Source organism: Gastrolobium bilobum, unplaced genomic scaffold (assembly GCF_033153095.1).
Source record: "Gastrolobium bilobum isolate Gb01-03AN ecotype WA unplaced genomic scaffold, APGP_CSIRO_Gbil_v1 utg14709, whole genome shotgun sequence".
In the NCBI taxonomy this organism is placed as follows: Eukaryota; Viridiplantae; Streptophyta; class Magnoliopsida; order Fabales; family Fabaceae; genus Gastrolobium; species Gastrolobium bilobum.
In genome coordinates, this window is record NW_026897963.1 from 252733 (window position 1) to 396911 (window position 144179).

The following is a 144179-nucleotide window of genomic DNA, read 5'->3' on the forward strand; positions in this document are numbered from 1 at the left end:
ACACCCGAAAGAGAGGGATTCCAGAGACCGTGCTGGTATGGGACAGTACAGTTAGGAATGACTTATAAGAATTAATTGGTACTACCTATACTAACCAGATGCATCTACTTTTCAAACAAAACCTACACAAGGTTTAATGCAATTAACACATATTGCATCCAATAACATCTCATAGCTATCAATCAAGCTATACAATTCATACCATACATAAACATGAACTTACCTATCCAATGGAGCTAATCAAGCTCCATAGCTTGCTCCAATGGTTGGTCTCTTAAGGTTGGTTCAATTGCCTCAATCCTAGACAATACCAAGGCATAATCAACAACCAACCAAACCAAACCATTTATCAACAATGCAAGAAATCCAATATCTAAGTGTCATATTCTTGTCATTTTCCAAATATACTCATTTAGCTATCTAAGCTCATTTTCACCGATTAAACGTCGTTCCTAGCATTTTTCACAACATGCTCTAAGTCTCATTCTTCCTAGAACATAGCAAATTCAACTACATTTCATCAAAATCCCAATTTACTATTCATAAACCCTAACTTATGCAATTTCAAGGAATTATGAGGTTCAAGGGGTAGAATCTTACTACCAATGGTTGCACAACCAAGCAAGGAGCGTTCCTCAAGCTCCCATGGAGGTTGAAGCCCTCAAAACCCCAATTTTCACCAAAGGGCCCAATTTTTTAGAGCCAAAATCTCTCTCCACAATGCTCCCCACTCAAAACTAAGCTTAGATTATGTAAGAGGGCGAGATTCTAAGCGATTTAGGCTTTTGAATCACCCAAAACGGTCAAGGTTTCCTCCCTCCTCTCTCTCTTCTTCTCTCTCCATTTCTCCTCCTTCTCCTTCTTCTTCTTTTCTTCTCTTCTGGCGTCATTTAATTAAGCATTACTTGTAACGCTCGGCCACTTGCAAGAATCAATGACTGTCCCCACACACTAACACGAGACTTTTCAGTGTGCTTTGTCTTCACTCGCACACTTCCCGGAAAAACTTCCCAGGAGGTCACTCATCCAAGAATTGCTCCAAGTCAAGCACGCTTAATTGTGGAGTTCCTCCGATCCGGGCTACCGAAAAGTAGATGCATCTGGTTAGTATAGGTAGTACCAATTAATTCTTATAAGTCATTTCTAACTGTACTGTCCCATACCAGCACGGTCTCTGGAATCCCTCTCTTTCGGGTGTTAATTCGATTCATTCATGAACCCCCAAGCTGCAAGATTTGGCATGAGCCGCTCATTGTCCGTGCCCTTTCGCACCGGCGATCACTCCCTGCCCTTGCCAGCTCTTGGGATGTTACACTAACAGAACTTGTGCGTTTTCTAAAAGTGATCCTATATATATATATATATATATATATATATATATATATATATATATATATATATATATATATATATATATATATATATATATAAGTATTTTATACAAAAAGGAAAATCTGGGTAATTTGGCCCATTATTTTTGTCGAATGAACATGCGGCCGTGATTTATCCGTAGAGAAAATAATTTGAATTAATCAACGCAAATGTCACGAATCATGTCTTCGAAATCAATCACCAATGACCTGCATAAGTATAACCACCCATTCAAAGGTAAAATCTGGGTTAATCTTAAAAAAGTTTGTCGTAAATAAGCTAAGGCAGTTTGTAAAAATATTATCTTTAGCTTGACTTACTAATATTATTTATCAAATTCTCCTCTTTTGATTCATTTGCATCCTATTTAAAGCTTATATTGTACGAATACTTTAAAACACACCAATAGATTTTAGCTTTTAAAATTCTATTCAATTGAGTATACAATTTGTACATCCTATTTAATGAATTATAAAAAAGTATACAATTTTAACGATATATCATATAATAAATAAATAAGTCCATAAGTTCAGCTAAATAAGCTTTTTTAAGAGTTTAAACCTAATCTTTAATGAAATAAATAATTTTAAAAGCTTAAGTTTGAATTGTATGATAAATAAACCAAGTTGAAATATGTCAACAATAAATTAGGTCGTAAGCCCTCGAAACCAGACTTATTATCGCTTTTATTCATAACAAATAATTTGTAAAAAATAAATTAAAAAAAAAGTTGACAACAAGAGTAGGTGACATTGATTACGGAGGATTATATTGACAAACTTTTTTTTGTTTACAAACTACACTATATCTTGCTGGTAAGACTTCACTCAAGAGTATTTTATCACTAAAACATAGTATAATTTATGAAAATTTGTAAACAAGAAAATTATAAATATAACATTCTTCTTATTTGTTTGTCGTTCCATGAATAATTAACTGACAAACACATCCTCTGCACAAAGATCATTAATGACTAAATATATTTTACAAATATTATCACAAACAGATTATGACTTGAAGATTTATTTCATATCTTTTAAAAATAAATTTAAAATTTTCATCTACCTAAAAATCGCAAAAAATTAAAAATAAAAAGGCAAAAAAACAAATGCATAATAGAGACCGCACCTTGCCTTATGCCTGGTTTCCATCCAAAATAAAACCCAAACCTAATTAAAAAAATGGATTTTATAAGAGTTATGTTGTAGGAAAAGTGATTGTGTAATGTTATAGAGATTCGTTTTGCATGCATTAGTTTTAAAAAGTGCGAGGCCCACAAAATATTGTGTGTGTAGAAAAAAAATTTGTGTCGTGTTAAAGGATAAGACGAAAACCCTAAAAAAATATTACCGACCTTACTAAAAACTTGTCATTTTCTCATTCATTTTTTTATTCCCCGTAAATAATGACGGGAAAAAAAATTCCTTTCTAACATTTTCTTTATTTACAGGAGTGGCAAAATTAAGATCATTATTAAATCCCAGGTCCTAAAACTGTAAAACTCTAGTAGCTATGTTAAAAAGTTACGGTGATGTAGTAATCACCAATTGTTTTTCTTATTAATATGTTTGACTATATTATTATCATTTAATTAATTCTATAGCAAGGATAGACGCATCGAGAAACCCAATTATACAATTTAATTCTTTTCTTTTTGTTAAAAAATTAAATAGTGATCTAATTATAAAATAACGCCCTCTTTATATGATATCACATCAATACATGTTATATTTATGGGAATAGATCTGTTCATTTGACATAAGATCATGTAAGAGGATCTCAATTATTTAAATATAAATCAAAGGTTGGAACAATGCATTAAGATAAAAAATGAGAAAAATGTTACCAAAAAAAAAAGGAGAGAAAATAATAATAGTTGTTTTGTATTTAAATAGTTAAAATCCTCATACATTGCTATCCCACAAGTAGCACCAAACCCTTCCCTAACAAAATAAAAAATGATTGCTGCCACGAAAGGTATTAGACAAAATAAAATGGGTCTTCACCTTTCACCAATGAAATTCGTTTTTCCTTCAAAAGGAAAACAAATGGTTTCTTTTCGAGAATTCAATTCATCTGCATACGTACGCAAAGAAGAATTGAGAGAATTGTTATACTTATTACAATCAGTCAAACCTCCAAAGGATGAGTCAATCTCAACCGGAACAGGAGTTGAAAGAAAAAAGTTACAGGAACATGTCAAGATAACGTGTTAGCTCCATTTCCTTCAAGCAAATTAATGACCAGATCATTGGATTATAAAAAATATAACCAAAAAAATAGACGGGGGGGGGGGGGGGGGGGGGGGGGGGGTAAAGGAATGGCATCAAAATAATACTTTGCTGGAAATTGGCCCAAAATTCTTCCAATACATAGTTTAAAATAAACGAATAATTTATCAAAATTCTTTACGAGAAAAATCATGCATTAACGGCTTCACAAATTACTTTTACCAATATATATAGTCTGAAAATTGAAGAGACACAATACATGTTACATAGTATATTGCTACAGTTGAAGTAATTCATGCAGGTTGCTTATCGACCAATCCGGTGGCTTAACGTACGTATGATGAAAGGAAGAATATAATGACCTAGCTAGTTCATGTTACTGCAGTGTATATAGTTGAGAATGCATTAGCCTCCCTCTTCAGCGATGCCTGACATGAATGTGGTTCGTCCATTTGATTAATATATATCTCTCAACTTGCATTTGAACTGTTTTTATTCTTACTTCTAATATGAATGTCGCTGTCGTCATAATGGTGTTTGTTCCACGGAACTCAGTAATATTGCAGATGTAACATTTCCTTTATTTTCAACATTGGAATTAAGCAACTTGAATAAGATATTTTGTACTCGAAACTCTACATTTCGGATTAAATTTCTCTATGCTTAGGTAACTACATATATACGATATTAAATTTTACTGAACTTCTTTTGGTGATATTGCAGTTAAGAATTTTGTCTTTCGCCTTTCTCTGAAGACAACAAAATATGCCTATTGTTGCAACTTTTCTCTAATTAATTATTGGGTGAAAATTGAACAGGCTTAATTTTAGAATTTTAGGAAACCGTTATATTTGCATTTTATGTATCTTTTAGGAAATCGATATACTAATTAGTGGAAATTTGCAAAAATATTGGAGGTAATATGTGTAAAGAATCAATTCAACTCATAAACTTAAGTTGCTGGGTGAGATTACATTAATGATTTTATACTTCTTTAATACGCACCTTCACACGAAAGTCCACTGGACTTGAAGAGTAGGCAATGCACAAGCCCATCTAACTGTGCTAATAAACTTCACAAGACTTGATTAATTATTAATTAAATGAGAGCGATAAGGATCGAACACGTGACACAAAAAATCAATTCAACCTAAAATTTTAAGATATTGGATGAGGCTATGTTAATAATTTTATACTTCTCTGACAATATATGCTATGGTTTCCAATTTCGTGTACCCTATAACTAGCTACTTTCCCTTTGCTTGAACTTTCGTGTTGATGATGGCCTTAATTAGCAAATAGGTGGTGTAGCGGGCTAGTAGTAGTTTAAGGGCATTGGTATATTATGTCACCAATAAATAGTTTACTCTATATACAGGTCAAATCAAACTACCTCCAAACAACACTATAAATAGAAGTGCACCAGGCTGCTTTATTCTCAATAAGCAAAACCATATATACATTCGAACCTCAATATAAACCCAGCTAGTTCATTGGCTTGAAGCTACTAGTTGTACTAATCATGGTTATAAGAGTCCAATACTTTGCCTTCTTTCTTATTTTTCTTTCTTTCTCCTGGCTGGGCATCCAACATGGGATGTCACGGCCACTGAACACTTTGGTTCTGCATAGAGATACTGATCAAGAACCAAAGAATACCTTTCTGAAGTCATCACACATGGTTGTGAGGAGCTTGATTGTAGAAGGTCATAGACAGAAGAATGTCATCCGAAAACTAGAAATTGACAACAGTGGTCCTAGCCCCGATGGAGAAGGGCATCATTAGGGACCAATTTTATACTCTTGACTCAAAAATTAGAGCTTCATGACGAAGAAAGTTACCACTCTTTTAGTTTATTTTTTATGCAATTTGAAACTTTTCGTTCTAGTGGCTTGGCATTCTTGTCATTGCCGTAATGTCTTATGTAATTTTCAAGTGTGATTGCTGATGAGATCTTAAGCTGTCTCCTAGCAAGCCCTTCTGAATAATGGAATTTAGTAACAGATTAAGTTGTGTAGTAAAATCATACTCTTTATGCTCATATATCATCATCGTGTAACTTTGGTATCAATCTCTTTTTTTGTTTTTTGTTAATTTTGTAAAAGGGAATATCACATTATTGACATTTATTAATTAGAGGGAAAATCCTTTAATTGATTTTTTAAATGTTAATGTAATGGATTGTTAACAAATTAGTCTTTTAAAGAGTACTGACGCAAAATAAGTTTATGGCGGTGATGATCATATGAAAGAAGAAGGTCAAAGTTCATGTCATTGAGAAAGATCCACGGTACACGTATTTGGGAATACATTTTTCTTTTTTTTGATACATGTATTTGGGAATACATAATTTATTCACTCGAGTGATAGCAGATAGGATTCATCGAATTTTGATATCTCACGAATTGACCTATCCTACTCAACCAAAAAAGAAATTGTATTGATACATGTGCGTAAGTTAAATAAGTTAACATGTAGAGTCATTAAGATTGATCTGGTAATAAGAGGTGAGGGGTTTAAATAATTTTCATTAAATAATAATGCGTCTAGTTAATCCATGTGATGCATTCCAGATTAACTACATGCATTTGAACAACTTTTATTCTCCTGTTTCTTATCTGAATGTTACTCTGGCTTTCGTGCAATCCCATCAGTTTGGTTGCTTTAACTTCCAAATTTCTACTACTTGGACTTCGATTGCATAAGGTTGGGAGATTCTTTATTGACCAGGTTGAGAGCCACTTTGTGTTGTCGACCATATAAAGCAAATTTTCTTCTAATATTTAATTTACTGTTTTCTTTTCGCTTTACTAGAGACTTCCTTTCATTTTAATTGAAAATGAAAATGTGGTAAATTAAATGGAATCGCAACATAACGAAAATTGAAATTTATCTAAAATTTTAAAAATGAGTTGTCATCAATTTTATTCAAATTAAAAAAATTGTTAAATCATCAATTTTATTCAAATTAAAAAAATTGTTAAATCATCAATTTTATTCAAATTAAAAAAATTGTTAAATTCGTCTGTTTTTGAAACTGTTCTTAGAAAACTTAAAATCAATTAATGCTAGAGATTATGCATAATGAAAAATACAAATTTAATCCGCAACATCCATTATTATATATTTTTATATAAAAATATTATATAAATTAGTTATGTAAATTATTATTAATATTTAAAGAAATTTGTTTAACCATAAAAATTAAAAGTAAAATAAAATCAATAAATTAACCATTACAAATAAATTAACTCATCGCCATTTTGTCCCTCGTAAGATCTCATCCATTCTGATTGCATCCTTGCTTCCTCTCATCCTTTTCCCTCTGATGGTGTGTGAGAAGAATATAGAGAAGCTGCAAAGAAATTTTATTTGGGGAGATAAAATTAATGCTTGTAGGCATCATTCAATTAATTGGAATGTAGTCACATCTCCTAAGCTTCAAGGTGGTTTGGGGTTGAGAAATTTAGCTAGGATGAATGATGCTTTTCTGGCAAAAAAGGCCTGGAAAAATTATACATAACCAGAGCATCTTTGGGTGCAAGTGCTTTATGCCAAATACAAGGTTGGTACAAGGTCAAATTCTCTCTTCGTTGCAAAAAGTAATGACTCTAGCTTGTGGAAAAATGTTTGATGGCATGTTATGGAGAATAATATGGAATGGAAACATGGCAATGGCAAGGAGGTTAGATTTTGGAAGGATGTTTGGCTTCCAGGTTCTTGTAAATTGGAAGACTTTGCTGAAAATGAGGATATTTTGCAGCTGAAAAATGTAAAGGTTGCTGATGTTGTAAGCCTATCAGGTGAATGGAATTTTTCTAAGCTGAATAGTTGGTTACCATGGAATATTGTTGATATTATCCGAAGTGTTTTACCTCATATTGCCAATGATGGTCCCGATAGAAAGATTTGGGGGATTCAAAAATCCCAATATGTTTCTGTGAGTGTCCTTTATGATTATCTATCTAATTATGAAGTCATTGATGATGCTATTAAAAAGACTTGGAATAGGCTTTGGACTTGGAAGGATCCTCAAAGAATAAAAATATTCACATGGAAGTTGCTCCATCAGAGACTACTAACGAATAGTTATATGTCCATTTGGAATGGTGGTGATGGTATGTGTTGTGGAATTGGGGAACCTGAAACTATTATTCATGCTTTGAGGGATTGTCACAGGGCTAAAGTAATTTGGGATTGTCTTATTCCTATTAATTATAGCGCTTTTTTCTTTAATTCTACGTTTGAGCACTGGATTGCTATTAATTTTAGCGGTAATTTCATGGATAGTAGTCACGATAAATGGCTATCTACTTTCTTGGTTACTTGCTGGAAGATTTGGAGCTGGAGGAATATGATGAATCATGGAGAAGAGGTGCCTCCGGTTGAGAGTAAAGCAGAAATAATTAAAAAAATTGTTTCAGAGGTTGATAGTGTTGTTACAAATCAAAAGTCTTATAATCATGGTCCTCTGATCAGCAACGTCCTTGCGTCTTGGACCTTTCCTGAAGATGGGTTTGTGAGGTAAATACGGATGGAGCTTCCCGTGGTAATCCTAGAATAGCAGCTTGCAGGGGTGTAATGAGGAACTCCCAAGGTTTTTGGTTGGATGGATTTGCGTATAAGTTGGGTTTCTGTTCTTCTTTTAAAGCTGAATTATATGGGGTATTTTGAGGGGTTTGGAGAAGGCTTGGAGCAATGGTTACATGAAAATTATTTTAGAAAGTGATTCATTGTTGACAATTACTGTGCTCACCAAATGTGGTGTAGCAGTCCGTGAGGTGCAGTTGGTTTCTCGTATACGGACGTGGCTTGAAAAAGAGTGACATGTTTCTCTCCATCACAATTTAGGGAAGGCAACTCGTGTGCAGACTGGTTAGCTAACTTTATTTTAGATTTTGCTGAGTAAGCTGATCAGTGCTTTTTTAGTCAACCTCCGCTTGGTGTTCAACATTTATATCTTGGTGATCTTGCTTCGATAGGAAGGGAGCGTGCTGTGGCACTCCCTGGGTAGTTTCATTTTTTGTTTTTCTTTGGTTTTAGGCTCCTAGCCCTTTTGTTTATAAAAAAAAAAAAAAAAATAGTGAAGATTATATTTCAACTTTACCTCCAATGTATCACTTGATACAATAATGGGAAATTCAATGCTAAAAAAATTTGCGGTTGATTAATTTAAGTTTTCAAATTATTATTTTTTTGAGAATATAACTCTTTAGAAAAAAAAAATCGTTTGATTAAATTTATATTTTTAAAATTATCAAGTTGTCACTTTTAAAATAACCATAAATAAAAATCGTAGAGTTAATAAAGTTTTACAGTTTATCTATTCCTTATTATCAAAATGAATCAATTTCAATATTTTATTTTAAAATTAATATAAAATAAATTTTAAAATTAATTAAATTTGGATAATTAAAAAATCACAGCTAAGATGAACATAAGTAACAGCCACACTATTAATAAGTAATCATGGCCAAATCAAAAAATTTAATTAAATTAAATTAATATAAATTTTATGATCTTAAGTAAAAGCCACGGGACGATCAAACCGTGGCTAAGCGACCTTTATTTTTATTTTTATTTTAAAAAGCCACCACTTTTTCCATGCTTTATTCTATATATTTCGATGAATCAAATATAGCTTGAATTCAATCCCCTCTTTTTTTTTTGGAAATTTTTTTACCATTTGACCCTTAATTAAAGAAAAAATTATTATTATGCCTCCTTTTAAAATTATTTAAAAAATTTGATATTTTTCTTAATCATAATATCAATCTACCCATGTTTAACTGCTAATTGGACCTTATACTTGAATACATTTGGTGGGTTAAAGCTAATTATATAACTCATGAGTTTATACTGAAATACGACACATAATACTCGAGTATGTCACCAGTTACTCGAGTACTCACCTATTGTACTCGAGTACGTGTAGAAAGGAAAATTCCCACAACTATAGAAAGCTCATACCTTTGTGGGAATAAAACTTTAGTACTACCTTGTAATGAATGCTCAATACGTTAATATTATTATATCTTTGTACTTCGCATATTAAAAAAAAAAAAAAAATTCTCTTCATAAACTTATCGACTGATATGAAAAAAAAAATTAAATTATAATTATATATTTCGTGAAATATATAATTATAATAATACCATCATATTAATCATTCAATAGGACGGTAGTCTAAAGTTTTATACCCTTTGTGCGTACCTGCTATTATATGCTTCAAAAAATATAGCTTCAAAAATGCTAGATGCCTAGCTCTGTATGCCTAGCTTTCGTCTTGACACAATATAGATATAAGTTAGAAATAACGGAGCAAATTTTTGTTACATTCGGTGTACCAAATTCGGTACACTTATTTATTAAAACGGTTAAAAATATTTCATTTTAACTCTTTTTTTTATATATTTCCTTTATGTTCCTTTAAATTTTATTCATTTAGTAAATAAATGTATCAAGTTTGGTATACACCCATAATATTAAAAAAATTCCGAAATAACTAGTAATATAGCACACAAAATTTATATTTACGATGCAATCACACAAGCTATATGGGTTCTGCTGCAGTACTACTGCGCTACTAACATTAGCAAATTATTCATTTGTCTCAAAGGATAACAATATTGCAAAAAAACAAGAATTGAGGCAATATAAATGAATTAATGAATAGTTTACCCATCCTAGGTATTGTACCCATCCCTCAGGATAGGCGAAAAGATGAACATATCAAGGCATTGGGAATAAACAGGACTTTTGGGGGTAGTGTTTTATCGTAAGAGTGTGTCATTACCATTTTGATCAATCAGCAGTGGCAAACCCACGAAGTACGGACGCTTGTAAAAACAGGAAGAGTCGGGTCCGACACGCTCCGACACGGCGACACGCTCCGACACGGTGTCGGACACGCGGTTGACTTTTTCCGACACGTTGACCATTCCGACACGCGAATTTGACCGTGTTCATTTTCGTAATTTTTTTAATTTTTTTTTTAATTTTTTTTAATTTTTTTTACAAAAAATTTATATTTTTTTTAAAAGTTAAAATATATTAATAAAGTTTCCACCTAATCATATCAATTTTATCTTTTTGTCTTTTTTCCCCTTAAGTAGATAAGAGATCATCTCACCATCATTGTTGTCTATTCCTATCACGCTCTTGTTGTATCTTCTTCTCTCTGATCTCTCTCTAATATGATTTGATCTCTCTATCTGATATTATATCCCTCTCTCATCCCAATTCTTATTTTTTTTATTAAAGCTTCCATCTTTATAACGTGTTGATGGGTATTATTAATTTAGTTTCATTTTTTTTTTAATTATTAAATATTAAATGAACTATACACTATATAAATTAAAAATATTATTTAATATTAAAACGTGTCCCAACGTGTCGAAATCCATAATTTTTTAAGATTGACGTGTCGGAGTGTCGTGTCGTGTCGTGTCACGTGTCGCGTGTCGTGTCGGTGCTGCATAGGTGGGAAACCCAAAGGGGGAAACCCAAAGGATGACGGAGGAGATGCAACAACTTCTAAGCAAGGGTAAATTGTTAAATATTTATCTGCTAAAGTTCAATCATGTGATTTAAGTTCAATTTGTTTATTAATAACCTATGCGCTGCACGAGGAAGGTTTTTTTTTTATTATTAAATCTTAATCGTTTGATTTTCATCAATATAAGGATTGTAATTTATTGGATCATAAATATTAATTAATTATTAATTTTTAATAAATTATAATTGTTAGATTTGTAAAAATCAACGATTAAGATTTGACGATAAGAAAAAAAAAAAGAAAAAAGTATATCTTCCTTTATTAAATATTAAAATATGTTTGACATCGATTACCCAAAAAAAAAAATATGTTTGACATCAATAATTTTGTTGGCGGTGTTGAATCTTCGCTAATAACAAGTTTAGTAAGAATTTTATGTTACCCAGTGTATCATTTCTGTACTCGAGTAATGTTCATTAAAAACGTAGCTAGCAGAACTCGAGCAGTATTCAAGTATTCAACCAATATTCGAAAACTTCGATCATCTTCAATTTCTGGCATCGTACCCTATTATTGTCTTCAAATACATGTTCGTACTTCGATCATCTTCAATTTCACGTCTCACACCCCCGCCATATTTTTTAATTATTTTTATTGATATTTTATTTGTTATTTACATCGTGTTTGCAAGAATTCTACCTTTTTCGAAGCTTTTGTTGAGATTTTGTGGCTAATTGATTCAGTTTCCCCCTCTCGTTATCTTTTATTGTTTATGAATTATTTTGTTTTTTGGATTATTGTTGTTTCATCTGTTTCTGATTACAACAGTGTTTCCCGCGGAGATTCTTATTTATCAATGTTTAGTTTATGATGCGAAGCTCTCTTACTCGTCTTCAACTCCAAGCGTATTATAGTTAATGATTAATAATACACGGTTCTTTATATGGAACTCAGTGGTGGTGCTCTATGGTTTTCCCTGATATCAAAATCGGTAACAAGAAAGGATCCTTTGGTGATTTTCATACAATTATTTCTGCTTCTTTTTGTTCACTGATTTGGTTGTGTCTTGAGAGTTGAGACTGGTTTCATGACCTTACTACTCTCTTCATTTTTATTTTTACTTTTCCCATTTTAGGATTAGATAAAGAGGCTGTTGTTTGCAATAGAACGGTTTTAGCAATTTCATCCCTTAGGATGAACTAACCTTCTTCCATTTCCATCCCTTATGATTAGATGTGCCAATCCTTTTGTTTTCTTTTTTTATCAATTTTTTCCACTGGATATATGATGCCTCTCTAAGTGTTTCATTTTTGAATGCGGGAGGATACTGATATGTAGATGAACAAGAAAGATGTTGACTAAAGTAAGAATATATATCATGTGACCAACCTGCTCAAGTATCTTTCTCAAGAAACTCATATTATTGTAGTAATCCTAAAATGAAAAGTGAAACAGCTAATCAATATCGGGATACCAAAGACAAAAATACTCTCTTCTTTAGAACATTGATTTTAGTAAGAGCATTTATATATCTCACTTTTCATAACAACCTTTCTCATAATTGATGCATGTTTCCTTAGCTTCTTAAAAATGTGCAAATAGTCCCACTGGTTAAATTAGTTGCTGGAGTTGTTCACTTTCTCTGCACTAGTGGGAAAGATATACTCTTGTATAAGTGTGTTCATAATGGATGTGTAATTGTAGATCTTGCTTATGTTTTGAAAAGTCAGTGGCCCTGAACGTATTAGTTAATTATTTGTGATGTCTTAGAATGTTCCTTGTTTTCTATCGAGGTATCTATACTGCTTACAGAAACATTTGAGCTGTTTCTTCAGGGAGTTGATAGCAGATTCTCATTTTTTGTCCACTCAAGGCCCGGGTTTCTGTGCAGCAAGACAACGGCTAGATCAGTATATATTTTGAATCATCAAGTTATTGATAGCTTACAAGTTGCTCGTCTCTCTTTACATTCAACAGAATCTGTTTTTATATATAATCTGTATCCCATTTGGTTTCTTATATGATGTTCAAATTGATAAGTTGCTACACATATCTTACATGTCCTTACCCAGCGCTTATGTTTTAACTACATTCCTTTTATGGATACAGTCTGTGATAGGGACAGGAAGTAAGTCGTTAGAATAGTTACACAATTAAAGTTGGAAAGGTAGGGAATTAGCTTAAATAGGAAAGAGAGGGTAGAAGAGTGGGCATTCTGAGATGTTATCATTTGGGAACTGACTCAACTGAGAATGAATTAGGTCTCTTTAATTCAATAAACACTATAGAAGTATTATTTTTCTTTTCATTTATTTGTTTTTCTCATCTCTCTATCTCTCTGAAAACAAATATTCTATTCTTTGGGTTCCTAACAGTCCTTGCCAATATGAAGTTCGATAATCCATTTTCTGTTTGGGGCCCGTAGGGATTTCCTCTCACAATGAAATTTTCTTCTATGTGTTTATTTTCCAAATAGAAAATGGTAATTTTTGTAGTTACTGGAAAATTGATGATCCTCTTTCAGATAAAAAAAAATTATTGCTACTTTTTTTGTTTTCCCTCTCTATCTACTGTAGCTTTATCTCAAGGGGAACGATGGTTAAAATTAAAAGGATTTATGTGCAATGAGCATTTCTTCTGTTATGCATGTGAGCCTGGGAAACATTTTATTAATAGGGCCAATGGATACCCAAGCTAATACATGATTTCTTATAAAAACTTTGGTGGCGTTTCTTAAACGATAAATTTTTCCGGAATCATAGATTACCAGAAATATAGTGGAAAAGTCACTTTTCCAAGAATATTATAAAAAGCTGTTTGGTAGGTGTTCCACGAATGGAGAGATGATATAATGCTGGGGGTGGAGAAATTATTCCAAGTGAGGAGAGTGGGGCTGTTGGTGGTTTATGAGGTCCCTATCAGTAGAAGACGGATAATCAGGGAGCTGCAATAGTAGTTATGGAGTCTGTCATCTGTCATTAGGAGTCTTGTATTACAGCTGTGTCATTCGGTTACTGTTATCTTTGTGTTTACTGCATTGCTATTTTGCTATTGTCATTGTCCTGCTTTCGAGTCTGTATAAAAGGTCAGGAGTCTGTTGTCTTTCTGTTTCTTGTGTCACTGTTGAAATTGTCAAGGAGCTTGTCTCCAGGGAACTATTTGAGTTAATAGAAGTGTTTCTTTTGCTGTTTCTTGTTGACATTTTGCTATTAAATTGCTCGGTACCATCAATATCTAAATATCCTATATCTAAAATTATCCTCATTCAACAATTTACATTTTATTGGCGGTGTTGTTCAAAAATATATATTATTTATTTTCTTTTAAAGAGAGGAGTGGTGATTTAGATGTTTGATAAGAATTGTTATAGTACATGTTTAAGTAGTTGAACTTAAAGTTCTCAACTTCAAAGACTGCCTACCACTTGTAGCATTTATATTGTATCATACTTTGACCTGCTCTTATATCCAAATTAGAGAGAGAAACAAAGGTTGGTCCGTTGAAGTTCTGTTAAAAATGTGCTCAGTTTCTTGAGCAGCATTGTATTGAATGGTGCATTTTATCGGCTGATCTCCGTATTACTCTTGAAGTGAATTGTGAATTAGTAGTTTGAAATTTTAAATATCTAAAAATGTGCCTGACACATTAGTTACTTCATGTTTTAAACTTTTAATTAAAGCTTTTTTTGGGGGGTGGGGGTGGGGGTGTTGCCTTATTTGATTTTTCTTTGAGATGTTCAATGGTTTGGAGCTTCTTCTCATTTCCTTGAATTTCTGTTGAGTGTTGACAAATAAAATCTTCTGTTGCTGAATATGAATTGAATTCCAAATGCAAATGATAGACCTTTGATTGATTGTATTGCATTTAGCAACACAGGTAAGCAGAACTTTATGTTAAGGGCAACTGAATAGAGACTGCTATACTTCTCATGTTCTTCTTTTGCTGCAATGTCATGTATCTCATGCTGCTTCATTGTTAAATTTGGCAGAACATCTGTATCGCCACAGCATATAGACCTGAAAACAATTATGCGTCTAACAAAGTTTTTTGTTGCTCTGTCAGCTGGTGAACGGAAAACAGATCCATTACTTTAATTGAAGCCCACTTATAAATATCACTGGTTCTTAGAACAACATTTTTGTTATTTGCGAGCTACAAATCTCATGTCTTGATCATGCATCAGACATATTTCACTACTTAAGTACACTAATATATCTCTGTAACTTCTATTATTATTGTTGCTGTTGTAACAAAACTGCTTCTAGACAAGAATCACTAAAACGCCTATTATTATAGATATCTTGTAATTCAGCTAACTTCCAATGAATACGGATTCCGACCCTGTTTCTCTGTTCTACCTGCTCTATTTCACTACTTAGTTATTGTATACGTAAATTTCTGGCCATGGTGCAAACTCAATTTGGAAAAACAGTAAAAAGTATTCGTTCTGATAACGGAACGGAATTCACATCTAATAAAATGCTTGCGCTATTTGCTGCCCAAGGTATACTCCATCAAACCTCTTGTGTTCATACTCCACAACAAAACGGTCGAGTGGAACGGAAACACAGACACATATTAAACGTAGCTCGAGCTTTGCTTTTCCAAGCTCAATTGCCCATCAAGTTCTGGGGAGAAAGCGTTTTGGCAGCAGCGCATCTTATTAACAGAACTCCTACGAAAATTCTTCATGGCAAAACCCCTCATGAATTAATCTATGGAGTTGTTGCTGATTATAAACACTTAAGAGTGTTTGGTTCTCTATGCTACACTGCCTTCCAACCTAGACCAACTGATAAGTTTAGTCCACGATCGAGAAGGTGCATATTCGTTGGGTATCCATTTGGTTAGAAAGGGTGGAGAGTTTATGATTTGGAAAGAGACGAATTCTTTGTCTCAGGAGATGTTCGTTTTCATGAAAAAGAATTTCCCTTCACTGCAGAACATATGGTTGTTGTTGATCCAAATGTGGCTAGCACACCACTGCCTCCATTTATTCCCTCAGACACTTATAATTTCCCAGCTGTCCGCGATGCTGAAGACGCAAGCCAGCATCCTTCACACAGCGATGCTACAAATGAAAGGGAAATGGATGATAGGGGGAGCATTACTTTGCAAGAACCTGCACCAGCAGTGAACGAAGATACTGGTCCATTGCAAATAAATGAATCAGCCCCAACTGTGCCTCAATGAGTGCCTCGGTACGCAAGCCTCCAGGTTATTTGAGTGATTACAAATGCAACTTAGCCGAAACACATACGCATGTCCCTCTTATCATTCCGTCTGACTCCTCCTCAGGTAAGCGATATCCGATTGCAAATTATGTAACTTCTAATCGGTTTTCTCACAACCATCAAGTGTTCGTTGCAGCCATTGATGCAGGGATTAAACCACATTCATTCACGGAGGCCGTGGCAAGACAAGAATGGCATGAAGCCATGGCACGGGAAATACAAGCACTTGAAGATAATCAGACGTGGCATCTCACTGATTTGCCTGCAGGGAAGCATGCCCTCCTATGCAAATGGGTATATAAAATTAAGTATCTCTCCAACGGTTGTATTGAGCGATACAAGGCCAGATTGGTGATCGCGGGCAATCACCAAGTTCCCGGAGAAGACTTCCATGAAACCTACGCTCCCGTGGCAAAGATGGTCAGTGTTAGAACTCTTCTGGCAGTAGCAGCTGCGAAAGGATGGTCACTTCATCAAATGGATGTTCACAATGCATTTCTTAATGGGGATCTTGAAGAGGAAATATACATGCGCATACCACCAGGCTTTAATCAAGGACAAGACCGTAAGGTATGTCGTCTCCAGAAGTCACTGTATGGACTGCGACAATCCCCTAGGAATTGGTTTGCCAAGCTACACACCTCCCTCATTCAGTTTGGCTTCGTCCAATCCCAGGCAGACCACACACTGTTTACTTTGCAGCATGGCTCTGTATTTCTAGCTATCTTAATCTATGTCGATGATTTAATCATAGCAGGTAATGATCCTAAAGTCTGCCAAGAGGTGAAGGATTATCTCCATAAGTGTTTTAAGATTAAGGATTTGGGTCCCTTGAAGCATTTTTTGGGGTTGGAAATTGCTAGGAACAAGGAAGGAATCTTTTTGTGCCAACGAAAATATACACTCGATATTCTCAAGGAAACTGGTTTGGTGGACTGTAAACCTGCATCTTTTCCCATTGAACAAAACCATCGCTTGGCCGTAGATGATGGCCCAGAATATGGTGATCCAAGTCGTTACAGGCGTATCATTGGTAAGCTGGTTTATCTAACTATAACTCGTCCAGATTTATGTTATGTGGTGCACATCCTGTCTCAATTCATGCAGGCTCCAAAAGAAGCACACTACAAAGCAGCCCTACGAGTCCTTCGCTATATTAAAATGAGTCCAGGCCAAGGCATATTTCTCTCATCCACAAGTGACTTTAAAATTCATGCCTTCTGTGATTCGGACTGGGCCAGCTGCCCTATCACTCGGCGATCTATCTCTGGCTTCTTCATCATGCTTGGAAACTCGCCCATATCTTGGAAGACAAAGAAGCAACTTACAGTATCCCGTTCCTCCGCAGAGGCAGAATACTGTTCCATGGCCGCTGCAACTGCCGAATTAACTTGGCTAAAATCCTTTCTTGCTTCTTTACAAATCTTTCATCAGGACCCCATGGAGCTGTGCTGCGACAATCAAGCAGCCATGCACATCGCTGCCAACCCCGTCTTCCACGAACGCACCAAGCACATCGAAATCGATTGTCACTTTGTTAGGGAGCAGCTTCTTGCCAAACATATTCAGACATCATATGTTCGATCTCATTTACAATTAGAAGACATCTTCACCAAAGCTCTTGGTCGAGCTTCTTTTCTTGCCTTCCTTCCCAAGTTGGGCATTTCATGTCTTCATACTCCAACTTGAGGGGGAGTGTTAGAAAAAAGGTGTTGCTATTGTTATGATTTGTGTTACTAGTTTAGATACTGTTACACTAGTTTAGTTACTGTTATCATTTGTTAGCCGTAGCTTTTACTTGTTAGCTTAGTATTATTGTTACCTATTATTTAGGCATCAGTTGTGTACATAACAAACTGATAGGATCGAGTCCAGTTACGTACCATGTCTATTTAAGAGACATTGGCTGCAAATACAATACAGAATAAAATGTTATTCACGATTACAATTTATTGTGTTGACAAATAAAATCTTCTATTGCTGAATATGAATTGAATTCCAAATGCAAATGATAGACCTTTGATTGATTGTATTGCATTTAGCAACACAGGTAAGCAGAACTTTATGTTAAGGGCAACTGAATAGAGACTGCTATACTTCTCATGTTCTTCTTTTGCTGCAATGTCATGTATCTCATGCTGCTTCATTGTTAAATTTGGCAGAACATCTGTATCGCCACAGCATATAGACCTGAAAACAATTATGCGTCTAACAAAGTTTTTTGTTGCTCTGTCAGCTGGTGAACGGAAAACAGATCCATTACTTTAATTGAAGCCCACTTATAAATATCACTGGTTCTTAGAACAGCATTTTTGTTATTTGCGAGCTACAAATCTCATGTCTTGATCATGCATTAGACATATTTCACTACTTAAGTACACTAATATATCTCTGTAACTTCTATTATTATTGTTGCTGTTGTAACAAAACTGCTTCTAGACAAGAATCACTAAAACGCCTATTATTATAGATATCTTGTAATTCAGCTAACTTCCAATGAATACGGATTCCGACCCTGTTTCTCTGTTCTATCTTGCTCTATTTCACTACTTAGTTATTGTTCTTATCCGTTGGTCGGTGAAAATGGATACAATATATTATATATTTCACTACTTAGTTCGACTTAAAGTTGCATTATCTTCACGTCAGAATCAAAAGCTGGAGTCAGTTGTGGCCAGACCTCTAAAGGGCCAGGCTTTTAATACTCCAGAGATAAGGTGGTTGAACTTGTTCAGAAGGTAGGTAACAAGTATTATGCACATTATTTATTTATTTGGCAAAGGAATTTTACATATTTATTCATTATTCGAATGTGGTAAAAATTTAAAAAAAAAATTATCATATTTCCAGTTTCTTTAATGCCTCGCTGCAAAACTCATTTGCATGGCAAGACCCTAAAACAGCAATGCCGGACCTTATTATTGACCTGACATGTAGTAAAATGCTTATAAAGTAATAACATAACCACTCCAATTATAAAAGTGACTTTTATTATTCAACCTATAACATATCATTTAAATAATAAATAATAATACCGTACCCTCTCTTTATAAAGTATCGAGATAGACAGCTGAATATCATACTATTAAATAAACAAGAAAGACAAAAAAATATTTTAGATGAAAAAATATTGATATAACAAAACAAAACTAAATAGAAATTTAAAATAATCATCATTAAAAAATTAATAAAATAATTATAGACTATTTTAAGTATGAAAATATTTAATTTAAATGCACACTCATTTTTAATCGAACACAATTTTTTTGGGGGGAGAAGTTACAAGAGAATGTAATTTGCCTTTTTATCTGTCAAGACTCTTGTGAAGAAATCTTTTAAAATGAGTAAATTAGAATATGCTTATTCTTGATTTTTAATTTAAGCAAATGCGATCTTAATAATTAAAATTTGAAAGTAAATACATTAGTTGTTGCTTAATTTAAAACTAAACTTTTTTAAAAGAATTTTGGAAATTTTTTTTACCAAAATATATATATATTTTTTGGTATAACCCAGAAGTATTTTCATTTAATCTCCTCGAGTTATCTTGTCCTCGGAATATAATCCCAAAATTATTCATTTATTTATTAAAATAACGGGTGCATTGAATTTCGTCATTAGAAGAAAGATGAGACTAATCCCATGTTTGAGGACTCGAGAGAAAAATTGTATTATTTTTGTACCAAACTTTCGTAAAGCCTAAAGCTGCCCGTTACTAAAATAGTACTTAGGAATGTCTGATGAAAAATGAAACAGAACAAGGATAAAGTAAATGGAAAGAAAAAAAGGAATGTTCTGTCTGTCAAATGGCCGACGTACATTATTTTCTTTATTAGCCAAGTACCATAATGAGAAAACTCCAAACAAGGAATTTAACATTCAATAACGACAAGATATTATAAATTTTTTCGGATCATGGAATGATGACAACATCAGATATTATTTATCGCGGTACCAATTATTTCATCCACGAATGATTGGACATTGCAGTCCGACGATCCGCCGTCAGCAACAGCCTCCCTTGCAGCCCGTTTCAGCTCTGCTGCATTTTTCTTAAATTCCTCTGAGCATGTTCCCCCAACAATTTCTTCAATAGCTCTTTCCACTTCCTCTGTTTCAACAAAGCCATCACTGTCCTGCTCGAGGCGAATCCCAATATGGAACACATCAGAAATGAGTTTAGCGTTGGTGGGTTGGTCGGACCATTGTGGGTAAGCAATCATGGGCGTGCCTGCGGTGATGGCTTCCAACATGGAATTCCAGCCACAGTGTGTTAAGAAGCATCCGATTGCAGGGTGAGCCAAGACCTTGGTTTGTGGGCACCACGACACCACCATGCCTTGGTCTTTGGTTTCTTCCTCGAAACCCTGTGGCAGTGGCAGCTCCTCTGCTCCATCTGAAGCTGCTTTTTCACCACGCTTGATGACCCAAAGAAAAGGACGGTTACTTTTCTTCAGAGCCTTGGCTATGCTCTCCATTTGCTTAGCTGATAACACAGTGATGCTTCCGAACGAGATGTATATAACCGAAGAAGGAGGCTGATGGCTGAGCCACTCCATGCAGGAGTCTTGTGGCTTCCACATTTCAATTCCAACGTCTTCGTTTTGATCTTGGCCAAGTAATGATGGAGGGACTAGCGGACCCACCGTTTTTATAGGGCATAACTCGGCCATGGAATCTACTACCTCCTTCTCCAACTCATAGAATGAATTTGCCAATACCCACTTTAGCTTCTTCATGTCTTGGAACATATCTGACAATATCTCAGGCATGCTTCCAATAGTATTTGATGGGAGGACAAAAGATGGAAGGTCTTGTGCTTGTAACAATGGCAGACCTGGTAACTGGACACTCATGTCAGGGTCCGCGAGAGTAGGAAATTGGTTGAACTTGTTGTAGAAACGGTAGTATATGGCATAAAGAGCACAGGGTTGAATCCAGAGACAAGCACAGGGGATTTTGTACTCGGCAGCTACATCTGCTACCCATGGGACAAAGGGGTTGTTGATAATGCAAGCTAGTCTTTTAGAACAGCCTAGGAAGTGGTCTTTGATGATGTTTGAGAGGTTAACGGGTCCAAATTTCCCCATAGACTCCATGTAGTGGTCCATGTTGGTCTCTCTGCCATCCAAGCCGTCAGAGAAGAACAGCACTTGGATTCCGTTGGTGGTGATAGAAGTGGGGACGGTGGCTTCGTCGCCGGTACTGGTGGGAGTGGTGGAGGACTTGAACATGCGATGGTAAACTAATTCAGTGGTGGCGAGTGTGACATGAAGGCCTCTGGTTAGTAGGCTCTTGCCTAGCCTAAGCATGGGGTTGATGTGACCTTGGGCTGAAAATGCCACCAATAGAACATGAAGCTCTTCTTTTTTGTCCGCAGAAGCCATAGTTCAATGTTAACGAAAAAACGGTGCAAGAGGAAATGGAGAGATAGCTGGAGCATAGAAAAGTCAAAAAATGAAAATTTTCAATATAATACAGTTTTTCAATCATTTCATCAAACAAAGGATAGCCAACCAAAATAAAATATAAATTAAAGAGGATAATTATTATACCAGACACCAACTCCAACCGTCTTTTTAATGTAGAGTTGTAGACTGTCAAAAGGAAAACATTGATTGCCCTTCATTCCATATTCTCAGTACCTCAATGGCAAAAGAGAGAATAAGAAAAAATAAAGATTAAAATTATGAAATGCGGATCGTTGTCAAATGAGTGTAGCGACAGCATCTCTTCCTCTGGCCTATCTTTGGATTCGTGAAAAGAAATGAAATAATTTAATATAAAGTAGTTAGTTTCCATGATTAGATTGTTTAAATTAAAATGAAATTGAATGCATTTCATTTAAATCAATAGCTCTATTGGCATATGACATGGAATGAGGTGAAATTCAATAATTCAATAATTTTCTTATCATTTTGTTCGCTTCTCAAACAATGGAATCGACATTTTACTCTATTCCATCATAAAATATCCATATGAAAATATGAGAATTTTATTCCATTCTATTTCATTTCACATTTCTCTATTTTACTTATCATTAAAAATTCAAGCATAGTCCAAGGGTTTGCGTGTTAACATTGAAGGTAGCTACGATTACTTTTGAGTTTAAGATCACGGGGTTAGTGGATTGTGTAGTGGTCATGAACAGTCAGATGAAGTTGAGTTTTCAAATTATTTGTGTGTTTTGATTTTGTTAAATTAATTTATGGAGGAACTTGATATTGCAAAATTAATTTTAATCAGAAATACATTTGAATAAATTGATTTGGAAACGTAAAAAGTGATTTTAAGATAATAAATATTGTGGGAATAATGTTGATAACACTATGTCTTAATCCAAAATTTTAAAATATTGAGTTTATGAGTCATTTTATTTATATGCATTATGCTTAATTCATTCATTCTTAGGATAATCAGGATTTGATTTTAAGAAATATAACCAAAGAATTATAATGGGAGAAAAAAATAATAATTAGTGGCTTCAAAAGAACCGCTTGCAGGAAATTGGTCAAAATTCGTGCTAATCGATTGTTTCTGCGAACTTTTAAACGAGTGGCTCCACACTTTAGAGTAGTAGAGCACAAACCTTTGCCAAGAAAATGGCTTCACAAAATAATTTTATTAATTGTCTGAAATATAAAAGAGATAAATAAAAGTCTCTTACTACGCTTAATGGACCAAACTGGTGGCTTGTCATATCATGAAAAGAAGTCGTCTGCAAAATAAATAAAAAAATTGCTGTTTTAATAAATAATTATGAATATAGAATATATTGTTATAGAAGTCATTGGGTGTTATTAAAGCACTAAGAGATTTGAACCCATGTAAAGAGCAGACGAGAGTAATTATCAGAATTATCAGATACAGTGCAATTATTAAAAACAGAACATACTTACTTAATGTCAGATGATGAGACAGAATGAAGAATGTATGCAGAATTGAAAGATTAAATCCGAGCTCACAGAATGTGTCTCCTTAAGATAATTTGCCCCCTCCCTAATGCCAAAGATTAATGGACAATTATCTCTTAGGATAGAACGGATTTCGTCTGAAGGGCCAAGACATTTCCTTGGGCTTTTGCTTTGTTTGCGTGAATAGTTGGGCCCATATTCCCCCTTTGGACTAGTTTTGGGTTGTATTTCATATCCCTACCCTTGTGGGGTGTGTGTAGCCTTCCCTTTCTCATTAGACCCTTTTGCGTGCTTAGCCTGTTCTATCGTTGTGCCGCTGGTTCTCTGCCCCTATTTGAAGGGGTCAACTCTTTGATGGGGACTGATCTCTGCTCTTCCGAGCTTGCTAAGTCTACTCCTGTAATTTCGACCGCTTCTGCCAAGATATCAAATATGGTATTGGAACTACCTCTACTGGGCCCACGCGCCGTCAAAATCTTTGGGGTTTGGGCGACAGTTTGTTCTATCGTTTGCACTCTATTCTTCCCCTCCGATTTGCCTCGAGGAGCATTCTTAGTTCTCCTCCCTTTAATTTGCTTCTGAACCACCATCCAGGAGTCAAAAGCTTCCTCTGAGACGTTCCTGATGACAGGATTGTGTTGTGGTTCCTGCAGCTGAACCTGTTTCCCTGCTTGGGCCATAACTGAGGATTTCTCTGAGTACATACCTCCACTGCATGAATCTTGCCTGTGCCCGTAACGACCACATCCAATGCAAACCTTCGTAAGTCACATTTAGAATCTTATCACCTAATTCTCCTAACTGAAATTGAGATATGAAGCTTTTCCTCATATCAACTTTGATACAAATTTTGGCATATTTAGCTTTCTCTGTATGTTCTCCCTCTCCTCCATCAGATTTCCTCAGAGAATTCTTGTCAACCTTGAGGGTCTTACCCAAGAGGTTACCTATTCTCCATAGATGATGGGTTGTGTAGAATTCCAACGGCAGACCCGGAATGCGAACCCAGACAACCAGTCTTTTAACTTCTTCCTCATAAGGGTCAAACATTGGCCTCCATCTCTGCACCATCACATAATGGTTCACCACTATCCAAGGGCCTCCATGAAGGACGTTTTGGTAGTCCTTTTCCTCTTTGAAATTAATCAGAATGTAACTGTTATCTAGATCGATAACCTTCATGCCCCCTATGAGTCTCCATTGGTTTTTCAATCTAGTCATCAGAAATCAGTTGCTAATTTTTCTGCCCAGAAGCTTAATTATTAGAGCTTTCCTCCACCTTCTACAGTTTTCTTTGTGCTGCTTCTTTGAGAAATAATACACTCGACAAAGCGGGTTATCTTGTTGCTCAGGACAATCCTCTTCTAAGACATCTTCCTCTTCTTCCTCCCTTCTTTGAATGGTCATCCAGTCCTCTTCGTCAATCCATATATCCTCCTTGTTCCCATTAAGTTGGAGAACTATGTTTATAGGAGACCACTCGTCTGCCAACAGGACCTGACATCATTCTGGTAGTGCCTAAGGCTTCACCAGACCTGGCAAATTATTCATTTCTCTCAAAGGATAACAATATTGCAAAAAAACAAGAATTAAGGCAATATAAATTAATTAATTAATAGTTTACCTATCCTAGGTACTGTACCCATCCCTCAGGACAGGCGAAAATATGAAGGAGTGGTGATTAATGTGTCATTGTTCACTGATTTTTTTACTCAAATGCCACGCAAATAATAAAATTTATCCGACTGCCACGCATTGAAGTTCGTTACCACTGATAGTGAACTTGGTAGCCGATGATTTCGTGACATGTGGTATATTTTCACAGAAAAAGTTGACTGAATGAATTTCCCTACCAGGGGTAGCGAGCTTCGTGTGCTACATGGCATAATTTCGTTGCATGATCAGAATTAAAGTACCAATCACAATAAAAAATGAAAGAAAATGACTATTTAATTAATGTACTATCACAATTAATGTACTAATCATCAATCACAATTAATGTATCAATCACGAATCACAATTAATGTATTAGTTTGTGATACCTATCTTACAAATTCGAACGATATTTGTGAGAGATAAAATATGTCAAATGAAGTGTCATTGAGTAGATCTCGAAAAGTTATATGAAATAAAATAAAAAATATCTGATTTGGATACCGAATCAAAAGTTATGGCCCTCCGAAGTGATTGGTGATTGGTACATTAATTGTGATTGGTACAATCAAAAGTTAATCTCATTAGTACACTAATTGTGATTGGTTATCGGTACATAAAATAAATATACATTTTTCTTCATTTTCTGTTTTTTATTGTGATTGGTACATTAATTCTGATCGGATAATAAGATTGTGCCACGTGATATCTAGTTCGCTTGAACCTTCAGCGAATACTCGAATATTGCTTGAGTTCTGCTATGTTTTTAATGAACATTGCTCGAGTACAGAAATGATGTACTGAGGTAACATAAAATTCTTACTATACCAAGTATTGTGAGTGTACCAATTACAATAAATTCTTACTCGAGTTCATAACTTGGTCAATGATCAAATAAAAATAGATATGTGAAACGTTTTGGTACGATAGCAAAGGTGTAATATTAATTTTTATCAAAGGCAAAAAGGTCAAACATCCTCTATAATATTAGAGACCTTACACCCATAAATAATTATTATAAATACCAACACTAAGAACCTGACAGGTCGAAACTATCAACAATGGTGGAGACCTTTTTAAGTGCTTCCGGATCATTTTTTATTAGGTAGGACAGACCAATAAAATTACGAGAGAGATAAAAAAACAGTAAAAAGAGAAGAGAATAATTTTTTATTTTTTTTTGTAATTCACATGTCATCCTCTGAAGGAGCATAAAGTCGTGGTGATCAACCAAAGTTGTTGAATCACAATATATATGATGTATCATTGACCAAATTTTATCTTATATTGTAAATCATATTAAATCAGAAGATATAAAATATGGGGAAGGATATTGTAACAACCAATTATTACTAATGTTATTACCAATCAATTTCATCGTTAGATTGATTGTGTTGATCCAATAGTTATATTTATTTTCATCTTTGTATGGTTATGATTCCCCATATTTGATACTTTATATTTATTTTTACCTTTGTATGGTTATGATTTTCCATATTTAATGCTTTCACATTAAATATAGGAAATCATAACCATACAAATATCAGATTAAATATAACTGTTGGATCAACATAATCGATCTAACGGTGAAATTGATTGGTAGTAACACTAATTGATTGTTACAATATTCTATCCTACAAAATATTTATTAAAATATTTCTTTATTAATACAGACTTTTCAAATTAATTGTTGAGTTTAAATCACACATTAAATCTTAATTTTTTAAACGGATACAAATCATTTACCGATATATCCCACAGGGATGTGCATGGGTCGAACCGAACTAGATTTTTTGAAAAATCGAACCGAATTAGTTTAAATGGTTCGATTCGGTTCAAAAATGATTCGATTCGGAAGTAGTTCGGTTCGGTTCGATTGAAAACGGTTCGGAACCGGTTCGGGTCAATTCTCTTTTGAAAAGAAAAAATTAAACATTTAAAAAATAAAGTTATAAAAATCAATTTTGTTCGGTTCGGTTCAGTTCAGTTCAAAAATCGGTTCAATTTATAAATTAGTTTTAAAAACTTGTTCGGTTCATGAACTGGTTCTTTTTTTTTGGAGTTATCCAACCCTAATTATCTCTTTGAGACGAGTTGGCTCCTTCCGGTATCCCCATGAACTGATTCTTTAAAAACCAATTCGATTTATGAACTATTTTTTAAAAATTGATTATTTTGAGAGTGGTTTGGTTTGGTTTATCATTCGGTTCAATTTTTTTATTTTTTTTATTTTGCAGATCCCTGATATCCCATGGTATACGCTTGTGAATCATGAGTGTCGTACTTACTACAACTATGGGCCAAACCGGCACACTTCCTTCGACCGAATCCCATCGAATTTCTCAAAATCAAATTCAGTCTGAAGAAGCTATCGAACCCACACGAAACTACATTCAGCAGCATGCGTGATATTCGAAAACTTCGATCATCTTCAATTTCTGGTATTGTACCCTATTATTGTCTTCAAATACATGTTCGTACTTCGATCATCTTCAATTTCACGTCTCACACCCCCGCCATATTTTGTAATTATTTTTATTGATATTTTATTTGTTATTTACATCGTGTTTGCAAGAATTTTACTTTTTTCGAAGCTTTTGTTGAGATTTTGTGGCTAATTGATTCAGTTTCCCCCTCTCGTTATCTTTTATTGTTTTATGAATTATTTTATTTTTTGGATTATTGTTGTTTCATCTGTTTCTGATTACAACTGTGTTTATGATGCGAAGCGCTCTTACTCGTCTTCAACTCGAAGCGTATTATAGTTTATGAATAATAATACACGGTTCTTTATATGGAACTCGGTGGTGGTGCTCTATGGTTTTCCCTGATATCAAAATCGGTAACAAGAAAGGATCCTTTGGTGATTTTCATACAATTATTTCTGCTCCTTTTTGTGCTCTGATTTGGTTGTGTCTTGAGAGTTGAGATTGGTTTCATGACCTTACTGCTCTCTTCATTTTTATTTTTATTTTTCCCATTTTAGGATTAGATAAAGAGGCTGTTGTTTGCAATAGAACGGTTTTGGCAATTTCATCCCTTAGGATGAACTTACCTTCCATTTCCATCCTTTATGATTAGATGTGCCAATCCTTTTTCTTTTTTTTACCAATTTTTTCCACTGGAGATATGATGCCTCTCTAAGTGATTCATAGTTGAATGCTGGAGGATAATGATATGTAGATGAACAAGAAAGATGTTGACTGAAGTAAGAATATATCATGTGACCAACCTGCTCAAGTATCTTTCTCAAGAAACTCAGATTTTTGTAGTAATCCTAAAATGTAAAGTGAAACAGCTAATCTATATCGGGATACCAAAGACAAAAATACTCTCTTCTTTAGAACATTGATTATAGTTAGAGCATTTATATATAACAACTTTTCTCATAATTGATGCAGGTTTCCTTAGCTTCTTAAAAATGTGCTGATAGTCCCACCTCTGGTTAAATTAGTTGCTGAAGTTGTTCATTTTCTCTGCACTAGTGGGAAAGATATACTCTTGTATAAGTGTGTTCATAATGGATGTGTAATTGTAGATCTTGCCATTTATGTTTTGAAAAGTTAGTGGCCCTGAACATATTAGTTAATTATTTGTGATGTCTTAGAATGTCCCTTGTTTTCTATTTAGGTATCTATAATGCTTATTGAAACATTTGAGCTGTTTCTTGTGGGAGTCGATAGCAGATTCTCATTTTTTGTCCGCTCAAGGCCAGGGTTTCTGTGCAACAAGACAACAGCTAGATCAGTATATATTTTGAATCATCAAGTTATTGATAGCTTACAAGTTGTTCGTCTCTCTTTACATTCAACAGTATCTGTTTTTATATATAATCTGTATCCCATTTGGTTTCTTATATGATGTTCAAATTGATAAGTTGCTACACATATCTTCATGTCCTTACCCAGCGCTTATGTTTTAACTACATTCATTTTATGGATACAGTCTGTGATAGGGCCAGGGAGTAAGTGGTTAGAAATTTAGAATAGTTACGCAATTAAAGTTGTAGTGGTAGGGAATTAGCTTAAATAGGAGGAGAGGGTAGAAGAGTGGGCATTCTGAGGTGTTATCATTTGGGAACTGACTCAACTGTGAATGAGCTTCGTTGTAGAAAGGGGGAACCCTTTGTGATGCGGAAACCTTTTGAAGGAGAATTCTCTCCTTAGGTCTCTGTAATTCAATAAACACTATAGAAGTATTATTTTTCTTTTCATTTATCTGTTTTTCTCATCTCACTATCTCTCTGAAAACAAATATTCTGTTCTTTGGGTTCTCAACAGTCCTTGCCAAGTATGAAGTTCGATAATGAAATTTTCCTCTCTGTTTATTTTCCAAATAGAAAATGGTAATTTATGTAGTTGTTGGAAAATTGATGATCCTCTCTCAGATAAAAAAAGGTTATTGCTACTTTTTTTGTTTTCCCTCTATCTACTGTTGCTTTAACTCAAGGGTAATGATGGTTAAAATTAAAAGGATTTATGTGCAATGAGCATTTCTTCTGTTATGCCTGTGAGTCTGGGAAACATTTTATTAATAGAGCCAATGGATACATGATTTGTTTTTGGTTTAGCTCTTTTACTGGGGATATTTCTAAATATCATAGATCTGAAATTATCCATATTCAGTTGTTCAAAAATGTATATTATTTATTTTCTTTTAAAGAGAGGAGTGGTGATTTAAATGTTTGATAAGAATTGTCATAGTGCAAGTTTAAGTAGTTGAACTTAAAGTTCTCGACTTCAAAGACCGACGACTACCACTTGTAACAATTATACTGTATCATACTTTGACTTACTCTTATATCCAAATTAAAGAGAGAAAGAAAGGTTGGTCCATTGAAGTTCTGTTTAAAATGTGCTCAGTTTCTTGAGCAGCATTGTATTGAATGGTGCATTTTATCGGCTGATCTCCGTATTACTCTTGAAGTGAATTGTGAATTAGTGGTTTGAAATTTTAAATATCTAAAATTGTGCCTGACACATTAGTTAGTTTATGTTTTAAAATTTTAATTAAAGCTTGGGGGTGTGTGTTGCCTCATTTGATTTTTCTTTGAGATGTTCAATGGTTTGGAGCTTCTTCTCATTTCCTTATATTTCTGTTGAGTGTTGACAAATAAAATTTTCTGTTGCAGAATATGAATTGAATTCCAAATGCAAATGCTAGACCTTTGATTGATTGTATTGCATTTAGCAACACAGGTAAGTAGAACTTTATGTTTAAGGGCAACTGAATAGAGACTGCTATACTTCTCTTGTTCTTCTTTTGCTGCAATGTAAAACATTCTATGTATAAACGTACCATGTCATGTATCTCATGCTGCTTCATTGTTACATTTGGCAGAACCTCTGTATCGCCACAGCATACAGACCTGAAAACAATTATGTGTGTAACCAAGTTTTTGGTTGCTCTGTCAGCTGGTGAACGGAAAACAGATCCATTACTTTAATTGAGACCCACTTATAAACATCACTGGTTCTTAGAACAACAGTTTTGTTATTTGCAAGCTGCAAATCTCAAGTCTTAATCATAGTTATCAAATGCGGATTGCGGCCTGATGCGGCCAACCCCCAAAACCGCTATAGTGTTATTGTGAGATGCGGTTGCGGAAGTAGCGTAAAAAATATATGTATTAAAAAAACAAATTATATATATCTCATATATATATATATATATATATATATATATATATGTAACATAATAAATTATTAAAAAAATAATAACACCTAAAAAAATACAAATAATACTTTACTGTTTTACCTTAGTTACCTTTTAATGATGCATTCTTTTCTTTTTTTTTTTAGATACAGAAATAGTTTTACCCTCTGTTACTGTAACCAGGTTACTTGGTTACCATGACTTGTGAATCACTTTTCTGACAAATGTACTTTTCTTTTCTTTGAATGAAGATAGATCAGGATCTCTTTCTTTCTCACTCTCTCACAGTTTCTCTTTTTCTCCTTCATCTGTTCTCTCTCTCTCTAACTATTTTTCTCACTTTTTCTCCTTTTCTTCGTTATCTGCTCTCTCACTCTCTCTCACTCTTTCTCTCACTCAAAGCTTTGCTTCTTCGTTCATGGCTTCCGCATTGAACTTCAATACTATAAGAGAGAAGTAGAGAAGGGAAGAAACGAGCGCGATAAAGAGAGCATGAGAGGCGGAAGAGAGACACACAACAGAGAGGTAGAAAGGGAGAGTGGGTCAGGGTTAAAACCATAATAGGCACTGTTGCGGCGAGATTTGGCCGCAAATGCGGCCGCAACGACCGCTTTTGCGATCTGGTGCGGCACGGAGAGAATGGTTGCGGCGAAGCTCCGCGAAGCGCATCTAGCACGGCTTGCGGCGCTATTGCGCCGCTATTGACTACTATGGTCTTAATCATGCATCAGACATATTTCATTACTTAAGTACACTTAATATATCTTTGTAACTTCTATTATTATTGTTGCTGTTGTAACAAAACTGCTTGTAGACAAGAATCATTATAACACCTATTATTATATTATAGATATCTTGTATTTCAGCTGACTTCCAATGAATACAGATTCTGACCCTGTTTCTCTGTTCTATCTGCTCTATTTCTTATTTAATTATTTGCTTCTTCGTCAGAGATTTTTACCAGATTTTCCTTATTGTTTTTGTAGGTTATGGCAGTCAAAGTTGCATTATCTTCACGTGATCAGAATCAAATAGAATCAGTTATGGCCAGACCTCTGAAGGGCCAGGCTTTTCCGACTCCAGATAGGGGGGGTTGAACTTGTTCAGAAGGTAGGTAACAAGTATTATGCACATTATTTATTTATTAGGCAAAGGAATTTTACATGTTTATTCATTATTCGAATTTGGTCAAAAAAAAAAAAAAAAGCTTTATCATATTTGCAGTTTCTTTAATGTCTCGCTGCAAAACTTATTTGCATGGCTTACCCTAAAACTGCAATGCTTGACCTTTTATTGATTGACGTGGTAAAATGCTTATAACATAACCACTCCACCATTGGACGCGATTAAATGAACTCCCGCCTGGAATTTTAGGCGAACGCCTTTGATAGGACTTGTTCTGTAAAAAATATTATAAGAATTATAACATTTTTTTGTTTTTAGAATTAATTTTAGAGAACATATCAAAATTGTTTTTGTTTTGACTTTTGAATTTCAAAACAAAAAATAAAATACAGAAATATTGGCTCTGTTTGATAACTGTTTTTAAAAACAGTTTTTTAGTTTTCAGAACAAAAAAACTCGTTTGGTAAAGCCTGTTTTGTAAAAAAAAAAATTAAAAACTGTAACTACTTTTTTGTTTTTAGAATCAAATTTAGAGAACATGTCTGAGTTGTTTTTGTTTTCTGTTTTGATTTTTAACTTTCAAAACAAAAACAAAAATAGAAAACAACTGTTTTCATAATTATTCTACAAAACAGTTTTAAGAACAAAAAAATCAAAACACAATCAAACAGATTCAATTTGTTCTATTATTATTCTACAAAATAATTTTAAGAACAAAAAAAATCAGAATACAATCAAATAGATCATTAGTTTCTTCCTAGACATTGGTTTTATTAAGCAATAAAAGTAAATAACTGTATTATTTTTTAGTTATAAAAAAACTACTGTATCGTTTTTTAAAAATTACAGATTAAATAATAAAAGTCACTAATTGAATTATAAAAGTAACTTTTATTATTCAACCTATATTATATAATTTAGAAAATAATAATACCGTTCCTCTTTTTATATAGTATCGAAATAGGCCGCTGAATATTGTAGAACTAAATAAACAAGAAAGACGTTAAAAAATATTTTAGATGGAAAAATATTATAATATAATAAAACCAAACTTAATAGCAATTTAAAATAATCACTGTAAAAAAATTTAATAAAATAATTATAAACTATTTTAATTTTTAATTATGAAAGTGTTTAATTTAAAGGCACACTCATTTTTAATCTAACACAAATTTTTTGGGGGGAGAAGTTCCAAGAGAAGTGAATGTAATTTGCCTTTTTATTTGTTAAGACTCTTACGAATAAATCTTTAAAATGAGTGTATTAGAATATGCTTATTCTTGATTTTTAATTTAAAAAATTGTAATCTTAATTATCAAAATTTTAAAATAAAGACATTAGTTGTTGCTTAATTTTAAAACTAAACTCATTGTAAGTTGTTAAAACTTTTTTTGTACCAAACTTTCGTTAAGCTAAAGCAGCCCATTAATAAAATAGTACTTAGGAATTTCCACGGAAAAATAAAGGGTAATATTTTTTTTATCTTTCATAAGAAAAGTATTTTATCTTACACTTATATTTTTTAAATGGGTTTTACAAGAATATTTTTCTTTCGCTTTTAAATTTTTTCTCTCTCTTATTTATTATATAGGTAGGAGTCTAGGAGATAATATTTTTCTATCATAAAAATATTATTACCCAAAAATAAAACAGATCAAGTATATAGTAAAGGGTTCTTTTATTGCATAATTAGCGAATATTTGCAGCACATATATATTTAGGTGGGTCCATTGAAAAAAGGCAAATAAAAAAATTAAAAATACTAGCAGGCAAATGTTATGTCAAATGGTCCGGCGTACATTATTATATTTATTAGCGAAGTACAATGATGAGAAAACTCCAAACTAGGAATTAAACATTCAATAACGACAAGATATTATAAATTTTTGGGATCATGGAATGATGACAACATCAGATATTAATTATTGCGGTAGCAATTATTTCATCCACGAATGATTGGATATTACAGTCCGACGAGCCGCCGTCAGCAACAGCCTCCCTTGCAGCCCGTTTCAGCTCTGCTGCATTTTTCTTAAATTCCTCTGAGCATGTTCCCCCCACAATTTCTTCAATAGCTCTTTCCACTTCCTTTGTTTCAACAAAGCCATCACTGTCCTGCTTGAGGCGAATCCCAGTATGGAACACATCAGAAATGAGTTTAGCGTTGGTGGGTTGGTCGGTCCATTGTGGGTAAGCAATCATGGGCGTGCCTGCGGTGATGGCTTCCAACATGGAATTCCAGCCACAGTGTGTTAAGAAGCATGCGATTGCAGGGTGAACCAAGACCTTGGTTTGTGGGCACCATGACACCACCATGCCTTGGTCCTTGGTCTCTTCCACGAACCCCTGTGGCAGTGGCAGCTCCTCTACTCCATCTGAAGCTGCTTTTTCACCACGCTTGATGACCCAAAGAAAAGGGCGATTACTTTTCTTCAGAGCCTTGGCTATGCTCTCCATTTGCTTAGCTGATAACACAATGAGGCTTCCAAACGAGATGTATATGACTGAAGAAGGAGGGTGATGGCTAAGCCACTCCATGCAGGAGTCTTGTGGCTTCCACATTTCAATTCCAACGTCTTCGTTTTGATCTTGGCCAAGTAATGATGGAGGGACTAGCGGACCCACCGTTTTTATAGGGCACAACTCGGCCATGGAATCTACTACCTCCTTCTCCAACTCATAGAATGAATTTGCCAATACCCACTTTAGCTTCTTCATGTCATGGAACATATCTGACAATATCTTAGGCATGCTTCCAAAAGTATTTGATGGGAGGACAAAAGATGGAAGGTCTTGTGGTTGTAACAATGGCAGACCTGGTAACTGGACACTCATGTCAGGGTCCGCGAGAGTAGGAAATTGGTTGAACTTGTTGTAGAAACGGTAGTATATGGCATAAAGAGCACAGGGTTGAATCCAGAGACAAGCACAGGGGATTTTGCACTCGGCAGCTACATCTGCTACCCATGGGACAAAGGGGTTGTTGATAATGCAAGCTAGTCTTTTAGAACAGCCGAGGAAGTGGTCCTTGATGATGTTTGAGAGGTTAACCGGTCCAAATTTCCCCATAGACTCCATGTAGTGGTCCATGTTGTTGGCTTCGCCATCCAAGCCGTCAGGGAAGAACAGCACTTGGATTCCATTGGTGGTGATAGAAGTGGGGACAGTGGCTTCGTCGCCGGTATTGGTGGGAGTGGTGGAGGACTTGAACATGCGATGGTAAACTAATTCAGTGGTGGCGAGTGTGACATGAAGGCCTCTGGTTAGTAGGCTTTTGCCTAGCCTGAGCATGGGGTTTATGTGACCTTGGGCTGAAAATGCCACCAATAGAACATGAAGCTCTTCTTTTTTGTCCGCAGAAGCCATAATTCAAAGTTCACGACAAACGGTGCAAGAGGAAATGGAGAGATAGATGGAGCATTCCATGTGTGTCTATAAAGCTTACTATTTATTTGGCTTTAGATAAGTTGAAAAATGGAAGGAAAACTTTCAATACAGTACAGTTTTTCAATCATTTTATCAAACAAGGATAACCAGCCAAAATAAAATCTAATTTAAAGAGGACAATTATTATACCAGACACCAACTCCGACCGTCTTTTCAATGTAGACTATCAAAAGGAAAACATTGATTGTCATTTATTCAATATTCTCAATACATCAATGGCAAAAGAGAGAATAAGAAAAATAAAGATTAAAATCATGAAACGGGGATCCTTGTCAAATGAGTGTAGCGACAGCATCTCTTCCTCTGGCCTATCTTTGGATTCATGAAAAGAAATGAAATAATGTAATATAAAGTAGTTAATTACCATAATTAGATTGTTTAAATTAAAATGAAATGGAATGCATTTCATTAAAATCAATAGCTCTATTGGCATATGAGATGGAATGAGGTGAAATTCAATAATAATTCAATAATTTTCTTATCATTTTGTCCACTTCTCAAACAATAGAATCGACATTTTACTCTGTTTCATCGTAAAATATCTATATGAAAATATGATAATTTTATTCCATTCTATTTCATTTCACATTTCTCTATTGTTCTTATCAGTAAAAATTCAACCATAGTCCAAGGGTGTGCGTGTGAACGTTGAAGGTAGCTACGGTTGCTTTTGAGTTTAAGATCACAGGGTCTATTGAAAATAATCACGTGTGAGTAGTGATAAAGTTTCAAATCGATTAGAAATACTTCAAGTGGTGATCATATAAGTGCAAAAAAGACCTATACAACTTGAGCCTCAAGATTTTGGGTTGAGATGCGATGGCAGCCCACTTACCATGATTTGTCACTTGGCCCATTAATAAAGATATCATTTGTAAAAGGTTTTGGGCACCCTAATACCATTCTCAACTATTTGGCCGGGTATTTAAAGATGGTGATATTAGAAGGTTAATGTAACTTTAATACTTGAAAAGAAAAGACTTACGCAAAAGTTGCTCATGAAGGGGAGAATGATGTCGGGCATCACACTTGAGAGGAAGATGTTATAAATAATCAAGTGTGAATAATGATGAAATTCCACATCGAGTAGAAATGTTACAAGTGAGGACCATAAGTGCAAAATAGACTCATGCAACTTAAACTTTAAGGTTTTGGGTTGAGATAGGTGTCGGTCCATTTATCATGATTTGTCACTTGGCCCATTAATGGATATATCATTTGTAAATTTAGGCACCCCACTACCATTCCCAACGGGGTTAGTGGATTGTGTAGTGGTCGAGTCGGATGAAGTTGAGTTGTCAAATTATTTGTGTGTTTTGATTTTGTAAAATTAATGGGAAAATTGTTTGTCCTTTTAAATGACACAATTTATATCATTTCACTCTCACAAAGAGATGGTACCTACACCTTTATTTTTTTTTGTTCACTCTCTCTCCTCCTTTATCTATCTCTTTCTCTCACTTAAAATGACACATTTTTACTTCCTTTAAAATGACACACATTTTTTTCAAAATTAATTTATGGAGAAAATTGATTTTGCAAAATTAAATTCAATTTTAATCAGAAGTACGTTAGAATAAAAATTGATTTATATTTGTAAACGTGAAAAGTGATTTTAACATAATAAATACTGTGGAAATAGTTCGACCCTCTTCGGTACCAATTTTTAGAGGGTTTAAAATTTTAATTTCAGGACCTGCCTCGAATTGGACTAATCAGAAAGCAATAAACCTATTGGAATATCTCCAAACATTGTGGGAATAATGTTGACACAAAATCATTTTTAGTAGGGGTGTTCATCAATCTATCCAAATCACGGTGACCGAATTGAAAAATCGACAATTGAATTAATCAAAAATTGAAAAAAATTCGCATATTTTAATAGGATTTGATCGATTTTCAGTTTGGTTGGTGAAAATCAATCCAATGTATTATGTATTTATTATTTTCGAAAGATGGTGACTTGAAATCTTGGATGTTATTGATAGCAAATTATCTTGTTTTAATTTTTTATAGTTATTAATCTATTTTAACTCTTCATAAATTTTAAGACTTCTTTTAGTTTGAAGACTTAATTTTTCAATGGTTTGTAACTTTGAAAAGCTTTATTTTGATATAGTTAGTGATTTGTATAACTGAAATTTTAGGTTTTTCGAAAAACCGAGAACCGATCCAAACAATCCAATTTATTTGGTTTGGATTGGATCAGATTTAAAAATAAAATCCAAATTAAAGGGATCCAAACACCCCTGATTTTTAGACAAGTAATTATGACAAAGGGTATGAATTTATCTATCGGGTTACATGGAAAATAAATTAATGTTCAAAATCTTATTATAAATAAATTAATTATGAAATAAATATTTTTAAATATGAAATTTTATATTGTTCACCAAACAAATTTATATTATCGTATAATGATATATTGTCACATTATTTAATAATTTTGACTTCTCATAATGTTTATATGATCAAATTCATTAAATGGAATATCAATAGAAGATTAGATAATTGAGTAAAAAATTTATATTGATAGAATATCAAAAATAAATTAACAAAAAATATGAAGTTCTACTTATTTAAATATTAATAAAACGTTTAATTAAAAAAATGTTTTTGTCAATACTCGCAAATGGATTTTTCACTACGAAATGTTGTACATATAAAGCGTCAAAATCAGGTTTAAGATTGAACTTAAAAAAAAAATCTCATATGTTGCCAAAAATAACATCATCACGTTGAACGAAATAATTAAATACAAATAATAAACATTGAAACGTGAAAGCAAACGTATGAGATGAGATGGCATTGGAAATTTGGAAATGTCTGATTGTCTCCCTCAACCTTGCGTCATGGCCTACGGAAGCACACGGAAACTCAACCTTGCGTCATTGCCTACGGAAGCACACGGAAACGATAATTTTTTTGCATTTGAAAAAGTGATTATGTGATCATGTTATTTGATCACAATCATTCATTGATGATAAGATAAGAGAAAAATATATATATATGATTTTTAAATAAGTGATTGGGATCAAATAATATAATTACATGACCACTTTTACACATAAGAGCATTCAAATTCAATTTTTTTAATTAGTTAAATTTGTGCGCGCGCGCCTGCACTCTATTTTACTCTCAATTTTTTAATAGCATAGTTAAATTAAATAGAGGAAAACAGACATTACTTGAACCCGAGTACACAAGAATCGTCGTATAGATCCGAATATTCATCCCCACTGAACGTCCTATCTCTATCTTAGCATTGTTTTTGTGGTGGTGTAAATCCGGGCATAATGGGACCTACAATTTAATTTATATTAATCTAGATTCAGTTTATTATATATAATTAAATAGAGTTGGCTCAGGTTTTAAAAAAATATTTAGAAAATATTATAAAATTTGTTATATATGTCAGATTTATAAGACAGATGAACCTATATTATATTATTTAAATATAATAAATAAATTATCATGTTATAATTATTTTTTATATTGAATGTCCAGGCCAAATTTTTGTTTTTTAAATATATGTCAGAGTCAGACTAGACTTATAATTTGAACTATACAAGATTAATGAATCAGACCAGACTTGAAATATTTTATACGAATCTGACTTCTTTAAGTAAAAAACCTATCCCAACTCAATTTCTTTACACTCTTACTAACTGTGATCCATTGAATCTAGGAGAAAAAAAAAAGAGTTTTAGGACATTTGGTAGAGGATAAAAAAAAAATTGCCCGAAAATCATGATTACCAAGAATATACTGGAAAATTTAATTTCCCAAAAATATGACTAAAAAAATTATTGCTAAGAATATTGACTCAAGTTTACTGATTCTATATTTGATTGATTGTTAAATATTATGGGAAATATCAAATTTTTTCAACACCCGAGATTCCAAGAATATCACCCTCTTGGTGGTATTCTTGGATGTCATTTTGCTATACAATTTGTTCACAAATTAGAATCTCGTGAAAAATTTTAAAAACCTTCTATCAAATATGGGTAAAAAAATTCTTAATACCTATTTTTCATGAATCCAAAAAAAAATCTATATACCAAATGACCCTTAAGGGGGTGTTTGATAGGAGAAATTTTTTGAGATTCCGGTAAAACTGACATTAATAATTCTATTTATTCATGTTTGATATAAGGTTTTTGAAAAAAATTCACTGAATCTAATTTTTTCAAAATTTTATTTTGTGTACAATTTTTTTTCTAAAATATCATCCAAGAATACCATCAAAGGGGTGATAAGTATACCATCAAAGGGGTGATATTCTTGGAATATCAGGTGTTGGAAAAAATTTATATTTTTTTTTTGGGACAAAATTCCAGAAATATTTTAACTTACCAAATAGTTTTTTGATAACATTACGAAGAAAGTGACTTTTCAATTATATTCTTAGAAATTATGATTTCTTGATAAAAATAATTTATCTTCTCAAACACTCTATAATTTTTTGTGGTTTTGTGGTAATCCCGAGCGTTAGTTCTGGTCAAAATATGAATCCTCTATCTGACGAACTGTGAACAAGGGTTTGAATCGTTGATAGGAATTTGAATAACAAATTACAGAATTAATATTTTTTTAAATATTTTATAAAATTAATACAATTAATTGCGCACGAATATATGTAATTAGTTGCTTATTAGGGGCATGGCATTTTCATTAGCGTTTATGGGCTGTACGGTGGCTGCTTCATTTTGTATTGGTGGCATTTTCACTTTTCGGCCCAACTCATCAAGGCAATAGTAGTAGGTTGGTCGAGTGTCGTTCATGTCACCGTCGATGGCCACCAATCACGGCGTGTCAAAGTCCTTAACCACTTCTGACGGCTTTGATAGCGACCAACATGTGCTAACAATTTTATTGTCATCATTGAATTCTGGGAAATATAGCTATCAGTGGGAGAAGTTCTCTTTTACTGTAATGAATTAATATTATATATTACGAATAGTATATAATATTAATTTTAAAAACAATTTTCTTTTCTCGAACTATTAGTCAATGTAATGAAAAGAGGAAAATTAATTTTAATATTATAATGTGAAAAGTTATTCTTGCAATCTATTTTTATTGTAATTTTTAATATTATAATAAGAAAAATTATACTTACAATTTATTTTTATTTACAATTTTTTATAATTATATCTTAATCGTTGATTTTTGTTAATTAACGGTTATTATTTATTATAAATTAATAATTAATTAATAAGCTTTATTTGCGAAAATAATAATTTTTGATTGGAATCAACGATTAAGAGATAATTATAAGAGGTTATAAACAAAAATAGATTATGAAGATAATTTCTTCCTATTATAATTATGAATTACCTATAATATATAGGATTCGTTTTTTTTTACCGTTACTGCATATAAGTTATCTGCAGTAAGCATAATACGATGTCGTTTTGCGACAGAAATCATGGTATTTTTATAATTTTAATTTATTTCAGGGTTATTATAATCTATAAGATTATAATTATTTGATTTTTCAATCTCAAAATGATTTTATTTTAAAAATAAATATATATAATTTATCTGCAATAACTACAAAAATATTATTCGGTAATATATAATGTTAATTTACTGCATGAAAAATCTCTTTTCGTACGACATGAAAAGTTGGATACCATTGAATTTTAGGATTGTCAGTTTGGAGTTTTCTCATCCTTGATTCCTTGTAGTTCCCGAATAAACTACGTCTCCTAGGATTTGACATAAAATCAATTTAACTTTGTACCAAAGATTTTTGTAATGATGGCAAAAATAAGTGTATTCTTTAAAATGAGTCAATTTTTAAAATGAGTGTATTTCTAAGAGGAAAGTTATTTTCACTACTAAAATTTTTCATTATCAACTTACTACCTATCTAATTACCATTAGATTAATATTTTTTCTCTCTTCAAAAACTTTTTAATATTCTCTCTCTTTGATCCAATGGTGACGTGATGGGTAGTAAGTTAACAGTAAGAATTTTTGGTAGTTAGAATATCCTTACTCTATTTCTAATATGGGAAGTATTATTCTTACAAAAAATTTTATTTATAATCTCTTATAATTTATTTTTTTATTATTAATTTTTGTCAATCTAATAGTTATAATTTATTGGATCATATTTATTATTTAATTATTAATTTCTAATAAATTATAATCATCAGTTTGACAGAAATCAACAATAAAAAATAAATTGTAAGAGTTTGTAAAACATTTAAGTTATAAGAATAACACTTCTCTTTTAAAATTAGTAAAAACAATATATTCATTTTTTAAATTTTAAAAATTAATATTGCAATACACTTTAAATAAAATAAAGTATATATTATTTTATTTATTTTAAAACTTAGCCATTTTATATAAAGGATTATTTTACTTTTTAAAATTGATATAATATTATTTCCAACACTCGCGTAAAAATGAATATTACTCATATTTTATCTTTTTTTCATAGAACCTCATCTACCTTCATGTAGTTGTAGGACATAAAATCATCTTCATCTTACAGAGAAAAAAAATTAATTATTCCCTTTATATAATCCTTATAAAAATGGCAAATTATATTCACTTATCTTTTAACTCTTTCCAAAAGAGAAATTATTATTATGTTCAATAGAAAAGGACTGTCCATTAAAATTAAGTTTTCATATTTAAACAGGTAAATAGTTATTTTATTTAAAAAAATTATTTTTTTATTTCGAAATTAATCAAAAGCAGCCTAAAAAGTTAAAAGTTCTGCTATCTGAACCGCTAGGGGAAAAAAAGGAAAGAAAAGTTAAGAAAATGATGGTTTGTCCTATTTATTTTTCTTGATAGTTATGGTTTGTCCTTTTAACTTTTGTAAGATTCCACTTTGTTTCAATAAAATGACAGGCAATTAAGAATTTATTATCGTAACTTATAAAGGAAACAAGTGAAATCATGATTTCATCAGTCATAGAGAGGTCGACCTTTGAGCTACAGTCCATTTATCAACTAAACTGTTGAATGTTTTGATTTTAATCTTGTAACTAAGCAACAATTTTTTTAAATTTTTATCCAGATTTGTACTCATAAGCCATAATAAAATACTAATAAAATAATTGTCTGTTTGTTTAAAAAAAATTATATCGAAATATAATTATTTTTTTTCTGTCAAGTTCCAAAATTAAAGATACATAACAACTATTCATTAACTTGTCTATCTGCTTTTTTCGTAGAGAACTTAGCTTTAAAAAAAATATCGTATATTTATGACCCTATGTCACTGTTAGTGTCAGTCTCAGAATAGTGATTATTTTGTCACACTTCAACAAATTATTTATCAGACTACTACGCTAACAGTAAAAATTCTCAGAATGTCATGCGATATAATTCGCTACACTGTGCAGCGCAATATATTTGCAAATAATTCGCTACAAAGTGTAACGAATTATGCCATGTCATGATGCATAGTCAACAAAAATGACATGTGTCAAGCAAGCAGTAATACAAGCATAATTCGCTACACAGTATAGTGAATTATTTGCAAACATATTTCGCTGCACAGTGTAGCAAATTATACCACGTAACATTCCGAGAATTTTTACTGTTAACATGACAGTCTGGTAAATAATTTGACCAGACGTAACAAAATGATCACTGTTCTGTCAGTCACAGTGGCCTGCTGTCGTTGGTAATACAATACAAACAGGCTAATAAATATTATTAGTGATAATTATAATTTGACTATTTATGTTCTTCGTTGACTTGTGTTGATTTCATTAAAAATGATAAAATTAAGAAAAAAACACATACAAGCAACTGAATACATTAATTAATTAATAAATGATATATTATCATAGGGCTATGTTTGTATCATGCTGCAACAAACAACCACAATTTTCTTGCAGACTAAACAAGGAAGAGAGAGAACGTGAGATGACAAAAGCAAAAAAAAAAATTGTGGCCCCCACGATTTAATTGTATCTGTGCAGCAGCTACAGTAACTTTCCAGCAACATTATTTTTACATTTTCCATTATCATATGACATGAATTTTTTTTATTTTTTTTGATAACATATGACATGAAATTTTACATAATTATTTAGTAGTTTACTTCAATACTTTCTCTCCATAATTGTTTTATATAATAATTTAATAATCTATTTCGATACTCCTTTCCAAAAGAATATCATATTACTTTTTTACGATTATATACAGAGTAATAAAAATATGTAACTTTAATGAGTCTGTAACTTTTCTAAATTTGTAAATTGTATTATTTAATTTTTATTTATTTATTTTTAACAATTATAATTTATAAAAAGTATTTCAGTATATCATTTTTTTAAGGAATTACCGAAAGGAACCATAATAGTTTATGTTTGATAAATAATTTACTTACAATTAATGAGATTCACTTCGGTATTCTACCAAAAAAAACTGTATTACTTTTTTAAAATTATAAAGTAATAAAAATTACAGAACGATTAATAAAAGTTTAAATCTTTATAAACTTATAATTTTAATAAAAAATTATAATATATATATATATATACATATGTTAGAAAATTATATTTCTTAATGTGTTTGTGGGCTACATATTATATAAATAATTATATTATGCTCTTTAATATAGATTTTAATGTTTTTACGGTCAATGTAGATAGGTTATGTACATCCGCTCTCAAAACGACGTTATTTTAGATTGAAAAATTATAAAATTATAATGAAAAAGATAATTATAACTAAAAAATAAATTATAATTATAAAAATACTTTGATTTTTGCCTTAAAACAACGTCGTTTTTGGACAAATGGATGAATATCAATGTAGATAAATTATCTATATTGACCGTAAAAAAAGCAAACACTTTAATATATATTTGGTAAATTAAAGTGATCAAATAAAGATGCCCAAATAGATTCCTAAGTAAGTGTGGGACAAATGGATGGATACAAACGTTGGATCAACTAGGTATAATAGGAGTTTACTAGCCTAACAATAAAAAAATACTATAAAGAGTTATGGTCCCCAATATGTCAAATTATAACAACCCTAGTTTCTCTTTCTCATCAAAAGAGAGATAACACACTAAAGAATAAAGATTAGGATTATTTGACTGAGGAAGATCGTATACCCCAATAGTGAAGACCGAAGTTATTCCGCTGCTATGGAGGCAGGTATGCCCCCATCTTTCTGTTAATATTCTTTTATGATTTAGTATGATGGATCTTAGTTTGTTGGTGATAGTTATCACCATAAGGTTAAGAGGAATTATTATTCCAGCAATATTTTCTTTTATCTCCTATTAATCTTTGTTTATTAAACAAGATTCGCTCTAAATTTGTTTTGTTTATTTTTTTTTCATTTTTTTCGTTTTCTTTCTCGTTATTAATATAACGACTGTGGTCCAAAAATAACTTTTTTTATTTATTATACCGACCAGAATCCAAAGGCTAAATGAATATTAGTTGAAATCGTGGTCCCTCACAAATTTAAAAAAGACCTATATTATTCCTTCAAAAGGACTAAAATGGGTCCACATTGAATTTCTTAGGGACCACGAATAACCTTTTTATTTGCTAGGGACTAAAGCGACCATCGTAAAATTTGCTGAGGACCAAAAATGATATTTACTCTTAAACTAGTTTCAAGTTTGTGCCTCTTTACCCTTCTTAGGATTTGCAAATCATGTAGTTTAAATCCCATAGCCTAAATGTGTTTAGAGATGACAATATGAGTTGTCCCGTCTCGCCCTTCCACTCCAAAAACGGAGTGGGGCGGGTCGACTTGCCTTTGAATATGGGTTGAAAAAAATGAACCACCCCATTTTATAATGGGTTGATGGGTCAACCCACCAATTTAAAAAAAAATTAAAATTTTAAAATAAATTATAATTTGTGAATTTTATAATTTTATTTCACATTTCTCTTAATTTTTTTCAATCTCAATCTTACATGTATACTAATATTTAGTTAAATATTCGTTAAGAACTTAGTTGTTTCCATATATAAATAACACTAGTGAATTACCCGTGCCGATGCACGAGAAAAAAAATTGGTTTGTTTGACATGGTGGGTCGGCCCTCCGGGCCGAACTCATTTTGTCAGTATTTCAAAGGTCCCAAACAGTCATTTTTTTAAATAACAAAACAGTCATTCATTGTTACATTAAAAATAGGAAAGAAAATAGGATAATAAAGGTCATATCTTTGAAGATAGATAAGGAAAAGAGACGCGAATAAACAGTCATTTTTTTTGTCTTTACCTGTACCATACAACGAAGTTATATCTTTCAAGAAAGAACCCAATATACTATAGCAGTCTTTGAAATACTTCCTTGTAAACTATATTAAGGCTACTATTCGTAACGCAGCAATTTTCATCAAGTATCAATATCTTCAATCCATGCTTACTCTTTACTCTAGACAGTGCCACATATAATTGCCCATGAGTGAAGACAGGCTTAGGGAGATAAATTGCAACATGTGAAAGTGATTGTCCTTGACTCTTGTTGATAGTCATGGCAAACGATACAATCAGGGAGAATTGTCTTCTTTGGAAATTTACAGGAAATGTATGACTCGATGGGCTCATCGTCATTCTAGGGATTAACACAGTTTCCCCTATATTGCTTCCTGTAAGTACAATTGCCTCAACAACATGATTCCCTAATTTTGTAATAAGCAATCTCGTGCCATTGCATAAACCTCTCGACTGATCAATATTTCTTAATAGCATTACTGGAACTTTAACTTTCAAGATTAATTTATTATCAGGAATCCCTGAGCATGATAATGTATTTAAGATCTCAGGGGTGATTTCATCATCCTCAACAGAGGAAGTCCCACCTTGCCTAAGAATTTTATCTGAACTCAAAAAAGTCCTTTCTTCACCAGGAATCATAGACATTAGGTGCTCGTTTAGCATAGCAACATCGGACAATTTAGGAGTTAGAATAGCACGTTCTTTAAAGAAAATCTGATCCAAAATATTATCCAAGAGATTCGGATAAACAAAATTAACCATATCCGACAGCGGATCTTCCGATTCTCTAATCAACAATTCATCTGGAATTGTTATAATAGATTCTCTATCAACATCATCTCCAAGATTACCATCCCCAACTTTAAGTAGCCACTCAGAAAATTCTTTTATTTCCTCTAAATTGTGAGCGCTACTTCCAGAATTAAGACGCATGTTCTTGGTCAAAGTTAATAAATGACAATAGGACCATAGATGAGAAGAATTGATGGTTGCATGAACTATATCTTGTCTGCTGCCATGAGGAATGACAGGTAATATTTGCCGAAAGTCACCTCCTAGAACAACAACTTTTCCACCAAATGGCATATCAACACAGCTTGTATCAGAAATTCTAAGAACATCTCTCAGTGTCCTATCCAGAGCCTAAAAGCAAAATCTATGTACCATTGGAGCTTCATCCCAAATGATTAGCTTTGTTTTTGACAGCAACTCAGCTATAGTAGATTTCGGCCTTATATTACACGTTGAATCTTCATTGATTTGAATAGGAATACGAAATCTAGAATGCGTTGTTCGTCCTCCAGGAAGCAGAAGGGAAGCAATTCCGCTAGAAGCAACATTAAGTACGATTCCAGCTTTTGATCTAATAGATGCTGAAAGAGTATTCCAAATAAATGTTTTTCCTGTACCATCGAACTCGTATGGGAAAAATAACCCTCCATTACCTGCCGTAACTGCTGAAACAATTTTATCATAAACAGCTTTTTGCTCATCAGTGAGGGAATTAATTAGTCTTTTATGCTCCTCTTCCAAAGCAAATCTGTCATACATTAATTCATCCAACACTAATCGATTTTGCATATCAAGCAAAGTTTCACTATTGATGCGTGGCATTGACGGATAATCAGAGAGGCATTTCCCATTGCTCTGCAGTACCTTATCAATTTCTTCAAGAGTTATGTTTTTTATAGACTCTTCTGTAAGAATTGCATCTGACAAAGCATAAAATTCAAAGGGAAAAAAATTAAAAAATTAACAAAGATAAAGTAATCAAAGAAAGAAAAGAGAGCGAAATAAGTACTAAAGCATCATTTGCTGAATGCGGGGAAAAAAAAAACAAAATAAGCACTAAAGCAACATTTGCTGAATACGGGCAAAAAAGCTAATAAGTACTAAGGCAGCATATGCTGATTTCGGTTAAAAAAAAAAAAATTGTATGAAATATTATTATAACACGTACCTTGACGTCCTATTCTTTTCCTATGCCGATAAACAACGTCGTCGGATAAAAATTTCCAACACTCTTCCCAAACTTTTTCAGGTCTGTTCATTGCGTTGGCAAATAACAACAGAGCAAACAGACATCTAAGATAAGCAGCAGATCCCCAGGAACTTGCCTCCTTAATTGCATCAATGTACTCATTGTCATCATCCAGAAGTCCTAAAGAATAGCACACATCCTTAAATGTAGGAAAAACCACGCCATTGATCGTTCTAAGATCTTCATAACTGGTGCAACCTCTTTGAAAATTAAGCAAGGTGCGAAGATATGAATCTTCTCCATTATTGGCAGAAAAACGATTTATCCTTCCAATGGAAAATCCTTTTTTTCTCGGATTCCATTCATGCGTTTTTTCTTTGAAAACAAATTCAGTCGGGTACTCTCCATAAGTTAGATGCCTACCTTCTGGATATTTTTTATTTGCATCCATCCAAGACTCAAAAATTGACAGTCTAGACTCCGCCCTTGTCTTTACATCATACAACGAATCATTATCACTGAAAATAATGTTCTTTTCATTAGGCAAGTGAAATGGCAATCTCTGAACAGGGGGATATCTCGAATGAATGTCAAATCCAAATATTCTCCAAGCTGCTTCACATGCGGAGACATACCTATCATAAATAAATAAATCGGTGAACATTTAAGTTAATAATTTCTCAAAAAAATTGTGCCAATTTTGTAGGAAAGCAAAACACAATGGAGATTATTTTTAGTACCTGCAGTCATAAAACATTTTTATTTCATCGTCCGAATGATTTATGGCAGCTGTCACTCTGTCATTCCCTTTGTGGATGTATTTAAAAAGATATTTAATGGCACTTCTCTGGCAAGTATATTCAACGTTGATATGAGCCTGGTACTTTAAAAGAAGGTGTGCATTATAGGGCACAACATAACGATTATCAAGTTCAACACCATTTTTGTTCACAACTCTCCCATCATTTCTTCTCTTATAATGAGGAAATCCATCATCGTCAATCAAAGTACGGGAGCAGAAGTTTTTTGGAAATTTTTTTGAACACCGTCCGTCCTTCATGCAAGGAGATTTGTAATTTTCAGGACCACATGGACCATGTATCATGTAACTCGTGACAGCCATAAACAGCGTAGGATTCGTTTCCTTGTCAGGTATCTCCGCTGAAATCAATTTATTAATATCAAGAGCACTTTCAGCTTTGCTTGAAGGGTTTAAGAATAGAAGAATATGAGCATGAGGTAGTCCGCGCTTTTGGAATTCGATTGTACAAACATCTGTTACATTCAAAGAATATAACATAAGTAATAATAAGAATACAACAACGTTATAGAAAGATTCAATGCATGACGTAAATTTTTTTGTATAAAATCCAGTTAACAAAAAGAGTATCAAGTTTATAATATACTTACATGCAATGACTCTGCCAAGAATATTTTCCTTTTTTAAATCATGTAGCAACTGGTCCAATTTGAACTTGAAGACTCTGCATAGAATATCAGGCCGATCTTCAGGGTTCAGCTGTCTGGCCCTAACAAATCGTGTAATTTCTGCCACTTAGGATTGCAGGTAATTGTTATAAAAAGATGAGGATATCCAGCCCAACGGCAAATTGCGAAAGCATCTTTACAATTTTCAGCCATATATCTAGGTCCGCCTGTGAATGAAGAAGGTATAATGATACGTTTTCCAGTGCTCAGTGCTGCATCTTCACCGCTATCTAATGAATGTTTTATATTTTTGTACAACTCAGCTCTCAGATGACTCTGGTTATATCGAATGAAATTAAGCCGTTCAAACTCAATCATAGTGTATGCATCAACCAGAAATTGTTGGAAAAGTTTCCTTGATCGATGTAGAATTTCTGATTCTCCAGATCGCATCTGAAGTCTAAACGAAAAAAATTCCTTCATGCTGATCATGGCTCTTGCATTTTTCCTACCACTGGATACAGTACGCTGGACATCATCACGATAACCGTCTTCACCGTATGGAAATAACAATGGATACTGCAAGCCAAGATATAATGGATGCTTCACATCGATGCGCTGCAATACTCTATCTTGTGTTTCAATAATGATATCCCTATCGCCCATAGCACTGTCTATATCTCCAACAATCAAAGCTGCCACTTCGGATGCTGTCGGAAGATTATAAACTCTTCCATCACTACCACGCCTTCGAATAAGCCTCAACTTTACACCATTAAAGTCATCTTCCTTATAACGGTCTCTAGCGTACCTGAAAGACTGAGCTATACTGTTGTGCTTATCGAACATCTCCTTCAATAATCGGATAATTTCAGGATCAAGCATATCTTCAGTACTGGTGGAACTGCAAATTTAATAAATAAAAAAATTGTCATTCATATTACTCAACATAAAAAGATACTCCACATATGAAACATGAGAATTGGGTCAAAAAAAAATATACCTTAGACAACCAAGTCTGTTGTCCACTTCATGCTCAGTGTCGTAAATATAAAGTTGAGCAAATTTTGGAGACTGACTATCAGCAGGCAGAAGACTGCCAATTAAATGATGAACTCTCCCCCCAACTCTAAAACAGTAAGGGCCAGAACCTTGATTTACTGATCCATCCACTTTTGCTCCAAAGGAGGTGAAGGAAAAAATCATATTGTACGCTCTAATATTTCGCAAAAAATGGCGGCTCGTCATATTGGAATTAGCATGCAATTGAAGCAATGTATCCGGAGCAGTTTTTAACAAAGGAAGTTGAACTTTTCCATTGACACAGCACAATCCAAATTGCGGCATACTTGGGTTACGATCCCTCTTAGTTCTTTCTGCATACCACATTTGTGCTCCACAATGCTCGCAAACAAAAGTAGGATCCCCTGCGTCCCAATAATCTAAACATATACAAATATTTTTAGATTGAAATAAGCTTGGTTGTCAGACAGGAAGTTTTTTATTTGTAATAGCAAATATATAATTTGAAATTATAATTAAGACCTCCATTGATATAAAACGTGTTTCGCACATTGAAATTGTTTATATAAATATCTATAATAGAAAGAAAAAATGATTGGAAAAAAAAGACATGTGAACACAATTTTTTTTTCATGTATTAGATGAACCAAATGAGCACCGTTTTCACCATAAATAGTAGACTATAAAAAAAATACTTTGTAAAAAACAAAAAAAACTACATTGGCACATTCGAATCATCTATATCCATAATTGTAACACAAAGGATAACAAATGGAAAACTAAAAAAAAAGAGGCCAACAGGAACAAAGAGTTGTGATTCAATATTTGAAAATTGAAAATTAATATAAAGACCTTGATGGATAGTAACACAAAGCAAAAATGTAACAAAAATAACAAAAGTTGCGTATTAAATCATTTGTGCTCACCATATTGGTATAAGTGCAGACAAATGTTCTCCAAGATGATCTGTAAAAAATATGGCACATTGGAATCATCCATATCCACATATATAAGGAAAACAAAGCAAAAATGTAACAAAAATAACAGAAAGATCATTTTAACACAAAATATGAAATAATAAAAGACATTCTAATATAAATAAATTTATTCCCAGCGCATTTAATTAAGCAAATGCGCACCAGTATAAGTCGTAAACAACTGTTCTTGAATATGCTATGTATAAAATCTGTGAGTATAACATTTATCATTCAGACATTTAATTTGCAATTAAACAATAGAAAATTGGAAATAATAAATTTAGAGAATAAACAACGCTCAAAATAATTAATTTACTATTATTTTTTTCCACATTCGTATAGAAGCATCGTGCTTGCATTTTAAAAATCCAATACAAACAGTGACAGGTGTTTAAACTCACTTTGTTGATCCAAATCAGCTGAAGTCGTACTTGTACCGTTATCATATGGGGAACTACATTGTATGTCACAGATAAAAAAAAAGGCTTTAATGAATTTATATGACGTCAACAAGGTGCATGTAAAAATATTTAATTACAACATAGTGTTCCCAAAAAAGTATTCACAGGTATAATGATACCGTGATATATAGTTTTCATCAGTAACGGTTGAAAGCACTGAATTCTCACTGTTCACATCAATCCCTATATGAAAATTCCAATTAAATAATATAGTCGAAATAATGGTAAGTGAAAAAATAGTTAATACATTACATATATTATCCTCTTATAATTCACGGTTGTAAGTACCTCAGGTCGTCAAGCTCCAACACCACCATTTTTGTCTTCCTACCAGAAACCACACGATCACAAACTTTCCCAATTCCTGAGATTAAACCAATGACGTCTACAAAAAAAAACGCAGCAAAGAGTTTGTGAAAAAAATTATGCAATAATAAAAAACGAATACAGAAACATAAAAAACACAGTTAATGAAAAAAATAATGATACAGAATAAGATTACTCGTGACAAAACATTAAAAACACAAAACTATAACCGCAAAGAGTTTAAAAATAAGGAAATAGTCATGATACAGAATAAACCAATGACGTTTAAAAATTAAAAAAAGGCAGCAAAGAGTATGGGAAAAAAATAAAACCCGCAATAATTAAAAAAAGGATAACAGTGAGGAAGAATCTATTACCGACTAAATAAGGGGAGTCACACGTTTCTTTCTCAATGATGTTATAATCAACAAAATTAAAATCACTCGCACAAATATCAGAAACAACAATCGATTTAACATCAGTCCTCAAATTGAAAGACAAACGATACTGATGCTTGGTTGGCCTAAACACATCGCTATTGAATCCAACACCAAAATTTTCTATAAAATAGCACTCTCCTTCGTTGATTTTATTCCGCACCTGCAAGGTACCTTTGACAGTGGCGTGGATCCTACCACCCTACAAAAGAATGGAGCCAACTTATGTCAACAACGTTAACTAAAATGATCAAAACAAAGATAGAAGATTTTTAAAACACAGAACACAACTTGTTCATCCAATAAAACCATTTCAAGATTGTACTCCAAATTTTTACGCTGAAAGTTAGGAACTTTCAAAGTCCGAACCACCTTCACCTTAATCCTCCAGTCCTCCTTGGCAGGATTAACATCCTTCAGAAAATCATATTTTGAACTCATATTTTGTGTAAGAAGAAAAAATAGAGAAGCAATCACCGACGTTGAAGAATAATGCGTATCAGGATTTGTATAAATGAGAGTGATTTATAGTTTTTGAATTGTCTTCTTTAAAAAATGTGAAGTTTTTGAATTAAACTGAATAAAGATTTAAAAAACAAAGATAACGACAAAAGAGTGATTCAGTAGTTATAAATGAGATTTTAATGGAATAAAACAGTCATTTGTTTTAATAACAATGAATATCCCATTTTTTTTTCAAAAAACGTAAAGATTTGAATTAAACTGAATAAAGGTTAAAAAGAACGATTAGATTACATGATAACCATCAATTATTTAAAAAACAAAGATGACGACAAAAGAGTGATTCAGTAGTTATAAATGAGATTTTCATGGAATAAAACAGAAGTTTTTTCTAATAACAAAACACTCATACCTAATTCCACTGAATCAAGAGGTTAATAAAAGATTCAAATTTAAAAATCTGAAAATAAGGAACAAAGGTCGGGATATGTATAATTTTTATTTTTTTTACTAATTAATTTTTTTTCGAGTAAATAGAATTGTATTCTTTAAAAAATGTGAAGTTTTTGAATTAAACTGAATAAAGATTTAAAAATAAAGATAACGACAAAGAGTGATTTAGTAGTTATAAATCAATGAATATCCCATTTTTTTAACAGTCATTTCATGGAATAAAACAGTCATTTGTTTTAATAACAATGAATATCCTTTTTTTTTCAAAAAACGTAAAGATTTGAATTAAACTGAATAAAGGTTAAAAAAATGATTACATAACATGATCAACATCAATTATTTAAAAAACAAAGATGACGACAAAAGAGTGATTCAGTAGTTATAAATGAGATTTTCATGGAATAAAACAGTCATTTGTTTTAATAACAATGAATATTCCATTTTTTTTCAAAAAATGTAAAGATTTGAATTAAACTGAATAAAGGTTAAAAAAAAACGATTAGATTACATGATCAACATCAATTATTTAAAAAACAAAGATGACGACAAAAAGTGATTTAGTAGTTATAAATCAATGAATAAGCAATCTTGACCATTGATTTAAAGTAACAAATCCTGTCAATTGAAAATATAATTCTTTTTTGTATTTATTATATTCACCGATTTACCATTAAAGGAAACTTTTTTAAATGTTGTAGTGTGAACACATTGGTGAAATTGAATCACAGTGCGACACGTCAGCAAGGTTTCCACATAATGAAATTCCTTTATAATATAAGATTCCTTTATAATATAAGATGCGAAAACTACATAAATATGAATCATTTTTAAATGTGACATTATTAGAAAAGTCTCAAATATCGACATAATTTATCGACGAAAAATATTCATAAAAAATAATGATAAATTTTTTTATGAAATTCATATACGTCAAAAAATTCTCGTCAAAACTAAAGACGAAACCAGATTTTGCAATAATCACTGACATAAATTTTTAACGGAAAAAAAACTTCAGTCAAAATTATTTATAGAATCTAAATTCCGTCGAAATATGCAACGAAAATATTTTCGTCCAAAATTTGGACGAAACACATTTTCGTCAAAAAGTTTCAACGTAAAACGATTATGTCAAAAAAATTTACGCAAAATATTTCTATCCAAATTTTCCGCAAAAATTTTCGACGAAAAATATTTCTATCAAAACTTGTGACGAAAAAAGTTCAGTAAAAAATTTCGATGAAATTTTTTTTTGTCAACATTTTTTAGGGAATCTATATTTCGTCAAAAAATTTTCCTCAAAATATTTCACAAAAAAAATATTCATCAAAATTTTTGACGAAAATATTTCCATAAAATTTTTTCAACGAAACACATTTCCATCGAAGTTTTTGAAGGAAACAATTTCGTTAATTTTTTTGGCAAAAAAAATTTCCGTAGGAATTTTTAACGAAATATATTTCCATCAAAAAATTTTGACGAAAAATTTCTCCGTCAAGTTTTTTTGATAAAAAAACATTTCCGTCAAAATTTTCAATGGAACATATTTCTGTCAAAAAATTTTGACAGAAAATATTATTCGTAACAATTTTTGACGAAAAATATGTCGATAAAAAATTTTGACAGAAAAAATATTCTTTCAAAATTCTTTACAGAATCTAAATTTCGTTGAAAGTTTTGAATGAAACATTTCTCTCAAAAATTTTGAGAAAACAATTTCCGTCGAAATTTTTGTCAAAACATATTTCCATCGAAATTTTGAACAGAAAACATTATGTCAAAATTTTTGATGGAATTTTTTTTTCGTCTAAAACATTTGATGGAGGATATCATTTTCGTCAAAACTTTTGACGAAAACTAAATTACGTCGACAATTTGGATAGAAAATTTACTTTTGCAAAAATTTTCATTAGAGAAAAAATTCCCTTTATTAATATCACAAATAAAGCAGAACGCAAATAAAAACTAAACAAATTGGATGAAGCTTTTATTTACAAGACATGCGTAATTTACAACTGAATAAATAAAGTCAATACTTTTGCCAAATTGATTCTATAGATTAGCATGAAGCTATCAAGGACAAATTTCAACAAAAAATCATAAGTAACATATTGAAAATGATAATAGGTTTCAAAATAGGGATAAAAGTGTACTTATCTGAGATGAGCCGAGCTTTGTCTCGAAAAGCCTAAGTTTATGCCTATTAGCGTAGCTTAGTTAGTATGAATCATAATTTACTGTATTGTAGTAAATTGCTCTTGTTACTGCTATCATAGCATATTATTTCCCTTCACTAGTCAATTAGTTTGTTTTACTTTCTGTTACTTAATCAGTTAGATTGTTGCCTCATCAATGAGCCAGTCTTCGTTTACACAGTGTATTACTAATTCTCTCAGATTCATTAATAAAATGATTTCTCTGCAATTCCTTCTCTCAACTCTCTCTCACTTTCTTGCTTTTTCTTGAGTTTACCTACAATGGAACTATTCTAATAATGTCAAAAAATTTCAATGGACACTAGAATGATGAGCAGAAAAGATATAGAATCAGTAATAGAGTATTAGAGAAGGGAAGATTACAATCTTATGCTTATGAAAATTATTAGAAACAATGAAGATAAGCCATGGGATGAAGGGTTACACAGAAATAATATAAATTCTCAGACCATAGGATAAAGGGTTACACAGAAACCATGCGTAATTATTTCCCTTTCCATGTCGTCACGCGTAAGATATTTCTCTTTTCTTGTCGTCATACAACAATGACTTATATTCTAAATCCATCATTCAATAATAACTATCCTTCGTTGGCGTCATGCGTAAGATATTTCCATAAAAATATATAATCTGGTTTAGGTTCTGAATGTGATTTAGGTTCTGAATGTGATTTAGGTTCCCCGGTTATTTTCACACCCTTAACTGTACCTTATGTTCAGAGAAAATTGTTGAGAAGGTTGTACAAATTTTGGTGATGATGCAAAAAAAAAAAAAGTGGTAGAGAAAATTTGGAGACAATTGTTCAGTGTGGTAGTATGAATATGGATGCATTCAGTGGAATGGGAATTGGAAGAAAGAATCTCTGAAGGCCTAGATCTTTGGCTTTGAGTGTGAATTGAGACCTTTAGTTTATCTTTGTATTAATGTCTTTTTGTTCTTGGTTTATCTTTTTGCGTTGCCATTTTCTTTCGTTCTCCAGTAGTGGAGTATGTTAGGAAGAATATGGAGTTTGTTAATGTTCTGTTTCTATTGTTATTGTGGATACTGTCACAACATGTATCTCCAAAGTATTATTGAGTAATAGATGTGTTTTTCTTTTTCATTTATTGTTAATTGACCGGGGTTTCATCATATTCCCACCAAGCTGCAACAAGCCGAGAGTAATAATATTGAAAGAGGGTGCAGACATACCCCATGCTCGAAAATTTCGTGTCATGGATGAGGATAAAAGGGTTCTGCAATTCCGAACAAAATGGAAATTACCTTTATTAATATCACAAATACAGCCGAACACATATAAAAACTAAACAAATTGGATGAAGCTTTTATTTACAAGACATGCGTAATTTACAACTGAATAAATGAAGTCAATACTTTTGACAAATCGATTCTATAGATTAGCATGAAGCTATCAAGGACAAATTTCAACAAAAAATCATATGTAACATATTAAAAATGAAAATAGGCTTCAAAATAGGGATGAAAGTGGACTGAGCTAAGCTGAGCCGAGCCGAGCTTTGTCTCGAAAAGCCCAAGTTTATGCCTAGTAGCAGAGCTTAGTTAGTATGAATCATTATTTACTGTGTTGTAGTAGATTACTCTTGCTACTGCTATCATAGAATATTACTTCCCTTCACTAGTCAGTTAGTTTGTTTCTCTTTCTGTTACTTAATCTGCATTAACTGCAGAAACATTTTTTTTTCATATATATATATATGGAAAAAATATTTCTACAGCCACTTTAGATAAGATTATCTGCAGTTACCCCAAAAACTACGTTGTTTTGATTAATGAATGGTGTTTTAGTAAAATATATATGATAAAAAAAAATTACGGAAACACCCTTCATTAATTCACTTAAAATTACAGAAACACCCTTGATTAATCAAAACGACGTGGTTTTTAGAGTAACTATAGATTACCTTATCTAAAGTTGCGGTATAAATATTTTTTCTTATATATATATATATATGGGTCAGGATCATTTTACACCAGTGTAAGTTACACTCTTAATCTTGTCCATTGATCCCACCTATATCTAAGGTGTCAAATTTTTTAGAAATGTGAACCATTGGATATAAGTGGATCAATGGTCAAGATTGAGTGTAAGACTTCTAACTCTTACACTAGTGTAAGAATATCCTACCCCTATATATATATATATATATGTGAGATAAGTTATTCTACCTACCCTTATTTTGCCTACCATTTTTAATACCGCTTGATTACAATCCTATCCAACGGTCAATATTTGTGATATAAAAAAAAATCAATTTTCCCCTTTCTTTCTCCTCACTTCCTCCCATACCCTTTCTCTCTCCTCCCCTTTCTCTCTTCCTCTGCACCAGCACCAGTACCTAATCCTATTTTTATTTTTTTTGAACTACAAGCAATAGACGTGGAACTGTGCGAATTCTTTCCGATCGAATTGTTTCAGAACGATGCGAATAATACAAGGTAGTGACAATTCTTTGAACTACAAGTAATAGATATTTAAAAAGGTACCTCTTTGTAGTTGTCCTTGTCGCAGTCATCGTGGAATTAATAAGAAATTAAGAAGCATGGAAAAGGTACACTAAGCGATTTTATGAGGAAAAGGTACTGCATTTTTTTTAAATCTTGTTCCATTTTTTTTCAATTGCTTCGTAGAATTGTTTCATTAAAAATAAAGCAACCCATTTCTTAAAAAACTTGATTAAAATTCACACAGTTCCACGTCTATTGCTTGTAGTTGAAAAAAAAATTAAAATAGGATTAGGTATTGGTGCAGGGGAAGAGAGAGAAAGGGTATGGGAGGAAGTGAGAAGAAAGAAAGGGGAAAAATTTATTTTTTTATATCACATATATCGACCGTTGGATGAGATTGTAATCGAACGGTTATAAAATGGGTAGGCAAAATAAGGATAGGTAGAATAATATAATAACCCTAATTATATGACTTTTAAATTAGAGGGTTATGATGAGGACCTTATGGTCATAAACAGAATGAGAATGAAATTCTAAAAATGTTGATATCCATAATGAGGGTATTCCATTCAGGTGAATTTTTATCTGCTGTTTTTGACTGCTGAAGCAATAATAAACTGTAGAACAACTCCAGTGCAGTGATTTAAGTTAGAGAGCTAATGTAATGATATAAAGATTATGCATGAGGTTAGAATATTAAATGGTGAAGATTGATGCCAATGTTGGGGTATTTCTGAAAAGTTACTTTTACTAGATATTTTGTACTGCTGTAGAAGCAGCCGCTAGAATCCCGTAACGGAAAAAAGATGAGAAAATAGAATGAAAGCCTTGTATATGCCTAACAAGTCATAATTAGACCAAAAATTATTAAAGTTAAGTTATATGTAGATAAGAGAACAAAGTTCAAATTGCTTGGAAAATTTAGTGTAAAAAACGTATGGAAGTAAAATTGATGGAGTTGTCAGAATTTTACGTAGTAGTGAGTTCAGTTTTAAATAAATCATATCTTACTCATTTCTTAATCAAATGGAGTGTGTGAGGTACCAAATTGAATCTTAGGATGTCTAGTTTCTTGTCCTAAAATATGATAATTTTAGGAGCTCACGTTAAAGATTTCAAAAAAAATCAGTGGGCATTGTTCGTTTCCGTCACAGATTTTACAACAAGCAACAATGAGTTTACGAAATTCATATCTCCTTTGTTACTTAACGAAACGAGACGATTCTTGTGCCAAATTAAAGATTAAGATGTCTAGTATTTGTCATAAAAATTTCAGAATAATCTGGGCAGTTATCATTCCAGAATAATTAAACAGTCTGTGTCAAGTGACGTTGGATTTTCAGTTTACTACTTACGGCGGATGTAACTTGGGTTGTACCTGTCAGAATAAGGCTTATGATATATCGTTGAAAAGTTTGTGACATGTAGATTATGATGATTAAGTATAAGGATTTTAGGAAAATTCTGGTAGGATGAGCATGAATTGGTGTTATGTTACGTCTCAAAGTTACTAGTCTAGTAATTAACTAGTTACTAGTTTTACTGGTGATGAATTAAATAGAAATCTGATTGCCTTCCTTTTTATTCATGATCAGCCAATGTAGAGCCATTTGGAGTGGGACTTAGTGTCTTTCATTATTTATCAAAGCTGGTCCCTCCATTAATTATAGCTTTGTCTTCTTTTCTTTTACTCATGTGGACTTGTCTCCTCTTCCTTTAGTTAGTGATCAGACCAATAAGTGTAAGTGGGAGGGAATCAATTGAAAGGGAATCAAATTAGGCAATTCATTAATCATTTCTTCACTTATTTGGTCGATAATTTCTCTTTTTGATATCAAACCTCTTCACATTTAATTCTTCTAAAAACATGACAGCCTTAAAGGAACTAGGAAAAGCTAGTAAGTGTAGTCTTGTTTCTAAAATTGGAGCTTCAAACTTTTCTCTAACTTCTCTATAGAATCTTTCCTTCAAAACCTCTCCAAATCACCAATTTTCCTTCACCAAACTTGTTCTCCTCACTCTCCTCTTCACAACCATACTATTTTCATGGTGTGAAGCAAATTTTTGTGGTCAATATCCTCATGAACAACCATAGCTTTGAAGGTTCAAGGAGCTATGGAGTTGTGTTCTTGAGTTTTCTTGAAGAACATCACTTGTGTGCTTGATTCTCTTGAGTTTTTGTGTAAGTTTCCAAAAATTTTCTTGAAAATCTCATCTTTCTTTCTTGTGTTCTTAAGCTCTAACTCTTGAGCATATTTTTGAAGGTGTGTTCTTGTTTAAAAGATCATCCTTGTTGGTAAAAAGTGAAGCTTGGAGCTAAATGTGTGAGTTTTGAATCAAGAAATGGTTGATTGATGTGTAAAGGTACAATCCTTGGATCCTTATAGGAATTTCATGAAAAAGGATGAACTTGAACCCTAAAAGAGACACATGATGATTCTGACCTCTTGAGTATAAGGTGGATTACTTGTATTAAAAATAAGGTAATCATGAATTAGTGTATTAATTAAGTGTTGGGGCTAATTAATTAAAGAAAGGACATTATTTTTGTTTTTATTTTCATGATCAGAAGACATTATTGTTTATATTCCTCATATTTTGTGCCTTTGTAACTAAATAATTTAATTTGCTTTCATATAATTGCTTTACAATGTTAAATTTGACAAAGTATTACAAATTATTTTTACAATTAATACTATCTCACCCATACTTTTTTAATATTTGATATACAAATACAAGTTGTTGAGTACGGTCATTTACAAGAATTAATTAGGTTATTTTAAATTTTTTATAATCCATACAACTAAGTTTTTTCTTCTACAACACAGGAATCCCCTCTCGTCGATTACGATTACTAATCTGCCATTCTTCGTTTTTTGTCACGTTGAGCTTGTCTTTTTTGTTGTATATTCTTTAATTTTATCAAATTGCCGTCTTGTTATTTTTTTTTTTTAATCAACAATCAATAACCTTAAAATTTGTATATAGCATTCCAATAAGTTCTATTTTTTTATTTTATCAATAATAATAATAATAATAACATTTGTATAAAGATTATAACTTATCTATATTAGTAACGTTGATCTAAATTTATAAAACTATATAAATTTAATAATTACATGTAAAAAGTTGTAGACATCTTCTCTTCATGCTGTATATAGCATTATTTTATTTTAGCTCTTACTTATAGGTAACTAATCATTCGAATGCTGTATATCTCCCTAAACAATTACTTTACCTGAGGTTTTATAAAAAATTTAAAACCAGAGTCAAACTAAATAGGGGTCAATTAGTATATCTGTAAAATATATTAGTCAATCAAAAACTGAATTAAACTTTTGAAAGAAATGTATGTAATTTTAAAGGATATAAAATTATGTCATTTTAAGTAAGAAAAAAAGATAGATCATTGAGAGAGAGAATGAACAAAAATAAAATAAAAATAAATGTATGAATCTCATTTTTTTATAAAAGTGAAATAACATAAATTATATTATTTAAAAGAACAAATATTTTTTCCTTTTAACTTTTTAGTTTGGTTTTGGCACACACGCGCTCATCACGTGCAGAATATTTCATCCCACCTCATGAAACATTGCAGAACAATCAATTCAATTCGCATTCCTGTTCTATTGTCAAGAATCAATATCTTTGGCCATTTCACTCACTACGCCCTCATTTGAAATCATAAACCTTTTAGGTATCCATCGATGATAAAATTAACCTCGCATTTAAAATATGGGTTTTATAAGAGTTATGTTGTAGAAAAAATGATTGTGTTATGTTATAGAGATTCGTTTTGCGTACTGAATTTTTTTTTTTTTTTGCTGCGGGCCCCACAAATTTTTGTGTGTGTAGGAAACTTTTTGTGGTCATGTTAAATGATAGATGGTAAACCCTTAAAATATTAAGAGATACCTCATAAGAAAATTGATAAAATTTTAAAAAAAAGTTATTCCTAATTTTGCACTACACTGCTAGCTATGTTGCACTAACACAAATTTATGTAATAAATATTAAATTTAATATTCAATAATTTAACAAAAAAATAAAGCTAAATTTATAATATCCATTAATTTTATAAAAAATTTAAGATATCACAAATATTTATATTAAATTCAACACAATTATAATCATAATCCAACAAATGTAATCGTTAGAACTAAAAACGCAACGCAAAATTTGAACTTCTTTTAAGTCTGCGTAACACGTATATGAATGTCCCAGAGTTAAAAAATATTACACATGACATGTCGGGTTTTTTTGAAATTTCTATACATGATAGTTGTCCGGTCCGTTCTACATCGCATAGTTGCGGTTTATGAAGAGCCTGTTTGGATCATATTTTTTTTTGTAAGCTAGAAGCTACTTATAAACTAAAGCAAAAAAAAAATAGTTTAAAAAAATAAAATAAATGCTATTTGGTAATCACATAAAAATTTTAGCTTAAAAATTACTTAAAAACACATATTTCAAGAAAATTATCTCTCTCTATCTGTATAACTCTTCATTTAAAAAAATAAATACACAAATCAAGAAAAGCAGATAAAAGCTTAAAAAAAATCTACTCGTAGAAGCTTTTAGTTTTTAACTTTATTATTCATTATAAATTTTTTTTCCAATAATTTATTTGACTTAACTTATTCTTATAATTAAAGTACCTTCTAGCTTTAAAAAAAATAAATCCAAAAGGCAGCAAGAGTATACTAAAACCGTTTAGGAGGCGTAGTTGCTGTCGTAAGCTTGGCGATCACGGGTCCCCAAGGCAATAAACCCCAATCCGGAGTTGCTCTACATAAGGAAATCTGACCGTCCGAATTTCTTAATCAACGTTCGAAAATGATCCAAGCAAGAAGCCACGGATCATGAAATAAAACCGTCGATGAATTAGAATCCAACGGTCAAGATCAAGAAGAGACACTGAGATTCATATGCCCACTCTTCCCGCTCCAAATAAATACCCCATCGCCTTCCTTATTTCCCACCACTGTCAAACCCTAAATCCCCAATTCTATTTTTGAGAAAATCTGACTCAAATTTTCTGGGAAAATGTCAGGTCGCGGAAAGGGAGGGAAGGGTTTGGGGAAGGGAGGAGCAAAGAGGCATCGCAAGGTCCTGCGCGATAACATCCAGGGAATAACGAAGCCCGCGATTCGAAGGTTGGCTAGGAGGGGTGGTGTGAAGAGGATCAGTGGTTTGATCTACGAGGAGACCAGAGGGGTTCTCAAGATCTTCCTGGAGAACGTTATTCGTGATGCGGTGACTTACACGGAGCATGCGAGGAGGAAGACTGTCACGGCTATGGATGTGGTTTACGCGCTCAAGAGGCAGGGTAGAACCCTCTATGGATTCGGAGGCTGAAGTTTGGATTTTGGGTATCTTGATAGGGAGATATAATTATAGCAGATTGGAAGGGCACAGAACAGTTTCATATTTTTTAGACCTCAGTTTATAGTCCCAGGGTCTTTCTGGTTCTTTCTTCTTTTCTGATTTTCTTTTTCTCCCACACTTCTTGACATTCCTCTATTGCCTCTTGTCTCCAGTGTTACAGGAGGTAAAATAAGAATGTCGAGAGTATGGGAGAAGAAGACCCAGAGTCTCTTGTTGCCAGTGTTATAGGAGGTAAAAGAAGAATGTCGAAGAGAATGAGAGAAGAAGAAGACCACGGAAGAAGAACTAGAAAGATCCCGAGACTATAAATTTCTCATCACGATCATTTCAATCATCTCCCTCCCAATGTATTATGTATAGTTTTTCTCTCTTCCATCTGGTACTTACCAAACATTCTATTTTATGCTTGAATTTGATATGGAAGATCCTTTTTTCATTTTGCACGAACATCAACATAGTGAAATAAATTCTGGTAAAATATAGATGCGTTTTCTTAAATTTTTATTTTTATTTTATTTGCAGTTGATATATTTTTATTTATAATTTAAGAAATACTATTCCATTTTTATTTTAAAGAATTCACAAGAAAATAGTAAAAAAGTTGTATTTTGGTAATTATAACTAAATATATATGAATTAAAAATGAAAACAAGAAATATTGTTGTCTTGATTCTTTCCTTCGCAAATTCTTAAAAACGGAAAGCAAGGTCAAATATTTCCAAAAAAGAAAACAAGATCAAAACAACATACATATATTTGTTTTACAACTATTAGTTTAATTATATTAACTGAAAATGAAAACAACAAACAAATCAAACATACTTAAAATTTGCAACTGAAAATCTAAATAGAAATATAAGGCACCAATAATCAAAAATAAAAGAAAGTACAGGGCATTAGGTGTGCCAATAAACGGATCACGTTTACACAATCTTGACATGACCCGTTCTGATCCACGAGTTGACACGACACGTGATTTGACGGGTCGGGTTACGAGTCAATAGCAGCTTCGAATTAAATATGGGAAGAATTTTCAACATATAATTAAGGGTAACACTCTAGGGCTCATAATTTAAGGAGTATTAAGAAATTTAATTACCTGATTGAAAACAGAATTTTGCCTGCCCCATATTTCTAATCTCTATTCCAGCTAACTGAACCTCGTAAACCACATCTAGCAAAGTACTTACATGTTGGAAAACACTCTGTATGTATTTGTTAGCAATTATTTAATTATGTCATAGTAATCAATTTATACTGATGAATAAGAAGTCTTACATCAATTTTTAATTGTTAATTTTTATATATCTAATAGTTATGATTTATTGAAAATTAATAATTATTTAATGAATGTGATTCAATAAATCATAATCATTAAATTAACATAAATCAATAATTATGGTTTAATGTATGACTTATTGTTACTAGATTAATATAAATTCATCTGCACCTTTAATTATTATTTACAACTTCGCAAGAAGAGATTGTAAAAGGAAGCATTTAGCCGTAGAAATAGTAAAATAAACGATAATAGAAATAGGAGTCGGTGAAGTACATCCTGGGAAATATCTCAAGAATCGCTGTCTACTTTCCCTTTTTAATTTTCAACGAGGGTACCGGACAACTTTTAAGGGGATGAAATTATAATGTAATTTTATAATTATTGATATGATAATAAAAAAATAAAAAAGATTCTTATAATTAAGGATTTTTATAAATTATAAAGGGGCAAACAATAAAAAATAGAAATAATACTTACTTTTAAAAGTTTATATAAATTTAAAGGGACGAACACCCTATTAGTCCTTTTCACGTTTGACCACTACTAACTTCCCACTCCTTTTAGTTGGAAATCAATAATTTATACAGAACAAAAATCATAAATGAAAAGAGAGGGAGACACAATGATTTATAATAGTCAATTCAATATAGACTACGTCTTCTAGCTTATTTGTACTATATTCACCTCACCTACAAATCACTCGATTTACAAAGAGAATATAAATAAGATTAAAAAACCCTAACAATAGTTATTTACGGGCCCAAGTCTAAACTACTAAGAAAAAGAAAAAAATTACTATAAATCAGAGGCCCATAACAGTACCTGGCCTCTACAGAACCGCAGTTGCCTTTCTGCTAACCCCAACAACAAGGGCCCTCAACAGTATGCAAAGTATGAGTCATACTCAACATTTTTCTTCCAAACTCCATAAGACTAGTATTTGTACATGGTTAGTATTTTGCTCAACAAATAAATCTAGTTAATCTTATCAATACACAAAATATTTTATCATTCATTTTTAGATCTATAATTGTTTACATCCGCATACGTTTTCTTTGCATTTTCTTGGAAGTTATTATGTATGCTATGCTATATTCTCCCCTCTCAATCTATATATAAAAGAGTAAATATTCTTTTTGGTCCTCAGCAAATTTCACGATACCCGCTTTAGTCCCTAATAAATAAAAAGGCCCATCGTGGTCCCTAAGAAATTCAAAATGGACCCATTTAGTTGAAATTTTGGTCCCTCACAAATTTCAAAAAGACCCATATTAGTCCCTCAAGAGGACTAAAATGAGTCCATTTTAAATTTCTTAAGAACCACTATGGGCCTTTTTATTTATTAGGGACTAAAACGGATATCGTAAAATTTGCTGAAGACCAAAAAGAGTATTTACTCTATGTAAAACAATTTAAGAGGATTGGTTCTTAATATCTTATCATAGTCACTTTCACCATGACAAGTGGTCAGGAGTTAAGGTCATTTCCATCTCAATTAATAATAATTGAGTTAAACTTTGTGTATTATATATTCTTTAAGTTGAAAGGGCTCTTGTTTAAGTAAATGTCTTAGGAAGATACTTGAGCAATCTAGGAATGGATCATTGGAAAGCAGCCAAGAGAGTTATGCAGTATTTAAAGAGAACAAAAGATTATATGGTTACATATCGGAGGTCAGATCAATTAGAGATCGTCGGATATACTGACTCTGATTTTGCTGGATGCCAAAATAGTAAAAGATCCATGTCAGGTTTTGTCTACATGTTGGCTAGAGGAGCTATTTCTTGGAAGAGTGTTAAACATACACTTGTAGTTTCCTCTACTATGGCCGCTGAATTTGTAGCTTGTTTTGAGGCATCCAACCATGGGGTATGACTGCGAAACTGTGTCACAGGGCTGCATATAGTAAGTGGTGTTGAAAGGCCACTGAAGATTTATTGTGACAACAGGTCAGCAGTGTTGTACTCCAACAACAACAGAAGCTCTTCAAAATCGAAGCACATCGATATAAAGTTTCTGGTTGTTAAAGAAAGAGTTCAGAGTGGTCAGATTTCCATAGAACACATAGGGACGAATTCCATGCTTGCGGATCCGCTTACTAAAGGCTTAGTGCCTAAGGTCTTTCACGAGCATACTGCTCATATGGGTGTTGTTTTGTTCGATGAGACTACGGTTTAGTGAGAGTTCTTTATGTTAGTGTTCTATGAAAATTAAATTTTCTGCAGAATAAAGAATTCAATGTTATTTTCCCTCTGAATGTATTATATTTTGTGCTTGTGTTTCTGCTTTGTGTATGCAGAAAATTTAGGATTGATCTCATAAAGATTAAAGTAGGACCAGTTGGAAATAGGCATGGTAAGATCACATTGCATATAATTTCCATGCCACTCATCCATACTTGATCTATGTCATTGAATATATTGGTGTGATGACCATGGAAGGTTTAGTTACGCTTGAAAGTTACAAAAGCCACCATGATCTCATATTGATATAGGAGGTGGACCAGATTGTATCTAAGGAGGAATCTAAAGAAAAATAGCATACAGTTGCGCACTAAAGATATACGATATAATTATCTCTAGTTAATATGTGGCCCAAGTGGGAGATTGTTAGGAAATTATATTTTCTAATAATTATTGTGGGTCACATATTATATTAATAATTATATTGTGCTATTTATATATATTGGGTAAATTAAAGTGATCAGTTAAATATTCCCAAATAGATTCCTAAGCGAGTATGGGCTGAATGAGTGGATACCGGTGTTGGGCCAACTAGGTATAATGGGAGCTTATTGGCCCAACAATAAAGATAAAAACACTATATAAGGGTTATGGTCCCCAATACGTCAAAGGCATAACCCTAGTTTCTCTTCCCCATCAAGAGAGAGACGGTACACTAAAGAATAAGGTTTTAGAGTGATTTGACTGAGGAAGACTACAAACCCCAAGAGACAAGATAAAAGTTATTCCGCTGCAATGGAGACAGGTATGTCTCCACCTTTATGTTGTTCTTATTTTTCTTTATGATTTGGTATGATGGATCTTGGCTTATAGGTGATAGTTATCACCATAAGGTTTAAAGGAATTAAAAATTCCAACATGCTCTCCTTGGAAGAACGCGAAGAATACCAAAGCAATGACTTCCTAGGCATTCATATCAGAAATCTTAGCGCGCACCGTAACCCTAGGCATTTCAGGCAATGACTTCCTACAAAGCAATCTTGTAGATAGCTACGCTTCCTGTTCCCAATTGCGCCAAGCGTACATCATCTTCTCCTTCACCAATCGCCGCACCACTTTCCTCTTCAACTCCCTCATCAGAGCCTATTATTCTCTCGACTTTTATGCCCAATCCATTTACCTCTTCCGTCAAATGCTTCTTGCCCATATACCCTTCAATCGCTATACTTTTCCCCCGTTGCTCAAATCTTGCGCTAAAATTGGGTTTGGTGGTTCATGGTTATTGAAACAAATCCACGGAACCATTGTGGTTAATGGGTTTGCCTCAGATTTGACGATTTCGAATGCTTTGTTATTCGCGAATACTAGACGCCCTGCTGAATTGCTTAAACGTGGGCGCAAGTTGTTTGACACAATGTTGAAAAAGAATGTGATTACGTGGTCAATGATGATGAAGGATGATCAAGAGGTGGATAAACTGTTTGATAGAATGATAGAGGCAGGTGAGAGACCAAATGATGTGACTTTTTATACAATTTTGAGAGCATGTAATGAGAAAGAACGCCGCGTGGAAAATGGATGGGAATACTTTGACATAATAGAGGAGAGGTTTGGGCTGAAACCTAGGGCGGGACATTATGCAAAAATCGTGGATATGCTGGGTTGGGTTGGCCGAGTGAAGGAAGCAGCTATGTTAATGTTGAGAATGAGAAGAGAGGAGGTTGAGCCCAATGACACTGCGTGGAGTAGCTTTCGTCGGTCCTGTTATTTTCATAGGAAGATGGAGTTGTATGAGTTAGTTGAATTTATTCTAAAGTATTATGAGACCAAGGCACGAGACCAAGGCAAACTACCATATAGGCAGATGAGTGCTGACGACTCTATGTATGGCTACTCTAGATATGATGTCCCTGATTGGAGTGATCTTTCTATGATAGTGATGATTAGGTCAAGAAAATTTCTTCCAATTAGGAAAGACTTCTTGAGTTCGGAATATCGAAGAATGTAGTGCAATGTGGCATACTAAAAAAAGAGCGCTGCAATTATCTCTCCTTATTTACTCCTCATCTCTATTTACTCTCATTTGGTTCTGCTCCCTGCTTCCCTGGCCCTCGACTCAATCAAGTTACCGATATGTTTGTGCTTCCAAGCGTACCCTTTGTGCACTGTCTCCAGATCTTTTGAGTCAATGGTGGTCAATTAATATTGAAATCTAAAGAGAGACATAATTGCCTCAAGATGGGGTTGGTTTGATGCTTCTTCTTTTCATATTTTGGTATTCCTCTCGCATTCAGTTTTTCTTTCTGTCTTTTTTTAATCATTTTATGTCAACTTGCCTTTTTTTACACACAAAATGATGTCTTTTCATGTGTAAATTAAAAAAAAATGCAGGAATCACTGGCGCAACCGGTTCTGGGGTCAAGAGGAAGTTGTTGAATTATAGGTTTCTAAACTTATATATTTGAAGTTTTGATGATTACAAAGCCTTTTCTATACACACTGTCAGATATCGAACACATGTCAACATGCTTTAAGGACCCAGCTGTCTACTAACTATGTTGGGCTTTGTTGGTAATTCTAATTTTTCATGACATAAAGTATGAAGGTTTTTTCCACTAACCCTAAATATTCAATATTCTCAAGGATTTCAAATATGGTGTATTTGCTTATTCATTTGTATGTTGAATATTATTATTTAATTTATTTGGCTTTTTTCTTGTGATATACTAGAAACTTTTATATATCAAATTATATTAAATTTAAATCAAATTACCCTTTTAAATATGACGAATGTTGAATAAATTATTCATGAAACAATATAATTTATTTGAAGAGAAAGCTTATTCTTAGAACATTTTTCGCTTACAACCAAATCTTAATAGTTAACTTCCATCAAACTGGCGGTTATAATTTATTAAGAATTAATAACTAATTAATAAATATGACCCAATAAATTATAATCATAAGATTAATAAAAATTAAAGATTAAAATATGATTGTTAGATATTGTAAGCGGAAAAGATTATAAGAATAAGCTTCCTCTTCTTTGAAATAGAAAAGATGAAATTTATCCAAGTATGATTTCTCATATACAGATATGATGAGATTCAATATCAATATAATAAAAGTGGAAAAACACGTTTTTTAAAAAGAATATAATCGAATAAATAAAAATAGTAATTTTATTTTTAAAAGATCTGAAATAAAGAAAAAATTATATTTTATCTTCACAAAAAAAAATGGTTCAGTTAAATCCACTCTAGTTTAACATGATGACTATCCTCTAATTGGTAACGTACACCAGTCTTCTCGAGGCTTTCGTTTCCTGGAAACACCTGAAGAATCTCGAATGCATTCACCCAAAACAATGTAAGAATCTAAAACAGTTTAAGACAAGGAACCCTCCAAAACAAGAAAGGTCAGCTACAAAGGAGAACAACGAAGTCATATTTTTAATTTTTCAAATAAAAAAATTATTTGGAATTTTTTTTTTATAAGAATAACTCTCAAAATAATAATAAAAAATTAATTTTTAAAATTAAAAATGAAAAAATTTCTAAGAATATTCTAAAAAATTATTTAGTTTTATTATTTCTACCGTAATAATTTCGTAATTATAAGAATTTATTAATAATATTTTTGTAAATAATTTTTTCCAATTTTAAAGTACGCTGAGGTGATAATATTTTAATTATGAAAATTCATTAATGATATTTTTATAAATAAATATAACTTCTTTATAATTTTCAATCTAACAATATTCGAACAAATTTTAATATTTTTTTACTCTTAAATTTAATTGTCAAAATTTATATTCAAAAAAGATTTTAAATAAATAAAAAAATCATATTCCAAACACTTCCCTCCGGCCTTTGCTTTTGGATTACTTTCATTACCATGTTCAAAGTTAAACCATTTAAGTGCACAGAAAAAAAAAAAAATTAAACCATTTAGACTTTTTTTTTTCCTGGTAATTGTAAAAACAAATCGAAGGAGAATCTTGGAGCAAGTGATAAGTACCGCCGAAGATTACACAGGAATAAGTTCCGTTTTTACTTTACTATAATTCTTAATATTTTCATATTTAATTTAGTTTCTAGATTTTTGAAGTTAGTTGATATATCGCTGATCCGCTTTTTTCTTTTCTTAATTCCCTATTCTTCAACAATTACTTTTAATTCGTATATAATTATTTCTAAAACGACGTCGTTTTGAGATTAAAATATTAAAAAATTATATTATAAAGACTATAATAATCATAAAATAAATTAAAATTACAAAAATACCATAATTTTCGCCCCAAAATAACGGCAAATAAGTTATCTAAAAACGAACCCATATACTACGGGGGCTAATAGATTACAGCTCAAAATTAGTACTTATTCTACCAAAACGATGTCTTTTTTGCTTACAACTCAAATTCCCATACCTAACTACCTAGAAATAATGATTTTTCCCCAATACACCGCATATAAATATGAAGATTAAAGAGATGCCTCTAAACACTTTTCAAAACTAAACGTCAAACTTTTTCTACACATTTGCATGGATCAGCTAATAAAGCTGAATTTTAAGTTGCTGGAACCAAATAAATAAATAAAACCATATAAGAGCAAATAGTAACGTGATCAAGTAATAGCAGTATAGCACTGAGTAGAAGTAGAGAGACAATGATTAAGTGAATATCTGAACAAGAAGCAAATACATTCTAAATCAGTGCATACTGCATAATTCATCTCCTATCCCTAGCACTATTGAAACTTCCACGCACATTTGTTTTCCTAGTACACACAATAAGGGGCCTCCAGGTAGAAAATGGTATATTCATGCTAATGTAGTAGGTATTCAAGTTATAATTCCTTCACCACCAGTAATCCTTACAAGAGCATTTTCCATCCTTGAAATGATGAATCCATTTGTTATCTCTGACAACTAATTCTCTCCCTAAAATCCTGGACATGATCTTGATGGCATAGTGACACTCGCCGCAGATACGGAGCTTCTTGACGATTTCAAGAGGTGTTCTTGGTGGAGTACTACTAAGACCAAAGGCAATTGCTAGACGTTCACTGTGGTAAAGCGAGTCTTGCTCCTTTGCTTTCTGATCAATGTCATGAAGAACATATCTTGTATCAGGAACATATCCTGCATCTTTCATCTCACTCAAAGCCTTTAACTTTTTATCATCCTTGTAAAGAGCAAGATTCTTATATTCAATAATTCTGGTCTTGCCATCAAGCATGCTAATTGCAGTATACTTCTTCGGAGGCGGCGTAGGGATCTTATTGGCAACAGCTTTTGATGGGTCAAGACTAACCATTAACTCTTCAGCATGGTCTTCAAGATCAATATCCCCATGAGCGCGAGCATAATTCTTCAGAGTCTCCCATACAGTCACTGTAGGCTCAAATGGCAACCTCTCAATGAACTCCTCTGCTTCCTTGAGATACCCAGACTGTCCAAGAACATGTAAAAGCCCCATATAGTGCTCCACCCCCGGTTCAATTCCATATTTACTTTTCATAGACTCAAAATGTAAGTATGCATCTTCCACAGCTTCTGCACTGCCACATGCTGATAACACAGCAAGCAAAGTCTCTGAAGTGATTTCCAAACCCAGCTCATTCATCTGCTCAAACAGTTGCAAGGCTTCATCTCCCATAGTATTATTTGCGTAGCAGCAAAGCATCAAGTGCCAAGAGTCCATATTCCTATTAGGCATATGATCAAACACTCTGCGTGCATCAGTCATGCTTTTACAATTCACATACATCTCAATCACCTTGTTCTTTAACTTGAGATCACTCCTATAAGTAGACTGTAGAAAGTAATCATGGGCCTTCTTGGCAACCTCAAGGGATTTCAATTGGCCACACAAGTCAAAAAGAAGATCAAAGCAACTAGCATCAGCTTTGACCCCTTGGTCCATCAATGCAATCGCTTCTTTAACCTTTCCCAGTTGGCACAAACGTGTCAAATCACTGATTGAAGGCGGAGATGTAGAACCTTGAAGGCGGAGATGTGGGAACCCATGAGTCCGAGGGTTCCACTGGTTGGGGTTAGGGGGGTTTTGATCGTTCCATCGATTAGGGTTTGTGGGTGGCTGAAAGTTGGGATTTTGAGAAGTGGGTGGCGCTTGATGTTTAGGATTCCAATGATTTAGGTTTCGCCGCTGCTCAGGAAATCGACCAGGAATATTGTGTTTGTGGGGTTCATGGTTTTGGTAAGCAAATTGATTTGAAGGGGCAGGGCTTCCACTCTGGTTTTGAATATGTGGGTTTAAATGTTGAGGAGAATGGCCCTGACGTTGTTGCCATTGACCCTGAAAGGGTGTGTGATCAGAGGGTGGTTGCTGTGGAGGGAATCTCCCATAATCGTTTGGAACCGCAGAGGTACACAAAGATTTTGTAATCAGGGTTTTGCTGCAGTAGTTGGGATGGATAAACAGTGTCAGTAGCTTGAAGGAAGAAGAGAACATTGTAGATCGTGCACGCTCAATCAATGGGAACATCACCATGACTGAGTGAAACTGTGGAAGGAGCAATTATTTAGGGTTAGTGAGGAATTTTGCTTTTTTATCAATGGTAGCTGCTAGGGAAACTGTTTGGGCTGCTTATTTTTGTTGTACTTTGTATTGGGTCATGGGCTCTTATTTTGGGTCTGGTTCCTGTAACCGGTGAAATTTCTTTCTTACTGGTGGACAATGGATCAAAGTTTGTGGATATGATTATGTTTACACTTACTAGGAGGGGTGGTGTACAGTATGATTCGTAATCCTAGCTAGATGCAAATGAATGGTTAATCATTTTTTGCAATTTGCACATCGTACAGTACAGTATGATTCTTAATCCTAGCTAGATGCAAATGAATGTAAATTTATGATCCGATTGTGTTTTAACGTGAACAGAATTGATAGTGGTTAGATGTGAAATAGTGTTTTGTACATTTAATCCACCAAGTAGGTTTAATTTAAAACTTGAGAGATCATATTAAACGCTACTCAATCGGATATTGTGCGTGGATACGTTGTAGCAACAAATTACCGGACAGTATCCCTGAAAGAATTGAAATGGATGGTTCAAGTCATTTTACCAATGGTTCGTGTATGAGAGACAATACACGAATTCGCTCCTATGAGCTGGAGAATACACTCAACATGCTCCGAGAATGCGTGGTGTTTTTGTTTTTCGTTGAAGCAGTTCACTATTTCTGGTTCCCAACATCTGAATTGGTAGGTTGCTTTCACTAGAATTGGAATTTATTTCTTTTAATAATAGTATATGACTATTTTGGAATTTTATCATTTTGACAAACAATTTGATTACTTTTAGAGCTTATTTTGATCACAGCCAAATTTTTTTCCCTCTCTTCAATCTCAGCCCGTCTTAATTTCCTTCAAAGAGGTCCTAGTCAGGCTAATTTGGTGTTACGTATAATCGTGCTTGATGTAATAAATGGATTTTATTTTTAATAATTGCAGTTTTTTTGCATAATATGACTTTGTGTCTTTTTATTTCTATTAAGATAATGTATTTTAACATAATAGGATATAAACCGCTTTCCCTCAATTTTGGAGGAGGCTTGGGGATGATAGGCCTATTAACACAATATTCAATGATAAGGTGTGTAAAACCATAATTTATACCAGTATTATTAAACTCGGTTTGGGCATCGACTCGGTCGGGGTATTGGATCATCGGGTCACTGGTCGGACCGGTAGGTCACGGGTCGGACTGGTTGATCCGGATATATATATATATATATATATATATATATATATATATATATATAATTATGAACATATAAATTCAATTATATTTTTTATATCTAAAATGAATTAAATGAGATTCATTAAATAAGCTAAAAAACATTAAGCATAAATAAATAAAAATACATGCTATTATTATGTTAATTTAAATTGCAACTCAAAATCCTGCTAAACATACATCTCAATGACATTAAACTCATATTTTTCAAATTTAACTACATTAAAATTGACATTTGTTACAATCTCTTAATTTATTATTCCACAAATTGCTTCAGGAAGCTGAAATTTGAGGTCATTGTAGAAGAGTATACTAGCAAATAAGATTACAAAAAAAAAAAAAATAAGTTCTACATTTTTTTAACAAAAACAATTTTGGTTTTTTTTTTTTTTAAAAAAAATGCATGACCCGACCGGGTCACTAGCTCACCTGGTCACCGAGTTTGACCAGTTTTGTCTGGGTTTTAACCGGATCGATACATGATCAGTTCAATGCTTGACCCGAACCAGTCCGATGATCGGGTCACAGATTTCGGGTCGACCCGGCCTTGTCAAGACGGGTTTTACAACACTGATTTATATAGTCTGGACTGTGGAGCTACGTAGTTCAAGTATCAGACCCGACAAATTAAATATTATTGGATAGGATCCACAGAAATCGACCCACACATTTATAGTGAATTAGTAGTCCGACTCTGACAACACTGATTAATTTTTTGGATAGGATCAACAGCAACTGACTCACATACTTATAGCGGTCCAAAGTCTTGGACTAAAAGTTTTAATTTTAGACCACAATTAAATAAGAGGTAGGATATTCTTACTACCAATTTTTTCTACTACCACTCCACTACCACTTTAATCACCATTGGATTCAAAAGTTATTTTTCTTTTCTCTCTCTTCATTCAACTTTTCCTCCAATCCAATGGTGATTAGAGTGGTAGTGAAGTGGTAATAAAAAAAATTGGTAGTAAGAATATCCTAACTCATTAAATAACATGAAAATCTTTTCCCCACAAATGATGGGGCATGGCAATGTCCCCCCTCATCCCTCGTTGCTTTGCGACTTTGGATGGGTAGATAATTAAAATTTTAAATCCCTCTCAAAAATAATGTTAAAAAAAATTGAACACATATTATTACTCTCATTTGCTCAAATTCCATACATCAACTGAATTATCATCATTTGGTGTCCATGTTGCCTTTTTTTTCTTCTCATCAACAAACAAAATATGGCTTTTGATAAAATAAAAAATCAATTTAATTTATATTTTAAAAGATATTCTAAATTCATATGGTCAATCCGCGGGACAAATTGCGCACAAGACAAACATTTCCCATCTCTAAAACACAGTGGGAAAAAAGAAAGAGCCATTTTGTTACAAGTTTGGGGTGTGACTCAAAACCATGTTGGGGCAATGAGGCCAGCCAATTTGCTGTTGTCCAACTCCGCTGAGCAATTGACCTGGTATCACTCGACAAAAGCACCATCGACCTGGTTTTTTTATTTTGTACCCTGATATAAATGAGATAGAACAGAATCAAGAGGGCAACAAGGCCCAAGATGAATATGAAAGCTACCAGCCCAGTCCAAAGAGTAAGAGGTCTAAGAGAAATAAAGAGAAGCCCAAGTGGATGAGGGGCTATGTAATGCAGTGAAGCAGAGAACCATAACTAGGAGTAAGAAGTATGATAGGTGTGAGTGTGAGGATATTTTGTTTTGCTGAGTTGTATTCTGTTAGGAGGTGCGTGTGAAGAGAGCTATGCGTGTTTGTTGCATTTCGTTATTTTACTGTTGTTAAAAGGTCTGTATAAAAAGGGGATGGGAATGAATGAAAAGTAAGAAAATTCTGGAAATTCACCCTTGTGGTTGAACGGAGGACCCTCCCCTCGAAGTGAGGCTAGTTTTTTTCTTCCTTTTTCTTATCAAATTGGTGCCTTCATTAAGTCCTGCCTTCCATGGCTAGCCACAGTCATCCATCCAATTCCTTAGAATCAACTCTTTCCAAGCTTTTACAGAACCAAGTGGCCCTTCAGAAAGACATGAAAGCTATGACCCAAAAGGTCACTTTGCTTGAATCCCTAGTTACATCACCCACTCGTACCACCAACGCTTCATCTTCAGGCCCTGTCAACGCGGCGATTCCTGCTGAAATCAAGGCTGCCACCATTAAACTGGACGTTCCACGGTTTGATGGTTCCGATCCCCTTGGTTGGATTTTTAAGGTTTCTCAATTTTTTGAATTTCACCGTACGCCCGAGGAACAACGACCTCGCATCGCTTCGTTTTATATGGAGGGCGAAGCCTTGAGCTGGTACCAATGGATGCATGCCAAGTGGCCAGATCACCTCATGGCCCATTCTGTTACAAGCTTTGGAGTTGTGTTTTGCTCCATCTCAATATGATGATCCCAAAGGTGATTTGATGAAACTTCTACAAACAGGCTATGTGCGTGAGTATCAGACTCGCTTTGAGGCACTTGCCAATCGTTGTATTGGTTTACCTTCTCCTTATCTTCTGAGCTGTTTTATTTCCGGGCTAAAATCTGAGATCCGGCGAGAGGTTCAAGCTTTGCAACCTATGTCTCTTGCTCAAGCCATTGGGTTAGCTCGTCTCCAGGAAGATAAGTTGGGCGATCAAAAGGGTTCTTCTCGTGGTCGATTTTTTGGGGGTTACCAAAATTCATCCACCGTAAGCGACAGGAGTCCAGTCCTTACCACAACGGTGTCCACCGCTCCCAAATCACCAAATCTGCATTCTAATAATTCTGATTCGAAGGATCTTTCTAAAACTACTTTTCGGAAAATGTCACCAGATGCGCTCCAAGCCCGCAGAGACAAAGGGTTGTGTTACACCTGTGATGAGAAATATCACCGTGGCCATAAGTGTAAACGCCTTTTTATGATTCTCATTGCCTCACCGGAGGACGACACTCCGCTTGACATGCACCAGCTGTTGATGGAAGAGTCTGGTGATGGGGACGCACACGTTTCATCTCCACAAGTTGGACCTGATACAGATGCGGCCCAAATCAGCTTCCACGCACTAATGGGCCATTTTGTTCCACAGACACTACGCGTTCAGGGTCGTATAGGTAAGTCTTAACTGTCATTGCTGATTGATAGTGGGAGTACCCACAATTTCATCCAGGAGCGTATTGCAAAGTTTTTGGGCCTTAAAGTGCAGCCCGCCCAAGGATTTCAGGTCCTCGTAGGAAATGGTGAGGAGTTAGTGTGTAACTCAAATTGTCAGCAGGTCCAGTTAATTGCTGGTGATCATTTATTCATTGTTGACTTGTATATTTTGCCCATTTCTGGGGCTGAGGTGGTGTTGGGGGTCCAGTGGCTCAAAACCTTGGGCCCAATCCTCACTGATTATGATAGTTTAACAATGAAATTTGTAAAAAATGGTCATGTGGTCCAATTAAATGGGACTGCCGCAGTGGAGGCCCACGAGATATCAGCAGCCCAGATGCGCAGGATGACTTCGACCCAGTCTATTGCTGCCCTATACCAGCTACAAGCCTTTCCTTTGTTGCAATCACTGTCACCGTCAACGCTTGTACCTCCAGAGGTGGACAAATTACTCCTTCGTTTTGCATAGCTCTTTGAACAACCCACTCAGTTGCCTCCATCAAGGGCTACTGACCACCATATTCCATTACTTGAGGGTGCTAATCTGGTTAGCATTCTCCCATATAGGTACCCTTACTTCCAAAAGCAAGAGATCAAGAAACTTACTGCAGAAATGCTTACTTCTGGTATTATTCAGAACAACACTAGTCCCTTTTCATCGCCGGTTCTTCTGGTTCGGAAAAAAGACGGGTCATGGCGGTTTTGTACGGACTATAGAGCCCTGAATGCTATCACTCAAAAGGACCGCTTTCCTATTCCTTCCATTGATGAATTGATTGATGAGCTTCATGGCGCGACACACTTTTCCAAACTTGATCTCCGCTCCGGGTATCATCAAATTCGTATGGCGCCAGGTGATGTTCCCAAAACTGCTTTCAGAACGCACGAAGGTCATTTTGAATACTTAGTTATGCCTTTTGGTTTATGTAACGCTCCTTCTACGTTTCAATCTACCATGAACATGTTATTTAAACCCTACCTTCGACGATTTGTCATTGTTTTTTTCGATGACATTTTGGTTTATAGTCAATCACTGGATGAACATGTGCAACATTTGGAGGTGACATTCCAGTGCTTATTGAGAAACCAATTCTTCCTGAAACAGTCAAAATGCTCCTTTGCGCAAAGCACCTTAGAATACCTCGGCCATATTATTTCCAATCAAGGGGTGGGCCCTGATCCTGCAAAAATTCAAGCTATGCTGGCATGGCCACAACCTTCGAATATTAAACAATTAAGAGGTTTTTTGGGACTAACCGGTTTTATCGCAGGTTCGTCCGAGGATATGCATCACTGGCTGCACCCTTAACTGATATGCTCAAGAAGGACTCCTTTGTATGGTGTGATGCGGCGCAGGAAGCCTTTTCGAAATTAAAAATTGCCATGACTCAGGCACCGGTGCTGGCTCTTCCTGATTTCACAGCTCCATTTCTACTGGAAACAGATGCTTCTGGTGCAGGCATGGGAGCCGTCCTCTTGCAGCAGGGGCATCCTATTGGCTATTTTAGCAAGAAGTTTTGTGGGAGGATGCAGAAAGCTTCAACTTATGTTAGGGAGTTGCATGCGATTGTGGAGGCAGTGAAGAAGTGGCGGCATTACTTGTTGGGTCGCAAGTTCACAATTCATACAGATCAGAGGAGCTTAAAAGAACTCATGACACAGGTCATTCAAACACCCGATCAACAATATTACCTCTCCAAACTCCTCGGCTATGATTATGACATAGTCTATAAACCAGGTCCAGAAAACAAGGTTGTAGATGCCTTGTCCCGTGTTCAGGAACCTAGTTACCAATTCATGGCAATTTCAGTTCCTCAATTTGATTTTATTGTTAAATTGAAAGAAGAGTATGATGTTGATACTGAGTTATCACAGTTGCTGCAGCAGCTAAACGAGGCTTCCTCTCTTGGTGGGGAATTTTCCTTGGCCGATGGTGTTATCATGTTTCGAGATCGCATTTACATAGGTGTTAATTCTTCCCTCAAAAGAGTCTTATTAGAAGAATACCATTCTTCTCCTCTTGGGGGGCACATGGGAATTGCTAAGACTTTTAGCAGATTGAGTTCCAATTTTTTTTGGCAAGGAATGAGGAAAGATGTGGTTCAATTTATTCAAAAATGCCTCATATGTCAACAAGTCAAAACCCCTACTTCCAAGCCCTTGGGTTTGTTGCAACCGATTCCAATCCCTTCACAGGTGTGGGAGGATATAGCCATGGACTTTGTCACAGGGCTGCCTTCTTTCCAAAATTGTACTGTGATTTTTGTGGTTGTAGACAGGCTTTCTAAAGCTTCTCATTTTGGAATGTTACCCACCAATTTCACAGCTGCTAAGGTGGCTGACTTGTTTGCTCACATGGTTTGCCGTCTACATGGAATGCCTAGAAGCATAATCTCTGATCGTGACACCATCTTCATTAGTCATTTTTGGCAAGAATTGTTCAGATTGAGTGGAACAAAGTTAAGGATGTCTACTGCTTATCACCCTCAAAGTGATAGACAAACGGAGGTATTAAACAGGGTGCTACAGCAATACCTATGTGCTTTTTATCATGAGCAGCCGAAGCTTTGGGGTAAATACCTCCATTGGGCAGAATGGTGTTATAATACATCTCTTCACTCAGCAACAGGCTTGACTCCCTTCCAAGTGGTTTATGGGCGTGAACCACCTACTATTCCACAATATGTGGTTGGCACTAGTAGTGTGGAGGCTGTGGACTCTATCCTCGGTTCAAGGGAGCAGATGCTGGAGATACTCAAGAAGAAACTTTTGAAAGCACAGGGAATTATGAAGCAAGTGGCTGATAAAAAAAGGCTTGATCATTCCTTCAATTTGGGGGATATGGTTTTGGTAAAACTTCGTCCTTACAGACAGAACACTGTGGCCAAGCGCCATAGTCACAAACTGTCTAAGAAGTTCTATGGGCCATTTAAAATCATCAAGTGTATAGGTGAGGTAGCTTTCGAGTTAGAACTTCCACCAGATTCTAAAATACATCCGGTCTTTCACGCTTCCTTGCTCAAACATTATCAGGTTGACGATGCTGCACGTTCCTTATCATTACCTTCACAGGAATTTCTCAACCAACCAGTCATTCAACCTATGGCAATTCTGGATGTACAGGAAGCTGAGAATCCAGAGTACACGCGCGTGCTGATTCAATGGCAAGGGCTGTATCCAGAGGACTCATCGTGGGAACTATTGTCTGAGATGATAGAGGTTTACCCGGATCTGCACCTTGAGGACAAGGTGATTCTTCGAGACCAAGGGGATGATATAAATGAGATAGAACAGAATCAAGAGGGCAACAAGGCCCAAGATGAATATGAAAGCTACCAGCCCAGTCCAAAGAGTAGGAGGTCTAAGAGAAATAAAGAGAAGCCCAAGTGGATGAGGGGCTATGTAATGCAGTGAAGCAGAGAACCATAACTAGGAGTAAGAAGTATGATAGGTGTGAGTGTGAGGATATTTTGTATTGCTGAGTTGTATTCTGTTAGGAGGTGCGTGTGAAAAGAGCTATGTGTGTTTGTTGCATTTCGTTATTTTACTATTGTTAAAAGGTCTGTATAAAAAGGGGATGGGAATGAATGAAAAGTAAGAAAATTCTGGAAATTCACCCTTGTGGTTGAACGGAGGACCCTCCCCTCGAAGTGAGGCTAGTTTTTTCCTTCCTTTTTCTTATCATACCCACTGATCCTTTGACATAGTAGGATGTTTACTGGTATTGGTATGACTTTGTCTTTTAAATCGTCAACTTGTAAGATAAAAACTACTAACGCAGCCAACTCATTTTCATTGGACTGGAACAAAATCTGTTTGGAGAATTGGTCCGAGGGAGACAAATTATACGGAAAAAAAAAAAAGAACACATAAATTAAAAGCGTATGAGACCATCCTTTTTAAATTTTAGCTACACGAATACATCTGGACCTTGAATAGCTCTAGCATCTAGAAATGAAGAAAACACCAAGCCCCAGTTTGCATCAATCTAGCCAAAGATCACACATTGGTTTTCTCCAAGATAGTAATGACACAAAGAGGCACACTCCCAAGACTAATCCTGCACTGAAGTTTTTCAAGAAATGTGCTGTTGTTTTTACATTGATTCTCTCTGGTAAAAGCAAAACAGCCTCAAAAGTTGTAGGAAGTGATGGCAGAAAGAATATATCAAAAGTCAGAGGGGTGGTATCATGTAAGTCTGATGAAAAAAAAAATTATGTTTTACATTTGGGTGATTCGAAATGATTTTATTGTGCTTGCTCATGGTCAACCCTTTATGTTAAAAATGTAATGGGATTCAGATCATGGGTGTCAAAAAACGTTTGGATGCAAAGTCACTTGAATATGAGGTGATGAATGCTTTTGCAGTATTCTTCTTAAGTTAGATTTTCCAAATTTGAGTATGATATGCCATGATTTGCAGCTTCAACTGATTTGTCATCTGAAAGTAAAAAAGAATTCATCAAAATGGAAGTTTTCTTATTCTTATGCATCATCTAGCACTGCAAGTGGACAGCTTGGACTTAGCAACTTCTCCTTTGAAGAGATTTACAGGTCAACTGCAAAATTCTCTCCAGATAATCAGATTGGGGAAGGTGGGTTTGGAACAGTTTATAAGGGAAAACTTAATGATGGATCTATTGTAGCAGTGAAGCGTGCCAAGAAGGTATAGCATAATGTTCATCTTTTGACTATTTTCCATCTCTAGAACGTGTTCATTTATATAGACCTTGTTCAATTATGACTGAAGATGATGAAAGAGAAGCGTATTCATCAGATACTGAACAAAGCTTACAAGCATAGCTCACCACTAGACAGCAATTTTTTATGATTTTCTTTTTTCTTTTGGGATTTTATCTGTGAGCCTTATATAGTGAAGTTTCTTGACAGGATGTACTACACAAACACTTGCACGAGTTCAAGAACGAAATATACACCTTGTCAAAAATAGACCATCTGAATCTTGTCAGGTTATATGGATATTTGGAGCATGGAGATGAGAAGATCATTGTTGTTGAATACGTTGGTAATGGAACACTTCGGGAGCATCTAGATGGTAAGTCCTGGTCTGTCTCTTATTCATCAATCATCACATGAAAAAGCAAATTATTAAATTTCATACACAGCTAAATGAAATGTATGATCATAATCTGGTATCTTCAAGTTTAGGCACAAGAACCAATTTTACATTACTCAAGGAAGATAATAGTTGTTGAACGAAAATGAAACATCAACAAGAAGCCAAAAGACTCGGATAAACTAAACTGGAAAGAAAATGCATTCTGTAGAAAGTTATCCCTTAAAAATCAGGACTACCTCTTTGCATTAATCATTATAACCCTTTATTCTAATATTACCAAATTTACAAATGACATCTCTCAGAAGATAAAAGAAATATAAGATCTAACCTTTCTCTATTATTCTTACACTCATAAGACGTCCAAGTCTTTTCATCTGTAACTTTTCAGAATGTTGAGCTTCACATCATTTCAGCTCTTGAAATGTGCTTCAATTCCAACAGGGAATTTCATTCTCTTGTACTTTCAGAATGTCTGTACTAGCTATATATGTTCCGTGTATATGTTAGCTGAGTGTATAACCAGGGCTTGGCTCAGGTAGTTTGGGTGGGGTGAAGGTTCCTGAATCCTGATGTACCAAAATAGGTTTGCGTAGTTGCATATATTGTTCAATAACACAGTACTCAGATGCAATGACTTAATAATATAGTGCAGTGGCGACCTAAAATAATCAATTATTGATGCAGGTACTCGAGGAGATGGACTAGAAATTGGTGAACGTCTAGACATAGCAATTGATGTAGCTCGTGCAATCACATACCTTCATATGTACACAGGTATGTCCATATAAATAAATTAGAAAGGAACAAATATGATACAGCATATCTAAATTCTGTATAATTGTAATGTATATACCTGTACTCTCAGGAAGGCTATATTCAATATCTTTTCAAGTAACCTTGCAATGTCTTGTTCACTTAACCTCAAATCATCAATATATTGGTGAAAGTATCTGGATGTCTGAATCTGTATTGTTTAAATGACAGATAATCCAATTATCCATAGAGACATCAAGGCATCAAACATCCTAATCACTGAGAACCTAAGGGCCAAAGTGGCAGACTTTGGTTTTGCACGGTTGTCTGATGACCCTAATGCAACCCATATTTCAACTCAAGTTAAAGGAACAGCTGGATATATGGATCCTGAGTACCTGAGAACATATCAACTCACTGAAAAGAGTGATGTTTATTCCTTTGGCGTATTGCTTGTTGAAATGATGACAGGAAGACATCCCATTGAACCACAGAGACCCCTCAATGAGAGAGTGACAATCAGATGGGTAAGTAAGTTAAATCTACCAAAAGAACTGCAAAAGAACCAAAATAGTATTTTCATTACATGAACACAACACTTTAGAATATTGTGACTGTTTCAACTAGTTATAAATATCAACTATATTTCAGTCAAAATTCAGAAAGCAAAGAGTGAATTTTGTACAGTATCCCAGTTATTCTATATATGCATGCACATCTACTTATTGGATTATTCAAGAAAGGCCATACAAAGGTGGATTTACATATAGTTCCTCCTAAATTTTGAAAGATATAGTAGTATAACTGATACAAGATTCATTTTGATCTGTTTAGATTTTATCTAACATGTTTTCGTGTACAGTCAATAAATTCATGGATCATAGAAAAATAAATCTGATGGTATGTGTAACGCCCGGCCGCTTTAAGAATCAAATGACTATCTCCACATACTAATACGAGACTTTTCAGTGTACTTTTTCCTCACTCGCACACTTCCTGGGAAAACTTCCCAGGAGGTCACCCATCCCAGAATTGCTCCAAGTCAAGCACGCTTAACTATAGAGTTCTTCCGTTCCGGGCTACCGAAAAGAAGATGCATCTTGTTAATATAGGTAGTACCAATTAATTCTTATAAGCTATCCCAAACTGTGCAGTCTCATACCTGCACAGTCTTTGGAATTCCTTTCTTTCGGGTGTCGATTCGATTCATTCATGCATGTAACCCCCGCTGGAAGCCTGTCAGAGCCGCTCCTTGTCCATGCCCTTTCGCACCGGTGATCACTCCCCGCCCTCGTCAGCGCTTGGGATGTTACATGCCCACCAGCTTCCGCCTGGTTCGTCCTCGAACCACACCGTACTGGAAGAGAGGCCCTACTCTGATACCACTTGTAACGCCTGGCCGCTTCAAGAATCAAATGACTATCCCCACATACTAACACGAGACTTTTCAGTGTACTTTTTCCTCACTCGCACACTTCCTGGGAGAACTTCCCAGGAGGTCACCCATCCCAGAATTGCTCCAAGTCAAGCACGCTTAACTATGGAGTTCTTCCGTTTCGGGCTACCGAAAAGAAGATGCAGCTTGTTAGTATAGGTAGTACCAATTAATTCTTATAAGCTATCACAAACTGTGCAGTCTTATTCCTGCACACTCTTTGGAATCCCTTTCTTTCGGGTGTCGATTCGATACATTCATGCATGTAACCTGTAACATCCCCGTCTCGAGCCGGTTTAATTTACATACATATGATACGAACAGAAACAACGGAAGACTTAACTTTCGAAAATACGAGTTAACTTTTTCTTTTACTTTTACTTCTAATTATTCTTAACTCACATAATATCTCACGTTGCATACTTCTCCTAATTTAATTCGTATTTGACGAAGACAAAAATCGGGCAGAGTAACCTCTGTAAATTGGACAACTGGGGATTTGTCAATCCCACTCTCAAAGGTTCCTGATAAACAGTTTATACCATATATAGTTTCTGAAATACCAGATATCTAAAAAGGACTCTATACCCATCCATGGGCGCATGCATAACTTGGCTCTGTGCTACTATGTCTAACAGCATGCAAATCCAACATGTAATCATATAACTGAATACTACATCGGAATATAAACATGCCTGAATACATAATTGTACATGCATCAAAACAGAAAACATACACAAACTATATACAGGCCAAATGTAACGCCCGACCGCTTCAAGAATCAATAACTATCCCCACATACTAACACGAGACTTTTCAGTGTTCTTTTTCCTCACTTGCACACTTCCCGGGAAAACTTCCCAGGAGGTCACCCATCCCAGAATTGCTCCAAGTCAAGCACGCTTAACTGTGGAGTTCTTCTGATTCGGGCTACCGAAAAGCAGATGCATCTTATTAGTATAAGTAGTACCAATTAATTCTTATAAGCTATCCCAAACTGTGCAGTCTTACACCTGCACAGCCTTTGGAATCCCTCTCTTTCGGGTGTCGATTCGATTCATTCATGCATGTAACCCCCCGCTGGAAGCTTGTCAGGAGCCGCTCCTTGTCCGTGCCTCTTTACACTGGCGATCACTCCCCGCCCTCGTCAGCGCTCAGGATGTTACATGCCCACCAGCTTCCGCCTGGTTCGTCCTCGAACCACACCGTACTGGATAAGAGGCCCTGCTCTGATACCACTTGTAATGCCCGGCCGCTTCAAGAATCAATGACTATACCCACATACTAACACGAGACTTTTCAGTGTGCTTTTTTCTCACTTGCACACTTCCCGGGAAAACTTCCCAATAGGTCACCCATCCCAGAATTGCTCCAAGTCAAGCACGCTTAACTGTGGAGTTCTTATGATTCGGGCTACCGAAAAGCAGATGCATTTTATTAGTATATGTAGTACCAATTAATTCTTATAAGCTATCCCAAACTGTGCAGTCTTACACCTGCACAGCCTTTGGAATCCCTCTCTTTCGGGTGTCGATTCGATTCATACATGCATGTAACCCCCGCTGGAAGCTTGTCAGGAGCCGCTCCTTGTCCGTACCTCTTTACACCGGCGATCACTCTCCTCCCTCGTCAGCGCTCGAGATGTTACACCAAATACAAAATAAAGGATCAGACATCATGATCCACAAAATAATGGAATACGAAATAACATAAATAATAGATAGTAACGTCCAGCCACCCAAAACTCCATATCCTCGTACTAGTACCTCTAGCCACGGGTAGTGTCCTTGTCCCATGAGGGCTCTTCAATTAACTGTGTTCCTGAAATCATATCCCCAAACGGGGTTAGAGACGAATCTCTAGTAAGCTCCAGGTTTATAGAGAACTCTCCATACCCTGGACTCACTTCCTGCATGACAGTCAGATACATAATATACAAAACATCATATATTATACTATACTGAACATATCTCGTATAACATATCATATAATCAAATATCATAACTAAACAAAGGATATACGCAAATCTTATCAGAGACGTACGCAGTCATTCCCAATGGATGACCCCAAGCGGAAATCAACGCACGTAACAAATATCGTAACTAAAACATTACAATAATCACATCAGACAAAACATATCATATCAGAGACGTACGCCGTCATTCCCAAGGGATGACCCAAGCGGGAATCAACGTACTTAACAAATATCATATACAAAATCATCACAATAATCACATCAGAACAAAACATATCTTATCAGAGACGTACGCCGTCATTCCCAAGGGATGACCCCAAGCGGAAATCGACGTACGTGTTTCCAAGGGAGGATCCCAAGCGGAACTCAACATATAACAGATATATACACAGTCAGTCCCAAGGGAGGACCCCAAGCGGACATCAGTGCATATAGAATCAATAGCCAGATATCATTACAGAAATAACATCAAAACATATCAAAGTAAACACATTAAATCATATCAAAGTAAACACATCAAATCATATCAAAGTAAGCACATCAAATCATATCATATCACATCATCATATAGCTCTATATGAATGCATCTATATTATATATCTCATACATATCATACATCCTGACCATAGTCCGTACACTATGGCGGAACACAAAGTAGGAGCGAACCCCATAAACATAGATCTTACCTCTTGGAGCTTTACAATTTGCTTACTTGAAGAACAAGCTACTTATCTTGCTCCACGAAAATCCAAACGTTCACAGTCCCTAGGCATACCTAGAGAAGGAATTCAACACAAAACTCAATAAAATGATATAATGCCATGTAAATATAAAAGACACACACTTTATTGTTTATTTTCTTTTTACTTAATCATATTAAGTCATGAGGGGGTGGTTCTTTGTTCAACAAATTCCTACAAAATTCCACATATTCACTTAGTCTTAGGATAGTCCCAAAAGGCCTTTAGAACACTCATTACTCTTCTTAGCACCTAGAAGCCTATTTTCCAATTTAAGGCAGAATGCCCATTACAAATGAGCTATAAAATTTCTCTTTGTCTAGTGTCTAAACCCAAGTTTAGCCACCTATATAAATTATTCTTCAATATTAAATCCATAATAAATGTGAGGGTCATTATATAACCCTCGGTGGAAGCCTGTCAAGAGCAGCTTCTTGTCCATGCCCTTTCGCACCGGCGATTACTCCCCGCCTTCGTCAGCGCTTGGGATGTTACCGTATGAGATGTCAAATTCAATTTCTCTGTTCCAAAAAAAAATTTATAGAGGAAAAAACAACTTTTTAAGCTGAACCGAGAGTCAAAATTAGATCCATTTAGTCATCCTTGCAAAATGCGTTCAACTTTAATCATGTTTCCGCAGTGCTATGATTTTAATTAGTTTTGCTAGAATAAAATAGTTATGCAGAAAATAAGTATCTAATAATGATATGACAATGAAACTGGCAGAAGACGCAGTGCAAAGAATGGCAGAATTGATTAGAGAGACATAATTTGCATGTATGCAGGCAATGCAGATGATGAAAGAAGGGGGTGCTTTATTTGCCATGGACCCAAGACTGAGAAGAAGTTCAGCCTCCAACAAGGCAGTGAAGAAGGTTCTCAAGCTAGCTTTCCAATGCATTGCATCTTCCAGACAATCACGGCCAGCTATGAAGAGGAAGCAACAATGTCGTCATTAGCAAATGCGTTTAGGAGGCGTAGTTGCTGACTTGCTGTCGTAGCTTGGCGATCACGGGTCCCCAAGGCAATAAACCCCAATCCGGAGTTGCTCTACATAAGGAAATCTTACCGTCCAAATTTCTTAATCAACGTTCGACAATGATCCAATCAAGAAGCCACGGATAATGAACTAAAACCGTCGATGAATCAGAATCCAACGGCCAAGATCAAGAAGAGACACTGAGATTCATATGCCCACTCTTCCTGCTCCAAATCGAAAGGGAGGGAAGGGTTTGGGGAAGGGAGGAGCAAAGAGGCATTGCAAGGTCCTGCGCGATAACATTCAGGGAATAACGAAGCCCGCAATTCGAAGGTTGGCTAGGAGAGGTGGTGTGAAGAGGATCAGTGGTTTGATCTACGAGGAGACCAGAGGGGTTCTCAAGATCTTCCTGGAGAACGTGATTCGTGATGCGGTGACTTACACGGAGCATGCGAGGAGGAAGACTGTCACGGCCATGGATGTGGTTTACGCCAGTGTTATTAGACCCGACCCGAGCATCGACCCGGTCGGGATACTGGATCACTGGTCAGACCAGTGGGTCATTGGTCGAACCGGTTGACCCGAATATCTATAAATATATATAAATATAAATATATAAATTTAAAATATTCTCCATATCTAAAAGAGATAAGTAAGATTCATTAAATAAGATCAAAAATTATCCTATCACACTATTACAAGTTCATACTTAATTAGTAAATTGCACAAAATAAGAACAAATGAATGAAACTACATGCTATCATTATGCCATGGTGCCAAAGTTGTGTCAATTAGCTCTCTTTCTCTACTAAACTCATTTAAATCTTGACCAACATTTAGGTATGTAATTCTCACAGTGTGTGCAACCTACACCATACATACTTCACACAAATCAAGGAAAAATATACTTGGAACCAAAAAATAAAAAAAATAGCAATGACTCGATGAGATAAATGTTGAAAAAGATACCTTTTCGAAAAGAGAAGAACAACCAAGGTCCTCTTGAGGGTTTCCTTGTGACTCGATGAAGTAGTAGAAGGACCTGTGAAAATGATCAGATGAATTTTATGTTTTTTTACGTTTATGGCTGTGTTCTTTTTAGTGATTTCGCTGGTGAGAAGACGAACTCGTGTTCTTTTTAGGGAGTTAATTTTTTTTTTTAATATAAGCATTTGACCTGCACCGGTTTACAAGACCCGGAGGGTCAACAGGTTCTGTAAAAACCCAACCGGATCATCCGGGTCATACTGGGCTGATTGCATGACCGGTCCAAAGTGCAACCCAAACCGATTACCCCACCGGGTCACCGGGTCCCGGGTCAACCCGACCGGGTCGGGCCGGGTTTGACAACACTGGTTTACGCGCTCAAGAGACAGGGTAGAACCCTATATGGATTTGGAGGCTGAAGTTTGGATTTTGACTATCTTGGTAGGGAGACATAACTATAACAGATTGGAAACAGTTTCATACTTTTTAGACCTCAATTTATAATCCCAGGGTCTTTCTGAATTTTCTCCCTTCTCTGAATCTTTTTTTTTTCTCCCACATTCCTAGGCATTCTTCTATTGCCTCTTGTTGCCATGCCATCTTCACAGGAGGCAAAAGAAGAATGTCTAAGAGTGTGGGAGGAGAAGAAGAAGACCCAGAGAAAAAAAAAGAACCAGAAAGATCCTGGAATTATAAACTGAGGTCTAAAAAGTATGAAATTGTTTGATCCCTTCCCATCTGTTATAGTTATGTCTCTCTCATCACGATCATTTCAATAATCTCTTTCCCAATGTATTATGTATAGTTTTTCTCTCTTCCATCTGGTACTTACAAAACATTATATTTGATGCTTAAATTTGATATGGAAGCTTCTTTTTTCATTTTGCACGAACATCGACGTAGTGAAATAAATTCTGGTAAAACATACATGCGTTTTCTTAAATTTTATTTTTATTTGCAGTTGATATATTTTTATTAATAATTTAAAAAATACTATTCCATTTTTATTTTATTTTTTATTTTAAAGAATTCACAAGAAAATAGTAAAAAAGTTGTATTAAAGGTAATTATAAGTAAATATATATGAATTAAAAATGAAAACAAGAAATAATGTTGTCTTGATTATTTCCTTTGCAAATTCTTAAAAACGGAAAACAAGATCAAATATTTCCAAAAAGGAAAACAAGATCAAAACAACATACATATATATTTTTTACAACTATTAGTATAATTATATTAACTGAAAATGAAAACAACAAACATACCTAAAATTTGCAACTGAAAATCCAAATAGAAATATAAGGCACCAATAATAAAAAATAAAAGAAAGTACAGGGCATCAGCAGCTTCGAATTAAATATGGGAAGAATTTTCAACATATAATTAAGGATAACACTCCAAGGCTCATAATTTAAGGAGTATTAAGAAATTTAATTACCTGATTGAAAACAGAATTTTGTTTGCCCCATATTTCTAATCTCTATTCCAGCTAACTGAACCTCCTAAACCACATCTAGCAAATTACTTACATGTTGGAAAACACTCGGTATGTATTTGTTAGCAATTATTTAATTATGTGATAGTATCAACTTATACTGACGTAAGAATAATAAGTCTTACATTAAATCTTAATTGTTGATGTTTGTATATTTAACAGTTATGATTTATTAAAAATTAATAATTAATTAATGAGTGTAACTTAAGAAATCATAATCATTAAATTGACATAAATCAACAATTAAAGTTTAATGTATGACTTATTGTTGTTAGATCAATATAAATTCATCTGCATCTTTAATTATTATTTATAACTTCGCAAGAAGAGGTTGTAAAAGGAAGCATTTAGCCAAAGAAATATTTATAAAACGGTAACAAAAATTGTTGCTAACCGTTTAAAATTGCAGATGGACAAGCTGGTGATGCCTAATCAGTGCAGTTTTATCAGAGGTAGACAAGGTACGGATAATGTCATAAATGATCAAGAGCTAATCCATTCAATGAGGAAAAAGAGAGGATCTAAAGGTTGGATGGCGATCAAGGTTGATCTTGAGAAAGCATACGATAGGATCAGTTGGAATTTCCTTCAGGATACCCTATTTGATGTAGGGCTTCCTGAAAATTTGATAAGACTAATTATGTTGTGTGTTTCATCTTGCACTATGAATGTTCTTTGGAATGGGGCTTGTACTAAAGAATTTCGGCCAACTAGAGGCTTAAGACAAGGAGATCCTCTTTCTCCTTATCTTTTTGTCCTCTGCATGGAAAGACTAGCCCATCTCATTTCTCAGGCAGTGGATCACAGGAGGTGGAAGCCAGTGAGGATTAAAAGGGGAGCTCCACAAATTTTCCACTTATTTTTTGCTGACGATCTCCTTTTGTTTGCAGAAGCTTCTCAGGAGCAAGTGTTAATAATTCAACAGGCCTTACATATCTTTTGTGATTCATCTGGTCAAAAAGTCAATCATAGTAAGACTAGAGTTTTCTTTTCTCAGAATGTGGGTCATACTCAAGCAAACCATCTTAGTGGGCTTCTTGGTTTTTCTTTGACTGCGGATCTTGGAAGATACTTGGGAATTCCTTTGCATCATAAGCGAGTGGGTCGGTCATCTTTCTCTTATGTTTTGGATCGAATGAATTCTAGAATTGCTGCTTGGAATCATGCCAGTCTATCTCTAGCAGGTCGTGTTACATTATCTAAAGCAGTGTTATTAGCAATCCCATCATATCCAATGCAGGTGTGTTCATTACCGCAAGTCACCTGTGAAGAGATTGATAGGAAGATTCGAAATTTTGTTTGGGGTTCATCTCCACACTCTAGACGTTCTCATCTTGTGGCCTGGAAGCAGATTTGCATGGATAAAAAAAATGGAGGCCTTGGACTGCGGAGTATGAGGGAAATGAACTCAGCATTTATCATGAAGGTTGGGTTCAACCTCGTAGCTCATCCAGATGCCTTGTGGTCAAAGTTCTTACGTGCTAAGTACAATGTGGAGGCAGGCATGACACCAATTATTCATGCTCCAAACAGCAGCTCCCAGCTTTGGAAGGGAATTACGCGTCATTGGAATATTATAATGGATCATAGTCGGGTGCAGTTAGGCAATGGTCAGTCCACTATGTTCTGGCTTGATAGCTGGCTGCCCGATTGTGGTCCTTTGATCTCATATGCAGGTTCTCAGTTTTCTATTAGTGATACTCTTCAGAAGGTGGTGGACTACGTGGATGAATTGGGGCAATGGAAATGGAATTCTCTTCGACAATTGCTTCCAGATTCTGTGCTGCATCGATTTATGAATTTTCTTCCTCCTTCTAGTCAAGATGGCCAGGATCATTTAATTTGGAATGGAACGACAGATGGCAAGTTTACTGTTAAGTCAGCATATGCAATATTAGCCATCAAAGATACTACAATCCAACAGTTTCCTTGGGAAAGTGTTTGGAGATGGCAGGGGCCAGAAAGAATTCGCTTTTTTCTTTGGTTAATGGCAGGGGAGAAGCTGATGACTAATGTTTGTAGACTCCGCCGCCATATGGCTCTTTTAGATCTGTGTCCTAGATGTAATCAGTCTAGTGAAACTATCCTTCATACTATTCGCGACTGTCCACAATCAAAGGAAGTATGGTGCATGATAATGCCTCATATAAATCAGCGTGAATTTTTCAACCTCAACCTGCACAATTGGATCATTTCTAATTTAGACAGCTCAAAGGATTGGGGGATGGGGTCAGACTGGCCTCTTTTATTTGGAATCTTAGCCTGGAAAATTTGGAAATGTAGGAATTCTTGGGTTTTTGAAGGTGATCGCCAGAATGCTTATTCACTTATCCGTTCAGCAATTGGTTTCAGAGATAGTGTCGCTCTTGCAGCTAACCCTGTTTTTGGAGCGGGCAATCAACCAAGGAATCGAATAGAGAGATTGGTTGCTTGGTGTTGTCCTCCTGTGGATTGGGTTAAGCTTAATGTTGATGGTGCATGTGATGCTAATGGTACTAGGACTGGGTGTGGAGGAGTTTTTCGCGATGCCTCAGGAACTTGGATCGTCGGATTCTGTAAAAATTTAGGCTCAGGTACAGTTTTGCATGTTGAGTTATGGGCTTGCTTGGTTGGTTTGGAGCTAGCTTGGGATAGAGGTTTTAGGCAAGTTTGGCTCGAAGGAGATTCTCTTTCAGCTCAACAGCTCATTACAAATGGGTGCCACCATGATTACCCTGCGGCTAATTTGGTGAATCGTATTCGAAATTTGATGCAGCGAGATTGGCAGATTTATATGTCTCACATTCACCGTGAAGGAAATAGAGTAGCGGACTTTCTAGCCTCTTACTCTTATGGTTTCTCTTGGGTAATTCAGGAATTTGATTGTCCACCGTCAGGTTGTATTGATAGTCTGTATGGTGACACTATAGGTGTTCACTGGTCTAGGCTTTGTGCCTAGTTTCTTTTTGTTGTGTTTTTGTTTTAATTTCCTATTATTTCCAAAAAAGAAATAGTAAAATAAACGATAATAGAAATAAGAGTTGGTGAAGTACATCCTGGGAAATATCTCAAGAACGCTGTCTATTTTCTCTTTTTAATTTTCAATGAGCGTGCCGGACAACTTTTAAGGGGATGAAATTATAATGTAATTTAAAAAAAATATATAATTATTCATATGATAATAAAAAAATAAAAATGAAGCGTGTACAGTAAAGAAAAATCGTAAAAGTGAGATTTTAGGTAAAAATAAATTTATGGGATCGCAGTTCGTATGGGACGTGCGAGTTGTCTGTTTAATTATTGTATCTATCAGATAGTTATCCGAAATACAACCGTTATGCTGTCCGCGAAACTCCATCAGAAATGATACTTAGGGGGCGTTTGGTACGGGAGAAATTTTTTTTAAACCTAGAAACAAGTATTACTGGAATATAGAGGGAAGGACATTTTGTCTAGTAAGTTACAAAAAGGTGTTTGGTTGGGATTAATTTTGCCGGGAAAATGTAGTTAATTTTATAAATGCTATGTTTGGTTATTTGTAAAATATTGATGGGATAGTTAAAGAAAATGTCAAAATTACCCTTTACCTTTTTTAGTTTGAAATAATAATGTTTGAAACAACACATTTTGACCGTTTCACTCATATTTGGTCGTCACTGTTGTCCCATTCGGTCTACGTTTTCTTCGTTTTTCCAAACTACTGTTGGGGTCTGTCTTCTGGTTTGTTGAACTGGGCTTGCCGGAGATCTATCCACTTTGCCAAGCGCGCAGGCAACTCGTGTCCGTTGGCCGTCCAGACTGTGAGGTAATTTTAGTGAATGGTGGTTGCTGTCGAACTGCAACTACAGTAAACCCTTTCGGTTTATGTTTTGCAGCTAACATTGTGAAGAAATCCACAATCCCATCTATTTGTAAAGATCCATGCTTTACAAGTTGGTATCTACGTCGTTTTATATATTCCATAAAGGTGATTACAATGCTTGAACGTTTTCGGTTCACCTTATGGTATGAAAAGGTAGATTGGGTATATAAACTTTGTTTTGAGTATTAAGTTGTTTGCATTTCTATGCGAGTCCACTTGTTCTCCCTTGTTTTCCCCTAAATTTTGCTGGAAATTATGAGACTGGGTTTTATTTTTGTACTCTGTAAGCCTTATTTGGTTATGAAGCAAAGTTGTGCTGCAATTTGTTATTCTAGTTGCAATTATGTACCAAAAATTGAATGTACATTTGTTGTATACATGTATATTTCACCGTGTGTTATGATATTTTGTACTAACAATAAGCCAATCTTGTAGTCATTGGGTGTTGTGGGTCACTTTGTGTCACAGGCAGAAATCGTTTCATGCATGCATAATGGGTGGAGATGGCCGTCATAGTGTATTTTCTGGACAATCGTCATGTGTATCCTCATCGAACTTGAAGATGTGCAAATGTGGACTGACGGCCGTGGTTCGCAAGAGCTGGACAACAAGGAACCCAGGCAGGCAGTTCTTCGGATGTCCTAATTTCAACACACGTCGAGGAACTTGTAATTTTTTTGAGTGGGTCGATGAACCGACATGCCGTAACTGCAAGGATAAGGACTATTTCTTGAAATTTTCTATGCTTTTGCATATGGTTTCTGTAATGGTGATTGGTATTGTAGTGTATGCCAACAAAAATGCTTGTTGAGTCCTAAATATAAGCTATGCTATCTTTTTTGCATATCGCACCAAGTTGTAATTATGTGGAAGCCATGTACTTAGTGTGGACGGTTGCATGGATTTTGTGTTTGTTTATGATGTACCATCTCTGTCTTTCTGATGTAACAAACTTGGTATTGTGGATAATGGGAGGATCCAACTTCTACATCTAACGATGTAATTAATATGTTAAACTTGCTTCTTATTTATATTTGCATGGTGGTTGGTGTCAAACTGTTGACTCTCATATTGTTGGTCAAGAAGTTGTAGAACCAGGCATCATCCATGGCTGCCAATAAGTCATGTCAATCATTCTCCATTTGTTGATCGAGGAAGTGCATAAAAAAGGGCTGCTTGATTTTAGTTGGGTGAGCTTGAGGTTCATGATCAAATTTGGGTCCGAACCCAATCCCAAGAAAGCTGCTGAGATAACCTTTCTTCTGTTGGTGATGATCACTAAGCTGCTAGCACCATAAATTGGTTAAGGAAGATGAGGAGAATGGTGATGAAGGAACAAAACCAAGTGTCTGCTACAGCAGGTGTTGAGTCAATAGTGGAAATGATATGAGATATTGTTGTGGAGTACTTAGTATTTTGGTTATCAATTATGAACTTATGGTATTAGTTTTAGAACTTCTTGTTTATAGATTTTAGATGAAATTTTATAGGTAGCTATACATGATACCTATACAATAGCATCTTTCAAAATCGTGTATTTATTTTATTAGTGGATGATATATAATCCTTCATGATCATCTTAAAAGAGGTTAAAAGAGAAGTAAGTGGGGGTAGTCATGTTTTTCCATCTTCTGCTGATAAGGATATTGATCATGTTGGTACACTTGGAGGTAGTCACAAGAAGGTGAGGGTAAGAAAGATGAAACCTTCTGGGAGCTTTTCCAACCTATTTTATGTCAAGTCTCGTGTGTGGGTAAGTTTAAACTTTTCACACAATGTCATTGCTGTGTTTTCTTGGGGTTATGATTAGAGATTTTCTCAATGCTTGAAATTGTACTTCACTATAGGCTTATTAAAACTTGTGTTACATTGTATATATTGTGTAGCTTTGTGGTAGCAATTTCTATCTGGGCTCATGTGGTTTTGAAGGCCAAACTTCACTGGTTGGCTATGGACCAGATCCTGCAGTGAAGGGTCCATAATGGGGAGGAGAATAGGATTCTAAGAATAAGGGATTTTACTTAACTAGGATTATTAATGTTTAGTGGAGGAAGCCATAAATAGAACTTTTTCTTTTTTGGCTCATATTGTTGGATCTAGTTTAGTATATCCAAGATGTTTGTGCTATCAGCAATATGTACTATTTCTAATAATAATGCTGCAAAGTTTTCTCAATTCTAGCGCTAGTGATTTTTCTTAATAGGGACAAATATAAAGTAGTTGATTTTTGTCTCATAAAACTGGGTTTTTCTGTTATTTATTTTTTTGGTGTGTGTAAGATCTGTTATTTAAGTGAAAATGATCCCTTAATCTTGCACTACTTTTGATTTTGCAGACAACAATCTGGGAGGGCTTGAAGCAGGTTGTTCCATGGAGGACTAAAAAACTGAAGAAACATGGGTGTGGGGGCCCTTAAGCTCTAGGACTTTTCCTTGGATACCATTGTCAAGTCAAAATCAATTATTTGTGAATTCAGCCACTGCATATGTACTATTTCCCACCACCTTTTTGTCTTTTTCTTCTATCACATAGGTGGCATTCTGAACCTGTTTCTTCTGTTGCTATACCACTGTCCATTGCTCAAAACTTTTCTTTTATTATCATGGGACAAGATGTACAAGTTTTCAAACCTTCATTATATGCTATCTTGGTGTATTCTGATATTTGTATGCTGATATTTGAAAATTGTTAATAAATTGACCTCTCTTCTATTATGCTTTGTCCTTAAATTCCTAGGTTATTTTCTCTTTAAATACTTATTGAAACTGTACTCTTTGCTGATCATGTCCACAGATGTAAAATTTATAGGACAGGTCATCTGAATTGACACAAGCAGCATGCACTATGAGAAATCGTCAATATAAAACAGATGTAATTGACACAAGCAGCATGCACCATGACTTGGGATGTTGGATTATTCATTCAGTACTATCAGTTAGTGATGAGAGCAGCACCAGTAGTTTGAGCAGTGCTATGTATAAACCCCATAAGGCAAATGATATAAGATGGGAAGCAATTGATATAAGATGGCAAATCAGCTGGAATTCCAAGAGTGGAGCAATTTGATTCAGCGAGGAATAAATAGGTCCTTATTGAGCAACGGGCTATTTGTAATTTTTTGGTTTAGTATGCTGTAATCAGTCACCACCTATTTTTTGGGACAACAAATATATGGCATTGGTGATTTTGCTGAGTTTTAGGCTTAAATCACTTACTGATGTTGTGCACTTCTGTAACAGATTTTTATGCTCCTACTTTTGGGATGTAACTTGTTATGATATTGCCCTCATATAGTTTCCTAATTTGTAATTGTCATCAGTTGTTATACAATATTTAATAAATTTCAATCTGTGTATAATCTCATTGTGGTGATGTTGGTTATAATCGAAAACTGAAAGTAAGTGTGCCAGCAGGTTAATATATATGATACTTCTTTTGGACCCCATTGAACAAAAGGTTCAGCATTACTGATCCCATATCCACTTGTCCATGTTACAGTCATCTGTTTTAAGTTCAAAATGGTACTGTTTTGATTTGATAAAATGAAAGAAGAATTGAAAGAACAAATGTAAATGGAACACAAATAATATAAAAAATTATGTCAAAAATATAATAGCAGCATGCTGAATGCTTTCTTTCTTCGTATACCATTTCCTCATGTAGGCAAATTCAATTTTTTTGACACTGCCACCAGCTTTGGCTATCATGCCGTATATAGATACAAAGAAGAGATTGCAATCATGATAGATGTTATAAAAAAATACTCAGAGGGCCATAACAGCATTACTGAATTTATAGAAATGGGAATTCTGATCCAATTTACTGCTAAGAGGATTATTACATAAGTATACAAAAATCCAAAATAAAAGTATGCCACCGATAATATTAACATTGAAAGATTGCAATCTGGTGACAGTGTGTGTGTATTTGGTTCTTGTTATATGCCTCTGCAGTAAAATGTGGTTCAGCTCATGGACCGAGACCAAAACCAAGAAACATCAGTTTATATCCAAGCTCACAAAATAGATATGACATAGAATAGAAAGCAATTGAAATCATCACACTCAACAGAATAAAATATATCACATAGATAACATCGATCTTACATCATTTATATATCCTGACAACCTGATTTAAAGAAGCTTTAGTTGCTATACATGAAATGGGACAAAATAACCGAATTCCAGAAACCATGTAACCTGCCTAAAGGCCTCACTGAAAGAAGTACTTTAGGACATATACATCTGTACAAAACAATGTATACAATATAAAACCAAATCATCATGTCCTCAGCAATCTTTCACATGATGAACCTTTGCTTAACCTTCACAAACTTGAATCTTGCAGCACCTCCCTAGGTACGTAAGCTTGAGCATGCCAGCATAGTTCAACACCTGTTATGCTTTACACAAATCACAAACCATGAAATTTTTATCAACATGTATAAATGACTGTGAAATATATATCACACATGCCCCACCATTTAATAAATACATACCTGCTAAACCATATATAAACACCATTGCAGGCTTAAATCTGTTTCGTTAACATTGCAAGGTTAATCTCAAAAAACCCATTTCATGAAAGCATCTGTCTTCTATTAGAGGTCTTCAAAATATGCATAATGTGGCTGACTTATAAAACATGTGACAGCAGCCTAGATCTCTCATGAAACAGACATAGATAGTAAATGACATTCAAAAGTAGTGAACACAACCCATATAACCAGGGGTTCTCAAAAAAGTGAAGTACTCACACTCTCACCCTTTACTCAATAAGGATGCCACCACAAACTGTTTTTCTTCTTCACCACCTTCCAAAAAAATTTCCAATATAGTGGGATCCTTATGCATAATCATGGCAAGGTTAACCCTCTGTTCAACTGTCAATATTTCAAATTGCTTCAATTCTTGGACAACAGAAGTTTTTTTGCTTGAACCCTCACCTTGGTGTTCAAAGCATGTAATCAACCTGTCAATTTTGTCATTTGTGGTTTTATAATCATTACCAAGATCTTTAATTGCAACAGATACCTCACTAGCCAAAGCTTCCTCATTCCTTCCTCTCTTCTTACCCTTTTTTGCAACAGAAATTGACACAGGAGAAGTTTGTGTGGCTTCTTCAGTTGCAGTGTCAGGGAGTGGAGGTTCCCAATTCGGTGAGATTGTGTTGTCTTCAAATAGATCATAAATTTCTTCCACGGCAGTCCCACTTTCAGCCATACCAATTGCCTCATTGTCCATATTGTGGACTGCATCCTCTGGACCCTCGGCATGCTCTCCATTTGCCATGTCCTTTCCAAAAATCGGTCCCAATGCGTCATAGTATGGAAATGGTTTTTTGTAGAGACCCTTGGCATTAGGGTGAGTCTGCAAGGATAATACAATTCAGTGTGTCATTAGAACAGTAAATTATAACAAAGAAAATGCAATACAATATGATAATTTTTCTGTTCACAATAATGAGTTTTACCTTAATCCAGTCCATGTAAATTTGCTTCTCCACGTCAATCATTTTGTCCCTATCATTCCACCCGAAACCACTTCCCCCATTCGGCCCCATCATCTCAGCAATGGCATTGTAGTGCTTCTTTAGGAGCTTGATTCTAGACGTAATGTGTGGAGTGCCCTTAAGTGTACATCCAGGAATTTTAGCATGCATCAGCTTCTCTAAGTGATTGGGAAATCCGGGCCTGAAACCATTCTCACCCTTCCATGCTAAACCGGACTCAACAAGACAATCAACAAGCACCCTGTCCTCTTCTGATGTCCACGTGTGATTAATCCGCTTGCTCGATTGGGAATCCTTTTCAGCCATCTGCATAAGGTGTTAAGAAAAAAATATGTTGTTTGTACACTATAATCAATAGACAATCAGTTACAAACAGATTGCATAAATCAACAGTACCAAACTGACATATATAGTATCTATTTCATAGCCTCACATAGAAAAAGAAAGAGTTCAGTACAATCACACAAATGTTATGAAATGAAACTAAGTCGATGTAACCAAAACACAACAACATTATAAATCACACAAAGTCCTAAACCAAATCAAACACCATTCCTCCATGTATCAAACATCTGTTGGGCCAAATCATCCCTCCACCTTGTCCAAGCATTTGATGACTCAACATGAGTTATCAAGTTCTGTCCTTCGAAGTTGTCTGCAGCTTCAGCCATGTCCACAGTATTATCCTCTAAAGGGTCAATAGGCATCTCATTCCTAATATGATTATGAAGCAGGCAGCAAGCAGTGATTATGCGGCACTGCGTTTTCACCGGATAAAAAGACTTTGACCTGACAATGGCCCAACGACCCTTCAACAACCCAAAGCATCTTTCAATCACATTCCTAGCCTGGGAGTGTTTCATGTTAAAAAATTCTTGCGGTGTCGTTGGTTGTGCCCCATGTCTCCACTCACTCAGATGGTATCTTTGCCCTCTATAAGGTGTTAGGAATCCTTCCCCATTCATATAACCGGCATCGGCCAAATAATAGAAACCTACGACAACAGCAGTTATTTGTGAGGAACACTGTGGGACTGTAGTATAAATGATATGCCTCTCTGCGAAGAATGTGTGTGATGTTCTGTAGTTACCTTTTGGGACCCTTAACCCATTTCCACGAGAGATAGCGTCTCTGAGGACCTTTGAATCCGCAGCTGATCCTTCCCATCCAGGCAACACATAAATAAATTGGCAATCCTGCGAGCAGACACCCAAAACGTTTGTCGCAATTTCACCCTTCCTACTGCAGTATCTTGCCTTATCAGCTTGTAAGGGATTAACCTTGATGTGCGTCCCGTCCAAATCTCCAAGGCAATTCTATCAACCCAACAAAACAAACAAATAAAACAAGTCAATATAAAAGAGAGAATGACCTTTGTGAATTATGCGGAAAACATAGTGTAAATTTTTACAAGTACCTTGAACCACTTCCATCTATCATCAGTTGAGTTTTGTAGGATGGGATCAGGCCGTTTAAGCAGTACGGTGTGACACCTTAAAACAGACAGCAACACCTTGTTGAATTGTCTACTTATTGTCTCACCTGACCTCATAAACTGTCTTTTAGTAACTCGATTCTTCACATCATGAGCCAAAATATGAAGGAAGATTGCAACCTGCTCTTCTACCCCCATGTGGCTCGTCGTTTGAAGCATCCCAATAGTTTTCATCATATCACACAAACTATGAAAGCTTCTCCTATCCATCCTTGTATTCTCAATACAAGCGGTGTCAGTAATATACACTATTCTATGCAGATTCATTTCCCTCGTAGGCACCCTACTGCAAAAATCCCACTTCAATCTCCTCATTTTCCTTTTCCTTCTTTCAATATGAGCTAATATTACACCATAAATTCTCACTAATAACATAGTTCGGTGATTCAAATTTTGCAAATGACAAATGATAATAATAACGATACTCAACGCCATTGCTGTGTTCATCTCCTCAATCTAACACAACACAGCCAAGAGTAATTAACATTAATCCAACGATGATGAACGGGATTCAAAGTATCACAACACAATCAGTCATATTGCTCAAATATAGGACAAGGATTGTAATCTGATACAGTGCAAACAATGAGGTAGTTATATGTTAACACATGTTCAACTCATGTACTACTTTGTAAATGCATGCTGCCACAATTTTTATAAATTCAGTTATCCTATCCCTTCTCAATTTCTATATTCACATTTAGTCAAAAATTATTTTGCAATTACATGTTATGTTAAATCCATAACATAACAGTATACAACACAACTCACATGCTACTGCTTAATGCTAAAAAATTATTTGCAATTACATGTAATGAGCAATCCATATGGATGACTGCATACAACATACCTCAAATGCTCCACCAAGACAGCTTCATTTAAAACAACACACATTACTGGACTCATTGCAACCATGGGCAGGTTAGAGGAATGCAACAAATGCTTTCACACCTAAGGCAAACCTAAATCATAGTCAAACTGACATATATATTTTTCCCTGTAACATGCATGCAGGATCGGACCACATCAAATATCTACACATTTTTTGGGTAAATTAATATTAATTACAAACAAGCACAATATAGCATCACTGATCCCATATGACTCGAAGTTGTGCTGGGTCTAACATGACCACAACACATAAGCTACACATGAACACGAGTATACAAAAAAGAAAAGATCCAAAAAAAAATAGTTTTCCCTCACAACCCAATTATCTACAAATCAAGTCCAAAACAGATTATGACTGACCTCAGCAAAAAAGGAAGTGACTTTGGTTACTTGATGCTTCCTTATCTCACTTGAGAGTCGATTGTGGTTGAACAAAAAAACGATTTCCTTCAACACGTTCCACCACCCGTACTGCAGATATGAAAGAACAAATTAGATAGAAGACTAAATAAAAGAAGAAGCTACCCATCCAATGCTCAGCTGCCTCGCACAAATCAGCCCAGAAACCTCATAACATTTTCTTAAACAAATCAGAAAACGGAAAACCACCTTCGACAATATGGAAATTGCACATGCAAATGTCATAGAAGGCAAGAGTCATACCAATTTCGTCACTCACATGCAAGGAATCAGCTTCTTCCTCTTCACTTGCGCTTTCTGGAAATGGAGGGAGAAATGGCAGATATAAGACTCTTTCGCGCCAATTTTGCACACGGCTTTCAGTCCACCACCAACCAGTCAAATCAGATTCACCATCAGTGCACAGATCGTACAAAAGTGAAGGTTATTTTCGTATTTGCATTTGCGGTTCACATTTCACTTCCCCGGGCAAACACGAAAGTCGTTCTTGAGTTGGACAACATGTTTCCATTCTTTCAATACAAATCACACATGAAATGCAAATAACGGGACAACTTGTTGCCAGAGATATTTACCATTTTTGTGTTGCCAAACATGGCTATTCCAAAATCCAGATAGCGCTTTCCCTGGGATGCAAAAATTATCCGAGTACCAAACGCCCCCTAAAGACAATCTTTAAATATGATATATTAGTCGGTTTGTTCATTAGGTCAATATCAAGTAACAGTTGATTTGACATTTTTAAATTTGATTCTTACGAAGGAGCTTTGATAACATTTACTCAAAGTATAAATCTATAAAAGAAAGAAAAAGTAAACTTTAATAAGTTTTTAACATAATTAATTAACATTTTTGGTTAGAATAACGAGGAGAGAGAATTCAACTTTTTTACATAAATAATAAATTCTTTGAACCAATTATTTGATACATGAAAGAGATAATTAACACTTTTATTAATTATATCTGATTACCTATATAATTACATAAATATTTTGATCTTGGATGTTAAACACTATTAAATAGTTTTTTTTAACAAAAATGATGCTTTTATTAATCTAATTGGTTATTCCTAAATGAAAAAACTTTGGTTCCTATAGCATGAATAAATTGTTACTATTAAGAATAACAAAATTGGGAGAAAAACTTTAAAAATATGATTTGAAAGTCTAAAAAGTTAAAAAAAATCATATATTGAGACACCTCGAGCAAATCTGTAGGTTTTAAATTCCAAACTTGGGGAAGGGGGGTGAGTGGAAAGTCATCCTACGCTCATTTTTTTTATATGTTATCTTACATAGATAGACATATATTATATTTATTAATAATATAATAGAATTAAGAAACGTATGAAAAAGTTAAAATGTAAGTATAACTAAATAAAAAAATTATATACATATAAGATGGTGTATGCATTAATGTATAATTAACATTATTATTCTATTACGTAACCATGTGTCCGTGTCGATATCCAGCCCTCTTTTGAGTGACACTTTTGCGTGTGTTGGAAAATCAGATCCAACGTTATGATTATTTTAGTTAAAATTAATATTTTTTATTAAAATTTAAATTAATAAAATACATATTTTCACTTTTTATAATTTTTATTATATATTTTTTTCTCACTTAAAACGACACAATTTTACCTCTTTTAAAGGACAAATACCAAATCCTAATTATTTATTGAATATTCATATTAACTAATTTGATTTAGAACTTTTTCTTTTATTGTAAATTTTCAGCACCAGAGCTGGGGTGGTTATTTGCATGATAGTGAACATAATTTATAAATTCATTACAAAATTTATTACATTTCATTTAATCACTTAGTTTTTTTGGTTATTATCAACATCAACACTTTTATTCCGAACTAATTGCATTATAAATAATAAAATTAAATATTTAATATAACAAAGCTGTAAAATCTTTTGTAACAGGTGCAGTAAATGTTAACTTCGAAACAAAGTGTATTGACATCTACTAGTGGTGCAAGGGAACGCATTAAAATAAATGATTGTTTTTACAATTTTACTTAATTTGGATCTTGGTGTCGATAACTTATTTTTAAATATCAGTTTACCAAAAAAATATCAGTTTTTATATTTTTACTAATTTTTTTTGGTAAAAATATTTTTACTAATTTTAATTTTGATAAGAATGTTTAAAGATGAATTAAATTGTTTTAACATGAAAACTCGTCCGATTCAATTCAATCTATTCATTGATACAGACTTACAGAGAATCAATTTGTATATTTTTGATTTCGAAACCAATAAATTGGATTGATTTAATACTTTAATTAGTTTTTGGTAAAAAAAAAAATTCATTCCTAAATCTTGGAAAGCTAGAAGAAGTTTACCCAATTATAAAACAACATTTACTTAAGGGCGTCACATAAAGTGTGAAAAGTATATAATTAGAGTTATGGTATAAATTTGAAAATACAAAATTATTATATACTATTCATATTAATGATCAGAAAATTAAATTATCTTAATTTTAAAATAAAAATAAAAAAGGAATGAAATTCAATTAAGAAATTTTAAAACAAAAACTAAAAGGAATCAAATTTATTCGGTTTGAATTACATTTAAACATCTCTATATTTTATGGTCTATATTTTAAGTAATTATTATCATTTAATGTGATACAAACATATAATTAAATGGTTTTACCAATTTATCAAAAAAGTATGGTTTTACTTTTACCAAAATAAAAATGATTAAATGGAAACATTTTAAGTATATCAAGGAAAAAAAATAAAATATATAAAATTCCCGGTGAAAAAGTAATAATTATATAGAATCGACAGTGACGATGAATAAAAGGAACAAAAGCAGTGGGATGGGAGAGCGCGAATGAAAGCTGGACTCGTAGAAGAAACAAACAAGAGAGTGGTTCGTATCAATCACGCCACAAGCATAACTCAATTTTCCAATACACAATACAATGGTGGTAATAAACAATCCCTTTTTCTTCACTTTCGAGTTTCAACGTTCATCATCGATTTCAGAATTCAGTTTTTGAATTCCGTTCCGTTTCGCCATGGCGTTGAGAATCGGCGGCAGAAAACTCTCCTTCGAGGTTCTCCGGCGAAGCGAAGACGACTCTCTCGACAACCGTTCCAATTCGGATCCAACCCAATCCAATCGCAAGAAGCGCAAGCACCGAGCCTCCAGGAGGAAAAAGAAACATCTCGATCTCGAAGATTCCATCGCCGATTCCGGAGATCCGAATTCGAAGAGAGATGCACCACTCGAAAACGGACGAGCCTGTAACGGTTTCGAGCTCGACGCTCGCATGTGCTGCGCTGCTGTCGGAGGAAGCGTTGTGTGCGAGGAGGTGCGTGAAGCGAGCGTCTGTACGGTTGCGGAGGCGCGTGACGCCGAGACTGAGCTTTCGACGAGCGCGCTCGGTGCTGGCGAGGGGTTTAATTTTGGGGAATTGAGGCAGAGAAATGTGAATGGTTGCAGTTCTGAGGATTTAGCGGCTTCGGTGGTGGGCGATGACGTTGGGACTGGGAAGGACGATGGTGGTGTGGAGAAGCCGACGAACGAGCCTGATAGGAATGTTGTCACGAAATTGGAGAAATTGGAGACGGTGGAATCGTTGGACTGGAAGCGTCTAATGGCAGAAGATCCGAATTGTGAGTAGTACATTGGTCCTTGCTCTGCATGCATCATTGCATTTCATCTCATACTTTTTTGTAGTGATTTCTCGGAAACTATCTCTTCTGAATCTGTTAGAAAAATTGACCTTGTATTTCAATTAATGATCAAAATGCTATTTACAATCTGTAGGAAATAAAACTGATGAAAATTTGTTTGCAAGAATCAGCTTTCAGTAAACACCAATTGCTCCGAAACTTTTGCATGTATTCGAGTAATTTGTTAAATGCCATTAGCAAATTCTATGCTACTTTAATTATGGTAGACCTCAAACATAATCGAAGTTCTATTGCTAAGTCTGACATCTCTTTCAGTATCATGCCTGCATCCAAATAGGTGCTATCTAGCTATGCAGGTTTTCCTTGTCTTGAATGTTCTGGTTCAATTTTTATTTATTTATTTATTTGTAATTTATTTTACAACAGAATCATAGATCGGCTTCTGAAGGGTAATATCTTGAAAAATGTGATTGATGGGATGGCTACTAGACATTGACTGAACAAAGCATGGCAGTGAAAAATAATGCACAGTTTTGACAGGGATAAAAGCTTTTGCCTGTTTTCTTATTATGCTTCAGCTGCTCATATATGAATTAAAACTAGTCAAATGGTCTGTGATCCTTTTTATACGAAGCATTTTTTCCTGACTTTCTTACCCTGTCATTGGTGTTTTATTTTACTTATACCATGTATTATTCTTTTCTGCTTAATTAACCGTGTGGTGATATATTTTGATGTCAGATATATTTTCAGTGGATAAGTCTCCTGTAGCATACTTTTTGGAGGAAATGTACAATGGAAATTCTTTACGGAGCACAACTACTCTTGGAAACGAAAAAGAACGAGAGAGAGTTTATGACACTATCTTCCGCTTGCCATGGAGATGCGAATTGGTATATTTTTATTTTTTTTAAACAGAAATAAAAAAGAACTCTGGTGACAGTTTTTTGATGTCATCTATGGATCTTTACTGATATTTCAAAAAATCTGATGTGTTGTGTCCGACACTCTAATATACATTGTAGAGACTCAACAAAAAGGGTTCAAAAGTTGCGTTGCATTGCGTTTTTAGTTTCAACTATTAGATTCGTTGGATTACGATTATCATTTTATTGAGTTTAATTAAATATTTGTGATATTTTATGTTTCTTTGCAAAATTGATGGGTATTATAAGTTTAGTTTTTTTTGGTTAAATTATTGAATATTAAATATAATATACACTACATAAATTAAAAATATTATTTAATATCAAAACGTGTCTTAATGTGTCAGAAATATAATATTTTTTAAAATTAACGTTCGGAGTGTCGCGTTGTGTCCCGTGTCGGTGTGGGTCCAATATAAATTTTACTTCACAATAATCAGAATAAATTGAGAGGTTTTGGCGAAAAGAAGTAAACTTGAATCTTCCTCTTAATGCATAATAGCTAAACTGCTGTTGCATATTTATGTCAAAGCATTCTACATTTTGTGTTGCGGTATCTTAAATATGAAATGCATTTGCAGCTTATAGATGTTGGCTTCTTTGTCTGCTTCGATTCATTTCTTTCATTATTAACTATCATGCCAACAAGGATCATGATGACCGTTTGGAGGCTTCTCAAGACAAGGTTTGCTACCTTTCCTAAATTTTCTTCCATTGTAAAAAAATTTAGTTGTGCATACACGTGAGGTTTTTTGGGTGATAGATTAAGCCTACAGCATCTGTTTCTTTAATTTAGATTTTTAATTTAAGCAGTCTCCATCAGTACAATCTTACTAGTGCTTCAGATATCACTGTAAATCATTAAATGATGGAACACAGTGATTTTTCTTGAACCATGTGTTCCCAAATTAGACAGTTGGTTCAATTACACATTCTATATGATACAGGTCTCAGTTATTAATTTATATCTTGACTGTATTAGTACCTGATTCTGTGTTAGCTGAATAAATTAGACCAATGTCTTCTTAATACAAAATCTTCATGTTCTTTTGCTTTGATTTCTATTCTCTTCTTCAGACCAACTCGTGCTCTGTTTTGAAATTTGTGGTAGTTTATCATGATTTTTAGTGTTACAATATGACCTAATCATGTTTGTGGCAGGCAGTTCAAGAGGCTGTCAACAATTGAATTGTCAGATTTTGGCTGTTTTGTTATTATGAGTTGTGGAGTCATTCTTTTGCAGCGAACAGGTATGGTGGTTCTCTGCTCCCATGATGGTATGTTATACCATTCCTTTTTGTATTGATCTGGTTCAATGTTATACTAATTTTGTTTTATTCCCCTTTTCAAACATGCTGGCTCAGACATCAGCTTAATATATCATATGATCCGTGGTCAAGGAACAATAAAATTATATGTGGTCTACAATGTTTTAGAGGTGAGCAAGTATTAATTTATTAACCTGGATTATGGTGAATAGTTAGACCTCCACATTGCAAATTTAAATCAAAGTCAATATTTATATTATGTAGAGTTCATGTGAGCAAGATATTGGAGTGACAAATGGAATTTTTCAGAACATGGATAAATGAATTTTGCCTTGTAATTTGAAAATCGTGAAACTCTGAAATCTGATGAGATAAAATGTTGCAGTGTTTGGAAATTAGTATCAATATGCTATCTCTATCTTATTTTTATTTGTCATAACACCTGTTTTAATGCAGTATCTCCATATATTTGGAACATCTAAATAGTAAACCCGAATTAGTGACAATTGCAGGAAGCTAAATTTTAGATATGGCAAAAGGGCATGCAAAAAAATTAACAGCGGAGTTGTATTGGCTTAAGTGATATTTGGGACAACCGAAATTGAAAATGTGACAAAAGAAGGATGGATGGGGTAACATAATTGATTTTGTAATAGTTTTTTGAAACATGCATATGATTTTTCACTTTCCGGTGACCTTTTGGTATTTGAATAGATCAGTTCACAAGTACTGAAATTGTAATCCAAGCAGCTAGAGCTTTTACTTTGATCGCCTATTGATTGCACAAGTGTTGTAAATCATAATGATCTATACTGAAACTTATTTTGGAACTTTGTAACTGGTCTTTGAACTTCTTGCAGATATTTGATAAATTATGTCAAAGTTTTAATGGGGATGTGTTGCAAACATTATTTCATACTGCTGAAGGACTTGCAAATTGCCCCCCAGAAAGTATGAGATTCTGGATATGGAGATTTTTTTCTGACCAAGCTTTAGCTGTGGCTGCTTCAAATATCCTTCCTCTTTGGGATGCATTTTTTCCCTAGTTGTTTGGTTAACTATTTTCTTGTGTGAAGGAAAAAGAAAAAACAACAGGGTCGGTGGTTTGGTTCCTTAACTAGTCTTACTTGCTCATTCTTTTATCTTATTAGCTCAGGCAATCACTTTATCAACCTGTATAGTTGCTCACAACAATGCGTTGTTAGCTTTGCTGGTGTCAAATAATTTTGCTGAGATCAAAAGTAATGTGTTTAAGCGTTACAGCAAGGATAATGTTCACAGTTTGGTTTACTTTGGTAAGTTATCTTTCCTACAACAATTTCTTTCTTTCTTTCTTTGATTTCAGCTTATTTGGTATATTATTCTTTACTTCTTCATTCACACATGAAAAATGTAATTTGTTATGGCCTCATTGTCAGAATACTATTTGAGCTAGTCTTATCAATAGTTGATTTATTTAGGATTAATAGCCTTTATTAATAATGTCATCCAAGCAAAATTGTTATGATGTTTGAAATTTATAGTTTGAGCGATTTTTATTTTGAATGCTTTTATTTGAATCTAGAATATAGGGTCGGCCTAGGTTTTTTGTATTCTTTGGCACCTTACCCCACCTTACCTGTGTGCCGTATAAATAGGATTGGGAGAAAGCTTTTGCTTTAAATTGGTTGACTCAATTAATATGCATTGTTATAATTCTATGAGCATGTTTAATAATGGATCTACTTTTGCAGAATCAGAATGCGAATGCAATGTCTTTGAATACAATTGAGCAAGAGTTTAATAGGATATTTATTCTGCATTTGACGTTTGTATTACCTGAGGCTTTTCTTTCTTATTCATTTGGTCTAACATTTTTTTTTCATTTTTTTAATTTTCCCCCTTTACTTATGGTGACAAGCAGATTCTGTAGAGAGATTCCACATTTCAGCATTTATCCTATTCGTTTTGGCTCAAAATATTCTGGAGGCAGAGGGTCCCTGGTTTAAAAGTTTTCTCATTGTAAGATTTGGAAATATTTTAGATCCTAATATTTATTGAAAAAGTTTAGTTTTTCACGGGGGGCTCAATTTCCTTTCTTAGCTTAGTCTTGCTTCTGACACATTTTTTGGATGGTGCAGAATATCCTCTTGGTTTATGTATGTGAAATGGTTATTGATATTATCAAGCATTCATTCATTGCTAAATTCAATGACATTAAGCCCATTGCATACTCTGAGTTCCTTGAAGACCTCTGTAAACAGGTATTTTCATCTGATTTCATGTGGATATTATTTATTCATCTGATTGAGCTTTTCGCAAGAATACACACCTGATCTTTGACGGTTTACATTCTGTAGACTCTAAACATGCAAACTGAGGGTTCAAAGAAAAACTTGACTTTTGTCCCCCTTGCTCCAGCGTGTGTGGTAAGCATACATCATTTTAAATATCAATTTGGCTTTTCTGGTTTTTTGGTTGCCGATTCAACATTAGTGCACTTTTTCCTTTTATTACTCATTCGTAGGTTATTCGAGTGCTCACTCCAGTATATTCTGCAAACCTTCCTCCCAATCCCCTTCCATGGAGGCTTTTCTGGATTCTGCTTTTCTCAGCAACGATTTATGTCATGCTCACAAGCCTCAAGGTTCTCATTGGTATGGGCCTACAGAAACATGCCAGTTGGTATATCAAACGCTGCCGAAGGAGGAAGCACCATCTTCATGCAGATTAGTTTAGAAAGCAAAATATTGCTGTCTCGAGTTGTTGTGCTCTGCTGCCCAAGGATTCCTCCGCTTGTTCCCGAAGAACATTTGTTGAAAGACCTCACGGAGATAATGCCTTGACTCTCGAATTATCATCGGTGCCTGGCGTATATGAGAACAATTTTATGTTCGATCTGTTGGTTTATAACTTGAAGGCGAGGCTATAAATGGGTTTCTCCTTGCAATTTTGATAGCAAGATATAATTTGATGATTACAGAATAAGAATAGGAAGATATAGGCTGCATAGTTGCCCTCTAATCAAATTTGGCCAATTCAATTAAAAATAACATCACATTTTTCATTTTTTTTTTTAATTTAATATCGACATTTCTCTGTAATGTTCTTCACATCCCCTGAACTCCTCATTATTCCTAAAGTCGTGTTTGCTCTAAGTCATTATTACCATGCAAGTCGAGCTGTTTCCATTGGTGCTCAACGGTTTCCAACGGAGAATTGCATAAAAACGAATAATGGAATTGGAAAGTGGTTCGAATCAGTCCCTTTTTCTGTAGCACTGGTGCAGATGTGCCAATTAGAGCAAGATGGCAGTGGGGACGAAGCGATTTGGTTTAGAGAGAATTCGAAGGAGAGAGATGACTTAGGAGACTTAATGAAAAGGGCTGGTTCTAAGGTACGCGTAATCTAGCAGGCGTGTAGACGGTGTAACATCTACTCTACCCATTAATAAATGGTTGAGATTTATAACCTGCAACTTGCAGAACAGGTTACTTGTTAAGATTTCAAATAAGCAAATTTGCGGAGCAAATGGGGTGAGAGCATACTTTTTGAAAGAGTTTAAAGTCTTAATCCTGGACCCACTTCGAATCGAATTAGTCGTGAAGCGATGAACTTATGGAATATTTCCAAAAAAAGAAGCAAATTTGTCCATGAAAGGAGATTATATTTTGTATCAGTATTCACAAAAAAGGGGTCCTAATTGCTGCATCCACTGCCCGACCTGTAGAAGGAATCTTCAGCTATGGTGGATAGATTTTGGACAATTGGGAATTGGATCTCCTTCCTCACTAATTCTCCTATTCTTTTTTTTGAATGGTTGTGGTCCATTGCTGACATTTACTATCTGTTTATCAATCGGGTTTCATTTCATTCTTTCACTTTGAATAATGCACTTTTGATTTTTGAGTGGAGGATACAGAATGGTATCTGTGTCGAAGTCCTTTGCACCTGATCTTTTGATCATTGAAGATTTCAATGGGCTTTTTAGGACCAAGGTCTGTTGTCCTCTTCTGGTAATCTTCAGTTGTTTACAATTTTAATAGGTTTAGCAACAAAATTCCGAAGCTTTTCACATATTGAATTCCCTTCACGCCTTATTTCCTCACCGAGGGATTCTGAGAAGCTTTCAATATAACATCCCCGTCTCGAGCCGGTTCAATTAACATGCATATGATATAAACAGAAACAACGGAAGACTTAACTTACGAAAATATGAGCTAACTTTTTCTTTTTCTAACTTAATTCTTACTCGGCATAAACGAAAATCGGGCAGAGTTTCTTCTATAAATCGGACAACTGGGGATTTTCCAATCCCACTCAGAAGCATTTCCTGATAAACAGTTTATACAACATATCAATTCAGAAATACCAAGTATCCAAATATAATCAAATACCCATACATGGGCGCATGCATAACATGGCTTCGTGCCACTATATCTAACAACATGCCATCAAAACGTAAACCTATATGAATACTACATCATCATATAACGTGCCTGAATACTCAAATGTACATGCATCAAACTGACAGACATGCACAAAACATATACATGCCACATACAAAATATAGGATCTAACATCATGATCCACAAAATACGGAAATACTAAATGAAGGTACTATACTCCAAAATAAAAGTAGTCTACAGCTACTCAAAATCCAATCCGTCCAAATCCTCAGCCACGTGTCGCGTCCCTGACTAGAGAAGTCTCACCGGGGATCTGGGCACCTGAAAATATGGCCCCAACGAGGGGTGAGATTACAAATCTCAATAAGCTCCAGGTTTATAAAGAATTCTCTATACCCCTGGCTCACTCCTGCATGAAAGTCAGATACAGAGTATACGAATACAACATATAACAGATATCATAACAGAACAGAGCATATATCCATATCATATTAGAGGTGTGCGCTGTCATTCCAAAGGGAGGACCCCAAGCGGAAATCAACGCACGTGTTCTCGAGGGAGGACCCCAAAGCGGAACCAGACATATCAGAGGCGTACACCATTAGTCCCGAGGGAGGACCCCAAAGCGGACATCAGGGAACTATACAATCAATGGCCAGGGATTATTACAGAAATCATCTTACAGAAGTCATATCAGAACAAAACATATCATGTTACCAAATAGCTCTATATGAATGCATCTATACACGGCATCAAAACAGTCATACAATCCAACCACAGTTTACTAACTATGGTGGAGCACTCAAGTAGGAAAAGACTCCTTAAACATAGAGCTTACCTCTTGAAGCTTTACCAATACCCTTACTTGTTGCACAAATTATTTATATTGCTTCAATAGAATTCCACTCCTTTTCAATCCCTAGGCACACCTAGAGAAGAATTTACAATAAAATCAATAAAATGATACTATGCCATGATCCTTTCACAAAGCATACATTTTATCGCTTATTTTCATTTCTTTGCATTTTTGCCAATCCTATGCCAATACACAAGTCTAGACCTCATTATAACCGTTGGTGTTCTTTAATTTAATCCTAAGGAACAATACTCATAATTCACAGTGTGGTTTCTGCACCGTTTTTGACGAAATGCACAGTGAACCACTAACTGTACTTTATTTATTTATAAACTTAAGACTTATACACTTGTCATTTTCTTGGGCCTATATTGACTTGCTTGACATATATTGGACTTTCTTATTCTTATTTCATCAATTATTTATTTCTGGACTCTACCGGTTGCTTAAACAGCAGTACTAAATACCCGGTAAAAACACTATTCACGAGATTTTCACGGAAAGTGCCAGACTATACAATTTTTCATTCTGAACTCATATATGGAGTCAGAATTGTCAAATTATGTCTCAAAATCATTTTGCTTATTTAAGCTCTACCGGTTAATTCACAAGACTGCGAATTCTCCGACAGAACGCACTGTTCATAACATAGTCATGATTACAGTCAAAATACTCGGAATCACTCACTGAATCTAATTATGGCATTTAAATCCTTAAATTAAACCTCTAATTAAGATTTACCATTTTGGGTCATTATATTCACCCCATCTTTTAAGGATTTTGCCCACAAAATCAAATATCAAATATAACATATACCTGACGTCAAACTCAGGGTACTGCTGGAGAATTTCGTTCTCTCGCTCCCAAGTAGCGTCCTCAGGAGTCAATCCTTCCCATTGCACTTTGATCATGGGAATAGTCATGTTTCTCAATACTTTTTCATCACGTGCTAGGACCTTCAACGGTCCCACAACAAACTTCAAGTCTTTTCTTACTTCAATATTGTCCGGCTGTACTATGTGGGATGCATCCGGCACGTATTTTCGAAGTTGACTGATGTGAAAAACACTATGTAGATTTAACAGATGTGGAGGTAAGGCAAGCTGGTATCCCACATGTCCGACCCTCTTTATAATCTGGTAGGGCCCAATGAACCTAAGACTCAACTTCCTCACTCCTAGAGCACGCCCAACACCCGTAGTCGGAGACAAACGGATAAATACATGATCCCCTTCAAAAAATTCAAGGGGTCGGTGTTTTGCATCATAATAATTCTTTTGGCGGCTCTGTGCTTTCTTTAATCGATCCTTAATCATCATAATTTGATCAGTAGTCTCTTGGACCATATCAGGCCCAAATAACTACCTCTCACCAATTTCTGACCAACACGTAGGCGCCCTGCACCTACGACCATACAAAGCTTCATAGGGAGCCATGCCCAAACTGGCATGATAACTATTATTATAGAAAAATTCCACTAGAGGAAGATACTTATCCCATGCATTTCCCTGCTCTAAGGCACAAGCCCTCAACATGTCCTCCAGAGTCTGAATAGTCCTGTCAGTCTGACCATCAGTCTGGGGATGATAAGCCGTACTCAGCCTCAGCTGCGTACCGAATGCCTGTTGCACTGCATCCCAAAGTCGAGAAGTAAATTTAGGGTCCCGCACTAATTATACTTTCAGGAACACCATGCAGTTTCACTATCTCCCTTACATATAACCGAGCCAGCTGCTCTGCAGAGAAACTCGTTTTGACTGGTATGAAATGTGCAGACTTTGTCAATCTGTCAACAACTACCCAGATAGAATCAAAACCAGCCTGAGTTCTCGGTAATGCCACTACAAAATCCATAGAAATACTGACCCATTTCCATTCCGGAATATCTAAGGGCTGCAATAATCCAGAAGGTCTCTGATGCTCAATCTTAACTTTCTGACATGTCAAGCACTTACTCACAAACAGAGCAATAACTTTCTTCATTCCCGACCACCAGAAGTTTCGTTTTAAGTCTTGGTACATCTTGGTAGCACCGGGATGGATATTGTACTTACCCATATGGCCCTCAGCCAATACCTCATCTTCCATTTGACCCTTCGGAACAATGATCCGATCTTTGTAAAATTTAAGACCGAACCTATCAGTGGACACAAAGTCCTGTTCTTTCATAGACTGAATCTCTTCATCAAGCAATTGAGCTTCTTTAATCCGCTCAACTAATGAGTTCAGGACTACCGTAGTAGTCAATAAATGCGGGCTATCCTCTGTATTCACAGGAATACGGAGATCCCTGAACTTCTCAATCAGATTATACTCAGAAATCATTAAATTGGCCATACCAAGCGCCTTTCTGCTTAAAGCATCTGCTACTATATTGGCCTTACCGGGGTGATATTGCAATTCAAAATCATAATCCTTTAGGAATTCCACCCATCGGCGTTGCCTCATATTCAACTCTTTCTGATCAAACAGATATTTCAAACTTTTGTGGTCACTGTAGACAATGAAATCGGCCCCGTATAGAAAGTGTCGCCAGATTTTCAATGCGAACACTACGGCTGCCAACTCAAGATCGTGTGTCGGATAGTTCTCCTTATGCGGTTTTAACTGTCGAGAATCATAAGCAACCACCTGACGAAATTGCATTAAAATACATCCTAACCCATACTTAGAAGCATCACAATACACCACAAATTTACTGGTAGGATCCGGCAATATCAATACCGGAGCTATAGTCAACTTCCTTTTTAACTCTTGAAAGCTCACTTCACATTCTTGGTCCACACAAATGGGTTCCCTTTACGGGTTAACCGTGTCAAAGGTAATACCATCCGTGAGAATCCCTCAATAAAATGCCTATAATACCCAGCCAAACCAAGAAAACTCCTGATCTCTGTAATATTTTTAGGACGTTCCCATTCTAACACTGCTTCAATCTTTCTCGGGTCCACTGCCACTCCTTCAGATGAGATGACATGGCCCAGAAATTGTATCTCAGAAAGCCAGAATTAACACTTTGACGGTTTAGCATACAACTGATGCTCTCTCAGAATCTGCAAAACAACCTTTAGATGCTCAGAATGCTCTTCTTTACTCTTTGAATATATCAGTATGTCATCAATAAAGACAACCACAAACTGATCCAGATAGGCTTTAAAGATCCGATTCATATAACTCATGAAAACGGCTGGTGCATTTGTAAGCCCAAATGGAATAACCAGATACTCATAGTGCCCATATCGGGACCTGAAAGCCGTCTTCGGAACGTCATCCGGCTTTACCCGGATTTGATGATACCCGAACCAGAGATCAATCTTAGAAAATACAGTTGCACCACGCAACTGATCCAACAAATCATCTATACGCGGCAAATGATACTTATTCTTAACAGTAACCTTATTCAACTGCCGGTAGTCTGTACATAATCTCATAGACCCATCCTTCTTCTTAACAAAGATCACCGATGCTCCCCACGGAGACACACTCGGTCTGATAAAATTTTTACTGGACAAGTCTTCAATCTGCTTCTTCAATTCAGATAATTCCAGAGGTGACATCCGGTATGGGGCAAGAGAGATAGGCCCCACGCCAGGTAACAAGTCAATTGCAAATTCAATTTTCCTCTCTGGAGGAAAGTGTGGAATTTCATCCGAAAAGACATCCTCAAACTCGGAGACAATCAGAATAACAAAAATTGGCTCCTTATTGACGCCAACCATACCTCCCAATAAAACATACCCGGAATCTCCTTCCTTCAAGGCCTTTACCTCCCGAAGTACAGACAAATAAGGAGACTCCCTTTCTTCATCATAAGATGAGACAGAAATGGTTTTACTGCAGTAGTCAGTCTTCACACAATACTTAGACAACCAATCCATCCCCAAGATTAAATTCATCGAGGCAGATGTAATACAATAAAATCGGCAGAATATTCCCTGCCATCATACTTGAATTTCACATTTTTGCAAACATAGTCTTCACTAAAAACACTTCCCACAGCCGTAATAATGCGCATATGAGTTTTCATTTTTATCACATGCAGACCAAATGCTTCGGCTACATAATCAGCAATAAAAGAATGTGTGGCACCAGAATCAAACAAAACACTAAGCATTTCATCACGAATAGAAATCATACCTCGTACCTAACTAGCTGATCTCTCAGCCTCTTGCTGAGTATCTGCATACACTCGGGCAACTGGAGATGGGAGAGGTAGAGATGGTTCCTCAACCACAATAGGAGCCGAAGTGGCCTGAATAATAGAAACCTGTCCCCCATTAAAGGGACAGTCCCTAATAAAATGCCCAGGTTGGCCACATTTGTAACACAGTCTTTGCTCTTTTCTGCAAACCCCAGCATGAACTTTACCACATGTAGAGCATTGAGGAGCAGATTTAAAATTTCCATGCTTAGAATTTCCTGTCTTTTTGAACTTACCATCAAACTGTCTAACCTGCAACCTTTTTCCTTTAGAATTCCCAGAAGTGTTTTTAGGACCAGAATTAGGAGCAGATTGGTCCTTATGCTTCCTTCTATAGTACTCTTGAATGTTTTTACACTTTTTAATGAGTGCAGCAAAAGTATCAAAATGTGTCCTGCAAGTTTTTCAGAAATGTTATCATGTAGTCCTCTATGAAATTTAAACACCAGATCATCCTCAGTAGGTGGAGCTCTCTGGAAATGAGAGTATTTGGCCAGCTTATTAAACTTATTAAGATATTCATCAATAGTCATCTGGCCCTGCTTTAGTTCCTCAAATTCACCCTTCTTCCTTATCCGGGCCTCCGCCGGAAAATATTTCAGCAAGAATTGCCTTTCAAAGGCCAAGTAATAGCATAACCCTGACATTCCAAGGGCTGACAGGTATTTCTCCACCAATCGGCTGAATCATTCTGCAGCATATAAGAAGCATACAACAATCTCTGCTGATCATCACACTCCATGACAGTAAAAATGCGATCCAACTCCTCTAACCACAGAATTGCGGCAATCAGATCAATGCCTCCTTTGTAATTCGGTGGTGCATGTTTTCGGAAGGCATTAAGCATTCTTTCTCTTTGCTCTCTATTAGTGGCTGGCTGTGCCACACCACCCCTGTGACTAGATTCTTCATTCATATCATTATTTCCTTCACTCTCCACAACAATGGGATTATGAGGAGGAGGAACAGGCTGTTGTGGTTGTGGCTCAGGCTGTTGCAAAGGCTGTGGCTGTGGACCTTGCCCACCAGCCCTCACCTCAACCAAGAGTAATCTCATCATTTCAATATTCGCCATTCTGCTTGCTGCCATCATTTCTTGATTGGCCAACCTATTAGCCTCTAACAAATCTTGATTTGCTTTCATCACCACTTCCAGCTCTCGCTGCCTAGCTGCAACCATATTTAGTTGCATCTCAGTTAAGGCCGTTATCATTGGATCTGGCTGTGAAGTATTTCCCCGCTGATTTATTCGGGGTCTCGCCAAATCTGCTAGAATAGGATCTGTCGGGTTAATAGGAGGATCAGGAGTCCTTCTTGGACGAACCATAATTCTGCACATTTTACACAAAGGAATGAGTTAGCTACGCTCACACTCAGTGATCAGACATGCATATCATATGACTCCAAGAGAAACTCAAGAAGATCATAACCCGAACAGTTTATGCATTATTTCACAGGCTCTCCTAGAGAAACTGCTCTGACACCATAAATGTAACATCCCCGTCTCGAGCCGGTTCAATTAACATGCATATGATATAAACAGAAACAGCGGAAGACTTAACTTATGAAAATATGAGCTAACTTTTTCTTTTTCTAACTTAATTCTTACTCGGCGTAAACGAAAATCGGGCAGAGTTTCCTCTATAAATCGGACAACTGGGGATTTTCCAATCCCACTCAGAAGCATTTCCTAATAAACAGTTTATACAACATATCAATTCAGAAATACCAGGTATCCAAATATAATCAAATACCCATACATGGGCGCATGCATAACATGGCTCCGTGCCACTATATCTAACAGCATGCCATCAAAACGTAAACCTATATGAATACTACATCATCATATAATGTGCCTGAATACTCAAATGTACATGCATCAAACTGACAGACATGTACAAAACATATACATGCCACATACAAAATATAGGATATAACATCATGATCCACAAAATACGGAAATACTAAATGAAGGTACTATACTCCAAAATAAAAGTAGTCTACAGCTACTCAAAATCCAATCCGTCCAAATCCTCAGCCACGTGTCGCGTCCCTGACTAGAGAAGTCTCACCGGGGATCTGGGCACCTGAAAATATGGCCCCAACGAGGGGTGAGATTACAAATCTCAATAAGCTCCGGGTTTATAGAGAATTCTCCATACCCCTGGCTCACTCCTACATGAAAGTCAGATACAGAGTATACGAATACAACATATAACAGATATCATAACAGAACAGAGCATATATCCATATCATATCAGAGGTGTGCGTTGTCATTCCCAAGGGAGGACCCCAAGCGGAAATCAACGCACGTGTTCTCGAGGGAGGACCCCAAAGCGGAACCAGACATATCAGAGGCGTACACCATTAGTCCCGAGGGAGGACCCCAAAGCGGACATCAGGGAACTATACAATCAATGGCCAGAGATTATTACAGAAATCATCTTACAGAAGTCATATCAGAACAAAACATATCATGTTATCAAATAGCTCTATATGAATGCATCTATACACGGCATCAAAACAGTCATACAATCCAACCACAGTTTACTAACTATGGTGGAGCACTCAAGTAGGAAAAGACTCCTTAAACATAGAGCTTACCTCTTGAAGCTTTACCAATACCCTTACTTGTTGCACAAATTATTTATATTGCTTCAATAGAATTCCACTCCTTTTCAATCCCTAGTCACACCTAGAGAAGAATTTACAATAAAATCAATAAAATGATACTATGCCATGATCCTTTCACAAAGCATACATTTTATCACTTATTTTCATTTCTTTACATTTTTGCCAATCCTATGCCAATACACAAGTCTAGACCTCATTATAACCGTTTGTGTTCTTTAATTTAATCAACCATTCCCTTAGGAATTTTCAACTTAAATCATGCTACTTTTCTTCAAAACTCATCACTTTTATACAATTTATTATAACACATTTTATTTAAAATAAAATGTACAAAATATATCCCTAAATACCCTATAGGTCGAATCCTATAAGGGGAATTTCCAAAGATCCTTCTCTTTTACAATACATTTTCTTCACTTACATTACAACTTGTACACACACACACCTATGCATGTATCCACAAGGTTCCAATTTAAGTTTAGACATCAAGTCCTTTTCAACCCATCAAGGCCGACATGTAGGGGGTATGACCCTTAGTGTTTTCTTTTTAATAGGCATTCTTACTAACTCATCTATTTTCACTCATTTCCAACACAATACACCTTCACAATACTTAATATAATTTTTGCACAATAACCCCTACACCCTCCATGAAGGCCGAATGCTAAAGGGTCCACTCCATGGATTTTTTTTTTCAATTTTTATACTTATACAAAAGCTTAGTTAACATGCCTATATCCTAAAACATCCATAATACTTCATAAAATTTCCAATTTTAGCTACTTTATTTCCACTCAATCATAGTCATAATTTTCAAAACATAAACCACAAGACTAAAATCATAGGGTTAGAGTTTTGTTACCTCTAATCAACTACCCAAAGCCTAGAGGACATCCACCAAGCAAAACTCCATGAAAAACTCCATTTCTCCCCTTTGATGAATAATAGCTCGAATTTGGGGGAGATAATAACTCTTCACACACTCAACAATAGATCAAATTGATGGGTGGAATGGCTTCATTGGGTGGTTTACAAGCAATTTCATGTGGTGGGTCATTGGATTTGGAGGATTATAGGTGGAGAAATCAAAGAAGAAAGATCAAACCTAACCCCCCCTTTTTTAGGTGCAGATCGGATTTTTGAAGCAAGGAAGAGAGAGAAACTGATTTGGAATTGTGTCATTTGATTCACTTAAGGTTTTAAACACATGTGACCTTTTACCCGGTTGTTTTTCTATCAGGTATTTTTACTTAAACTGCCCCGGAACTAACTTAAAGCTACGAACATATATTTTTTTTTTCTAAAGTCATTTACATTACTTTTTATTTCCTAAGGAACAATACTCATAATTCACAGTGTGGTTTCTGCACCGTTTTTGACGAAATGCACAATAAACCACTAACTGTACTTTTTTTATTTATGAACTTAAGACTTATACACTTGTCATTTTCTTGGGCCTATATTGACTTGCTTGGCATGTATTGGACTTTCTTATTCTTATTTCATCAATTATTTGTTTCTGGACTCTACCAGTTGCTTAAACAACAGTACTAAATATCCGGTAAAAACACTATTCATGATATTTTCACGGAAAGTGCCAGACTATACAATTTTTCATTCTGAACTCATATATGGAGTCAGAATTGTCAAATTATGTCTCAAAATTATTTTGCTTATTTAAGCTCTACCGGTTAATTCACAAGACTGCGAATTCTCCGACAGAACGCACTGTTCATAATATAGTCATGATTACAGTCAAAATACTCGGAATCACTCACTGAATCTAATTATGGCATTTAAATCCTTAAATTAAACCTCTAATTAAGATTTACCATTTTGGGTCATTATATTCAACAAACGGAGTTTCATGCAAATTAGCAAGTTCTAAAGCATCTGGAAGCTTATAAGCTTAAACATCTTTGGAGTTCCAGGGCCTTCCATTCGGGTACAGAGACCCTTGTCCCAATTTTCGGACTATGCTGCTACGTGTTTAGAGACCTTCACGTGCCAAAAAAAAACATATTTTTAAATATCTAAGGAGCGTTTGGTACGTGAGTAAATTTCAGATTTCCAGAATATGACATTGAGAATTTTATTTATTCATGTTTGATATAATAATTGTGAAATTTTTTCGGAGAAAATCAGATTTCTGGAATTTGATTTTTTTTTAAAAAATGTCATATAACTTGATGGGTCACACTAAGACTCGCAAAGGAGAAGATAAGGGCAGCTAAAGCAGCTTATGAACATATATCATTATAATTATTAGGCTTCTAACAGTTTAAAAACCTTCCCTTGAAAAATAACGATAGCAAAACAAATGGTTTGGTTGTTTTGGGGGTTAGGGGCGATAGTAAAACCTTTCTTACGAGGAAGTTTAAAGAAAGCAAAGCGTTGGGTGCGAAGGCCATGATAGTTCGGTCTTATGGTCTATCTCCTCTATCTACACAAACACTACGACCCTGTTTGTGAGGTTATTCTAGAATTAGAATGTTGGAATTTCAAAATGTAGCTGCACCACAGAGATTTATAAAAATACAACCCAAAGAAATCCAAGGGCAACGACTGCTCCACCGTTAGACTGATCGTCATCTACACGTTTAAGATTTTGTCTAGTGTGAAATCATGATTTTGACTTGGACTGCTTAAGCAGCAGCAAACTTCTAGAAAACAAAGGAGATACGTCAGAGTTGCACCATCGATTTGTTAATGCCTCGCATAATGGAGGTTGTCGTTAGTTTTGTAAAATGACCCATATTCCTAGCAATACTTGACAATCAACTAAACAAAAATTAAGGAAACTTGAGCCAATATTTTTGGTAATATTTGATCTACCAAATAATTTTTTAGTAATATTTATTGGAAATTCATTTTTCCACCATATTTCTAGGAATCATGATTATCAGGAACAATTTTTTTTTTTCTCTACCAAACGCCTATAAGAGAAAAGAGAAAACCGAACGACTAAAGTACTTCAATCTACTTCTTTGTCACCAAACTCTTAATTCGTGATATTGTATTGACCAAGTACAGAACTTCCATTCGACATTCCTAATTAAAAGCCTCAACCCAAAAAAAGAGAAAGGCTTCAACAAACTTTGTAACTCAATTTTAATATTATGTTAAACTTAAGCTCACATTAAATAAATAAACAAGTTTAATGTAATACTTAGAGGTATGCATAAAGCGGTTTGGTTCTGATTTTATTAAAAACCAAGCCTCAACACAAATCGTCTTTTTTTTTTTTTTCAAAACCGAATTTGTTTTTTCCGAATCAATTTAGAATCGATTCTAAAACCAATTTTAATTTAAAACCAATTTATAGTTCAAAATTAATTTTGTAACCGGTTTTAAATCAAAATCAATATAAATAAAAGTCCATTTAAATCGAAACCACTAGACTATTCTATAAATAACAACCAACAATTTAGACTTCTTACCATAAGATCAATACATGTTATTGATAGAAAATTTATTTCCCTAGAAAAAAGAAAACTTAATGCTTTGCTTATATGATCCTGCTCGTTAGATTAGAACTAGCTTTTCTTTTATTGTAGCACAAAAAGTGTTTGGAGGTGAACATCAATGTCTAGCTGGATAACTAGTAATTATATCTACGGAGCTAAGATAGAGATGACTGGCAATGAGAAGTCCAGTATCTCTAGCTAATAGTCCGATGGAAACATTATCAAGAGGGGTGTGTGTGTGTGAATCACCTGCTTAGTGGACATGATGTGTTCTGGGCACAAGTGTGAAGGTTGTAACTATAATGCTAAGCCTTGCGAATATTGAGATAATATATTCCCTCCTTTCTTACAGGGGCTATATATATATATATATGAAGTGCATTAGCAGTTAGGGAGATTGTGCACATAGTGGGTGGTTTTGAAGTTGATTAGTGATGTGATAGTGTGCTTATTGAGTGATTATGTGTAGTGTAGGGAAGTTGGAGAGAGTGGTGGAGTAAGATGCTTAGTGCATGTCATGTAGTAATGGTAGGAAGTTGAGACCATTTAACTGGTCCAGAATATAAGTCCTCTAGTATGGTATTGCGCGAAGTCGGAATGCCAGGGTGAAAGTAGAGTCCCCGTGCCTATCAAATAGTGTTAAGTGTTATGCAAAATGATATAAATGGCGGAAAAATCCAGCTTGTGACTGCTTCCAGGTTCTAGGTTGCTTTGTTGGGTTTCTCGTTGCTCGTAGTCGTCTCTGGGTTTGTAATTGCTTCCGAGTTTAAAGTGTGAAGTGATATCTTAGAATGTCGGCTTAGACCTACAATAAATTAGAGCAATAATTATTTATTACGTAACTAAGAAGGGTGTGAAAACCTTATATGATGATGCTTTGGGCGCTGGTCAGGATCATTTAGAATCATAAGGACTTATGTGCTTGGACCCTGGAAGGACGCGGGTGCCTATGGCCTCGGAAAGGCATAGGACTTTTGAAAAGAAAAGATGGTTAAATAATCACACAAGAAGGGGAAAGTGAATTGTGTGTTACTTCTTTTTCAAGAAACAATTCAAAAATCAACTTTTTATCAAGTATATCAACCAAAATGAATTCAAACATATTGTAAACTTATTTCCCAACATAAAACAAAATTAAAATAATTCTAATAACATCAATTCAAAGGAATTTTGTAGCGGTATCAAAAATCAATAAGAAAATAGATGAATTTCAATGTTTATGGCTACCCCTTTCAAGAAATCATGCAAGGTTGAATTTAAACATAAAACTAATGATTCTCAACCCTTATACAGATTCAATATAGCATATACAAAGAATAAAAAATGAAATTAATTGATAGAAATCGAACGAAATAGGGTAAGGAAGAATCACACCGTGATTTATCCTAGCTCACTCTCTAACCACTTGAGAGCAACGTCTAGACTGAGATCGATCATTTTCACTATCTTCTAGCTTCCAACTGGTGCCAGAAAAACCGATTTACAAAGATTTTTTACAAGTCTATGATCAACACCTTATATCACTCTCAATCTATCACCTATTGGGTCTCTCCAAATCACCAAACTCAATTACAACAATTCACTCTTTCCAAACAGATGTAGAGCAATCTCTCCACGTCCAATACAAACAGAAAAAACATAAAAAGATTGAGAAACGAAAGAGTAATTGAGAATTTTCTCAAGGACGTGCAAAACTAAACCAATATGGGTTCAATTTTTAGATTTCTTTGATTATGAGTTTTTCAGTGTTAATTCTTGTGTTCAGAACCCTAATGATATGTATTTATAGGTGCCCCAAAAGTTATTAGCCATTGGGGATCTAAAATTTCGAATTACTTAAGTCATAAGTCATTTATGAGAGAAAATATTCGATTACATTTTGGGGAGCATTCGAATACTTCTTCAAACCCAGAAAGTATTCGATTACTATTCATCAAGTATTCGATTACTTTTATGTAGAAATCAGTTTTAATGCTGGTTTTCAAAATTTAATGCATCTAAGTGATTTCCAGTGACTTTTAAATGATTCTAAGTGACTTCTAATATATGTATGATCATGTTTCACTCTTGCATAACAACTTTTGATGTGTGTGAACATTGTATGCATGATCAAAGTAAATATGTGTCACTTATATGAGTTTATGGACTTATAGTGCAATCCTCAAGGTAAAATCTCAATAAACTCATTCCTATAAGCTCTATGACTCTAAAATAACTATATAACTAGTAAGTGCTTGAGTCTTCATTGTCTTCTCTTTATCTTCATTGTTTGAGTCTTCTAATATTCCTTTTAGCTTGAAAGCTTTGACTTTGCTACTCGAGTTTTCTCTTCAACTTTGCACTTTGATATAAGTTTTTTTTGTACCTTTTAGAACTTGGTGCCATGCCTTGTATTGAGAGCATCCTTGTTGAGCTTTGTTGGACCTTTGTAGATGCTTTGTTATCATCAAAACTTCATTAACATAGTCTTCTTGACCCATGGTTCAACAATCTCCCATTTTTTTGATAATGACAAACACTTAATTGAGAAATTGGGTTAGGAGCATGTGAAATCAAAATCAAACTCCTCCTATATAACATCTCACATATTTGAAAATGCAATATTAATGATTGAATTGTGGATTAGAAGATTTAATTAGTGAAAATCCTGAAATTCAGGTGAAAATACAATCGAAGGGCAAAATGGTAATTTGACAATTATTGTAACCCTAAAATTATGAAATGATATAATTAAACATTATTTGGTGAAAATAATGTTGGATTTAGATTCAGAATGAAAGTTGGAGTGGATAGGTAATTTTGAGGAAAATTGATAAATAATAATTTTTACCGGATGAAATACCGCAATATAATTTTACTGAAAAACTCAGAAATGAAAATTACTATTCTGAGTTTGGATATATGTTGAAAGGGGTGTTTAGGATCAAGAAAAATTATCAGAGGAATTTTGATGGTTTTTTGGAAAAATACTGTAAGTGTGAGTATAGGGGCAAAAATGGAATTATGCAAAAATTGCCAGATAATTTAAAATAATGTACTGTGACATTATTAATCTATAGTTGTCGATCTTGGAATTTAGATATTTTAGAAACGTTTCCAAAAAGTCAAATAAAGTGGCTAGGCTTTATATAGTCTTGAAATTATTCATTTTGGCTCATTTTCTTCCTCCTTAAGCTTGCTTAGCCCAACCTACCATTGGTGAAGATCTTGGATTTTCAAATTTTTATTTTGATACATAATCAAGAAAGTTACAGCATGAAAAATACCTAGAATCACTTGGTGATAAAAAGCCTCAAAAGAAATCCTTGAGAAAGTGAGTGACTGAGGAGATCAAAGAGCTTGAAGGTGGCGCTTTCTTGGTGAGAGAGTAGCCATTGTTGATGATTTTTATTGCTTGGAAGCTTGTATATTACTCTCTTGAAGCCTAGGAACTCATTGGTGGTAAGATTTCTCAATTTCACTTAATATTTCCTTTGGATAAAAAATTTGGACATAAAGCATGTGTGATGTTGGTGGGTAGGGTTAGAAAGGTTTTATGGCTATGTTCCTTTTGAATTTTTCATATGGATAAATAATCGATTTAAATCCAATAAAAATTTAAGTGTTTTTGGTATCAACACTTAGAAAAATTTTCAAGCATGAAAGATTGATGATTTGTGAAGGAAGTCTTTAATGGATGGTGAAATTGAATTGATGGTTGTTTGAATCATAAATGATGAGGTTTAATAAGAGTTTTAAGCTTGTGAATTGTTAAAAATTACCTTAGCCCTCATTATGTACACATTCGGCCATATTGAGCATTTTTAAGGAAAATGTTGAAAATTGTGTTGTGGCTTGATGAAAGGTGTGTGAATGTATTGGTGATTTAGTTGATAAAATTAGTTGAAATTATAACACAATAAAATGAAATTTTTATCTTGTTGGCTGTGAGCTATATGTTGTGTGGGGGTTTATTGTTTTGTAGTTTGCTTGTGTTTATCAAGCATATGTGTTGATCTTTATGTGTATGATCATTGTAGGTTGCCTTCCTCGGATCCAATTGTAGAGGATTGTGCTTGAAACTTTTATAGGTAAACTTCTGTGTGTCTTGGGATTAGTCCATTTGTGTGGTCCACCATGTCCTTTGGAAATGGTTGGAATTTGTGACATGTGATAGTGTTTAATAAAGTATATTCATGCATACAATATGTTGTGTGTAATATGCATGTTGTTTGTGAAACCTAATTGCTTGTAAGGCCTGATTGCCCATGAGGCATGATTGCTTGTGAAGCCTGATTGCTTATGGGGCTTGATTGCCCGTGAGGCCTGATTGACTGTTCTCTGATCAGTAAAAATTAGGGGGAGTGAGGACTTTCGTTCGATATGACTCCTTGTGGGGGTTCCGGTTGGCGATGGCCTTAGAGTAATTAACACTATAGGAATGTCCCTGATGGATATTTTTGGATTTGTGCCCAGTTGGTTATTGATTGTTTGATGGTATGATATACTATATGGATACTATCTCTGTTTGAACATTTGAGTGAGCCATTAGGTGGAGTGACCCTCCAGGACCTACGGTTTACTGAGATTGTCAAATCTCACTCCGTGTTATGGGGCCCTCTTTTCAGGAACCACTAGTGCTGCTGGAGAAGCCTTGGGCAAGAAGCTCACTTAGTGTGGTTACGAGTATATGGAGTATTTTGACATGTTCATAGGAGTGCATGAAGACTTACTTGGCATTTTGAGATATTATTTTAATGCACATGGTAGTTGCTTATTTTGTATTATTGACTTAGTGCATGAATATTGGTATTGTATGTGATGTTGTGGACATGCTTAGGGTTGTTCATTCTTTTGTGTCTAAATCATTTGATTATTATGTTAATTATGTAATAGTTGTATTTACTCAGTTGTTGTAATCCTAAATGTGTCATTGAAGGATCTTATGTATGTAAATGTTAATGTATGTGATGGAAGGGATTTAGGCCTATTTTAGTTATTGATGATGTATAATTATAATGGATGATAAATGGGACATTGTGTATGAAAGGGTAATAAGAGGAATTAATAATGTGAGATGAAATTGTAATTTGAGTAAAGAGACATAATATGAATTGATGGATTTTGTGGATTGTAAATGCACCAAGGTATGTTGATCCTTTGGATGCCACCCTTTTGGTTTATTAGGTACCCTTTTTGAGTATTGGAACATACTTGTATAAAGTGGGGAAAAGTTGTAAAAAGAAAGGAGACTATGTCAAAAATTTTAGAAAAATAATGAGATTTAACCCTAACTTTGAGAGACCATAACTCTCTCCACGTCGGTCCAAATAAGACGTACCATACCTTATTTTGAAGCTTGGGATGTTCCCAATATTGTCAAAAAAATTGGTGTCATTTGGAGTTGTAGAAATTGTTCACTCTTTGTTTGATTACAGATTGTTTCTGTTCACGCTAAAGTTGACAACATTGGTTTATGTTTTTGAAAAATTCATATCTCTCTCATTTATGACCCAAATTAGGCTTATAATATATCAAATTGAAGCTTGAGCTATCTACTAGAACATAGTAAACTTTGGGATAAAACAGAGAAGTATAATGACTTTAGTTTAAAAAGCAGTGAAGGATGTGAGTGAACCTATTAGTGCATTTTTGACTATTTTAAGAAATTAACTTACGACGAGCATATAGAGCTATAGAACTCCAATTGAGGCGTGTGATACCTTGTTGGGAAGCTAGAACAGTCTAGTTTAACATAACAAAAGATGGAAAATTATGGTGATGTAATCCCACTGCAGTTTTGATAAAACTAAAAGTACCTCAAGTTGGTAAAACGTTAAATTGTGTATTTGTGCTTTGTTTGTTTATGGGAACCACTTAGCAATTTTAAATAGATGCTGTATGATGTTAAGCAATAATATATATGATTCCACAATAGTTTTGAGTTACAATCATATTTTTGGAAAATGTTGAATACAGATGTTTTATAAACGTAAGGATTTTGTAAACGATATTAAAAAGAAAAAGTTTTACCATATTTTTTTAAATGAACTGTCGTGATTGTAACTGCGTTTAATATCATAATTGATGATAACATTACCGGATGCATACAGAATGTTACATTTTATGGTATCATAGCAGTTTGTTAGGGAACTCTGTATATGTATGATTGTGCTTAGTGTTATGTAGTTGTCTGTAAACTTTTTGTGATCATTGTACATGTGATTCCTTAGTGTGGGTCTGATCAGCTCATTCATTTGTGTTACGTACAATTATCATGAGAAGGCTTTGTGGCAACTATAACAACCCATCTGTAGCTGGTGTATTAACATACCTATGGTACTAATTGGAGCATATGTAATTAAATAAATGCGGAAGCTATTTGTTATATTATTTAGAGCCTGTTTGTTTTGCCTTTCAAAAAAAGTTGGAACCCCAACTCAAGGTTGTATTTTACATAGTCATTTTTTACGTAGGAACACCAACTCAAGGTGGAAGGAACCAAGTCAACTCTCTAAAGTTCTATAACCTTAAATTATAACTTTCAAGCATAATAAGTCAATAAACCATTTCCTTGAAAAACAGTCGAGGGAAACTAACTCTATTTACAAATACGACACCAAATCTCGTTTACCATTTTTAAAACTGGAATTGTAACTATATACCAAATTTTTTAAAATTTTAGTATGTTAAACTATACATCTCAAGCTTTCTAACAACATATTATATGTTTTATTTGGAGTTGTATAGCTCTAGTTATGCTTTTCACAAAGTGACTATTGCAAACTGAATTTGTAGCAACCAAGTCGCGATTTTAAACTAACATAGCGATCAAACCACTTACCCAATAGCTATGCAATTTTACAGGGTTGTAGCTCTATGTGTTAGTTTCTCATAGGTCCAAACTTCACTCAGTTTGGAGCTCTATATCTCGAGATATAGCAATTTTACTAAAATAAGTTGCTGCTATCACATTTACATTAGGTAATCGATTACCAAACAAGTGGTGATCAATTACCACACTAGGTAATCGATTACCCTTTTGTAAAATGCAAAAAAATGTGATTTTGAAGGTTTGAATGATGTGCAATGGCTTCCAACTCAATTTTCTTGTTAGAGTAAACACCCATTTGGGTCATTGATAAAAAACAGGGCTCCCACTTTAGTCTTTTAATTTTTTTTTTTGTCCCGAGGTCCCTAAGAAAGACAATCTGGTCCTACGTTAGTCCTTCAGTCAATTAGACTCCCACGCCGTTAGTAACGTCGCTGAGGTGTCATGCTAACTCTGAGTTACATGCCATGTAGGACATATTGTGGGTCCCTTTAGGATCCTTAACAAAAAAGATGCCCATTTTGATACTCTACGTGTCCATGTTAAAATATATGCTTTATTAAATTCATCGCTCTTCCCAACTTATTCTTCTTCTTTCTTGGATCCAATGAAAAGCCTCTCTATCTCTTTCGATCTCCACAGAGCCAACGTCGTCAATCATCATCACCTGTTGTTGCTGTTCTTCTTAAAATATATTCTTTATAATAATTACTAGTGAGTAATCCAATCTTTTTCCTTTGATGTCTTTCTGCATATTTATAACATGGCTTTTAATTATTAGTCTTACACAAATACAACGCACAGAGTGAGAGAGGTAGTGTAACACCCCGTATGCATCCGGTTTGTTAACATTACATCGTATTAAGCTGCGTTTAATAAAAAAATTGCGGAATATCTTTTTCTTTTCCAATTATGACGTCATATACTTAGCCAAGTTGATTACTTAATCAATTTCATAAAAACATCGCTTGTATGTAAATTGCAATAAGACATCTATTGATGTACCTCAATATATAAATAAAGTGTGTATCTAAAATCACGGATCTACAACTCGTAGTCCGGACCATAATCCTGATACATTATTACAACTCCAAATAAAACAAGACATAAACAAGACTATGTGTCATGGACAATCCCCATGCTCACCAAATCAACAGCGTCTCAACAAGATGATATACAATCATAAACTGAAGCTAAAAGCATAAAGCAGCATGCATAACCAGCATCCAACAAGTCAGCATAATATAACAACAATATCTAACTCAGCCCCGGCTTCCTGCCACCTGAGGTCTCGATATTACCTGAACCTAAAATAAGCGCCCCAAACGTGGGGTGAGATCTCTAACAGAAATCTCAGTAAGACAAGGGGTCCTCAAGGATCTTCCACCCCAAGCTCACTTACATGTGCAATATAAGTTCAAAAGCAATTTAACAATATAATTTCCAAAATAGTGTAATGCAGCAGATAATCATGTCATGTGGGTTATAACTATTCTACTGATCAGAGAAATGCAGGAATACGTCTATTACCCACATAGTATCAGCCCATGCTGTACCCACCCCCAAAGGGCCACCCCATGGTTTCCCTTTAAGGCAAACACCACATAAATATCATACAGCAATTGCACTTAACAGCTCCATAGCATTTCAATAAAATAGTACATGAAAACACATCATGCATATAACCATCTCCCCATGGGAAATGGTGGAACCAACAATGGCTAAACCGAGGACAGAAAGCTTACCTCTTAGCTAGCTATCCAAAGCCACAAGCTCAAAGTCCAACACACAGCAGATCACAATCTGATTTAGGACCAGCAAGTATATCAACATTCATAGCTCAAAAGCGTAAACATAAAGACTACGTTTTCATATTACGAATTATGTCTTAAGGCTTCTCACAAGCCATAAGCCCTTAATCACATGATTCTGACTTAGTTCAATTAAAACAGAAGTTCAACTTCATCAATCTAGGGTCCACAAACCCTCAATAGCCTACTGTACACACATCACAGCTACTGTTCTACGAGATCCCAGAATATCCGGATATTCCACGGGTACATATCCGGATATGCAATATCCGGATATCTTACTGTCCATATCCGGATATGCAATATTCAGATATACAGATTCTCATATCCGAATATCCAATATCCAGATATCCAAATCACCATATCCGGATATCCAATATCCGGATATTTCACGGGCAGATATCCGGATATTTCACGACAGAATGCAGAAACTGCATTTCGTGAAGATATCCTTCCAAGGTTGGATTTTTTACCGATTATAAACACTTAAACATGCATTTCTAGGTGTGTTTGACATTACCCAATGTTAAGTTATCATCTTTTAGCCTTTAGATGCATCAAGGTTCCATTTTTAAGCTAAAAACTCAAGATCATGGGTTCAACCACTTACCCAAGCTTCAAACAGAAAAGAGGGATGCTCTTGGAGCTCTCAAAGGCTCCTCACAGTTCTGACCTCCAGGAAAAACGAAAATGGAGCAACAAGTTTGGTTCTTGCACTCAAAGATGGCTCCTTGACACCCAAAAATGCCAAGAAAAGGTGCACACTCTCCCCCAAACCAAAGACAGCAACAACAATCCACCCCACAACCACTCCAAGCCAGAAAGAAGCACCCTTTACCTTCTCACTCACACCACCAAGTGTTTACTCAAGAGAAGAGGAAGAAAAATCAAAGGGAAAGCTTCAAGGTTCACCACCCAAGGAAAGAGCACAAAGGAACCAAGTTTCTGGTCAGCCACCTCAAGACTTCACGTAGGGTAAGTTTGTTATCTAGGGTTTAGTGCCCAAAAGCCATATATATAGTCCACTTAAATGAAATCACACAGTATTAACTTTAATTGCTACGCTTAGCATTTTAATCCCAAACTCGGGATTCTTAACCTACTCAATTTTACAAGATTTATCATATTTTTCTTATATTTTTCTGAGCACCTTTCCGGTACGCACTTTTCATAGCCAGTATCAGATTCTGGCACCAGTTCTCATTATTTGGACTTGAAACTCGTTTTACAAGTCCTATATATTATTCTAGTAATTATCATGCACTTATTATAATTTTTCGGGATACTTTTTCGGTACGCATTTATACCGACTAGCAAAGTTTTGCACTTTTCTTCCAAAAAGCGTCTTTCAGCATTCTTAATCACTTACCATAATTATTAGAGCCTCATAATAATTATTAGGGTCAATTATGGAATCATTTCCTATTTTCTCATAATTAATTAATTAAATTCCTTAATTAACGGTGCGGGTTCTTACAGGTAGAGCTTTCCATTGAACAGTGGCATACTATACAAATCATCATTGGCAAAATCAAATAAAATGCAGCCAGTTGACTTAGAGTTGACAAAGAGAAAGACAAGAACTCATCAAACTTACACTCTCAAGGTTAATCTGAATTTCAGAAATTGCACGCTTCACTTCAGAACGAACTCTTTCATTTATATCATTGGCTTCCAGTGGATTTCCTTGTACTGACTGCAGAAGTTAAGAAACAAATTTATACCAAAAATTATCTAACATCAAGAAAAAAATACCAAATTTATGCTTATTCCTATATTGTAGAAGCATTAAATTTTCTCCCGATGAGGAATAATTTGTCATGGATTGAAATTTCCTAGATTTAGGATATCATGATCTACATCAACAAACCATAGCATCTAGTATATTTGCAAGCATACTTGACAGAATAACAGCATGGGTGGCTTTATTTGAATATCTAATGACAGGTGAAAAGAAACAGAATAAAATCACTAAAGAATAAGTTAGTTTCATTTCATACCCTCGAAACTAGGGAAAAAAGAAAATTAGATTTGAATAGAATGAGATGGAATAAATTCCATCAGGATCCGTTTCATTCAAACTTGTTTGAAATCATCCAAACAATGGCAACTAATGTCATTCCATTAATTCCACTTCATTCCATCCCTTTCTGTCAAAATGAACATAGCTGCATAGATAACTCTATAACTTACCTTCATCTGTTCACAAATTGCTCTGATAGTTTTCTCATCAGAATCGAACCCCGAAATAGCCGTGGAAAGAGCATCATCAGCATTTTGAGTTTGCAAACCAGAATGTGAGATTAAAAAAAATTAGCATCAAATAATAAGTAATATTCCCCATCTCAATCATTTTAAAAATACTGCAAACACACACCAACCAGCAAGGGAAAAGAAAGTACAAAAGTTACAGCAAAACAATCCAATACCTCAATAGACGATTGTCAGGCTAGGGGAAAAAGATTTGTGTGTCTCTGCATGGGGGTGGCTAGGGGATACAAACATCTTATGCATTAAAAAACATGGTATCGTATTAACTGAAGAGAGTTGCAGAGGAACTGCTACAAACCTGCTTATGCATGGCTATTCTTGGAAGAAACATGGTATCATAAAAACATGGCTATTTAAGAATAATATGGGTTTACTCCTACTACTTTTTGATGCCATGGACCTACTTATGCATGGTAGTGTTCTTGGTGAAAATAATGAAGCAGAAGCTGAGGTATTCTCTGTATATGCTGGAAGGTGATACTCACGAATAGTGGTGCAATGTGTCTAGGCCTTTTGTTATACTGGGGCAGGAAATTACTTGGGCTTTGTTTGATAATTTATTTCATGAAGAGTACTTTCCCAGGGATGCTAGGGGAGCTAAGTAAGGTGAATTTGATCGATTGGTTCAAGGCTCTTTATCTATTGATGCCTATGTTGCTAAATTTAATGAACTGGTCAAGTTTGCAAATTATAGTGGGACTTTGCCTACCCCTGAATTCTTAGCTGCTTAGTTCCAAAGGGGACTTAATGAGAAGATTGCAAAACATATGTCTAATACAATTGTGAGAAATTTTGCTGATCTAGTTACCCAATTCAAGAGGGTTGAGACTGTCTATGGTAGGTACTCCAAATATAATACTACTCGTGATAATGAGGTCAAGAAAAATGTTGGTCCATCGGGTTGTAATTGGAGAAACAATCCTTCTGGTTCTAAATGGAGAAATAATAATAAGGGTAAATGTTTTCCCATATATATATATATATATATATATATATATATATATACATATATACATATATATATGAGATTAATGTTTCTCACGTTATAGGAGATAATATTATCTCTTACATACATATAAAAATGTGTGGGGCTATGAGAGGAGAAGAGAGAGAAAAGAAAATTATGGACCCCACACACTTTTATATATGTGTAGGAGATAAAATTACCTTCTACAACGTGAGAATCATTAATCTCTCTCTCTCTCTCTATATATATATATATATATATATATATGAGAAATACTACTCTTATTTTACATGAGATAGTTATCTCATGTTCTCTCACTTCGAATGGTGGGCCCCACTTTTTAATTTCGCTTTTTAATCTCTTTTCTTTTCATTTTTTAATGGTGGGCCCCACTTGGATTCTCTCTATAGCATGAGAGAACTACTCTCATGTAACATGAGAGTAATATTCCAATATATATATATATATATATATATATATATATAGACTTATCATTTCTCAAGCTGCTTGAGATAATTTTATCTCCAGCTACTAAATCATAATCATACAAAGATGAATCAATGGTGATAAAGGAAAAGAGAGAAAAAAGGAATCATAACCATTCAAAGATGAATCAGTTAATATAAAGAAATAAATAATCAAAATGACGTAGTTTTGGGGTGGCCGGAGATAAACTTATCTCAAGTTGCCGGAGAAATCTTTTCCCCCATATATATATATATATATATATATATATATATATATATATATATATATATATATATATATATATATATATATATATATAAATGACTCTCCTGTCACAGGAGATAAAGTTATCTCCACCAAATGGTGATAGCTCAATTAGTGTATGAGAGCTAAGTAGGTGGTGGAAGAACCTCAGTTTGATCCCCACCAATACCACCTTTGGGAGAGACATAAAATCTTAATCTCTGGCCCGTCCTGAATCTGTATTAGTCTTGTAGCCGGCTCAATGAGCCGAAACTTGTTGGGATACCTGGGGGATCCTACTCCCCTTAAAGAAGTAATTAGGGTCGATATCCAAAAAAAAAAAGTTACCTCCTGCAACCCAAAAATAACGTTATTTTGGAGTTAAACATTAAAAATAAAGAATATTTTAAAAATTTTACATTCATATTTGAATAATAAATTTTACTAAAAAACCTTTTTATTTTTATTTTTATCCCCAAAGCGATGTCGTTTTGGGGTTGCAGGAGATAGCTTCATCTCTTGTGACACGAGAAACTTTAATACCATATATATATATATATATATATATAGAAAAAAATATCTAATGTTATTTTAAATAATTTTGTCTAATGTTCACCCAAACGACGTCGTTTTGGGGTTGAAAAGTTAAAAATTAAAATGATAAAGATTATTATAACCTCAAAATAAATTAAAATTACAAATACACCATGATTTCTGCCCCAAAACGATGTCGTTTGAGTAAACATTAAACAAAATTATCTAAAGTAACTTTAGAAAAAACGAACCCTATATATATATTATTGTTACTTTTTCATGGGTTTTACATAAATAAAATTTAATTTTGGAGAAAATGTAATCATATTTTCCAGAAGAATGAGACATATAACGAGTGCACTTTATTTTTGAATTATGTCGACAAAAAATTTCTCGAAAGAAAATAAGCTTCCCATTGCAATCACAAATATATTCTTAAATTAGCTATGTTTTCTAGAATTTGAGAACACATACCACAAAGTTTTATTAATATCTTCCACATCGAAGTACAAAGAGAATGAAAGTGAAACAACATTCAAGAAACAAAACAAACCAGAATAAAAGCGACATAACGTTTCATAGACCAATAATGTTGCAGTACGTCAAGGTTTAGATCCAAATGAGTATAGTATTGGTTTAAGATGAAGTGGTATTTTCTTGGTGACAGTGAGTCCATTCACCTCACTCATGTCTAAGTCCTGCATCAATACACCAGTTTTAGGTAGCTTCCAATCGAACCAAAATAGAAGATTAGCAAGTATATTCTCTGTAGAAGCAAGCCCAAACGAAATTCCAGGACATCCCCTTCTCCCAATTCCAAATGGTATTAATTGAAAATCTTGTCCTTTAACATCAACTTGGTTACCTTCAAATCTCTCAGGAAGAAACTCTTCAGGATTGTCCCATAATTCAGGGTCTCTCTGTATTGCCCATGCGTTCATAAATACCCTTGTTTTGGGGGGAATATCATACCCTTTTAGTTTCACACTTGATACTGTCTCTCGAGGAACCAAAAGTGGAACAGGTGGATGTAATCTCAAAGTTTCCTTGATTACACATTTCAAGTAGTTCATTTGATTCACATCATTTTCATCCACTTTTGATTTTTTCCCCAGAACTCTTCTTACCTCTTCTTGGACTTTCTTCATGGTATTTGGATTCTTAACGAGCTCAGCAAAAACCCATTCCAGATTCGTTGCAGTAGTGTCACTTCCACCGAGATACATGTCCTGAAATTACAAAGTTAGATATTCACACACCATTTTTCATAGATCATTACAACTTGTGATCACCATGTGTTCATGTGTGAGTGCATGTTAGTGGATATGCTATTGACATGGAGTAGCAGATAGATAGATAGATAGATAGATAGAGAGAGAGAAACCGTGAGGAGTGCTTTGAGGTTATCGTGTGTAAGCTCAAAGTCAAGCTTTCCACCCTCTTGAAGTTGAAGGAGGATCCCTGCAAAGTCTTTAATATCGGTTTTATCATCGTTTTTGTTGCTCTTCTTCTGTTGTGCAATTACCTCATCAAAGAAAGCATCTAATGCAACAGAAGTGGACTTAATTTCTGAAATTAAGCCCGTGAGAACATCAATCCAACCCAATGAAGGGAAGAAATCACCCACGCTGAAAGCTGCTATTAGTTTCATAGTCTTCCTTGCTAGCACTCCAATGCTTGCAGTACCGTCTGGAGTATCATATTTTTGTCCTATAACACATCTAGACACTATATTGTTTGAGGCTGCATATAACATCTCACTTAGATTCACAAAGGACTTTTTACTCGCGCATGCTTCACGTATAGTGTCAACCAATTCTGCAACTTCTTCTTGTCTGATAGAGTGAAAAGACCCCACCCTTTTCTGGCTCAGAAGCTCAAGAACACATATCTTCTTTTTTTGTCTCCACTCTTCGCCGTAGGGTGCAAAACCAATATCCTTGTATCCATAGAGTAAGAATTTAGCAGCTGTAGACTCAGGCCTGTTGGAGAAAGCAACATCATGTGTTTTTATTATTTCTCTTGCCATATCCGCTGATGAAACCACAAGAGTTTTTGTTTGTCCAAGCTGCAACAACATGAGAGGGCCATACTTTTTAGAGAGTGTTTGGAAGGAGCGGTGTGGGAGTGTGCCTAGTTGATGAAGATTTCCAATAATTGGTAGCTTTGGTGGGGATGGAGGCAGATTGTAATTGTTTTTTCTTTTGAGCTTAAGCATGAACATAATAACACTTATGAAGCACAAAATAGAAAAGAAAAGGATTGATTTTGGCTCAGACGGCAATTGCATTAGAACTGACGATGCCTGAGCCATTATTCCTTTGGGTTGGTATTCTTCACAGCAAGGACATATAAAAGAAAAGAATTTGAACTTCATAAAATTAAGAATTCAAAATGAAAATGAATATAAAAATATCAAGAACCTTATGCCAAGTTTGCCTACGTCAGTAGCCGTCGCGTGATTGCATGCAATAAACAATCATACTGTTTCCCATAGTATTATTTTTTTTGGTAGAATCTCCCATTGTATTATTGTTATTATTTTGAAAAGCCTTTATCATTATTAATCCTCTCTTGACCCTAGGTCCTACGAATTGGTGTCATCTTTAGTCTTCACAGCATTAGACTAAGTTTTTTGAAGGGGAAAAAAGAGGGGGCGGGGGAAGGAATGAAAGTTTTGTCGTAAAATCATTTTCACAAGGATAATTTTTCTTTGCTTATAAGATGTTATCCTTGGATTCCATCATTAAAAATAAAATTAAACTCAGAATTCTCATTTTTAATGATAAACAAACAATACAAATATTTTTTTTTTGGGAAATAAATACAAATAAAATTGTTGATGCCAATGGAATCCTAACCATTGCATTAATCATATTTAGTTTTTGGGTAATTAGCTTTATTTAAACATGATAGGAGAGGCTGTTGATGGAACGTCCATTACCGTTCTAAGGGAGACTTACCGCAATACTCTTTTTATAAAAAAGAAATATCATATTTTTTTAATATAAATTTTGTATCAAATATTTTACACCAAGTAATAAAAATTATAAACGCATAAAATTTATAAATTTTTTATTACTCAAACAGTAACTTTTATCATTCAATTTATAACTTTTATCACTCAACTTATAATTTCAAAAAGATAATATACGAGCCCAAATCACAATCATTTTTTGGGTTAAAGTAATATCATCCATTATTTAAACATGCAAGATAGGACTAATCACGTCTATGACATGTTATAACACGCGGGTCGACCCGTGACACGATACGAAAATTCGTATTTGGGTTAATCAGCAAAAAAATTCATGTTGTGTTCGTGTTGGAAAGAATGACTTGTAAAAAATTCGTATCGTGTTGTATGTCAAATTCGTGTCGACCGGTATATTTTAATTATTTTTAATTACTATTATTTTAAATTTCAATCCATTTTTTTAATTTTTTCTGTCAATTACCATTTTGATTTCTTTTTTGTGTGTTATTCGTGTCGCGTCGTATTCGTGTTGAAGATTTTGACACGAATAAAAATTTGTGTCGTGTTAATAGTTTTCCCTGCAATAAAAAACTCACTAATATTGAAGATATATAAAATCATTAATGTAATCTCACTTAACAAAGAATCTAACTTTTGGATTGAAATAATTCTTTACAATTAATCTTTATTTAAATTGTATAATAGTAATGATTATAATATTAAAAATTAAACAATATAATTCTTGATCCTCTTGTCTTTATTTGAGTAATTAGGAAAAAAAATCTGCAATACTACGATAGTATGTATGACAGACCAATAAGAATTAAGGTGAAAAGTGTATCAAAAGAGAAAAAAAAATAATTTTAATATCATAATTATTTACTTTCTAAAATACATAATTATAATACCACCGTCACATTCAGTGCTACTGCGAAAGTGATACTGAAAATGCACTCATAATTAGGGTAGCACGTGATCGAAGCGGTCCCACCAAAGGTTGGGGGTCAGTCCCTCCACTATCTTGAAAACAAACTCCGATAACATAAGCAAGAATTTGTCAACGGAAGAAATAAATAAAGGATTTCTTTTTCTCATTTTACAAAAATTCATGCACCCATCTTGTAATCATGTATTTCTGAAAGTATATAATTATAATATTAATGTTATTTTTTTAAATCTGTACTTCTGGAAGTATATAATTAAAAAGTTGTTGCTAGTTTTTTTTTAATTATATATTTTCAAGAGTACATAGCTAAAAAATGATTTAAAGAATTTCTGCATGAGAAACACATCGTTGCAATTAACAACATTATTTGCTAGCTAGACTAAATAATCATCTTTTTTAATGTGTTCTTAAGATATATGTAATAAAATATAAAGAACTTTTTTAATTAAATTATCCAAAATATTACTTAAAGAAATAATATTGAATATTTTTAAAAAAAATTTGGTAATCATTTTTAATTTTTTTAAATATTACATACATTGATTTTTATTTAATATTTTCAATTCATTAACTTGTACCTAATAAATTCATAATTTAATGATTACCAAAAAAAAAATCCATAATTGAATAATATAAAAAATACAGGAGAGAAAATGACTGTTTGTGTGTCTATATTAGTTATGGTCTTTGATTAAATCATATAATATACAGTCCTTGTTAACGTGAACAATTGAAAAATGAAGCTTGTGTTTGCGTGATTGATTAGGAGACGATGTGATCGAAACCCTCCACATGTGATTTTTAACTTATGTTCAGGTTAATGAATAAAAATAAAAAAAATTAAATAAAAACAAAGGGAAAAAAGTTTCTGCAATTACTGCAGACAAGTTATCTGCATTTATTCCCAAAATGACGTCGTTTTGACTTTGAAATCTTAAAAAATTATAAATATAAAGACTATTATAATCCTGAAATAAATTAAAATTACAAAAATATCATGATTTTCGCTCCAAAATGATGTCGTATTGAGCTTACTGCATATAATTTATCTGTAATAACTCGGAAAAATCGAACACAAAACAAATGCGGCTTTCCTTGTAGTAAACATGTGTAATTGGCAAACAAGACTTCAAAAACACTTTTAATCTGAAAACTTCTCTCGTGGGGAGAAATTAAAAATGTTGTAGTTTTTTTTTTAAAAAATAGCAGAGTCTGTAATAGTTTTAATTAAACACAATTTGTTATCTACCAAAAAAAAAAATATGTTAAAATTTTTTTTGTTTAAATGAAGATTGATATAAAAAAATCTTAAAGGAAAAAGAAGCTGCAAGGATTGATCTTGTCCTCCGTGAAGTTAACTTCTGTGCTGATTTGTTTTGGCTATACTGTGTGTTTAATTATGATGCTGAAAAATATGAAGATTTGGAATATTCCTCCTTCGGGTTTGATTTTCATACCACTTGCTGATGATCTTAGCACCCTGTTCTTGTGTTATATTCATTTTTGTTTTACTTGTTTTCACTAGACCACTAAAAAAAGAAAAAAAGCTAATTTAAAGCCACCTAATTATTTAAGAAAAAACTGTTTACTGCGCGCATTTATTTGCCACGACAAAGGAAAATAGTAAAATACTTTGTGCAATTGACTGTATTAACCATTTTTTGCTACTTGGTATCCTAAGTAATCAACTTTCTTTTGTGTAATTATTTAAGGGGAACATGTTCTTCATGTTAGACAATTTTAAATAATTTTATCTCATGCAACATATAAAAAAATATATAAGACACACAGAGAGAAGAAAGAGAAAAAAAAACGTTAATTCAATCTATTTTTATATGTGCATGAGACAAAATTATTTTTTTATAATATGAGACACATATATCCCATTATTCAATTGTATAAAAGACAGAAAAAAAAATTAACTACGTTGTTAAGATATTTTCTGAAACCATTGAAAAGTACAATCTGTACAGAATCAATTCAACCCAAAACCTTAAGGTATTGGGTGATGACATTTTTAAGACTTTATATTATTCTCTGACACACCCCCTCACGCAAGGATTCTTTGGGCTAGAAGCGTGTATATTGTACATGCCTAATTTTTGGTTTACCTTTTGTGTTTTATTTATTTATTTTAATTCCACTTTAAAGTGGGAGCGGTGAGGATCAAACTTGTGATCTTGTAGTCACTCAAGTTCTGATACTATATAAAGAACTAATTCAACCCAAAACCTTAAGTTGTTGGGTGAAAGCCTTTTTAAGACTTTATATTGTTCTCTAAAAGAATCCTCTCTTCTTAACCGGAGGTGATAAAGAAGACCGTCTGGAGCCTTTTTGATACTAAAATATAACTTTTATTTAATTAAATATGGGCCACAGAGATTGAATAAATTGATAATCACGAATCAATTTCTTCAAAAAAATAAAATAAAATTATACTGTGAAAATAAATACATGAATAATTTTATCATTATAAGTTATAACTTACAATTCGAGTTCGGTGGTTCAACTCTCATCTACCGTCGGATTGCCACTGGTAATGAAAAACAAAAATTACAAGCAACAAGCTACCGTCGGTGGTTCAAAGCATTTGTTTAAAGGGATATTATACTAAGCCACTAAGATTATTCCAGTGACGAGGAATGTCGGTAAATGTGTTTGGTCATGTGTGTATCCAAAAATATAAAAGGGTAATACTTCTCTTATGTTGCATAAGAGAAGTATTATCTCATTGTCAAATAAAAGTTAAGAGAGAAAAAAAAGTTAGAGGTGAGAGAAAAAAAATCTTATGAGACCCATTTGAAAAATGTGAATATA

The 144179-nt window shown here is 34.5% G+C and overlaps 12 protein-coding genes and 1 long non-coding RNA gene across 14 annotated transcripts; 6 read left to right on the forward strand and 7 right to left on the reverse strand.

Moving 5' to 3' along the window:
• Window positions 1-20176: 20176 nt before the first annotated feature.
• LOC133311819 (UDP-glycosyltransferase 84B1-like) lies at window positions 20177-21724 on the reverse strand. The gene has a single exon (XM_061512927.1). It carries the CDS (start codon window positions 21720-21722, stop codon window positions 20268-20270), a length of 1455 nt encoding a protein of 484 aa, XP_061368911.1. The 5' UTR covers window positions 21723-21724; the 3' UTR covers window positions 20177-20267.
• A 5433-nt stretch (window positions 21725-27157) lies between these two features.
• Window positions 27158-31822, forward strand: LOC133311803 (uncharacterized). The gene is made up of 3 exons (XR_009751591.1): window positions 27158-27343; window positions 30034-30100; window positions 31544-31822. It is a non-coding gene; the product is annotated as an uncharacterized LOC133311803 (long non-coding RNA).
• Window positions 31823-33279: 1457 nt separating this feature from the next.
• Window positions 33280-35238, reverse strand: LOC133311802 (UDP-glycosyltransferase 84B2-like). Its single transcript, XM_061512907.1, has one exon. The coding sequence runs from the start codon at window positions 35046-35048 to the stop codon at window positions 33594-33596; it is 1455 nt and encodes a 484-aa protein (XP_061368891.1). The 5' UTR covers window positions 35049-35238; the 3' UTR covers window positions 33280-33593.
• Window positions 35239-45412: 10174 nt separating this feature from the next.
• On the reverse strand, window positions 45413-46450 carry LOC133311824 (uncharacterized). The gene has a single exon (XM_061512932.1). It carries the CDS (start codon window positions 46448-46450, stop codon window positions 45413-45415), a length of 1038 nt encoding a protein of 345 aa, XP_061368916.1.
• Window positions 46451-46507: 57 nt separating this feature from the next.
• On the reverse strand, window positions 46508-52418 carry LOC133311826 (uncharacterized). The gene is made up of 10 exons (XM_061512933.1): window positions 52287-52418; window positions 51984-52179; window positions 51523-51619; window positions 51175-51227; window positions 49777-50215; window positions 49028-49677; window positions 48756-48893; window positions 48086-48620; window positions 47325-47980; window positions 46508-47076 (listed from the first exon to the last, which is right to left on the reverse strand). Exons 1-10 carry the CDS (start codon window positions 52416-52418, stop codon window positions 46508-46510), a joined length of 3465 nt encoding a protein of 1154 aa, XP_061368917.1.
• Window positions 52419-62571: 10153 nt separating this feature from the next.
• On the forward strand, window positions 62572-63411 carry LOC133311806 (histone H4). 2 transcript variants are annotated; one of them, XM_061512911.1, is made up of 2 exons: window positions 62621-62665; window positions 62717-63411. In XM_061512911.1, the coding sequence occupies exons 1-2, from the start codon at window positions 62621-62623 to the stop codon at window positions 62930-62932; spliced, it is 261 nt and encodes an 86-aa protein (XP_061368895.1). In that variant the 3' UTR covers window positions 62933-63411. The 2 variants fall into 2 exon arrangements, with proteins under 2 accessions (XP_061368894.1, XP_061368895.1); XM_061512910.1 differs by having other exon boundaries at window positions 62572-63411.
• A 4208-nt stretch (window positions 63412-67619) lies between these two features.
• On the forward strand, window positions 67620-68435 carry LOC133311827 (pentatricopeptide repeat-containing protein At4g16470-like). The gene has a single exon (XM_061512934.1). It carries the CDS (start codon window positions 67620-67622, stop codon window positions 68433-68435), a length of 816 nt encoding a protein of 271 aa, XP_061368918.1.
• A 2575-nt stretch (window positions 68436-71010) lies between these two features.
• Window positions 71011-72951, reverse strand: LOC133311805 (pentatricopeptide repeat-containing protein At2g15690, mitochondrial-like). Its single transcript, XM_061512909.1, has one exon. The coding sequence runs from the start codon at window positions 72942-72944 to the stop codon at window positions 71289-71291; it is 1656 nt and encodes a 551-aa protein (XP_061368893.1). The 5' UTR covers window positions 72945-72951; the 3' UTR covers window positions 71011-71288.
• Window positions 72952-81282: 8331 nt separating this feature from the next.
• On the forward strand, window positions 81283-88270 carry LOC133311828 (calmodulin-binding receptor-like cytoplasmic kinase 1). Its single transcript, XM_061512935.1, is given in 7 exon segments — window positions 81283-81520; window positions 81752-81777; window positions 81779-81994; window positions 82219-82384; window positions 83093-83182; window positions 83393-83688; window positions 88097-88270. Coding segments are annotated over 7 exon segments (1206 nt in total).
• A 204-nt stretch (window positions 88271-88474) lies between these two features.
• Window positions 88475-89696, forward strand: LOC133311807 (histone H4-like). Its single transcript, XM_061512912.1, has 2 exons — window positions 88475-88772; window positions 89644-89696. Exons 1-2 carry the CDS (start codon window positions 88502-88504, stop codon window positions 89694-89696), a joined length of 324 nt encoding a protein of 107 aa, XP_061368896.1. The 5' UTR covers window positions 88475-88501.
• A 10970-nt stretch (window positions 89697-100666) lies between these two features.
• Window positions 100667-101886, reverse strand: LOC133311829 (protein ALP1-like). Its single transcript, XM_061512937.1, has 2 exons — window positions 101542-101886; window positions 100667-101440 (listed from the first exon to the last, which is right to left on the reverse strand). Exons 1-2 carry the CDS (start codon window positions 101884-101886, stop codon window positions 100667-100669), a joined length of 1119 nt encoding a protein of 372 aa, XP_061368921.1.
• Window positions 101887-105792: 3906 nt separating this feature from the next.
• LOC133311801 (protein POLLEN DEFECTIVE IN GUIDANCE 1) lies at window positions 105793-111871 on the forward strand. The gene is made up of 11 exons (XM_061512906.1): window positions 105793-106573; window positions 107336-107487; window positions 108102-108205; window positions 108682-108770; window positions 108885-108958; window positions 109649-109799; window positions 109916-110083; window positions 110692-110789; window positions 110909-111031; window positions 111128-111196; window positions 111295-111871. The coding sequence occupies exons 1-11, from the start codon at window positions 105973-105975 to the stop codon at window positions 111499-111501; spliced, it is 1836 nt and encodes a 611-aa protein (XP_061368890.1). The 5' UTR covers window positions 105793-105972; the 3' UTR covers window positions 111502-111871.
• A 26170-nt stretch (window positions 111872-138041) lies between these two features.
• On the reverse strand, window positions 138042-139753 carry LOC133311830 (cytochrome P450 71A1-like). Its single transcript, XM_061512938.1, has 2 exons — window positions 138824-139753; window positions 138042-138668 (listed from the first exon to the last, which is right to left on the reverse strand). The coding sequence occupies exons 1-2, from the start codon at window positions 139751-139753 to the stop codon at window positions 138042-138044; spliced, it is 1557 nt and encodes a 518-aa protein (XP_061368922.1).
• Window positions 139754-144179: the final 4426 nt, after the last annotated feature.

Excerpts from the sequence above, each read along its gene's own strand:
- LOC133311819 (XM_061512927.1), bottom strand. The coding sequence starts at position 21,722 with ATGGCTTCTGCGGACAAAAAAGAAGAGCTTCATGTTCTATTGGTGGCA.
- LOC133311802 (XM_061512907.1), bottom strand. The coding sequence starts at position 35,048 with ATGGCTTCTGCGGACAAAAAAGAAGAGCTTCATGTTCTATTGGTGGCA.
- LOC133311824 (XM_061512932.1), bottom strand. The coding sequence starts at position 46,450 with ATGCCATTTGGTGGAAAAGTTGTTGTTCTAGGAGGTGACTTTCGGCAA.
- LOC133311826 (XM_061512933.1), bottom strand. The coding sequence starts at position 52,418 with ATGAGTTCAAAATATGATTTTCTGAAGGATGTTAATCCTGCCAAGGAG. Across the intron at positions 52,180-52,286 it reads TGGAGTACAATCTTGAAATG|GGTGGTAGGATCCACGCCAC; the intron begins GTTTTATTGGAT and ends ATTCTTTTGTAG. Across the intron at positions 47,077-47,324 it reads GAAAAGAATAGGACGTCAAG|ATGCAATTCTTACAGAAGAG; the intron begins GTACGTGTTATA and ends ATGCTTTGTCAG.
- LOC133311806 (XM_061512910.1), top strand. The coding sequence starts at position 62,621 with ATGTCAGGTCGCGGAAAGGGAGGGAAGGGTTTGGGGAAGGGAGGAGCA.
- LOC133311827 (XM_061512934.1), top strand. The coding sequence starts at position 67,620 with ATGCTTCTTGCCCATATACCCTTCAATCGCTATACTTTTCCCCCGTTG.
- LOC133311805 (XM_061512909.1), bottom strand. The coding sequence starts at position 72,944 with ATGGTGATGTTCCCATTGATTGAGCGTGCACGATCTACAATGTTCTCT.
- LOC133311807 (XM_061512912.1), top strand. The coding sequence starts at position 88,502 with ATGCCCACTCTTCCTGCTCCAAATCGAAAGGGAGGGAAGGGTTTGGGG. Across the intron at positions 88,773-89,643 it reads GACTGTCACGGCCATGGATG|TGGTTTACGCGCTCAAGAGA; the intron begins TGGTTTACGCCA and ends GTTTGACAACAC.
- LOC133311829 (XM_061512937.1), bottom strand. The coding sequence starts at position 101,886 with ATGAATCTGCATAGAATAGTGTATATTACTGACACCGCTTGTATTGAG. Across the intron at positions 101,441-101,541 it reads ATAGATGGAAGTGGTTCAAG|AATTGCCTTGGAGATTTGGA; the intron begins GTACTTGTAAAA and ends TTGGGTTGATAG.
- LOC133311801 (XM_061512906.1), top strand. The coding sequence starts at position 105,973 with ATGGCGTTGAGAATCGGCGGCAGAAAACTCTCCTTCGAGGTTCTCCGG. Across the intron at positions 108,959-109,648 it reads TGGTCTACAATGTTTTAGAG|ATATTTGATAAATTATGTCA; the intron begins GTGAGCAAGTAT and ends AACTTCTTGCAG. Across the intron at positions 111,032-111,127 it reads TTGAAGACCTCTGTAAACAG|ACTCTAAACATGCAAACTGA; the intron begins GTATTTTCATCT and ends TACATTCTGTAG.
- LOC133311830 (XM_061512938.1), bottom strand. The coding sequence starts at position 139,753 with ATGGCTCAGGCATCGTCAGTTCTAATGCAATTGCCGTCTGAGCCAAAA. Across the intron at positions 138,669-138,823 it reads ACCTCAAAGCACTCCTCACG|GACATGTATCTCGGTGGAAG; the intron begins GTTTCTCTCTCT and ends TTGTAATTTCAG.